The following is a 144,179-nucleotide window of genomic DNA, read 5'->3' as shown; positions in this document are numbered from 1 at the left end:
TCATCTTTTCCAATCTGGATGCCCTTTATTTCCTTCTCTTCTCTGATTGCTCTGGCTAGTTCTTCCAACACTATGTTGAATAGGAGTGGTGAGAGTGGGCATCCTTGTCTAGTTCCTGTTCTTAAAGGAAAAGCTTTCAGCTTTTCCCCATTCAGGATGATATTGGCTGTGGGTTTGGCATATATGGCTTTAATTATGTTGAGATACTTTCCCTCTATACCTAACTTATGGAGGGTCTTTGTCATGAATGAGTGCTGAACTTTATCAAATGCTTTTTCAGCATCTATAGATATGATCATATGGTCCTTGTGTTTGAGTTTATTAATATGGTGTATCACATTTATTGATTTGCGTATGTTGAACCAACCTTGCATCCCTGGGATGAATCCCACTTGATCGTGATGAATAATTTTTCGTATGTGTTGCTGTATTCTGTTTGCTAGTAATTTAGTGAGGATTTTTGCATCTATATTCATCAAGGATATTGGCCTGTAGTTTTCTTTTTGGGTTATATCTTTACCTGGTTTTGGTATCAGGATGATGTTTGCTTCATAGAATGAGTTTGGGAGATTTGCGTCCGTTTCAATCTTTTGGAATAGTTTGTAAAGAATCGGTGTCAATTCCTGTTTGAATGTTTGGTAAAATTCTGCTGTGAATCCATCTGGTCCTGGGCTTTTCTTTGTTGGGAGCCTTCTGATAACAGCTTCAATCTCCTTTATTGTTATTGGTCTGTTCAAATTTTCTATGTCTTCACGGTTTAGTTTTGGGAGCTTGTGTGTGTCCAGAAATTTATCCATTTCCTCCAGATTTTCAAATTTGTTGGCGTATAGTTGTTTATAGTAGTCTCGAATGATTCCTTGTATTTCAGATGAATCAGTTGTAATATCGCCTTTTTCATTTCTAATTTTTGTTATTTGAGTCTTCTCTCTTCTTTTTTTTGTTAGCCATGCTAATGGCTTGTCAATTTTATTTATCTTTTCAAAAAACCAACTTTTTGATTCGTTGATCTTTTGAATTGTTTTTTGGTTTTCAATTTCATTCAGTTCTGCTCTGATCTTAATGATTTCTTTCCGTCTGCTAACTTTAGGTTTGGATTGTTCTTGTTTTTCTAGTTCTTTAAGGTGAAGTGTTAGGTTGTTCACTTGCCATCTTTCTATTCTTCTGAAGTGAGCGTTTAATGCAATAAACTTTCCCCTCAATACTGCTTTTGCAGTATCCCACAGGTTTTGGTATGATGTATCATTGTTTTCATTAGTTTCAATAAATTTTTTGATTTCCTGCTTGATTTCTTCTTGGACCCATATGTCATTAAGTAGAATGCTGTTTAATTTCCATGTGTTTGTATAGTTTCCAGAGTTTCGTTTGTTATTAATTTTTAGTTTTAATCCATTGTGGTCTGAGAAGATACATGGGATAATTGCAATTTTTTTGAATTTATTGAGACTTGATTTGTGACCTAATATGTGATCTGTCCTGGAGAATGATCCATGTGCTGCTGAGAAGAATGAATATTCTGAGGTTGTTGGGTGGAACGTTCTGTAGATATCTGCCAATTCCAATTGGTCTAGAGTCTTGTTTAGATCTTGTGTTTCTCTACTGATTCTTTGCCTAGATGATCTGTCTAATATTGACAGTGGGGTGTTCAGGTCCCCTGCTATTATGGTATTAGTGTCTATTTCCTTCTTTAGGTCTAATAGAGTTTGTTTTATAAGTCTGGCTGCTCCAACATTGGGTGCATACATATTTATGATTGTTATGTCTTCTTGATGGATCAGTCCTTTTATAATTAAGTAGTGTCCCTCATTGTCTCTTTTTATGGTTTTTAGTTTAAAGTCTATTTTGTCAGATATAAGAATAGCCACTCCAGCTCGTTTTTCTTTTCTGTTTGCATGGTAAATCTTTTTCCATCCTTTCACTCTTAGTCTGTGTGAATCTTTATGGGTGAGGTGGGTCTCTTGTAGGCAGCATATAGTTGGGTCCTGCTTTTTCATCCAGTCAGCCAGTCTGTGTCTTTTAATTGGGGAATTTAAGCCTTTTACATTAAGAGTTGTTATTGAAAGGTGTTGATTTATTCCTAGCATTTTATTGGTTGTTTGGTTGTCTTAGGTGTCTTTTGTTCCTTGCTTTCTGATTTACTGTTTGGTTTCTGTGTTTGTTAGTTCCTTAGGTTGTAGATAGTGTTTTTGTTAGCTTGTTTTCTCTTCATGAATGCCATTTTTATTATACTAGCGGGTTTAGATTTTTCTTGGGTTTTTATGGCAGTGGTAATTATTTTTCAGGAACCAAACCCAGTACTCCCTTGAGGATTTCTTGTAAGGGTGGTCGTGTGTTAGTGAACTCCCGCAGTTTTTGTTTGTCTGAGAAATATACTATTTGCCCCTCATTTTGGAAGGATAGCCTTGCAGGGTAGAGTATTCTTGGCTGGCAATCTTTGTCTTTTAGTGTTTTGAAAATATCATCCCATTCCTTTCTAGCTTTTAGGGTTTGTGATGAAAAGTCTGATGTTAACCTGATTGGGGCTCCCTTATAGGTGATTTGACGCTTCTCTCTTGCAGCTTTTAAGATTCTTACTTTGTCTCTGAGTTTTGCCAATTTGACTATAACATGTCTTGGAGAAGGCCTTTTTGGGTTGAATACGTTTGGAGATCGTTGAGCTTCCTGGATCTGAAGATCTGTGATTTTTCCTATACCTGGGAAGTTTTCTGCCACTATTTTGTTGAATATGTTTTCAATGGAATCTCCATTTTCCTCCCCTTCTGGAATACCCATGACTCGGATATTTGATTGCTTATGGTTGTCTGATATCTCTCTCAGATTTTCTTCAATGTCCTTGATTCTTTTTTCTTTGTTTTTGTCTGCTTGTGTTATTTCAAACAGCCCATCTTCAAGTTCAGAGGTTCTCTCTTCAACTTCGACAACCCTGCTGGTTAAACTCTCCGTTGTGTTTTTTATTTCGTTGAATAACTTCTTCAGTTCAGCAAGTTCTGCTACATTTTTTTTCAGGACATTGATTTCCTTGTACATTTCCTCTTTCAGATCCTGTATACTTTTCCTCATTTCATCATGATGTCTAGCTGAGTTTTCTTGTATCTCATTCAGTTTCCTTAGAATTATCACTCGAAATTCCTTGTCAGTCATTTCAAGGGCTTCTTGTTCTATAGGATCTAGAGTTTGAGATTTATTAACTTTTGGTGGTGTACTTTCTTGGTTTTTTGTATTTCTGGTATCTTTTTTTTGGTGTTTATTCATTGTGGCCGGGGGTTTCACAGCTCACCAGTTTGAGACTAATGACTAACTAGGATGTTGCTGTGGTTGCCAATTTCATATGGCTCCCTCCGTGACTGCTCTGTTGGCCTCTAGTGCCTTGTGTGTCTGGTTGCCTCGGGTCTTGGGCTTCTCCGGGGAGCCACCTTTCTGGTCAGCTTGGACTCTGCTGGGCTGGTGGATCACGTACCACAGGGTGTGTGATCTCTGTTGAGCTTTCACTTCCTGTGCAGGACTTCTCCCTGTTCCGTGTGCTCTGGCCCAGGCTGTTAGATCGTGCAGTGGCGACCCCACCGGGTGTGTGGTTTCTGTCGAGTCTCCGCCTCCCTGGCCACACGTCTCCCCACTCTGTGCGCACGGTGCTGGGCTGGGGCGTGTCTTCTGCACCCCTCGTCTATCAGGTGGGCCTTCAAGACCCTGCTCGGCACCGTCTCGCCCAGAAAGTCTACCAGGTTTCTGCTGGGCACAGACGACCGGTCTCTCTGGGTGCCTTTGTAGCACTATGTAGATCTTTCTCGGGTCTTGTTCACCTTTGTATCCCCCCAGTATAAACCGAGTCTAGCGCCCACCTGCAGCCTGGTCTCTGGCAGGTTCAAGCGGACCTGGGAACTCTCCTACCACACTATTCCCAACCAGAAATTCATTAGGCTTTTTTCCAAACTGGTGGCCGCAGAGATGCTATCTGCCTCCCAGTAACAGGGAGTTTACCTGGGGCCGGAGTCCAGGGTATGGTGGAGTGACAGTCAGCCCGCCCGTACTTCCTTGCCCTCCCGACACTGGCCCGGGACACCCCCCGCCACCATCCCCGCCAGAGAACTGCGGAGGGAGTGGGAGCAGAGGCCGGTCCTCAGGCTCCGGAAAGCCCGGCGCCAGGCCAAGCAAGTGGGAGGGCTCAGTGATGGCCGAGCAGGGCGGAGCTGCCCGCACTTGGGAAAATGGAGGCAGCACCGGGCGGTGAGTGGCCTGGTGGTGCAGGCGGGAGCCGTGTGGGCATCCACCCCCTGAACAGAGCTGTGCCACGGGTCACTCACAGTGCTGTGCCAGGTCGGGTGCTCGCTCTCTGTCTCTGGTTTGCCGCCTTTCCCAGTTCTCGGCCGCTGCTGCCTCGGGCTGTTCTTCTTTAATGCCGGCCTGAAACCTCGAATCCTGAATAGGGCAGCTGGCTGCCTTCAGCGCGGCCCCGGCCTCCGGGATCCTGGCTGCATCCACAGCAGCCCTGGCGCCGTGTTCCCTGTTTCAAGACTCGCTTTTGCAGCTAAGAAACAGTTCTTTTCCTGCTCCACACTTCAAAGCTGTTGCCTGTAAATGAGGCAGCCTCTCCTGCCGGGGGCAAAGTGGCGGTCACCCCCCACGACTGGTCAGCAGCAGCAGTCCTCCCTTAAGAGATGGCAAGAGGAAGGTCCACAAGTTTCCCGGCTGCCTGAGGCCCAGTGGCCACCTTTTCCACCTCAGCTACTCCGCGCCAGCCGCCGCAGCCGCCGCCATCTTGAACAATTTATATTTTTGCTGTCAAAATTTACATTTTTTATTTTTTTTATTTTACTTCTCAATATACATTGTAGTTGATTTTCATGCCCCTTTACACGTTCCTCTCCACTCCTCCTCTCTCCCCTGCCACATCATATCTGTTCACCTGACTTAAATAGTTCAAGGAATTATACATATAAAAGTATAAAACTCACTGGTAAGGGTAAAAACATAGTCAAGTCCAAAAAACTCCAATAAAATATTGGTGGTGTATAAATCTTACATATCTCTAGTATGAAGGTTAGAAGTCAAAATGATCAAAAATAACTAAAGCTACAATAAGTAGTTAAAAAATACATAATATTAGGGAGAGTGTAGTGCTGATATTATATACTAGAGATATGTGTGACTTATAAACCACCAATGTAGTATTGTAGTTTTTTGGATTTGACTATGTTTTTACCCTTAGCAGTGAGTTTTATACTTTTATATGTATTCAGGATAGTAATTATTATCTTTTGGTTTCTGATTGAAGAACTCACTTAAGCATTTCTTGTAAGGCAGGTCTAGTGGTAATGAATTCCCTCAGCTTTTGTTCATCTGTGAAAGACTATTTCTTCATTTCTGAAGGTCAGTTTTGTTGAGCATAGTATTCTTGGCTCTCAGTTTTTTGGGTTTTTTTTCTTTCAGCCCTTTGAATATATCATCCTATCCTGGCCTGCAAATTTTCTGCTGAGAAATCCACTAATGAGGATTCTCTTTATACATAACTTCACAATTTTCTCTTGTTGCTTTTAAATTCTCTTTGTCATTGACTTTTGACAGTTCGATTATAATGTGCCTTGGAGAGGACCTCTTTGGATTGAATGTATTTGGGTACCTATGAGATTCACAAATCTGGATGTCCATATCTCTCCCAAGACTTGGGAATTCTTCAAAAGTTATATTATTTAATAAGCTTTCTATCCCCCCTTTTGTCTCTTCTGTTTCTAGAACTTCCATAATGTGAATATTTGTCTGCTTGTTAGTATCCCATAAGTCTCATAGGTTGTCTTTACTCTTTCTTATTCTTTGTTTATTTCTCTGAGTTATTTCAAAAAACCTATCTTTAATTTCACAGATTCTCTTTTCTGCTTTATCTGACTTGCTGTTGAAGCTCTTGACTGTTTCTGTTTTTGTTTTATTCAGTTAAGTTCTTCAGCTCCAAGATTTGTTTGGTTCTTTATGATTTCTATCTCTTGGGTGAATTTCTCATTTGGATCATAAATCATTTTCCTCATTACATTGAATTGTCTGTTTGTGTCCTTTTGTATTTCACTGAGTTTCCTAAGATCATTATTTTGAATTCCTTTTCACACAATTTATAAATTTTCATTTCTTTAAAGGTAAGTTACTGGACAATTATGTTCCTCTGGTGTCACGTTTTCTTGCTTTTTCATTTTTCTTGTGCCCCTGCATTGATGTCTCTACAATTTTCCCAAACTTTACAGAGTGGCTTTCATAAAGGAAGACTTTTTTTTCCTGTGTATCAGTTTTCTTCACCTGTAACATGTAGTTCTGTTTCTCTGCAGTTGAAAAAGAAAAAGAAAAAGAAAGAAAGAAAACTAGAGGAAGACTTTCACTTGTAGAGAAGCCTTAGGGTGCCATTTGGACATGGTCCGGTAGCTCTGGTTCTGTATGGGTATACGGGTGTAGTCTCCCTGTAGATTCAGTTGTAATCAATGTTAGTGATGACTGCAGGTGCCTCTGTGATCTAGGCTGCTGGAGTTTGTGGCAGTGATACTCTGGCTATGCAGATTATTAAGGCAAGGACTTAATAAGGGATCTTCCTGTTCTTGTCTTCCTCACAGAGGAGAGTCTTTGGTGAGGAGACCTCCTTTGGTCTTGAGTCAGACATGGCTCATAGGCAGCCACAGGTGTACTGTGATCTAGGGCACAGGTGCTTGGAGCATCTATGGAGCCAGCTTTCTGGTTCAAGGTCTTACAAAACTACCCTAACATCTAGAACATGACTCTCCAAGAAACAAGCAGATACAGTTTTCCCCCTAAGCTGGGATTTGTTGCTCTGAGGCATATCCCAGCAGCTCTGGCCCAGGGAGCTGAAATGTAGCTGTGGTTCTGACCCTGAGAGTAGGGCACAGCATTGGCATGGCTCCAGGAAAGAAGCAGTGCTCCAGAGACTCAGGTTCCTGAGAGCAGGGCACAGCTACAATTCAGAACCCAAAACAACGGGGCACAGTGGCAGTAAAAGTTCTGGGAGATGAGGTCCATGCAATGATGACAGTGGACATTGGGATTGTGGGGCATGGCACAAGCCCAGACTGTGAGGCCAGGTGAAGCAGCAACAAGGAGCCAGGAAGGCAAGATGCTGCTGTGACTTAGGCCCCAAGGGTTGGAGATCAGCACAGCAACGATTCCACTCCCGAGAGACGTAGGATGCCTCAGTAACTCAGGCTGTGGGGGGTTACTTCAGTTCCAGGTAGGCAGGGCATTGTGGCTGTTGGGCTTGGAGTGCAGGGTGGCAAAGGGCAGCCAAGGCTCTGATTCCCTGCAGTGTGATTTCCCTACAACTCCCTGACCCCAGAAAGTGTGACCACATGGGCCAGTGGATTCTCTGAATCCCTGGGAATGGGGAACCAAGTCAGCTGTGGTGGTGGGGGGTGCAACTGCATCAGTGTACAGAGGCCTGTAGTCCTGGGGAGCAAAAGTCAAGCAACCATCTCAGCTGTGATGCTGGGTGGCCTGACTCCTCCAGCAGTTTGAAACTCTGGGTTTCTGGGGGCAGGCACCACTTCAGCTCAGCCTTAAGGGGAGGGTGTACCAGCACCAGTGATTGGGATGGGGCAGCTCCGTGGTAGCTTGGCCTAGAAGGTAGGGCATAGCAGCAGTTCTGCTCAGGTGGCGTACTACTGGGAGGGCATGGTGCAGCAGTGGCTGAGCCTCAGGGATAGAGAGATGCAGTGGCTACTCCCATGGAGGGTAAGATGTGCTCTAGCAGAAGCTTCGTTTCCAAAATGGTGCAGAATAGTAGCAGCATGGACCACAGAGCTCAGGGCAGATGTGGACTTCTCTAGGAGTAGCCTAGAGTATGGACTCAGAACTACCTTGGCTGGGCTCAGAGCCTGTGAGGACTGCAGGAGTCTCCAGTAGCAAAGAAAGATTGCAGGTGTCAATGGCAGTGATGGGGGCTGATAGTGTCTTCTTGCCTTTTCCCCACTGGTTTGGAGCTGATTCTGACGGGGGACATGGGGTGGCAGAGGCAAGGTGTTTCCCTTCTCTATGCAACCATCCTGGGTTTCTGTGCTGTATGGGATTTTTCCTGCTGCTTTGCTGTTATCTGGTGCTCTCCTTTAGATATTTTGGTTGAAATGTAGTTATTTGTTTGTTTTTGTGGGTGGGAAAAGCACTAGGAACTTGTAATTAGGCACCTTGCTGATGTCACTCTCTCCCACTATATTTCTTTTGTTTCCAGGTGGAGAAAGTTCTTTGCTACTAAGGGTTCATGTAGTGAGTTTGAGCCAACCTAAATAATTCTGAATAATCTATCTTAAGGTCTGTAACCTTAATTACATCTGCAAAGCCCCCTTGCCATGTAATAAAACATATTCGCAGGTTCTAGAAACTAGGGCACAGATACCTTTGGGGGACATTCAGCTTACCATAGTTCCAAATTCTTACAGAGGTCTTCTATGAACACCCAGTGTGAAGGAACTGCTTAGCCACTTTATCACATCACTAATTCTTTATGCATTTTTAGTGCTTATCTCACTTATTATGTTGTAAGCTCAATGAGAATCAAAAAGTGGGTTCTGATCATCCTAGAATAATGCTTGGCACATAATAGATGTTCAATAATATTTGCTGTCTGAATTTTACAAATTTGTTTATAAAATTTAGGGTATATGTTTGCATGAGAAACCTAATATTCTTTGAAACAAGATGTTTATGTTATGTTCTTATACACTATACATATGTATATATGTATACATGTATATATTTGTGCATACATGCGTATGCAGATGTATATTTATATATGTGTGTGTATAATGTATTCTGTTTCCCTGTTTTCTGCTTAAGTATTATATGTAACAGGAAATTTTTGCCATGATTCAGAAATTAAGGTTAAGATGTACAGTTATCTCCCTTATCTTCCTCATATTATACCTGTTTTTCCTGGAGCTCTTAATCTATATGGAATATGCATAATCCCTCTATCACGTATTAGCCCAAGCGAGAAGAAATATTAAACATTTCTCTATGTTGGCATTTTACAAAATGAATTTCTGTATGTCACTACTACAAATATCTAATGAAAAAGTGTTTCATGCTTATGTTTAGAAATACTGGATTAAAAGAATAATGTCTTGGAACATTCATCATGCTTATATATCTAGTGACTCTCTAAGACAGCTATTTAGTTTGAAATATTTTCCAAATGTATCACCAAAGAGTCGATATTTCCCATAAAGTATTTATCATTCCTAAAACTAGTGTTCTAGGAGATGCAACTTACTAAACATTACTACAGGATATTTTAATATTCTTTTTTTTTTTTTTTTGATTAGTCAGATTTTTAATACAGATGGTATACATTTCATCATTTATTGTGAAACACATGCATTTTATTTAAGGGCACCTTATAGAATTAGGATTTTTAGAACTTTACTGTACTTTACATCCATGGATACATTTTAGAAAATCTAGCCTCCTGATTCTGCAGACGAAGTAGCGAAGAACCAGAAACATTAATTTGCTTAAAGAAACCGATCTCTAGGTACTCAGCTTCATACTCTTTTTTCTTTGCCTCATGGGCAAAATTTTTGGAGTCTTTATTTTTACATTGTTTTTCTAAGACATTTCTTTTTTCTCCTCTTTTTTTTTTTTTTTTCAGAATCCTTTTTAATTTTATTTTGTCGTTATACATTGTGGCTGATTATTGCTCCCCATCACCAAAACCTCCCTCCCTTCTCCCTCCCCCCTCCCCCCCAACAATGTCCTTTCTGTTTGCTTGTCGTATCAACTTCAAGTAATTGTGGTTGTTATATCTTCCCCCCCCCCGGTTTTTTTTTTTTTTTTTTTTTGTGTGTGTGTGTGTGTGTGTGTGTGTGTGTGTGTGTGTGTGTGTGAATTTATATATTAATTTTTAGCTCCCACCAATAAGTGAGAACATGTGGTATTTCTCTTTCTGTGCCTGACTTGTTTCACTTAATATAATTCTCTCAAGGTCCATCCATGTTGTTGCAAATGGCAGTATTTCATTCGTTTTTATAGCTGAGTAGTATTCCATTGTGTAGATGTACCACATTTTCCGTATCCACTCATCTGATGATGGGCATTCGGGCTGGTTCCAACTCTTGGCTATTGTAAAGAGTGCTGCGATAAACATTGGGGAACAGGTATACCTTCGACTTGATGATTTCCATTCCTCTGGGTATATTCCCAACAGTGGGATAGCTGGGTCGTATGGTAGATCTATCTGCAATTGTTTGAGGAACCTCCATACCATTTTCCATAGAGGCTGCACCATTTTGCAGTCCCACCAACAATGTATGAGAGTTCCTTTTTCTCCGCAGCCTCGCCAGCATTTATCGTTCAGGGTCTTTTGGATTTTAGCCATCCTAACTGGAGTTAGATGGTATCTCAATGTGGTTTTGATTTGCATTTCCCGGATGCTGAGTGATGTTGAGCATTTTTTCATATGTCTGTTGGCCATTTGGATATCTTCCTTAGAGAAATGCCTATTTAGCTCTTTTGCCCATTTTTTAATTGGGTTGCTTGTTTTCTTCTTGTACAGTTGTTTGAGTTCCTTATATATTCTGGATATTAATACTTTGTCAGATATATATTTTGCAAATATTTTCTCCCACTCTGTTGGTTGTCTTTTAACTCTGTTAATTGTTTCTTTTGCTGTGCAGAAGCTTTTTAGTTTGATATAATCCCATTTGTTTATTTTTCCTTTGGTTGCCCGTGCTTTTGGGGTCGTATTCATGAAGTCTGTGCCCAGTCCTATTTCCTGAAGTGTTTCTCCTATGTTTTCTTTAAGAAGTTTTATTGTTTCAGGGTGTATATTTAAATCCTTTATCCATTTTGAGTTGATTTTAGTATACAGCGAGAGGTATGGATCTAGTTTCATTCTCCTGCATATGGATATCCAGTTATCCCAGCACCATTTGCTGAATAGGCAGTCCCTTCGCCACTGAATAGGCTTGGTGCCTTTGTCAAAGATCAGCTGACAGTAAGTGTGTGGGTTGATTTCTGGATTCTCTATTCTATTCCATTGGTCAGTGTGTCTGTTTTTATGCCAGTACCATACTGTTTTGGTTATTATAGCTTTGTAGTATAGCTTAAAGTCAGGTAGTGTTATGCCTCCAGCTTTATTTTTTTTGCTCAGCATTGCTTTGGCTATGCGTGATCTTTTATTGTTCCATATAAATGTCTGGATAGTTTTTTCCATTTCTGAGAAAAACGTCATTGGAATTTTGATGGGGATTGCATTGAATTTGTATATCACTTTTGGTAGTATGGACATTTTCACTATGTTGATTCTTCCAATCCAAGAGCATGGGATATCTTTCCATCTTCTTGTATCCTCTCTAATTTCTCTCAGCAGTGGTTTGTAGTTCTCATTATAGAGGTTTTTCACCTCCTTGGTTAACTCAATTCCTAAGTATTTTATTTTTTTGGTGGCTATTGTAAATGGGCAGGCTTTCTTGATTTCTCGTTCTGCATGTTCACTATTGGAGAAAAGAAATGCTACTGATTTTTGTGTGTTGATTTTGTATCCTGCTACTGTGCTGAAATCATTTATCAATTCCAAGAGTTTCTTTGTAGAGGTTTTAGGCTGCTCGATATATAGGATCATGTCATCTGCAAACAGGGACAGTTTGACTTCATCTTTTCCAATCTGGATGCCCTTTATTTCCTTCTCTTCTCTGATTGCTCTGGCTAGTTCTTCCAACACTATGTTGAATAGGAGTGGTGAGAGTGGGCATCCTTGTCTAGTTCCTGTTCTTAAAGGAAAAGCTTTCAGCTTTTCCCCATTCAGGATGATATTGGCTGTGGGTTTGGCATATATGGCTTTAATTATGTTGAGATACTTTCCCTCTATACCTAACTTATGGAGGGTCTTTGTCATGAATGAGTGCTGAACTTTATCAAATGCTTTTTCAGCATCTATAGATATGATCATATGGTCCTTGTGTTTGAGTTTATTAATATGGTGTATCACATTTATTGATTTGCGTATGTTGAACCAACCTTGCATCCCTGGGATGAATCCCACTTGATCGTGATGAATAATTTTTCGTATGTGTTGCTGTATTCTGTTTGCTAGTAATTTAGTGAGGATTTTTGCATCTATATTCATCAAGGATATTGGCCTGTAGTTTTCTTTTTGGGTTATATCTTTACCTGGTTTTGGTATCAGGATGATGTTTGCTTCATAGAATGAGTTTGGGATATTTGCGTCCGTTTCAATCTTTTGGAATAGTTTGTAAAGAATCGGTGTCAATTCCTGTTTGAATGTTTGGTAAAATTCTGCTGTGAATCCATCTGGTCCTGGGCTTTTCTTTGTTGGGAGCCTTCTGATAACAGCTTCAATCTCCTTTATTGTTATTGGTCTGTTCAAATTTTCTATGTCTTCACGGTTCAGTTTTGGGAGCTTGTGTGTGTCCAGAAATTTATCCATTTCCTCCAGATTTTCAAATTTGTTGGCGTATAGTTGTTTATAGTAGTCTCGAATGATTCCTTGTATTTCAGATGAATCAGGGTTTTCGAGGTTTCAAAATTTATTAGTACAGGTTTTACATAGGCTGTTGGCGACAACTTGAAATACTTTCAGCTTTGGGGATGTTTTATTATTCAAAATATGATTTAAAAACATACTAGAAGAGAGGAGATCAAATGTTCATATCACAAAGAAATGGTTAAGTTGTGCAATGATGAATATGTTAATTACCCTGATTTGATCATTACACATTGTATACATGTATTAAAATAGAACTCTATACCCCACAAATATGTACAATCAATGTTTTAATAAGTTAATTTTTAAAAATATGAAATTTGATAAATACAATTTTTATCATAGAATAACAAAATCTCCATGACATGAGAACAGTTTCTCGAACCGTATGCCTCAAACCTGTGAGCTGGGGCTGTACTCTACAGCTCACTCAGGAAGCCAGGCCGATGGCAGCTAACTATCTCTCTGTATTATCAGCTGTAACAACAGTTGAAAAGGGTCTTAAAGTTCTTCAGTACTTCTGAGAATTGTTGCTTGACACTTCCATCTACAGGCAATTGGGCAGAATTTCATGGCATTATTCTTCCCAACTGGGAGGGTCTGAAAAATGGCAGCGGGGGTGGGGGGTGGGGTGGGGCGGGGAACAAAATGTTTAGGGACAACCACCGTTTCTGCCACAGCTAACAAGACTCCATTTCTTTTTAAGAACAAAGTTTCCATGTTATTAACAGATTTACTCTTGAATGTCATGATAGATGTAACATAAATATTGTAGGATGGTGAATAAAACTTGCCACAAAATGAATTATTGAATCTTCAGGAAGATTAAATAATTAGTAACATACCTGACAAGTAAGAGAGAAGAATTTCAGAATGTTATTGCAGGCAACTAAAGGAACATTTGGCATTCAGCTTACAAATGGTATCTATGTAGTCCAGGAATGGGTCATGTGATACACAAAGTCAAAACAATGCAGTCAAGGAAAGCAAGTCGGTGAAAGCCAGTGAAAGGGAATAGAACTAACATTTCAAATACTGAGCATTTTAGATGTATTCCTTTCTGTCCTAGGCACATTGTAATCACGCATAGATTAAATGTATAGCTGTTTTATGTCGGGCCTTAAAAACTAATGCCACCTTAAGTGACATCAAAAGCGGCGCCATTATGGGCCCACAAGGGCATATTAATGTGGCAGCCTAAGAGGGCGCCAGGAGGAAGTAGGGTGGGAGTGTCTGTGGGAAACTTGCCTTAGCCCTTATTGGCCAAATACGCGCTTCCAAGCTTGTGAACCCTGCGTGATTGCAATAGCCAGGCATTGAGACAGGATGCATGCTCTCGTAACCTTTAAGCGGATTGGAGGAAGTAAAAACCTCCCTTCCCCATTTGCCTTTAAAAGCAAGTGCTTGTGTGATAATAAACAGAACTGCTGGACAGAACCCCCGCCGCGTCTGAGTGTACTTTAACGGGCTGGTTGGGGCTGGTGGCTGTGCTCACCTCTCTTCACAGCTCTCTTCCCCCATCTCCTTCCAATGGGGACCGGAGGGAAAGAGGAATCCGGGCAATTCTCTCGCCCACCAGAAGGAACACCAAGGGAGGGACTGATAGCAAGGCAAGGGCTGTTCGGTCGGCTGGCAGTGGACCTGACAGTCTTACAGTGCTTTTTTTTTTTAAAGTTGGGAAATAAAGTATAAGAAGCAAGAAAAATAGTAACAGCCAACAGTGTTGAAAAAAAAAATTGTACACTGCATTTCTAAGCAATTATTCTTAAGTAAAAGGAATCCATGGTCATAAAACTTGGGTAAATACTGAGCACTAAATTTTTTCTTTGACATTTATAGTACATTAAAGTTTCTGAGAATCCTTCCAAAAAGAAATCAGTTTAATGTTCTTTACTGGATTTACCAAACTTGCCTGCAGTACTATTGGAAGAGATGGTTGTCCTTGGGCTTATTCTCCTATGTCTTACTGGGTGTGCCCAGAAAGAAAGGCTCTGACTATTCCTTACCTGGGCCTTTTCTTAGGTATATATACGCAGTGGTCAACATGGAGGAATGAAGTAATATCTGACCCCCATCCCAACCTCCCCCCAAGCAAAAGGAAGATTTGCTAACGCTTTCTCTCAACGAGGTGGATTCTTGAAACTCAGTGCTCCTCAGCTATGATACAACTCCACATATTGCAGGGCCCCTGTGAGACCTGGGGTCAAGGAGAACTGATGGCAAACAGGCTGTTTTGCATGCTTTATATGAGGGTACTTCAAAAAGTTCATGGAAAGATTAATTTTTAAAAATTAATTCTATTTTTCCCATGAATTCTTGGAAGTACACTTGCACTATGTTGTACATAGTCTTTTATCTTTCTCAGGAGTATCATGTTTCTTAGCGTGTAAGTAGGGTAAAATCAAATCCAAGACACAACAGGTGTTATAGGAATTCCCAGACATTTTCATATGGTAACAGTAAATTTCAGCACTTTCTGAAGGTTGATTGCTTTGATGAGTTTTTCCAGACCTAGTAATTTTGACAAAGGACAAACATGAGTTGTTAGACAATCAACTCACAGTTGCTATGATCTACCAAAGTTACATTTGTTAAGTTACCCTTAATTAACATTTGAGGGTTTATTTCATTCACTGTTGAAAGCACTTTATGCACATTAATTCACTAAATCCTCAAAGCTACTCCATCATGGACGTACTAGTGTCTTCAGACAACAAATGAAGAAACTAAGGCACAGAGGTGTTAATCAACTTCCCAAAAGTCTCATGGTAAGTGGTGGGCCTGGAATTCAAACGCAGGCACAAGAACCAATTTTCTATCCATCGCAATAAGAGAAAGGAGATATAACCTGGGAATTTTATATTTAGTCACATTAGAAACCAGAACAATTGTAAAAAATAATGCCTAATAGTAGAAAGATGTTTCAAAATATAAACTGAATTTACAGATGTCTTCCTATAAAAAAAAAAGGTAAATCAAAATCTTAATGTCCCACAAGAATAAAGAATATCTGAGGAAAAAGTAAAGGAGTTTTGAACAATGAGAGGGCCCTACCAATTCAAGATTTATATAGTTCTTAGTTGATCATTAAGATAATATCAGGCAGAGCAGCCTATTTAGATGGTAACCTGGACCTCTAATCCCAAAAGTCAGGAATTCCATTCTTGGGGTGGCAAAGAATTCAATAACTAGAGAACATTTATTCTGTGTAGCACTAATTCTGAATGACATATACTTTATATAGCTGTGAGAAGCTAGTACAATCTTAGTGTTATAGAAAACTTTCAGATTAACCAAGTCACTCAAATAATTATTCGTCCCATCAAAATCTACAGACTTTAAGCTCTTTCTGGTACAGGGATCAACAAACTGGCCTGTGGGTCAAATTCAGCCCACACTGTATTTTTGTAAATACAGTTTTACTGGAACACAGACCCAACCATTTGCTGTGTGTTGATTGTGGCTGCTTTTGTGCTGCAATGACAGAGCTGAGTAGCTGTCACAGAGCCTGAATGGTCTACAAAGCCTAAAATATTTTCTATCTTGTCCGTTACAGAGAATGTGTGATGATTTGTTTTAGTAGCTTAAGCACATTTTCATCAATGATAAATATTTTATTCAACACGCACATAAAACTGAGTCAAATGTAGCTGTAATGTTTAGAAGTGAACCCTACTACTAATATTATTGAACTTTGAGAGTGTGTTTGTAAACATTTCTACAATGTGGCAATGAATTCAAAAACTTGACCATAAAAGTTTATCCCATGATTTTTTTTTTTTTTAATTTTCTTTTGTCGACATACATTGTGGCTGATTATTGCTCCCCATCACCAAAACCTCCCTCCCTCCTCCCTCCCCCCTCCCCCCCAACAATGTCCTTTCTGTTTGCTTGTCGTATCAACTTCAAGTAATTGTGGTTGTTATACCTTCTTCCCCCACCCCTGGTTTTTTTTTGTGCGTGCGTGTATGTGTGTGTGAATTTATATATTAATTTTTAGCTCCCACCAATAAGTGAGAACATGTGGTATTTCTCTTTCTGTGCCTGACTTGTTTCACTTAATATAATTCTCTCAAGGTCCATCCATGTTGTTGCAAATGGCAGTATTTCATTCGTTTTTATAGCTGAGTAGTATTCCATTGTGTAGATGTACCACATTTTCCGTATCCACTCATCTGATGATGGGCATTTGGGCTGGTTCCAACTCTTGGCTATTGTAAAGAGTGCTGCGATGATCATTGGGGAACAGGTATACCTTCGACTTGATGATTTTCTTTCCTCTGGGTATATTCCCAACAGTGGGATAGCTGGGTCATTTGGTAGATCTATCTGCAATTGTTTGAGGAACCTCCATACCATTTTCCATAGAGGCTGCACCATTTTGCAGTCCCACCAACAATGTATGAGAGTTCCTTTTTCTCCGCAACCTCACCAGCATTTATCGTTCAGGGTCTTTTGGATTTTAGCCATCCTAACTGGGGTTAGATGGTGTCTCGGTGTGGTTTTGATTTGCATTTCCTGGATACTGAGTGATGTTGAGCATTTTTTCATATGTCTGTTGGCCATTTGTATATCTTCCTTAGAGAAATGCCTACTTAGCTCTTTTGCCCATTTTTTAATTGGGTTGCTTGTTTTCTTCTTGTAAAGTTGTTTGAGTTCCTTATATATTCTGGATATTAATCCTTTGTCAGATGTATATTTTGCAAATATTTTCTCCCACTCTGTTGGTTGTCTTTTAACTCTTTTAATTGTTTCTTTTGCTGTGCAGAAGCTTTTTAGTTTGATATAATCCCATTTGTTTATTTTTCCTTTGGTTGCCCGTGCTTTTGGGGTCGTATTCATGAAGTCTGTGCCCAGTCCTATTTCCTGAAGTGTTTCCCCTATGTTTTCTTTAAGAAGTTTTATTGTCTCAGGGTGTATATTTAAATCCTTAATCCATTTTGAGTTGATTTTAGTATACGGTGAGAGGTATGGATCTAGTTTCATTCTCCTGCATATGGATATCCAGTTATCCCAGCACCATTTGCTGAAGAGGCAGTCCCTTCCCCAGTGAATAGGCTTGGTGCCTTTGTCAAAGATCAGATGGAAGTAAGTGTGTGGGTTGATTTCTGGATTCTCTATTCTATTCCATTGGTCAGTGTGTCTGTTTTTATGCCAGTACCATACTGTTTTGGTTATTATAGCTTTGTAGTATAGCTTAAAGTCAGGTAGTGTTATGCCTCCAGCTTTATTTTTTTTGCTCGGCATTGCTTTGGCTATGCGTGGTCTTTTATTGTTCCATATAAATGTCAGGATAGTTTTTTCCATTTCTGAGAAAAATGTCTTTGGAATTTTAATGGGGATTGCATTGAATTTGTATATCACTTTTGGTAGTATGGACATTTTCACTATGTTGATTCTTCCAATCCAAGAGCATGGGATATCTTTCCATCTTCTTGTATGCTCTCTAATTTCTCTCAGCAGTGGTTTGTAGTTCTCATTATAGAGATTTTTCACCTCCTTGGTTAACTCAATTCCTAGATATTTTATTTTTTTGGTGGCTATTGTAAATGGGCAGGCTTTCTTGATTTCTCGTTCTGCATGTTCACTATTGGAGAAAAGAAATGCTACTGATTTTTGTGTGTTGATTTTGTATCCTGCTACTGTGCTGAAATCATTTATCAATTCCAAGAGTTTCTTTGTAGAGGTTTTAGGCTGCTCGATATATAGGATCATGTCATCTGCAAACAGGGACAGTTTGACTTCATCTTTTCCAATCTGGATGCCCTTTATTTCCTTCTCTTCTCTGATTGCTCTGGCTAGTTCTTCCAACACTATGTTGAATAGGAGTGGTGAGAGTGGGCATCCTTGTCTAGTTCCTGTTCTTAAAGGAAAAGCTTTCAGCTTTTCCCCATTCAGGAAGATATTGGCAGTGGGTTTGGCATATATGGCTTTAATTATGTTGAGATACTTTCCCTCTATACCTAACTTATAGAGGGTCTTTGTCATGCATTAGTGCTGAACTTTATCAAATGCTTTTTCAGCATCTATAGAGATTATCATATGGTCCTTGTGTTTGACTTTATTAATATGGTGTATCACATTTATTGATTTGCGTATGTTGAACCAACCTTGCTTCCCTGGGATGAATCCCACTTGATCGTGGTGAATAATTTTACGTATGTGTTGCTGTATTCTGTTTGCTAGTATTTTAGTGAGGATTTTTGCATCTATATTCATCAAGGATATCGGCCTGTAGTTTTCTTTTTGGGTTATATCTTTATCTGGTTTTGGTATCAGGATGATGTTTGCTTCATAGAATGAGTTTGGGATATTTGCGTCCGTTTCAATCATTTGGAATAGTTTGTAAAGAATTGGTGTCAATTCCTGTTTGAATGTTTGGTAAAATTCTGCTGTGAATCCATCTGGTCCTGGGCTTTTCTTTGTTGGGAGCCTTCTGATAACAGCTTCAATCTCCTTTATTGTTATTGGTCTGTTCAAATTTTCTACATCTTCACGGTTCAGTTTTGGGAGCTTGTGTGTGTCCAGAAATTTATCCATTTCCTCCAGATTTTCAAATTTGTTGGCGTATAGTTGTTTATAGTAGTCTCGAATGATTCCTTGTATTTCAGATGAATCAGTTGTAATATCGCCTTTTTCATTTCTAATTTTGGTTATTTGAGTCTTCTCTCTTCTTTTTTTTTGTTAGCCATGCTAATGGTTTGTCAATTTTATTTATCTTTACAAAAAACCAACTTTTTGATTCATTGATCTTTTGAATTGTTTTTTGGTTTTCAATTTCATTCAGTTCTGCTCTGATCTTAATGATTTCTTTCCGTCTGCTAACTTTAGGTTTGGATTGTTCCTGTTTTTCTAGTTCTTTAAGGTGAAGTGTTAGGTTGTTCATTTGCCATCTTTCCATTCTTCTGAAGTGAGCATTTAATGCAATAAATTTCCCCCTTAATACTGCTTTTGCAGTATCCCACAGGTTTTGGTATGATGTATCATTATTTTCATTAGTTTCAATAAATTTTTTGATTTCCTACTTGATTTCTTCTTGGACCCATATGTCATTAAGTAGAATGCTGTTTCATTTCCATGTGTTTGTATAGTTTCCAGAGTTTCGTTTGTTATTAATTTCTATTTTTAATCCATTGTGGTCTGAGAAAATACATGGGGTAATTCCAATTTTTTTGAATTTATTGAGACTTGATTTGTGACTTAATATGTGATCTATCCTGGAGAATGATCCATGTGCTGATGAGAAGAATGAAGATTCTGAGGTTGTTGGATGGAATGTTCTGTAGATATCTGCCAATTCCAATTGGTCTAGAGTCTTGTTTAGATCTTGTGTTTCTCTACTGATTCTTTGCCTAGATGATCTGTCTAATATTGACAGTGGGGTGTTCAGGTCCCCTGCTAATATGGTATTAGTGTCTATTTCCTTCTTTAGATCTAATAGAGTTTGTTTTATAAAACTGGCTGCTCCAACATTGGGTGTATACATATTTATGATTCTTATGTCTTCTTGATGGATCAGTCCTTTTATCATTAAGTAGTGTCCCTCATTGTCTCTTTTTATGGTTTTTAGTTTAAAGTCTATTTTGTCAGATATAAGAATAGCTACTCCAGCTCGTTTTTCTTTTCTGTTTGCATGGTAAATCTTTTTCCATCCTTTCACTCTTAGTCTATGTGAATCTTTATGGGTGAGGTGGGTCTCTTGTAGGCAGCATATAGTTGGGTCCTCCTTTTTGATCCAGTCAGCCAGTCTGTGTCTTTTGATTGGGGAATTTAAGCGTTTTACATTAAGAGTTGTTATTGAAAGGTGTTGATTTATTCCTAGCATTTTATTGGTTGTTTGGCTGTCTTAGGTGTCTTTTGTTCCTTGCTTTCTGATTTACTGTTTGGTTTCTGTGTTTGTTGGTTCCTTAGGTTGTAGATAGTGTTTTTGTTTGCTTATTTTCTCTTCATGAATGCCATTTTTATTATACTAGTGGGTTTTGATTTTTCTTGGGTTTTTATGGCAGTGGTAGTTATTTTTCAGGAGCCAAACCCAGTACTCCCTTGAGGATTTCTTGTAAGGTTGGTCATGTGGTAGTGAACTCCCGCAGTTTTTGTTTGTCTGAGAAATATACTATTTTCCCTTCATTTCGGAAGGATAGCCTTGCAGTGTAGAGTATTCTTGGCTGGCAATCTTTGTCTTTTATTATTTTGAATATATCATCCCATTCCTTTCTAGCTTTTAAGGTTTGTGATGAAAAGTCTGATGTTAACCTGATTGGGGCTCCCTTATAGGTGATTTGATGCTTCTCTCTTGCAGCTTTTAAGATTCTTACTTTGTCTCTGAGTTTTGCCAATTTGACTATAACATGTCTTGGAGAAGGCCTTTTTGGGTTGAATACATTTGGAGATCGTTGAGCTTCCTGGATCTGAAGATCTGTGATTTTTCCTATACCTGGGAAGTTTTCTGCCACTATTTTGTTGAATATGTTTTCAATGGAATCTCCTTTTTCCTCCCCTTCTGGAATACCCATGACTCGGATATTTGAGCGCTTAAGGTTGTCTGATATCTCTCTCAGATTTTCTTCAATGTCTTTGAATCTTTTTTCTTTGTTTTTGTCTGCTTGTGTTATTTCAAACAGCCCATCTTCAAGTTCAGAGGTTCTCTCTTCAACTTCGACAAGCCTGCTGGTTAATCTCTCCATTGTGTTTTTTATTTCGCTGAATAACTTCTTCGGTTCAGCAAGTTCTGCTACATTTTTTTTCAGGACTTTGATTTCCTTGTACATTTCCTCTTTCAGGTCCTGTATACTTTTCCTCATTTCATCATGATGTCTAGCTGTGTTTTCTTGTATCTCATTCAGTTTCCTTAGAATTATCACTCGAAATTCCTTGTCAGTCATTTCAAGGGCTTCTTGTTCTATAGGATCTAGAGTTTGAGATTTATTAACTTTTGGTGGTGTACTTTCTTGGTTTTTTGTATTTCTGGTATCTTTTTTTTGGTGTTTATTCATTGTGGCAGGGGGTTTCACAGTCCCCCAGTTTGAGACTAATGACTAACTAAGATGTTGCTGTGGTTGCCAATTTCGTATATCTACCTCCGTGACTGCTCAGTTGGCCTCTAGTGCCTTGTGTGTATGGTTGCCTCAGGTCTTGGGCCTCTCCGGGGAGCCACCTTTCTTGTCAGCTTGGACTCTGCTGGGCTGGTGGATCACGTAACACAGGGTGTGTGATCTCTGTTGAGCTTTCACTTCCTGTGCAGGACTTCTCCCTGTTCCGTGTGCTCTGGCCCAGGCTGTTGGATCGTGCAGTGGCGACCCCACAGGGTGTGTGGTTTCTGTGGAGTCTCCGCCTCCCTGGCCGCACGTCTCCCCACTCTGCGCACTGTGCTGGGCTGGGACGTGTCTTCTGCAACCCTTGTCTATCAGCTGGGCCTTCAAGACCCTGCTCAGCACTGCCTCGCCCAGGAAGTCTACCAGGTTTCTGCTAGGCACAGACGACCGGTCGCTCTGGGTTCCTTTGTAGCACTGTGTAGATCTTTCTCGGGACTTGTTCACCTTTGTATCCCCCCGGCATGGATCAAGTCTAGCGCCCGCCTGCAGCCAGCTCTCCAGCACGTTCAAGCGGACTTGGGAACTCTCCTACCACACTATTCCCAATCAGAAATTGGTTAGGCGTTTTTCCAAACTGGTGGCCGCAGAGATGGTATCTGCTTCCCAGTAACAGGAAGTTTACCGGGGGCCGGAGTTCAGTGTGTGGTGGAGTGACAGTCGGCACCCCCCCCGTACTTCCTTGCCCTCCCGACACTGGCCGGGGACGCCCCACGCCACCAGCCCCGCCAGAGAACCGTGGAGGGAATGGGAGGGGAGGCCAACCTGCAGGCCCCGGGAAGGCCCGCGCCGGGCCAAGCAAGTGGGAAGGCTCAGTGAGGGGCCGAGCCGGGCCGGAGCTGCCAGCACCTGGGAAAATGGAGGCAGCCCCGGGGCGGTGAGTGACCCGGTGATGCAGGCGGAAGCTGGGTGGGCGTCAGCCCCCTGAGCAGGGCTGTGCCAGGTCGGGCGCTCACTCTCTGCCTCTGGTTTGTCGCCTTGCCCGTTCTCGGCAGCTGCCGCCTGGGGCTGTTCAGTTGGTCCCGCAGCGCGGCTCGGGCACTCCCAGGAATCTTTTTTTTTTTTTTTTTTTTTTTGTCTCTTTCGTGACCGGCACTCAGCCAGTGAGTGCACCGGCCAGTCCTATATAGGATCCGAACCCGCGGCGGGAGCGTCACTGCGCTCCCAGCGCCGCACTCTCCCGAGTGCGCCATGGCCTCGGCCCCCAGGTATCTTCTTTAATGCTGGCCTGAAACCTCGAATCCTGAATAGGGCAGCTGGCCGCCTTCAGCGCGGCCCCGGCCCCGGCCTCCGGGATCTTGTCTGCATCCACAGCAGCCCTGGCACCATGTTCCCTGTTTAGAGACTCGCTTTTGCAGCTAAGAAACAGTTCTTTTCCTGCTCCACACTTCAAAGCTGTTGCCTGTAAATGAGGCAGCCTCTCCTGCCGGGGGCAAAGTGGCAGTCAGCCCCCACGACCGGCCAGCAGCAGCGGTCCTCCCTTAAGAGATGGCAAGAGGAAGGTTCACAAGTTTCCCAGCTGCCTGTGGCCCAGTGGCCGCCTTTTCCACCTCAGCTACTCCGCGCCAACCACAGCAGCCACCGCCATCTTGAAACCGCCCCTAGTGGTCTGCCCAAAGTTTATCCCATTTAATTGTCAGTGATTAAACCTACAAATCAACTTGCCTATTTCATAGTTATCTTTAGAGACCTTTCTTTCTCCTAAGAACCCTAGGATTTTCTCTCACATTTCCTGTGATAGACCTTGTTAACGGTTCATGGCCTTTGTCAACATAGATCCTAGACCCATCTACATATTTCTCACCCAGTTCACATCTTTCTCAACTATCAAATGATTCCTAAAAAACTTATTTGCCATCTAGGCCTTATACTGCATTGATATTTATAATTTGTTATTTACTTAGCAAGCCTATTGAACTTTACTTTACATGCTGAGTTACTCTAAACAAACCTGTTTTTGACCCCAATATAAAAACCATAATTTGCATAGGAAATCACCTTGATGCAGTGGCATCCTCCAAGTATACTACCAGACACCATCCCAGAGGTCTTGGAACAGAAAATCTCAGAGAACAACTTAAGATAATGAAATAATGAATTATTAGTCAACTTAAAATATATAGTGAGGAGCTAGGGCAAAGAGGAGTAGAACTTATAAACCTAGAACAGGATGCAAGCAGGGTAGATGTACTACTATATCTAAATCCTGACAAATGTACTGTTAACATGTCCTGCCTCTTTCTGTCACATCAGCCTTTCCTTCTAAGTGTGAGGGTCTAGACCAGAACTGAGGTTTGAGCAAGGGAGTCCAAAACACAGAATGTACCTGGCATCAAAATCTACCCATGTTGTAATGGAGAGACACAGGGGCAAGTACACCTGCCCACAGCTGTAGAGAACCAGTGGCCTGCTAAACAGCCATGTTTGTTTGTTTTCTGTATGTTGCCAGCAGGCAAAAAATGGGATACCTCTATGACTCATATAAATGTAGTGCATTATGCACACTTAGTGTCTCACTTATATTTGATAATTCCATCTTTTACTATTTTCAACAAATGCTCTACTTGATATCTAACACGTTACACTAGCTACTTCCTTCCATGCTTAGTTTCTCTTTGATTTTTAATTAGACATTGTATATATTTATACACATGATATGCACGTTTTGAAATATGTTCACATTGTGTAATCGCTAAATCAAGCTGATTAACATATGCATTATTTCACATACCATTTTTTTGTGGTGAGATTACTTAAAATCTCATTTTTTTTTCCTTATATGTAATTTTTTTAAAAATTATACATATTTGTGGGGTACAAAGTTGATTTTCAGTAGTCATGTACAATGTGTGATGGTCAAATCAGGACAGTTAACTTATTCATCATTACAATACATAATTATTCTTTGCGACTGTAACCCAATTCTCGCCAACCCTCCTCCCTCTCCCACAATTTTCCAGTTTTAGTAATCATAGTACTTCTCTCTTTCTCAAAGTTCATTGCATTATTGTGATTGTTGTTTCTTTCCCTCTCCCTATTGTTTACTTATGGTTTCAGCTCCTGCTTATGAGTGAGGACATATGGTATGTCTCTTTCTGCACCTGGGTAGTTTCACTTGGCAAAATTTTCTCCAGGCTTATCCACGTTGCTGAAAGGGGATCCCTTCTACACTGTTAGAGGGAGTGTAAATTAGTGCAGCCATTATGGAGAACAGTATGGAGGCTTCTCAAACAACTACAGACAGAACTACCATAAGATCCAGCAATCCCACTACTGTGTATATACCCGAAGGAATGGAAATCACCATTTTGAAGGGATACCTGCACTCCTGTGTTAATTGCAGCTCTATTTACAACAGCCACACTATGGAACCAACCTAAATGTCCATCAGAGGATGATTGGATAAGGAAAATGTGGTGTATATACACAATGGAATACTACTTAGCCGGAAAAAAAAAAAATCACATTTAGTTTCTTCTATCCTTGTTACATTTTTTATTAGCAGAGTTTTTAAATAAGACCAAAGATGTAAATAATACAGCAAAGTTAACACATTCCAGCGAGAGTTATTTGCAGGAGAAACTTCTGAATCCAAGTGACCCTACTGTCCATTTAGTTGGTTACTCACTAATGTCCATGTGGCACACTTGTACTTCTTCTAAACAAACTGCATGTATGATGGTGGCAGGGCTAAGATGGGAAGGCAAAGCGGGTGAGGGACTGATAATGGAAAATTACTAAATTAGTGGCCAGAATAGACATACTTTCACGAACGCATAGGACTATTACTTTTAAGTTATTATTCACGTATCTATGAGGAAATATGCAACATTAACATACATTGATTTTTCAAATAGGTTCCAGTAGAGAGAAAATTTTCAGAGTCCTGCTCCCTAGTCTAGATCAAAAGATGAAGTTATTTAAGACTTTCTGACAATGTGTATTTCCATTCTAAGATGGCTCCACAGAAGTTTCCAATAAGTAAATTCTTTTCTTTAATTCTTAGGAGGTGGACTATAGGAAATTACTTATCACTTACTACTTCTGTTACGTAGGCCCATCTTTTCACAAATGCCATAGTTATCAGCTGTGAAGACTGAAGACAGGATGATGGCAGAACAACAGCTGTCAGCTTGGCTCTCTGAGCTTAGATATTCCAAGCTCAGCTATTTCATTATTGTACAGACATTCTCTACCACAAATAAGCACGCTCCTTTGTACTCTTCTGTCTCCTCCCTCGCCCCTTCTCCCTACACCACTGTAGACATCCAGCAAGCAAACTAGCCTCGTTTTTTTTCCCCATAATAAAGCCTGTAGTTATCATGATATTCATGATAACTTATAAAAAATATAAACTACTGTATCCTGAAGAGTACCTTCATCCAGGTGGATAATTTCCACCTCAGATAAATTACAGAGAATATCTCCAATTTTAGTATCTCTTACCTGTCCCTGACCTATCCCCTAATTTACATGTAGTAAATATATTTTTCATGAATATTGTCAAGTCAGTCAAATAACACATTCCAAAAAATCCATGGAGTATAAAGTTAGTACCACTTCACCCTCTACTCTGCCATATAGATTAGCTTTATGACTGACTGAAAATACCACAAAACTCAACAGGGTAAATGACAAAACGTAGTGAAATATTTATAGCAACATTTTTAATCCTGACGGATTTTATCTCATCTCGTATGCTCATATAGCTTTGATCTCTTATGTCCTTCTGTTAATAAATCAAATGAATTTCACCATGGATCAAATACAACTAGTCCAATTTTGATGACTTATATCAGGGATTTTCAAAATTTCATGTGTCTGTGAATCACTTATGGATCCTGTTAAACTGCAGATTCTGATTCAGTAGGTCTGATGCAGGGCCTGAGATTCTGCATTTGTAACAAGTTCACAGATGATACCATGTCTCCTTCATGAGTACGTAGAATAGAGCATTTCTGAAATGTGTAGACATAAGCTACTAGCATCCAAGAAGTTAGGAAAAGAAAACAGGAAGGACAAATAACTCATGAATACATAACAACAGCTAATATAAAATTATAGTAGCAATATCAAACATGGAGGTCAAATACATTCAAAAATAAAAAGCAATTTTCCTGACAAGAAGTATTTACTTTCACAAATATTTTTCAAATACTGCTACCTTTGAACCATAAAAGGAAAAAGCAGAGTGTTCCTTTGATACATATATAGAACATAAATCATTATTAGTTCATTAGATTAGCTCCATGAAAATAACTCAGGAAAAACCAATCATAGGTAATTCTGTTGGTATATGCAGAAAACCATCATGGACAGTATTATTTGTGTTAAAAATCCATTTAGAATGGCAGATAGGCCAAAAAAGCCAGGTTAAAAGAGTAGACAGTGTCGCTAATACATTGGACTCAAACAAAAAAACAGAACTGTCAGTTGGAACACACCTAAAACAGACTCCACCTAAACAGGTAATTACTGTGTAGCTCAGACACTGATAGAGTTAAAAGACTGACAAATTATTGGACATGTACAAATATTCAGCATATAGAATTTTGATAGATAACCAATATGTATATAGCTATATTTTTCTCCCAAAATGATACCCCCCCCCCCTTTTTCAGAGAACTGAGAGATAACATAGCTTGTTCTATTTTTCACGTACTTTTATGGAGCAACATACATTAACCCATTTTCAGATGTGTCGATTCTAACCTATTTGCGTATGCTATAGATTTTCAAACAAGTTATGAACAAAAGCTATTGTTTTGTGGTTAATAAATGCAGTTTGTAGAAAAAATGTGCTTATCAAATGGTATAATTTTTATGTGTAAAGCATATAAATTCTTCCATGAAAAATTACAAGTTTTCCAACATTTACCCTCTCCCACCACCATACACTTTCACCAGGGCAAAACAAAAAGTCACACATCTAACACATTCCCCATACTGCCCCACTCCTACTGCAGTTCATATGCACATGTGCTCACATACACCCCTACCTAAACCCCAGGTTTTCATATCAAAAAAGATACCTCCCATTCTTTAAAAAATTATTCTATTAGATATTTTAATATAATCTGCTTATCTTTGTGTATGGATTGTTTTCCCTCTTGTACATATTTTATAGAATTTGAGAAATTCTGAGGAATGATAAAGATTAGATCATACATTTATTTAAACAATACTAAAGCCATATAAGTCAAAATCATTTCTGATACCTAAATGTCACAAGATGCATTTATATATGAAGATATTAAGATCTGAGTCATCACTGTGCAAGGGTACTTCAAAAAGCTCGTGGAAAGATTGATATTATCTTTCAATTCTATTTTTCCATGAACTTTTTGAAGTAATCTCATTTATACGGGAGGTGGAAATGTATATTCTTATCCAATTCTTTTTACAGTTACCACTTTACATAGTTCAGCCCTACATATCTCAGGAATTAAAGAACTTTCCTTTATATTTCTCTGAGATGAACATGTCTACAGATGCCCTAATGCAAAGAAAATAGATTCTTAATTATCAGGGGAAAATGTCTAGGATCTCATCTGGCATCTTAGAGGAATACTTTATTTCCTCCCAATTAAAAGAAAAGGCAGTACTCAGTATGCTTCGATTATCTTCAGAGATTCAAAAGACCCCTCTGAACAGGTGGCATTTTGGTTTGTAGTTTTCAATAGGAATTTTAACATTTAGCCTGGCAACTAGCAAGAGGGGGCCAAGTTATTCTTATTTTTAGTATCTAAACAGACCAGTTACCACTCCTTCATTCTGTATCCTTCTGTGTATAAAACACAAGACAGCATTTGGTTCATCTTTGCTTTTATGCTACAACTTTTTAGGGGGACTAGTGCTCTCTACAGTAAGTGAACTTCTGCTAAAGAAAGCAGAATTACCTATTAATGTGTCTCAATCAAAAGGAAAGAAACTTAAATCTTGAACTCAAGTCCTGCTGCTATAAAGGATGAAACCAAATGTCTTTTTGTTATTCCTCCAATCAGCTAAAAAAATTAGCCTGGGGGAGGTGGTCAAAATTGAATTCAGAAAGAAATACAAATTTATAAAGAAATATGAATTTAGATAAACTTGGGACAGAAAATGCAGGTAAATGTTTTGTGACACAGCAGGAACTACACAAAGCACAAGAATTTAAGAACATTTTTTAATGGCTGAAACCAGTCTTTCTGAGGTGACTATGAAAGTGAGAAAAATATTAGAACAAATAACGGTTAATGCACATTCTAATCTCTCTAATATTTCACACACTAATTCCTTTATTATCATTTACATCTCTTAATACTAGAACAGCATTCTGAGGTTGCCAAGTATAAGTTGCTACTGAGTAGAAAGACCAAAATCTACTCAGATTTCCAGAAGAGCTTCAAAACATGGAAAATGACCGAGTCCTTAAAATACTAAAAACTAAAATGTGCTAAAAATGATGTCCATTTGCATGAACAGTGACAAAAAAATATAAGCCCATATTTTTATAAAGTCAGAAAATGATTATGATGCCTACTGTTTCTGTACAAAGAATTTCATAGAGAAAGAAATTTTAGTAATATATCATAGCTCATAGCCAATAATTTTGTTTTTCCATACTTAAGTGTCTTAAAATATTTGGTGTTCATGAAATGCAATGTACTGACAGTCGTGGGACTGTCTGTTGCAACTGAACGAGGATACTCCTAGGGTGATCGTTTTCTTTCCTTGATGAGGAAGACAGAAGTTCAGTGCCCAAGATTTGTTTAGAATGTCCACTCCTCTGCTGAATTTGCCACCAGGGAACCAATGAATGAATCAGAACAAAAACTAAACAAAAAGCAAAACAAAATAATTGGTTTGTGCTTAAGTCAGTTCTATTGGAACTGAAATTGATTCAACTGTGTAAATGATGAATTTCAAAATGTGCCAGGTTCTTGTTCAAAGTGAAAAGAAAAAAAAAAAGTAGTGCCACCATTTCGTCGACTCAAAAATAAGATGTGTTTGTAAAAATAAAGCATGTTGTGTCTTCATTTTGTAAATCAACATTACCAAAGGTCCTGATGTAGCTGGTGCATAAAGGTAGGGATTCATTGGCTGCCTGTAAAGTAGAAGAAATGTTACTACTTATCAGAAAGCAGTGGAATAATAAAACAGACAAAATTCAAATTCAATATATACAAGATATCACGTTTTCTATTACTCAGTCCAATTTCTAAAGGTGTAGAGAGAAGTGCTCTAGTGGACTTTACCAATAAGGCAATACATGTTCCCATCCATTCAAGTAGGAGACGTAGAAGGCTGCTTCCCAACTCTAACCAGAGAAGGAACAGTGCTAATTTAGTAAGCTCTGGACAGGCATTCTCACACCCCTCAGATCATCTTCTCAAGATGGATATACCACTTTCATAAGGACAATTGGATTATTTTCCTTCCAATCCACTGAGTAAAATCACACATCAGCACCACCATCTTATACTTTCTTCTCCCCTGTATATTCATGTCCTTATTTGTTTCAATTGTTCACAAATCTGTCCAAAGGCAGGAGTTTTAGGATTTTCAAAACCAAGACTTGTTTGAGGAACATTACACATCTGTGATTCTCCTAAATGTAGCAAATCAAGTAATTAACAACAAAAAATATCTTCTCTACTTTTTAAAAAGAAACATAGCTTTTTAAAGGTCAGTAATTATTTTTTTTTATAAAAGTCAAATGGATAAGCAAAACTAATTGTTAGCTAAGACATCCCAGAAAGTTTTCAGTTCTTCACCATAATTGAGACATATACAAACCCAGGTAATCTGAAATTCAGAGATCATTATGCAGTGATGAATTTTATCACAATTTTAATATAAAATACTTATAGAAAGTATTTTATATCTTCTGTTTTCTTTTGAAAAGCAGCTTTCCCACTAGAACAAGATTTTTGTTATTCTTTCAGCAGATGATCTTTTCTGTTATATAAATGATCGCATGAATATCTTTAATTATAGCTTGTTTGTTACTGGGCTAATGACAGGTATTATAGGTGATGAAATACTTCCTTTACAATAATGTGAATATACTGTTAGCATTCTGAATACATTCTGTCCAAATAGATTGTATTATTCAGTCTTCTTTTCAGTGAATAAATAGTGGCAGAAATGATCAAAACAAAAGATTGCGTTACCTACCCAGATACAAGCTCTCAATCTCATTAAGAAATTATTGGTCCCTAAATTCTATTTTGTTTATTTTTAAAAATCATCAATTTAACTGATATGTATTTTGATAAGAGAATTTTGCATCTGTTAAAATTTATGATTTCATGGAATGTCTCAGGAATATAGAATGAATGCTAATAAATCCAGGCTACTGGAAACTCACAAAATTGTATTAGGAACTAGATGTAATAATTCATATAAAATGGTTAGCCTGATTCTGGTACATAGTGAAAGCTCAATAAATATTATTTATTGTCATCAGTAGCAGCCCCAGAAATTCTATACAAAACAGCTTAGGGTGCAGTCTGATTGCAAGTAGAGAAGACTTGTTTTGAAGTTGTTCTTTTCATAGCAAGCACACTGCTTTTATTTACATTGCATATATTTTTGAGGTGGTCAGGAAGGAAGGCTGATGGAAACTACAGAGGGCCTGAAAAATTCTCCCACAGGACACACTAATGTTACCTATGATTATTAAAGAAACGTTTCAATTTAGGGAACAGAGGGTGAGGCATTCATTTCTATTTATCTACAAGGCGGCAAGGGCACTAATACTGAAAGCACTAAGGCCTGGTCCTCCTCTATGATTTAGCCTAAACTCTTAGATCTTGTCCATGTTTACCCACATTTTCTGCTAAACTCTGAATAATTTCATTTTACTGCACTATTTCCTCCTATTTTTTTGAACTGCTATATTCAAATTTTAGGTAAAGTCTTTTAATCATTCATTTGGGCTTCACATTAAACATCTTGGATTCAGACAATGGATGGCTAGCATGCCTACATGCAGAAATCCTTTTTTATTAATATGTTATCTTCATTTTAGAATTCATTTCACTGTAGTTTTTTTAATAGCTTATTTAATTTCCCTGTTTTCCTTTCCCTTGTAAATTTCAATCTCTCTGAATCTTCATAATTTGTTACTTGAATCTCTCCTAGTCAATAATATATTACATTATACATTTTATTTTTTTATAATTAACTAGCTATAAATCAAAATGAACAAGTCAGAATTTTGGACAAAAGCTATACTTGTGCTAACTTTACAGTGGTCATAATTGCATCTTTTATCTTATTTTTCCCAGAATTAAAAATGTAATTTAGTGATTTGCTTGATACTCATAGGTCCTATTTACTAATCTAGTCTTCATTTGTATTTTAATTTACATCAAGCACCTCAAAATTGGAGACTATATTAAAAAATGATAGTTGGCTAGACATGTCTAGAAATATAACCCCTCTTTGATAAAATGAAAACAAGTAATATATAGTTACTTAAACAATATATTTTTAATATGTACTTACTTATTTCACTTGTTTTGATCTGCATACACAGTATGAAATCATAAAAGCAACAAACATTAATACACCAACACTCAGTAAGATAATTTCTACCAGTCCAAGAAGGTTTATTTTTCCAGTCACTTTATTTCTGAACATTTCTGCCCTCTCATCACCAATGGTACCAGTCTGTAATCAAATTAATAATTAGCATTATTTGGGTAGATTAGTAAAGAAAAATACTCAAGCCTCCCAATTATTTATCACCCTTTATATCCAGCACCTTTATAAGTGTTAGTCATCTGTATCTGTAAGACAAGTCAGCAGAATTCCCTTTGCATATCAACGAAGGCAGTAAAGGCTAGTAGAAAATTTAGACAGTGAAATATAATCGCCCTCATTTCAAACATGCTGTATGACACTCTTCAATGTACTAGGACTCATTTGATTTTCAAAACTGCCTCTGAAATATTTCAGTTTTCCAAAGGATGTTTGCCAGTGACAGAGGGTTTCTCAATGTCGAGAGTTTTACCTGCTCTAAAGGCTTATTCAATGCAGTGGTTTACACTAAAAATATCTTGTCAGGCAATAAGATAGAATGCCCATACCTACCCTAACCTTGCCTTTATAAGCATAGTTGGCTTTTATTAATGCTATAATAATTAGTGAGTTTTATTTGCAGTTACATGAATATACTTCTTCCCTATGACAAGCACTACAAGAAAAAGTTGTTAATAGATGCATTTTGGAGATAATGTTAAATGATAGGTGGTGTTTTGTCTTTCTGAACTAACACAAACTTTATTTCTGTGCAATTTGGTTCTCTCAAATAGGTGTAATCAATGTGTAAACTCATCCATATGAGTAATGGAGATACACACAATTTCAAAGTCTATACATACATGTCCAATTTTTGAGACATCAAAAGCTTTTTTATATACAAAGAAGCTTATTTTTTAATTAAAAAAAGACTAAAATACTAACCTCATTAAGCCAAAGTACAGGCACAATATAGTTCTTCTTCAGACCCTTTAATGTTCTGTAACATACATTGAAAATAATTATGAAAAATATACTAATATGTTTCTATATGCATAACAAACATTTTAATAATTACTAGTGTAAATAGATGCTCAGAAATTGGTTGCTCTTACAAATTGGTTAAATCCCTTGATTTTTGCTCCCTTCCTTCAATGAGTCATTTAAATTTCAGTATAGCTGTTTCTCGGACAACTTTTGCTCTTGTAATTCTTTCTCATACAGATCTTCCTTTTGAACAAGTTCTACCCAGGAAAGTAAAATATGTGAGTTCTAGGAATTACTGTCATGGAAATATTTGGGCAGCTAACAAAACGAGGATGCCTCCAAATACTCAAAAACCATTACAAAACATACCTAAATACCATTTCAATAAACACTAGATATGATCCTAAGTACAAATAAAGCATTTGGTGATTATTGCTTAGTGACAAAAAGCTAAAGGGAAGTTGACATTTGATATTCTTTCCACTTTCACAGATTTACACTCATGTTCTTATGTGAAAATAATACAAATAATATAAAGATAAACTTGTTCAAGAGACTCACTCAATTTTCTTTGCTGGTTTGACCAATATGTTGACCTGCAGCCGTTTTGCAAACTGTAAAGTGAATCCAGTTATCTAAAAAGAAAGCAAGCTAAATTACTAACTTCTTTTTAAAACATCCAAAACTTATTTTTATAGTAACAGTAGAAGAGAAAGAAAGAGAATATAGAAATTAAGGTAAAATACAAATAAAAAACTTATTGATTAGACCTATTAAATGTATCTAAAATTATATGTGTATGTATACAAACACACAATGTCTTTGCCCAACCTAATGTCAATGTTTTAGTTAGATTTGTGATATTTACCTCAAAGAGTTTTAAGGAAATCAACAGCAATGATAAAACATAAGAGCTCAGATCGTTCATTTAATTCATGAATTATGCATGGTCAAATATATATTCAGTTAGAATCATAATACTACTTTTCATTATCATTTAAACTGAAACATGACTACTAAAATAAAAATGAAAACTGGTGTGCTACAGCAATTTTTATATTTTCCTGACACTAATCATAATAGATTTTACGCCAAATTCACATATACTGGTAAAATCTTTTAATCCCTCATAATACTCATATACTGTGACTTCTAATAGAAGCAATACTTAGAGTTAAATGCACTATAAGCACAGAATAATAACTTATATAAAATTGTTTTAAGACAATTACAATCATTTCTATCACTGGCATTCCTGGCCTGTAAATCATCTGAAAGGTTTATAAAGCTCTATAATGTGAAACTAAAATTGAATCTTCTTGACATTTGATAAGCAACAAAAGGGAGAAATCAATGCAATTTTCATTGACATAAAGTTTCAGTAACTTAAGAATATGATTCAATAAACATGATCACCGAGTGCGACATAAGATCTTTTTTACATTAAATATCATTTCTAAAAACAGTATTAACCAAATCAAATCAATAAAATATTTGCTTACAGGTTCAATATCCAAGTATGTCCTATGTTCTTCTTCATTTGGATTTAAGCCTTCAGTAGTTTCTAGAATATCAGGACTTGCATGTAGAAAATGAGGAAGTGAAATGTACACAGGTTTTCCTGAAAACAAGTTTTAAGAGTCAACTGGCAATAAATAATTTTCCTCATTTCATATATCACTCAAAATATTTCCTTGAAAATAAAGCTTTTTAAATATATATATTTATATATTTAAATATATATATGTTTAAATATATGTATTTATATGTTTAAATATATTTATATATATAGTTGATTTTGAACACTGGGCAGTGATGGTGGAGAAGAATTATAACATCAGGTCACTATTGCACAAAAATATAAAATTCTGCATCATTCTATAAATCAGTTTATATCTGTTGTACATTAATTTTTATTATGTAAAGTCGAACAGCCAAACACAGTGTTTCAACGATACATGTTTATGACTATGAACATAATTTCTTTTACACAAGAGTAGTTTTTTCTTTCTTCATCCATGCCCACTCCAGTGTGATGAATACGATCAAGATAAGACAGACGCCAAATTTTGTGCCTGTCAATTCTTGTTTTAGAGATACACTGAAGATATTTACTTTTACTTACTATTTTCTATGGATGAGAAAGCTAGAACAATGACAGATGGATAACTTGGGACACTTAAAGCATCCCAAGAGAATTAATTTCATTTCACTCTAAATCTAAAAGCAGCACAGGAAAATACTGGCATGGTTTTATCTAATGATAACCAAGTTTTGCAACACTGAAACGCTATTGGGACTTCAAAAACAATACAAAATCAACATCAAAATTTTCTGCCATCACCCTTACCGTCTGTCTTTATTGCTTCCTTAAATTGAAAGTTTGGCTGGAAAGGGATTCTGGCTAAAGGTTACATTTTAAAGAATATTGTAAATTTTGTCACGGACCATGACACTGAGAATATTTACTCGCCTTCTTTGCATTTGCCGATGTATAGCACACCGTATGATGTACAGTTTTTTGAGATAATTTCTTCTGTGCAGAAACAATGGTTGTCTGGGTTTTGAAGTGGAGATGCAAAGGCCTTGGATGGAAGAACAAATCTATACACAGGGATTCCTTTCAGATTAACTTCGGACTCAAATACAGCATAGATTGACCTAACAGATCAAAAAGAGCTTTATTCAAGGAGCCTGAACTATATTCTGGAGATTCACTTTTTTCCCCCTTATATTATCGTCTTACTTTAAATTAGAAAAATTAGATACTCGACACAATTTTAAACACTCATTTAATTCTTAGGACAAAAGTTCTTATGAAATTTTAAGGCATACCAGAAACTTGATACATGAGTATGAACTATTCTGATCTTTGTTCTCAAAAGCTTCCAAGAGTTTTGCTTGTGAACTAGCATGGAGTATTAATACCAAAGCCTCTTCTCATAGTTAATGACTTCCCTCAAATCCTTGATTTGTGCTCAGTTTAAATAAAATAAAAAAGTTTCTGTCCTTTAAAAATTTGAGAGAAAGGTCACTTGGCAAGCTGTGCATGCTTGATACATACCTTGTACACCATTTACTGTCTACCATGACCTAGGGCTCAATCCACTTCTCTTCTAATTCCCAGACAACCCTATACAAGTATGAAGAAACTGCTCTCTTCAATAATATAGAAAAGAAAAAGATTCAAAGATATCAAATGTTTATCTGTAATCACACAGTCTTTAGGAACAGGGCTGGGGCACCAGGGTAGTGGTATGAGCTCCAGTGCTTGTATGGGTGGTATCTATTAGGACCAAATAATTTGAAAAGATGCCACGATGGCAGTAGAGCACATTAATTAACACAGTTCAGTGATAGTTGCATCATCTTCTCTGGACATCTGCAGGAAGACTGGGCATGCCCTTCTAGACTTGATTGTTATTAAATATACTATTAGTTTAGTAAAAAGGAAAACAGTACTTGGTTAGACAGAAATGGCAAAGAAAATAATTTACATTATAAAAGTATTGAAGATGTAGAAGGATATTTTGTGAACAGTTCACATTATGAATTCCATATTCTTATATTTATTCTTCAGAAATCACTAAGTTTCCCCAAGCATATTTTATTTTTCTGAAATAATAAGTTTCTTGGCCTGCATTTTGTCACTTGGGGAAAAAAGTCTGATTCACATGCATACAATTGGTGTCTTTGTCTTACCTGCAAATGTCAGAGGAAAAGAACTGCAAGACCCGGGTCTTCTCAACAAAAGGTGGAAATGAGGCTGCATCTGTTTAAAAATCAAGCCAAAGGTAAGTGACTAGATGTCACGTGTATTCTGGAAAAATCTATAAATCTCTATTCCAGCATGATCAATAGAAATGTAATATGTTTTCTTTAACCCAATACATCCAAAATATTATGATTTTAACATGTTATCAATAAAAAAATTAAGACATTTTACATTCTCAATTCAGTGTGTATGTTATAGTTACAGCACATTTCAATTCATATTAGCCACATTTCAAGTGTTTAATAGCCACATGTGGGTAGTGGCTACAAATTCAATAAATCTGCACGCTATACACATTCACTGGTACAAAATAAAAGAAACTTTAAAGATGTTAAAGCTATGATTGGTTTTTTTCCCCCTTTTAAATGCCCCACTCCATCAGAATGGCACTCTTCTTACCAAGAAGATCATTTAGAACTCCTGCTATATCTACACTGTTCTTATTTTTAATTGTGGTTCATTCACCTGCCCTAATGGTAATTAATATTTTTGAAACAATTTACTAAAGTTCTCTCACTAAATAGAATTTCCTGCAAATGCCTGGAAAACATATCCATCAAATTTAAAAAGGCATTTATTGAGTTTATTAAATTTCTACTATAGTTATAATCCATGACACATATTGGATATATAAAGAAATAAGTAGATAACTCTTCCATTTGCTTTTCAAATGAGTACCATCCCCAAACGAGCCACCACTGAACGTGTTTGTTTAAAATGGTAAGACGCATTTTTCAATTAAGTATTCTAGGTTCTCTTTCTGGCAAATATTTCAACCTTGTGACCTTGTTATCTTTCATTTACACTCTGGTAAAGTGAAATATAACACAAGACCACAGTGATCACTGTTTGATCCTGCCATTGAGAGAACTGGATATTAAAGTCTACCTTAAATTCCCCACATAGGTCCTAGATGGGCATTTCCTACAACTGCCTTCCCAATACCTTGGAAGGAGAATGCACTGAAAAGCTTCAAGAATTATCTGAAAATTATGTCATAATTAATCCCAGCGCTTATAATGGGCAATGACCACAATATAGCTGGTATTAGCAGGGCTTTTTATTTTTCCTGAAAGAAACATTCTACACATATACCAATATTTTCATTTTGCCTTTTCTAATTTCCTGAGGAAAATAGAGGATGCACTTCTAAATCATGACGAAATACACTGGAATCTTTCTGCTTCATTAGGCTCTAATGATGAATAGAAACTTCAGGGCCGTCACCAAGTACCGTAACCAAGAATTTCTCTCACAGGGATAGTTCCTTGTCCTGCCCAACCTACCTCTGCTCCTAGTTTGTTTTACTACTGTTTTCCTCTTAGATATTTTTAACTTCATGCCTGATGCTCATATATTTATATTATGGTCATTAATGAATGCCCTACTTCCTGTTGTTAAATCTGTCGACTTCTCAGCTTTGGACAGAACTTTTTAATGATTTTTTTTCTAAAACCAACACAGAATCCTTTACTATTTAGGAGGAGCACAGTGTATTTCTCTCTGTATCTTAGGACTAAATATTATGCTTATATAATTACTAGAGTTAGGAGTATTGAGGACTTGACAATTTATTTGCAGAAATGCTTTACTTAGAAAGGAATTTCTTCAGCTACCCCCATGGCTCAAAACCCTACAAAGCGAAGCCAGCAATGATTTTGCTGTGTTTTTTTTTTGTTTTTCTACAAGACAGTGATAAAATTAAATGAGCATGCAAAAAAATCATACAGTTGGAGAAGTGAACATTTCTTGTACTTCCTTTTTATTTAACTTTCTTCATTTTTATTATATCATTTTCCAAAAGGTATTTTTTAAACAACTTTGTAAACATCATGCTTTTGTTTCTTAGTAGTTGGAAGCTTACCTCTGGTTTTAACTACCTCATGGTATTTAATTCCCATTACTTTGTAAAACAAAAGTTTTTACAAAGCAAACATTTCCCTAGTAATGTAGTCAGAGCTAATCTTCTATGGTTAATCTTCAGAAATTGTATCACATTAAACAGACATTTACTAAGCTTATATAAAAACAAACTGAATTATGTTGTGAAAATATAAAGTCAGGTCAACACATATGCTGAACCTTCAGAACACTCTAGGTATGGTGATGGATTTCTGGGAGAAAATGAGGTGGGCTTATTGTTATTATTACCACAAAACAAATGTCCTTACCTGTACCATTAATCATGTCACAATAACTTGTCCAGTAGGTTAGATTCCTTAGAAATAAGAAAGAAAATGAACATTCTCACTTCAAGAGCGCTTTTCTCACATTTTTTCTATTATTATTCATTACTTTTCCTAATATAATGAAAATCAGATGGACAAATGCAAGGTTTAAGAAATGTTCTGACCCATTCGGTCCATGTTTTGTTTAAACCTTTCATCTTATTGCAATAAATTAAGAGGCCAGATCATAAAATAAGAACTGTCAAATGCTAAGCTAATTAGAAACAACTGGGAATAGACATAATTCTAAAAGAAGAAAATTTAAAAAGAGATGTCAGAAAAAGTTTGTTCCCTCACCCCCATGGGACGTATGATGAGTGTTCAGACTGAATAAGAGGTAAATATTGAATGAATAACTGATGTAAGCTCAGTATGAGGGAGAAGAGGGGATGGAAAAAAAAAAGAGCAGATGTTTTAGATCAAAGAATTTTGAAATGTGTGGATAATTTACACTTTCTCCCCCTTTCAATTTTTGCATGGACTGGCATTAAATTAGGACATAGTTATTAATTTATGCTTTGCTGCCTAAATAAGTTAATTTTCCTGCATCCTTGGCCACTTTTTCTCGATAGAAAAACTGCTTTTTCCCACTCCTGACATCTCCTTATCCTGTGAGTTGTCAACACAAGCTGTCACTTTTTTAAACAGAATAAGCTGTTAATCATGCTCAGTCTCGCCATGAGTTAAATCAACCTTATCATAATTTTAAAGTGATGTGAAATTCTTTTTCCAATTAGGAGCTCTTAGCCATTCTCCTCAAAGCCTCTCAATAATATGGAAATACAGTGAAATGATCATTGTTCCTCAATATGCAAACATTGTGATCTCCCCTGAAATGAACACTTAAAAGTGTTTGTTTTCCTCCACTAGACTTTTCTACAAAAATATGTAACTATGGACTCTTTAGAAAAAAAGTACTACACTAGTAAATATTTAACTGCTATATGCAATGATTAGCTAAGGACACAGTTTGAGGCAGTGGTTACTTATATTAATAAAAACAATCTTAATTTTGATTACTTTATTCTTTTTCAGTAAGAAACTGGCCTAAAGCACAATTGTTAAGTTTAAGAAGAAGAGATATTTGTTAGGGTTCTTCCTATTTTTCATATGACAAGTTATGAATCCTTCAGATGAACAGGCAGGAGGTAGGGGAGAAAGAAAATAATGGCTTTATGAAGCTATCTTGCTCTTTTACCATTTCACAGATGGCATATTCTTCATTTTCACATTTAATGTAAATCTTAGAACTGTACTTGGAATACCAATTCCATTTTGAATTGATAAAGGTTAAAAAAAAAACCTGCATCATCAGAATAGAAAATTATTTCAAGATCGTTTGCAGAAGGAAAGTCATGAAAGTATTCACATGGATTCATTAAGCCTCCAGCTATAGAGACACATCTAGGTCATGTCACTGGAATGCACAATTTTTATTTGATATGCTCTATTTAAGTAAAACAATAAAATGTTTCTACCTACTAGACAATCAGTTGGTATCTTGATTTTCTTCCTTTTCCTTGGTACTTATCTAATTGTATGGATGTACTGTAATGCTGGATACACAGCAGAAATGAAACTAGTCCCTTTGGATTTCTTTGTGTAAGAGAACCTGTATATAAAGAGAAACCAAACCCTAACTTGGACTGATATTCAGCTGCTGTGCACTGGTGTGAGTATGGCAGTTGGCAGGATTAAAGGGTTAATGCCTGGCTTAACAAGAACTCCCAATGCTGAGATACAGATAGGTCTGTTCCATAGGTTGGTGCCTGTACCTTACAAGTTGTTAAACAAATACCACCCCACCTTAGAGTACCCCAGTAACACATACACACGTGCATGCTTTACCCAGATACTTACTTTTTGCCTTTATAAGTGTCAATTATGGCAACTTTGCTTATGTTATCTTTTCCACTGAAAACTTTATAAACTCCATCTACAGTATTGTTGTACTGAAAAGATATGCACAGGAAAAAATTACTTCTAGAACAAGTCATATTTTCCAAGTTATAAAACATGTAATTAACTCACTTTCACATTTCTCAAACACAGGTTAGTCCTATTTATTCTATATGATTTGAAATAAACAGGCAATAAGATTTTTACATTATTGGCCTTTAAAACTTTTTCAAGGATAGAATGTAAAAGGCACCTAGAAATAAGTGCTACATGCTCAGGCAAAGGAAGAAAATAAATACCAGAAACTGACAAGATCCAAACTCCAGCACTTTTTTTTCATAAACAAGCCAATAAAGCCATTTGATCACTACTCCAATTATACTGAGGTGAAGGGATATTGAACAACACCTTTGAGAACAATGACTGACTTCTAGAGGTATTCTAAATGTTATAATCTTTAATAAGTGATTACTAAAATAATAAGAATTAGCCAAAAAAGAGTTATGAATAGTGAGTTAAAATTATACTGAGTCTTTGATCCCTTAAGGCGTTCTACTTTCACATTTATTTGATAATGTAATCTTACCATTATCTAAAAGTAAAACAACAACCATTAACTAAAGAATATAATTAATATTCACATATAGTGACAAATGAAATCACAGTCAAAATTTCAGTTCAATAGTCAGCTTGTCCTATTTGTAATTCAAAACATTAAACAATAACTACATGCTCATTTTCACATTTTCCTTAATCTCCAAACAGCCATTTCATGACACGTGTGGACCACTAGAAGTTTTTATTCACAAATCCCATTAAAATAAGGCCTACTAACTTACCAAAGTTGTTGGGGTGTGCAAATTTAGCCTAACTTTTAAATTAAAACAAATTTGCCAGATCTGGAGGAGGAGGAATGATAGGACAAATATATTTAACACAAACACAAATGTGGTACTGAACATGATTTAGTGAGAAGGGCAATCAAAACTGAAAACAGTGTTGAAAAATTTACAGGCTAACAAGCTGATTTTAGATAAATTGTATATTTATAGAAGAGTATAAACCTGGTTAAATATCCGAGTTTCTTAAAAGTATTAAATTCAGATAAATTTCCCAACTAGGAAAGCTGAAGCCATAGATGGTGACTTTTTAAAAAATTTAGGATATGTATTCTCAGATCAGCAATAGGGTTAACACTAAACTATAAAATCAGTCTTGCCAATGCTACTTATTTGTCTAATTAAAATATAACAATATTGCCATTCATATTTGGTACTTACAGGATAAAACACACCAACTGTGGTAGGAACAGGATATGGAACCAAACTCAAAAATGGATCTTTATAGCCCCATAATAGCTCTTTCACAGTTCTGGTTTGGAACATAGAAGATTTTGACTTTTTGATAAGTGAATTGAGTACCACTTGAACAAATGCATTTGGGTAGAGGTGGGGTGCAGCCTACAAAAGATAAAAATCACTGTTTAAGACACCAATACCAGATTTTAACAGATAAATGGAATAAATACTATAACTAAGTTTAATATTTTTTAACTATATCTTTAAAATCACTGGCAAATCCTGCCAACACTGAAAGTGTAATCTGTCTAATCCCTAGATGAACACATTTCTCTGCCTCAATGCCAGCTACAAGAGGACATTCCAAGTTAAGCCCTATTTTTTTAATGATACACTTTAGGTGTTTAATTTAGTTGATTATTATGACTGCTGTCATCTTTCCAAATGACCATAACTTCATTTAAAATAATGACATAGGAACATATTTTTATAAAAATGGCAAAATAAAATCTGATAATTCTAGTGATGAGATTAATTATAGTGGGTGCTAGAGTATTTTTATACAAATAACTTGGTTGGTTGTCTACTCACTGCTACAGCCAGATTGATAACTGTGAAAGTGTCATCCTCTGTTCCAACTGATAGTGAAGGTTCGAATATGGCACCGTTGGGCTGTACAAAAGAGACTGTGTGGTCCTCAGGGTTGTGGGTGATGTTTTCCTTGGCTAGATAACGAACTCTGTAAAAACAAACAAACAAACAAACAAAAAAACAGATGTAAAAATTTTTTTTAAAAATTGTCTCATGAACATTAGATCCTCCAATGCTATTCATTCATTCAACAAATAATATGTGAATACATAGAATATACCAGAAATTATGCTAAACAATGAGTTAAATGATAAGCCAGTGCTGGGTCTCTAGCAAACTAATCAGAAGGGGTCTTGAACTTGCAAACAGAAAATTAGAATATCAGGAGAGAAGTAATATGTGTTATAATGAGAGTTTACACAAAGTCCATGGGAAAACACAGAACAGATACAAATCCAGGCTTGGTATAGTCCTAGTGGGGGTAAGAGTCAAGGCATGTTTTGGTAGCAAATTTCACATAAGTGGTCTAAATAACAAATAGAAGTCTAATTAGATAAAGTAGGGCAGAAAGTAGCATGCATAAGAAAAAAGAACATGATATATTTTGGGACACAGAAATGTTTGAATGTGGTTGGATTACAGAGTGACAGTAAGGAGGGTGGTGGGAAATAAAGCCACTGAAATAAGCAAGATCTTAAACAAATGGATTGCATCGCACACTTGTTTAATAGACTGTCCTGAGGGTAAGAAGGAGACAGTAGAGAGGTTTAAGCAAGGGAATGTTAAGAACACATTTTCTTATATTAGAAAGAACACTCAAAGTACACGCCTGTCTAGGATTGGCTTTTTCATCTCTTTCAGTTCTTTAATGAGAATTAAAAATAACTAATAGAATATAATTTCCATTTTTAAAAGCTACAGACTAACTCTCCTTCCTCACCCCAATATATTCGATACTAATCAGTTCTAAGCTCCTGGCTCTAATGTGTCTAGGCTGCAAAGTACCAACTACTTTTTAGGATAGTGATGAAGAGTAATTATTATGGGAAAATAATTTGCAAGTACAAGATATTCACTGAGATAAAATAATGTATACATCACTCATTGAAAGTCAATTATGTGAAGTGAATAGATAATTAGGTAAAGACTAAAATTTAAAGAAAAACACATTTTGTTCTACATTTTGTTATAATAAAAAAGTAAATTTTTGTCGGGTAGAAATTCTGAGTGTTTTGTATCCCCAAGCACAATGCCTGGTACATAGTGAGTTCTCAATAAATATTTTTTAATGAATGAAAAATTAATGGCTCATGTTCTTTCAAAAGAGAATTCAAAATCAGCTAGAAAGATATATTTAATGTAATTTCATCAAAGCTTATTTATTTTCCTTGGAGTACTGTAGTCATACAAAGAACATAAAAATCTGAAACAGGACCCAGGAAAGTCAATTACTAGAAATGTCTTTCCTCTCAAATAACTGTACTTTAAATTTGGAGTACATGTTATTAACATTTAATAATACCTATTCATACGTAATAATTGAAACGATAGCAAAATAATTTTGACCCAAATTCTAGAATTTAAATTGTACTTACAACTATGTACCAGTAGATGGCACTCACTAAGAGAAAAATCCTTAAAACAGAGATCGGCCTTTAGAATATACTTTTTATATTATTATCATATTCATCATTACAGATTGTAATCTTTCCCCATACACTCCACCCAACCTACCCCCAACCCTTCTTCCTCCCTCCCCCCAATCTCTAGTATCCTTAGCTTTGTTCTCTCCTTCTGACAGTTCAACATATTATTGTGGTCTTGTCTTTCTTTTAGAATGCACTTTTGAAAAGAGCATAATCACTCAATATTTTTTGCTGAAAAATTAGACTGTATATAAGTTTTGGAAAGTTGGTTAATAAGGTCAAGGGAAAGAATTTGTCCTAGATTTTGTCCAAGATTACTTTCCTGTATTCCTGCCAAAGCAAAATAACTTTAAAACTGATTTATGTTGGATCTGAGAATATTTTGAAGGAATTACAGCATCTTCATAGAGATGGTGCAGGCTGAAACACAATTAATCTCAATTCAGGCAATTTCATGCTTTGACCCACGTCAAATCTTGCCATAGTTTCATGAAACTCACTTCAGCAGCCAAGTAAGACTTTGGTTCTGTTTGACGAGAAACATCCTGCTACACTTCTAATTTCAACCTGATTCAGGGTAAAATTTATACAAAAGCATCTTTAGCTCAACACATGGAAGACTCTAAAGGTCTTTTTCCTAAAACCAGTTGTTTTCCCATTGAAGACATCCAGGCAAAGAAAAAAGACGTCCTTTTGGTGACATCATGAGATAAGATGACCTCTGGTCATCAGGAATCCCTTTAAAATTGTTATATAAAAAGGAGTTTATAGTTTATAAAATTTAGCTATAAATCCAGGAAACTCCTCTTCTCCAACTCTTCTTCTGTTGCCACTCCAAGCAGATCAAGAATATATAACCCCCCCTCTTTTAGTCCCTCAAAGAGAGATTTAAAGTTCTAAGAATAAAGTATATATTAGCTGCCACCTATCTGGGGAGAAATAGGTTCAGTAATATTATGCTTATGTATCCCCACATCCCAAATACTATCCTTAAAAGTGAAAAACATAACCTCCCCCAAAACAAACAAAAACCAAAACAGAAAACATGATGAGTTCTCAAATTCTAATACCCCTTCTCTTTCCTCCCACTTATTCAGTTCACTCAGGTCATACTTTATAAATAAATATGCTTAGACTCTCATTAGGTCACATTTGAATTACAGATTTTTACAAATACATATCATAGCTATAACATTCTTTTGGGACAAGATATTTGTATAGGCTTTTGCTAATAACATAAGACTCATAAGGCCATAAAAAAACAAAAATTTTTTCCAAGGTAAGATTTTTCTTGTAACAATGAAAACCAAGTCTTCTTTAACAAAGTTTTGAATAGTTAGAGACATGCATAGAGATAGGATACTTGGGGAAAATTGCTAAGACTGGATCAGCAGCAAGGCCCTCTGCAGTTTATATGTCATATGCTATGGTAGTAGGCGCTATCACCCCATGACAACTATTTCATTATATTTTGGGTGTGAGTCATCAATCTAGAAACATATCAGTGCTATGGAGAGAAAGGAATATTATACAATCATAGACTATCTAAAACAGATAAGATGCTAAAACAATGAATTATAAGACATCATTACGAATAAGAAATTTTTTGATAATAATTGATCCTGGTGTATAACGAGTTGTCATTGTCCTTGAGGGAAAAATTACACATTTGTATAACAAATGATAGAGCAGGACTTAACTATGTTACCGTACGGATATCATATATAATACTCCTAATGTTGTGAGGCTGTTGCATGGAAAAGGAACCAGAACACCCAATTGAGAATTTAAAAAGGGGATCTTTATAAGTTGGCCGGCGACGGTCTCCCCAGATATTCTGGTAAGAGGACAGCCCCGGATCTAAGTTTAAGGGGGCCTTTTGAAGGCAAAAAGTCACAAAGTCACACAGGCAAAAAAAATCATATAGTCACACAGTCAAAGTTATCATCTAGTCACAAACATTTCCTCCTGGTATGAGGAGGGAGGGGGTTTGGCAAGGCCTAGCGCAAGCTGGTTACAGAAGCCAAGATAAGCCAGTTAACTACTTAGGGACAGCAAAAACCTCCCCAGGGCAGTTTTCTCCATAGGTTGTCTGGATGCATCCAGATATAGCTCTTGGTTTTATCAGCCAGGAACAGCATAGGCGAGAAACAGCAAAGGCGGGCAGAATTAAAAATTTTTCCAAGTACAGGATAATTTTTAATTTCTAACTTCTACTAGGAGTGCTGGGTTTTTTTTAAACAAAAACACTTTTCAAACAGTAAAAAATGGCATAAGCTAAATCAATCCACCTTATCACACTAATCCTTGGTTAAGATAGTGTTTTTTAGCAACTTAATCTCTCCTTTTCCTACTTCGATAGTTGGAAAAGACACATAGTCTATAATTTAAATAGGAGAAAATGTATACAAAAATCTTGGAATTACCAGTTCCTAAGTCTATGTGAACATGAACAAGTCACCTCACATTCTCTGGTGCCAGGTGTTTGGTTTTTTTTTTTTTTTTTTTGTATTTGCAGAACAAAACATTCTGGCTAATCACTTCCTCTAACAGTCTAAGACTCTATTCAGATGTTAAACTGTTAGGGAATATAGGCTAAAGGTACAGAATATTCAGTCTCAGGACTAGAGAAAAATATAAGAATGAAACTACTAGATAAATGTAAATACCTCTATGACCTGGAAGTTAGTTTGAATATAAATTCTTAGCAGGTACTATAGTTATGCAAAATCAGCTTAGTGCCACGATTATCAAATCACGTGTGTATGAGAATCAGCCAGAGGGTTTGCAAAACTCATTAGTGGACTCCAAAACATGAGTGACTGATTCATCAGGTCTGGGGTACGGTCTGAGAATTTGCACGTCTGTCAAGTTCCCTGGTGATGCTGCTGGTCCAGGAGCCACACTTTGAGAACCACAGATATAATGCATTAATTTTAAGATGTTAAATGCCAATAATTTTTTTTCCTGCACAGCATGTGTATTTTACAGTTGTTGAACATATATGCCACAAGTACAAAACACTTGTCACTTCTTAAATGTGGGGTAGTTAGTCGATGGTGGTAAATTTATAATAGACTCTGTATTTATTTTCTCATACACTATCTAATAATAAATATTTGGATAATTTATATATGTATGTCTTTCGATTTATTCAAAATAAATATCATTAAATCCTTAGATTAGGATTGTGTACAGATAGGAAAAATATTTTAACATATATTATCAGCAAGAAAATAAGTACTTTTCAGTAAAATGGCATTTACTAGTTGGAAGCCTTCTTCCAGAAATACATATGTTTAAAGTAAGAACACCCCTTGTTGGCGGGGACTCACTCACCTGTAGGTGTAAGGACCCCTTTGCTTAACCTTAATGTTACTGCTGTTCACGATCACTTCCTGTGGATTTTGCACATCAAAGATCCAAAACTGCCTGTAAACTTCTGTGCCTGTTTTAACCCAATTTTTAAAAGCGATTGTACCTTCCTCAAGGACAACTTCCTGTGAAAAAAACAAGTTTGGTTATTTTTTTTGTAGTAAATACAGGTACTTCTCAGTTTGTTTATAGCCTTTAGTCAGCAGAGTAAAAGAACCAAACTCAAGTATATTGTTTGTGAGAACCTTTGCAATCTTGCCACATACTTAAAGTAGAAATGTCTTAAACAAATAATTACAGCAACCTCTTTTAGTTAACCTTTTACAAAGAGATCAGTGTGTAATACTGAAGAGATTACTATTGATTTTAAATCAAACAATTGTCAAGCTTTAGGATAGCCATACAACAGTATTGCAAAAGTCAATAACACAATTTGTTGGGCAAATTTTATTAAAGTTGTTCCGAAAAGTTCTTATTCAGTTGAACATTAACTTCTCTTCTGCCCATAAGGGATTTGGATTGAGGAGGCAAAACAGAAAAATGGAGTGAAAACTAGTGGTATTGGAAGCTTTTTCCTTTTCTTCAAGAGTTGGGCATTTCAGGGGACGCAGACAATGTTTATTACATTAAGAAAATAAATACTTCTGGATGAAAAAACATAAGTTTCATTTCTTGCATGAAAATCCTCACTGATATGGCTTCCCTAACTCTCAATATATTTGCACCAATCCACTAGTACATGCTTCCAAAGATTACAACAATCTAATACATCATTATTGGGTTACTACTTTTTAGAGAAAAGGAAAAGAGAAGTAAGCTGTCCCATTATTCCTTTGTAAAATCCATTAAAAATCATTGATGCCCCTTGTACTAAAAATAGATTAGCAGACTATATATACCAATGACAGAATTTTAAAAAAACCTATATTAGAAATCTGTTTTTTTTTTTTTGCTTTAGGAGCTTTGGGTCCAAGTGGAAAGTCAGCAAACTACTCAGGGTCAATTTCATTATATATAAGATGAGGGAGTTACCACAGATGCTCTCCCAGTTTTCTTCCACAACTTTCCCTCTCTGAGCCAGAAGTCTGTGAAGCTATTGAAACTAGGGCAAACAAAGGTGGCACTGTAGCAGGCAGTATTTCCAATTAAGTACCTTGGGAAGAATGCCCAGGTTGGAGAGTTACAACTCAATGTTCGTGTGCTAGAGGAAGAGGAAGAAAACTATTTCACAGAAACTGAGCCTAAAGAGACATGTGAATACAGGAACAATCTGACCTATTTGTTTCCTTCACTTGGAAGCATCAATTCATAGAAGGTGGATCAGGAAAGAACAGTAAACATGATCACATTTTCTGGTAGAGCACACTGAGGCTCTGAGAAACAGGTGGCTGGCCCAAGGGTGACCTACGCAACACAGTAGTGGTGAAAATCCTTGTCTCTGACCCTTAGACTAATCCTCTTTTATGTCATACTATTACTGTCTTTTTATTTCCAGTTGCCCTCTGCACTTAGTTGGTAGAAGTCAAATTAAGTTTCATATCTTCAAGATACTTTACTTATTGCTTAATACAGAGAATAAGGCAATTCCTTAGAGGAGAACTGGGTATCAAGCTAAAATGCAATTACAAAATCCTATGCTGGTGCAACCCATTTACACTGGATACATTGGAGCAGCTAAAGTGATTTTAGAATTTCTATTACTTTTTACAACAAATTGTCCTTGAAAAACTTTTTGTTTACTGCCCCCCTCCCCAAATTATTTCCATAAGAACAAGCTCAATATTAAGACAAAATTGCATAAAGTATTATGGTTATTCTTCTATATTTAAAGGTGTTTAATGATGATGTTAAAGTTGAAAGCATTGTAGAGGCTGAAAACTGTCATTTTACTATTTCAAGGGACTTTATGAAGGGAAAATACACACTCACATTGTGTGTCTCACACCATAAGAATCTTAAGGCCTAATGTGATATATTATTTATCATGTGCCTCTCAATATGCATATTTCATTTTAGTTCTTAATGAAAGGAACTCAAAAATTTCTAACAGAACTGGACAGGTCTGTGACAGAATGTGTTTGGCAGGACAGAATGCCTCCCTAACTCTAATGCCTGTGTATCTAAATACCAAAAGACACTGTAAATGTATTATGCCTTTTTTCTAAAAGCCATAAATCACTTTGCCTTAGTTGTTGCTAGAGATATTTTTTTAAATGGCAGAGCTGAAAAACGAAGAGTTGAAATGAATGACCACTGAATGAATGATCAGCTGCTGGAGTTAGGACCAGCCAGCCTCATCCATTTTGTCAGAGGTAGAAAATGTGCCCTAAAGAACACAGACGTCTGATTCAACGTTTCATGACAATTTAGTAGCAGATAATGGAGAAATCATATCTTTTCACTTCAATTTTGTGCACTTTTTATAACATCACATCATGATTTTTTTTTCAGAGAAAAAGAGAAAAATACTGAAGTAGGCAAAATAGGAATGCAGTTCTTCTCATGCTAACACTACTATAACTATTAGAAAAATATGTCACAAATTCCTCCGATTTTAAAAGAAGCAAAAGAATTTATGTCCCTTATGAATTTTAAAGGGCTTGATTTTAAAGGAGAGAATAGAACTGTGGTTATTAGTGGTGGGAAGGGGGGAGAGGGGTTAGTGAGAAAGTGGTTAAGGCTCACGAAAAATGATTACGTTTTGTAAAAAGGAGTATACTAATTATCCTTATTTGATCATCATGTATTGTACACAGGTATTGATATTCAACTCTGTATCCCACAGATGTGTATAATCAATAAAAAATTTTAAAAAGGGCTTGGTTTTAAATTGGATTTGGACTCTATTGCTTATTTTACAAATATTTCACTAAATCTGAAGTGCAAAAGTGTTAATTATGTGCACAGAACAAATAATATAACTTAATATCCTCTCACTTGGCTATTGTGTATGTCAGTATTTGTCCCTGACTTTATAGCCCCAGTCATGGCTGGATTCCAACCTGGTGACTCTCACATAGCATGGTCTACAACTGAGTTGAAAGCTATTGATCTTTAAACTTCTATTCTGCTACGTTAATTGGAAAACAGATGTGTACAACAGTCATATCTTATATATAGTCACATACTCACTTGATTACTGCTACCGCATGAAAACAGTGCTTATCTGTATAACTGGCAACTTCAGTGTTATCACTAAAATGCCCCGATATCTTCCTATGTGTGGAGTAGGTAGAGAACAACTGTAGAAAATATATTGTCTCATTTCTCAAGGACCTTATAAAGTACTAAGAGACAGGATCATGGACAGCAGATTTTAATCTATGAGTGAGACTGTCTTTCCCTACCTCCCCCCTAACAAAGTACAGTGTCTTCTTCCCTTGAAGCATAAAGTGAGGTGGTTAACAATACAGCTGGATGCCATGAGTTTGATCCCCACTTTGATCACTTAATAACCACTTAAATTTGGGCAGGTTATTTAATTTCTTTGTACCTCAGTTTCCTTATCTGTGAAATGAGGATAATAATAATATTAGGTTGAACCATAGGAACTTTGTATTTTTGAAAGTTCAAGTTAAATATTGGCATTTCATATGGTTTAATTAAATATTTATCTCATATGCTGTGATCAGGCTGAATAAACATGTCCACTTAGAATAGTGTTAGCACAAAGCAGGCATTCAATAAGTGTCAGCTGTTAGTATTATGCAAATCCTACCCACCCTTTAGAGGAAGAATTCTAACATCATTTACTCTCCACACTTCTTTAACTGCTTGGTTCACAGTATCTACCATCTAAACCAATCACACCAATAACTCATGCAAAATCTTGGGAAACTTCTTTTTCTGCTATTGAGTCATCCTTATATTTATTCTCTTTCCAGTAAAATAAAAACTTTCTTATATTTCTTAAAAGAAAACTTTCTTAATAAGCAGACTAAAAATAGCCTCCATCCTTCCCACCCACTTCTACAATTTGCTTGTAACTGGTTCTAAACAGAACAACTTTCTCATGTTTAAAAAAATTCTTACATGTTTGTACATTATGCATGTGTGTGTATATGTTGAAAGAGAATGAATCAGGATATTAGTGACAGTTGTGCTGAGAGTCAGAAAATGGCTGTAGTATCAGATTATCGTCATCAACTAAAACCCAGAAATTAGCCTCCAAGAATTTATGTAAGAAGCTAAAATGGGAAATTTTATATTTGGCATGAAAAGTAAAAATATGCTGATTTTAAATTAGGCTTGAGGAAGAGAATTATCTATGCTTACCTGCTATTTCTAGAAATATTGTTTTTAAGTGACATTTTTTATTGCAGTTATATACAAATATAGGGTTTAATTCATTTTTATACTTCTATTTTAAATTTTTTGGATTGTTCCTTGTTTTCATATTATTAAATATAAAATAAATTCTATCATCATTAACAACTAATATGTCAGGAATTTCTTTCTGAGCTTTTTAGACACTATGAAAAAATATGAATTATTTTATCAAATGGAAATACCATAAGCATATATTACGAAATTCACATAAACAAATTAATAATATAATTAAAATATGGGCTATTGGTTCAAAAGTCTAGACACTTTTATCAACAAATAATTATTTCAATTTATTTTATCTGAAAGCTTTTCTCACAAGCTACTAAAGTATCATTCTCAAGAAAGGGGGAAGGAAAGGATGGTATAATTGAGTATTAGTGTTTTAATAGAAAAAAAGAAATCTTTATTTCCCTTTTGGTGTTCTACAGTTAGTGAATATCACAAAGAAATTAAATTAAAATGTATTTAAAATCACCTGTGTTACATAATATTCACTAGACATTCTATCAAGTAATATTAATGATGTCAAGTAATAAATTATCTTTTGTAAATGGTGACAGAACTTTGAACTTTTCCCAAAGTAATGTGGTAGTTTCCACATTCCTGGCAGCTCCTATTACTGACTTTCAGTCTATCTAAACAGACTGCATAAACCAGCTGACTCCGCACAAATCTATTAGGAATCAGTCAAAACCACTGGTAAGAAAGATTTCAACTATAATCCATAAAATGCATGAAATCCCCAGAAAACCTTCCTTGGAAATAAAGAGCAAAACTGAAATATAAGTAAAATTTCAGAACTATTTTAGACCATTTCAAATTATAATGTCACCATGCCACCTTTCAGAACTGGAAAGTATCCTAGACCTCCAACTCTATACTTTGTATATGAGAAAACAATATGAGATTATTTTCTGGTCTTTTTCAATTAAGCATTTTAATTCTTTTTTTTCCCCAAATGACACTGTATACAAGTATTAGCTTTCTTAATTTGCTATTAAGCAATTAAATGAATACAGTGATATTCCGTGAGTTTCAATGATAAGTAACAACTCATCATCAAACATATAAAACTCTTATATCTTTGTAAAATAACAGCATTACCCTAAGTGTTCCTGAGGCAGGGGTAAGATACTTGACTCTCTTGGTTTACACATAATTCAGTGATTTGACTCCTATTGTATGCCAAAGAGATATAAATGCAATAATATTTTAAGAATAGTTTTGTGAACTAAAGAAAAATGGAACAGTTTTATGCTTTTTCATATGACTAAAATTGACAAGGTCAACATGGTTATATGGAAATCTGAGAGCAAAAGCAGGCTTAGCCTTAAATGAGACACAGACCTTGACCATCATAAAGCATTCCAATGAAGAGCCTTAGTCTATGGATATGTATGAGCACACAATGCAAACTATCACTTAACAGTTTTTTGGGATTCATTCTTCCCTCAAATTTCAGTTTTGAATGTCCTCCATCTTGAGTCTGGATTCATATGGCTCCCTTTTGTCTTGTAAAATATTGCACAAATAACCCTCATGTCAAAACAAGAAGGAAAAGGGCTCTATTTCTTTATTTTATCTCCCTTTTATTACCCCACTCTACTTAAATTATACTTTCTAGATCATTAATGACCATGTTCTAGCCATTATTTTCTTAATTTTCATCTGCCTGAGAACACTTTATTTTCTGTCCTTCAGTTCTGGCCTCCTATTTCTATTTCTGAATTACATACAAATCCTACAAAAATCCTTTAGCTCTTTTCTCTCTACATTCATACACTAGAAAGCAAATATGCTCTTTAGTTTTATCTGTAATCTACATAGCAATGACCAAATCTATTTGAATTCTGACCTTTGAAACACAGACTGATGTGTATGTCACACCACTTACAAAATCTTTCCTTCACTTCCTAAGGTATATATTTCTATCAGTAACTAAACTGGACATGTTACAATTTATTTTTATACTCTCCTTATTTAGTCCCTCTATCCAAACTTCCATTGCATCCTATCATCCATCAGTTTTTTTCTATGTACCTCACCACACTAGACCAGAATGTCCTTTGTTATACAATGCAAAGATCTTTCTAAAAGGGAACTTCAACTTCCCCTTGAAAACGGTCATGTCCTATATAGTTTTTTCTTGCTTTCGTGTCTTCCTCTTTTTCCAGCCCTTTCTATTATGCAAGCACAATGCACAAGGCTATGTATCATCTAGTCTGTCTTCAGATTGCCTAAGTTTGCAAACTGACTTCTTTTCCTATTAGCTAGGTGAGCTGGCAAGTTGATTTAAGGACTTGTGACTGTAAAATGTGTAAAATATAGTACCTTCTCATAGATATTTGTGAAGATGACATGAATTAGATAAGGAAGCTCTTAGTAAGAGCTAAATAAATGCTATCTATTTGATGCTATCAATCATCAAATTTTGTTGTGTCTAAATGCAGATTTTGTTGTGTCTTACTGAAAAACATACACCAACTACTATCGTGTATAGCATCAATTAAATATTCTTCTGCCTGATATTCAAAGCTTCCTAAGTCTAACCCCATGTTGCTTTTCTAATCAACTCTCTTCTTAATCCACATTCTCTGCCTTCTTCCTTCCCTTTTCACTGTTCTTCGGTGTATTTTCACAACTTTTTCTATACTATTAATTAGTCCTTTGGCACCTTCACTGCAGTCCTTTTTGGACTTTCAAAACTCTCTACTTCTTCAAAATCCAACTCAAGTCCTACTTTCTTCCTGAAGTTTCTTGAATACTGAGATTTTTCCCTCTAAATAGTAATTCAATTCTAGAATCTTATAGGTCTCTATTTTTTTTTCAAAATATTTTCCTTGGTTATATCTTATACTTCTTGAGACAAAAATTTATTTCATTCTCTTTAAGCCACTATACAAAAGCACAATTTGATACTTTCACAATTTGGTACTGCAAAACTTTTATTTTCTCATGATTAATTATTATGAGTTTAGAGATAATTATTAAATAATTAACTTAAAATAGATGCCAGCACCTCAAGTGCCATCTGAGAGTCTACATGTACTAATGTTGTTGCACTAAGAAAAAAGATTAGATGATCAATCTTCAGCTATTGATTACCAATTATGTATCAGAAGATAAAGACTTAGTCTAAAGTGTTGTGCACTGGGAGATTACTTGACTTTACTGTTTGAAAAACTTCTCCAAAAGATAAGTTATAGTCTGCACGTAAACACAAACACTGATCCTGTCTCTCTCTGCGGAAGATCCATATAGGAAGCACAGTTTATAGAGCAGTTATGGAGCAATGGCAATTCCATTTCACACTGTCAGATAAGCCCTGCCTCACCATCACCTATCTGTCTCTATTGGCCTGTGTCAAAAATACTATCAAGAAAACTGGGAATTTGGAGGTGGGGAGTACCATTCCATTTATAATTTTTTTTTCCCCCAGCTAAATGCACGAGGCTAAAGATTTACAATATGTTAAGAACAGAAGAGATAGAAATGACTATATTAATATTGAGCAAATATAGATACTATTATCTTTAAAATGACCTATCATTTTTAGTAAGACAACAGCTATAATGGTAGTGAGAAGATTTCTTTTAACTTTAAAACCATTAGCATATTTAGATGAAGAAAGAAGAATCAGAAAGTAGTAACTTCTTGTCTTGAGTAACTACATTTGAAATTAATTCTTCATATTGTCAATTAAGTCAAGAAATAAAATATTTGTTTATGTTTCTAGTAAGAGCAAGATGTCAAGCATGGATAAATGGATGAGACATGTAAAGGTCTTGGCAGTAAAATAAATTTCAGCATGAATAGGTAGGTGTAACCCATTATGTGGTTCAATTCTTGTCTGTTTGGCACTATGCTTGCTAACCCTCTGTCTAGGTCACTAGGTCACTGTCATCCTAACTAGGCTGACAGCTGAAGTCAGCACTCAGATATGTTTAATTTGGCCAGCATTATGTTTAAAAAAATGAAGACATATGCCATTGGGTAGGACACACACTCTCAAGTTCTGTTTTTCATTTTATCTTGTTTGTGGCAGCTTTAATTTAAACCCCCACTCCAAATTCCTGAAGCCATTTGAATTTGCCATCCCTGGTTTAAGATTTCAACAGATCTGCTTCCCCTTATTCAATTCTTCCCTCTATCAGTTAAAGTTTCTGGTGAGGGGGAAGCTGGCTAGAATGAACTAGGGTGGGAGATAAATTCTAGATTGTTATTCAGTTAAACTATAGTCAATTTTTTGATATATACAGAGATATGTCCTACATATTTATGAAAGTATTTTCTGAATCAAATATAAAGTTTGTAAAAAAAAAAAAAGAAGTATTTATGAGACAATAAGATTATTATACATATTATGAAAAGCTGTGGTTTACCAAACAAAAAAATGTTTACCAGTTTACCAAAGATTCCTGCTTTACTATTAAACAAAATGTAAATATGTGTATGTATAATTTTACTCAGTAATAACCAAAATGTAATTACTTTTATTAATGTTCCCTTGCAAAATACACTTACTTATTTGTCCTTCAAAAGCATGTCAACATACTCTTTGGATATAATTAAAAACAATTATTTCTACTAACCTGCATACCTATAAATTTTATCAGAACTGGATATTTATATTTAAAATAGCCATGTATTCATGCTAAACATACATTAGACTTGTAACATTTCAGCCACAGTCACTTCTATATCATGTAGACTTGCAGTGGTTCATAATTATATTCATGTTAAAGACACAAAATTACTAGATACCATGAAATATAAAACAGGTACCCAAAGCAAAAAAGAGACATAAGATAAAATGAATCAGAATAATAAGAAATGTTCTTTAGACTACTTGTACCTTTTTAATTGTCTTCTCTATAAGCTTGTCTCCAACTGGCATTAGAATACCTCCAAACACAGCCAGAATTGCGCCGATGACAGCCCCAGCAATGAGCCCACAGTTTCGATCACAGCCCATTTTTCTTGCTCAGAAGATGAACTAAGGCTAAGCACCTGATTCTTTCAAACTCCCAGATTTGATAAAGGCAGTTTGTACAAGGTATGGTGCTATCATTAGAAAGATCATAAAATAGAAGCTTAAATATTAGTACAAAAAGATCAAAGTACAAAAAACACACAACAGATCATTTTGCCAGTATAAATAACAAGTGCTTTTCTTTTTGTTTTGCCAAACTGATTTTCTAGGCTCTTCTCCCCTTTCTTGCTCCTAACCACATACCAGTGGCAGAAATAATAGTGTGATACAGAGTATTTCTTGAAAGTTCTTCCGTCTTTAATTTTCTTCCTATGGATGATTAACACATTGAAATCTTATCTCAGGCGAACTCTCACTCTCCCTTTCCCTCAACCTGGGACTCTTAGCTGAGTCCTCAGCTTCTGTCAGCCTTCTCCGCCCAAACACAGCCACCCACACCCTGCCTGAAGTTCTCCTGAAAACCGAATGTGGGTAAACTGATGTCTTCTCTATCTAAATGCTATGAAAGTATGGTAACAGATGTTTTCTTTACCTTATTCCCAAATAAACAGCAAGATATGCATTTACAGGAAATGACCTGATGAGTCTCAGAAAGAATCCATTCTTCAAATCATTTGTAAGCTAGCTGTTAAAACAAAAAGCATGGGTAAATAAGTAAAACATATTGTCAGAAAAGTAACACTGGGATACTCTCTAATAACACCATAATTCAAATAATTGCTAAAAAATATCCCATTTCCACGAATACTGTTTACACCAGAACTGTTTGCCTTATAAAAAATGGTAAAAACACTGAATGATGTTAAAGAAGTGTACTTTATTTTCAATTTTATTGTTAATGACTTTTGTATAGACCGTAGATGTAAAAAATTTTGGAGAAAACAGAGGATGGTGTTTTTATGATAGGTATAGCTTTCTAGTCTCAAGGATTTGTTTTGACAATGTTGTTCATTTTGTCATGTGCAGCTGATTCATGCCAATTCTGTTAAAATCAATTAGTTTGGGCTTGTATTTCCATTAATCTTATTTTTGGTATCCTTTATGTAGTATGTGGTTATTACCTAAAGATTGGAAGAAAACTTATGGAATGAGTAGATACCATTGTAATAAAATTAATAAGAATTTATTACTTCTGACATATTTAAAAACACATTCATTTGAGCTATTTTGGTTGTAATGGCTTTTTTTTCTTTTTTAATAATGGGGTTGACCTGTCATTGATACACAAATTGTGCATTGTGGCTTATAAACAAACACTCTCTACTTCAAAATGCCCATGGCCAAGGAAAACATACAAGTCAACAAAATGGAGGGTACAAGACAAAAAAGAGGCACACAGACTATTTTTGTCAACATCGTAATGTAATAATAGACATTACAGTTTTTATGATCTCAGGTTTTCCTCCACAGCTTTGTTGCAAGAGAAGTACGACTCTTATAATTTTATTAGTGTTTATTTCCACTTGAAGAGCCATTTAGTTTTTCAAAAATATTACTTGTACAGCTAAGAAAACAATGGTAAGAAAATAAGACTTGTTCACAAAATAGAGAAAGATAAATGTTACAAAAATTTTTCTTGGCAATTTATGTATGTATGTCACTCTTCCTTAGTCTGTGGGATTTCCTTTTACCTACTCTCTCATACCTAAGATATTTCCACCATAAATCATAGGATGCAACAAACTCACTTACACTGAGTTCTTGGTAACTAAGAAGCTTGAATATTCATTAGTGTCTCATGTTTTTTCCAATATAAAAGTAAAACACATAAGCCTAAACAAGTGGTTTGTTCTGTGGAATTTTATGTATCAGTACGTAAGTGGTGCTGGCTTTTTATTAATTGTTTGGAGGTAGAGAATAGCTTTCTCTGACCTCTGAAATCACATAACATGCCATATCCTATGGTTTTGGCCAAGGTTGTTATTATGCAATGAAAAAAGTTACTCAAGGCTGATAGTAAGGACTGGATATTATGACACAGAATTTCCTTTGCAAAATATAATTGTAAAGCACTTTAAACTTTTCCTGAAACTATCTTTTAGGCAAACCATACCAACTGCTAAATCCAGAATATCATTCTGATGTTCTGTATGTTGTGAACCGATAATCATATTCAGGGTAGCTTATTAAGTAATATTTTGCTGAATGTCCATTTCATAAACTACCCCCTCAACTCTTATCTGCAAGTTATACTTAAGGAAGCAATCAAAATACAGGAATCTAATATGATGCAATTGAGGTTAGGAGACTAGAGTTTAAGTCAAGACTGATTTACCACACTCATGACAGTGGGTACACTTACTCTATACCTCAATTTCCTCATGTGTAAAATGAGATTCTAAAATGAGATCAGTAATTTGTAATTTAAGCAACTAAACTGGATCTTCTTAGGTGGAAGACCAACAGACACGGTGACTACACAGCAGTGGTTGGAGCCCAGAAACCCTCATGCCTAACCTGGTCTCCCCACTCCTGCCTGACATTCCCCTTTCCCACATTTAGGAAGCTCTAGGAGAACTTTTGTAGAAACCTTTGGCTTTGAGAGCCCACTAAAAAAATGGGGCAGGAAATTCACAAATTCCAGTTTTGTAACTGTAACATGAATCTATTTAAAAACATATATACTACCCAAAGATTAAGTCATCTCTTCCTGAAAGTTATTTTATGTCCTATATAAACTTCACTAAAAATTACTCATTCGATATTGATGTCTTTGCAACTCTGACATATGGAATATAAAATGAATTAAAAGTTGCAATTCTATTGCTTCTAAAATAAATACATATTTATATATTTTCTGCTTTCCAGATTCTATGCCAGGACACATTCATGAATCTATCTGACCTTTTCCAGAATCATTCTTCTTTAAGTAGCCCCAGTTACTACAGGGAAGAGTGTCTGCAAGGGGCAAAAATTTCCAAGAGTATCAACTGGGGAACTCAGGGAACAGCACACACTCTTCAATGCCACCCTCTATAGACCTGAAAACTAACTGTTATTACTTCTATGGAATCTCAACCAGACATGTTGAACAGTGGTCAGGCCTGGCTATTGCCTAGGCTCTGTCTACTTTGAACTTAAAACTGAAGTTAGATAGTACACACATCTCACTGCTGCTGAGTCAAGGTCATTAGAAAACAGACATATCAAGTAATCTGCTCTGTTGAATCGTACAGTTAGACAGTTATTAGTAATTTGCCTGGATGATAAATAAGCAAAGATACAATCTAAAATCATTTCATCCATGTACAGATATTTTAAAGAGGAGGAGGGAGAAGAGAGGGAGATTGAGTTTGTCTGCTTGTCCAAATTTTCAACTGATTGATTCACTTTTATTACGTTGATGTAAGTCTTTACCTTTTTCCCCCTAAGAATAGGCAAGATACTTGACATTACCTGGGTTCATTTGCTATCCTTCAGTGCCTTGACACCATAAGTAATGAAGTATTGCTATTATAATTATACTTTAGCCTTATGCTGCATACTACAAAATTATAATTAGTTTTATTCACCTGTGACAAAGGAGGGCCAAACACATTATGTGAGACATGTACATCAAATTCAGCTATTTAGAGCATGGAAAACTTGGGTCATGCACCCTTGGTTTTCTTTATAACATAACCCCTTACACATTAACATAGATTATTAATTTCGTTTGCTAATTTTGGATTGTTTTATTCTTTAATAAAGAAAAAGAGACAAGACATTGATATCTGTAATAATTTACCTCCTTCTTAAAGAACTTAAATTCAGAAGTCCAAGAATAATCACAGATACAGAAAACTACTAAGAATTGGATAAAGAAAGGAAAATAGAAGAGCATGTTTTAAGATATCACTTATTACATACCTTTCTTGATGCTAGGTAGATCAGCTGTCTCCTATCCAGTTTATAGATTATTAATCCTATTCCTTTTGTACAATTCATGAGTGGATTCTATTCCCTTGACTTGTTTTTGAAGAGGGATGGAAAAATACAACCTTTTTCTTATTTTGCTGTCAAATCAACAGTGTTTCTATAATGAAGTTTTAAGCAAAATACCTTTTCACTGTATTGTGGACCTGGTAGAAACTGAGACTAAGCTTTTTCGCAGTGGCTGGTAGCCTGACCTATAAGAAGCCTCTCCAGTAAATAGATCAGAGCATTAAAGCAAATCCCCAGAGAATCTTTAATTACTCCCATGTGTGGTTAAGCTGTGTTCCCTGGGAAACTCTGCCCAGAAAAGGCATGGCCCAAAGGCAACATTTGCTGGGACATGAACTATGTAATTTTAAAAAGCTTCCGATTTTCAGGGTACTTATACCATAAATGAGTATCAGGACCTGGATGACATTTTCTTACTGATCAATGGATATCTCAGATTTCCAGTTTTATCCATAAGCCTTTCTTCCACTTTTCCTTAAGATAGAAAACCAGACCACAAACCTCTGTTTTTCACAATGCACACAGAGTCATTCTTTTGATACACTAAGTCGTCTTCACCTAAAAAATTCAGCATCTGCCCATAAAAACCAATTTGTAGAGTTATTTGGGGTGAAGTTAGCTATCAAAATTAATTCCTTCTCACATTCTTACTCTATACTATATGTGTTTACAAAGCCATGATTCACTAGACATGAGTAAGACAGAGATTCAAATACGAGCTAGTAGAAATGGGTAAAAGTCAATCATAAATATGATTGTTTCATCACATGGAAATAGAAGGTCATTAAATCAGTCTTAACGAACTTCTGTTTAGAGATAGACTCCTCCTTTCAAGTTAAATTTTATACATAATCCCAACACACAGAGACAGTTCAAAGAAGAGCTATCTGTAAAAGAAGGGAGTGGGAATGTGTTCCCCCCCCCCTTCCAATCACACCTCACTTGGGCTCTGAGTCATCCCCCAGGGACCCAAAGGCTTTGCAAAAAAATTTTAACTAACTGGATTAGGAGATCTCCAACAGCTCATCTTACTGAAGTCCACATGTCCATCCTATCAGAATATGTAAAGGCAAAAATATGCAATAGGAAAAAAATTTACAGACATCTGTAATATAAAAGATAATATACTTCACTAAGTTATACTTCTGAAATGTTAAAGTTTAAAACTTGTTTTGGTAGTAGTCTTAAATTAGTATAATAATACATTGGATTTCATAAACCTCATAATATACTCAGAATATTTCTAGAAACAAGCCTGTCTTTTAAAGACTTATGAACCAGAGCTTACCACAGGTTTGAAATGATTCTCTTAGAGTCATATTAATTTAAATAAGATTATCTAGAACTATTCTTAATCTTTGAACCCTCGGCAAAAATGCTATAATATCTTTTCTTTGTCTGCCACTCAAAATTCTTCTGTAAACAGAAAGATACTGTAAGCTTTTCAGTGGTTAAGATTCTGGGTTTTGAAGTCAGAAAATGTAGATTCAATTCTGTGTCTTAGTATTAAAGTTTGTGATTCAGTTTTCTCTAAAAGGAATTTATTATACATCCAACAAGGTTGAAAGTGTTAAATAAAATTAAATGAGATGATATATAAAATTCCTATCATAGAAAATGTTATTGTTATTTTGAAATGTTATTATGAAATGTAATTTTAAACAATAACATAACAGTAAAATGTTATATTGGCTAAGTGTTATTTTTTTAAATCAAATAAATGTGTATATTTTACACAACTAGAAATGATTATTTGCAAAACACTTAGACTACAATAAAATCTGATATGTACATATGCATGTATATGTAAACATATAATTAAATATCCAAATGTAAAGGCAGCTACTAGATTAGAACATTGTTATTTGAAAGTGTTAGTATATATTGGGCCACTGAACTAAAACATCTTGTGATTAAACTAGAAAACAGTTACAGAATTAGTTTCTTCAGGAAATAAAAAACAAGCCACACATACACATGATTTAAATGTGTTTGAGTGAAGATGGCTAAAATTTTTTCATAAAAATAAGGGTGGCAACTATAACTCCCGAGATTCTATTCCAAAATTTTGAGTACACTCTGTGCAAATACCTCTTCAATTGTAATTATAATATTCCTCCCAGATTAACCTGTTATCTGATGATCTTGCATCTGGTTTATTGTTCTGGCTTAATAATGATTCTGATAAATTAAAAGATTTCTACTTTTTTTCTCTCTTATAAATTCCAGAAGACCACAGAACTCTCTACATAAGAAAAATTTTTAAATATTTCATTTTGATTTCCTTGTGAACCAATATTTAAAGCAATATTTTCTTTTAGCTTTAAAAGACATTGACTTAAAACCACATTAAAAAAAAACTGAAAAGTACATACATTTACAAAATGTCTTTCAATATGCTACATGATTCCAGAAACAGATTTATTCTAGAGAATTTATGCCATTCATAGTTATGTATAAATTTAGTTACTATAAATAAATTGAGCCTTTTAGTTAATTTTCCGGAATTATTAATTTTTTAAATTCAAATTTGGTATCATCATTTAAGAAAATAATTCACTAATACTGGTAGATAGTATTCTGAATTGTCAAAAAAGTTAATTTTAGTTTATTTCTGTTCTGCTACATTTTATGCTAATTTATATTAATTAAATTTCAGATCATTATTTAAAATTAACTTATTTTACCATTCCCAATAGCAATTTCCATATCTTTGTTCATTAAAGAAAAATACTTAATAAGAACATATCCAAAAGTACACATTGCATTTAACCATGTAGACAAAGTCAGGTTCACCAAAATTTGTGCAATTCAGATTGAAAATTACACAAGCTAATGACTCTGTAAAGTCATAAGTAGTTAGTAATTGCATACCAGAGAGCCTGTCGACATAAAAAGTGGCAAGTGATTTATAACAAATAATCTCTTTGTTATAAATCTCTATACTTATCTTTATTTATAAACAATCTTTACCATAATTTAAATATGTATGAATAGCCAAAGTATAAAATGACAGTTTTACAATAATTTAAATTGGATTGCAAATCATTTCAAATATTAACAAAATAAATATTTACAGATAAACATAACATATAAAACATCCCAAAGTGAAAACATCATTGGCTATTAGACACAGTTTTAATCCTTTCTAAACAAAAAACATAGGAAGACTGATAACTCAAAATAAAATTTGAGAAAAGTTACTACTTTTTGTTGTCCTTATTATATGACTTCTTAGGTGTATTTACATAATAATTATTTGGGAGATGGAAAATCCCTTGATTTCTTTTATTTAAAAAAATCATCTGACTTACCTTTAAAAAGTCTAGGTAGGATTTTTCAACTAAGTGCTCCAACATTTGGATGGACAATTCTTTAATAGGGCCAAATGGTATTCTGCAGAAGAATCCTACAGTGAAATCCTCATTACATAAATGTGTGAGAGTTTAAATATGCTTTATAAAAAAAAAAAAAAAAAAACCACAATGTCAGACTACAGCATGTGGTTTTTTTGCCAAAGGAACTGGGAAAAAAAAAAAAAAAAACCAACTAAAAAAAAAAAAAGAATGCAAAGAAACTCACATAGAGCCCACTACTAGTATGACTCAGAAGGGTCTAGTTTTATGGTCTGGTGAAGACCCATTATCAATATCTGAGATACTCAGCAGTACTTTTTCTTTTCTTTTTTTATGGCCATTTTCCCATCCAAATAAATCAGAGGCAAGAAAAACAAAAGAAACTGACTTGCCAACCCACCCCTAGGTATATTCCGTTTTACTAAACAATCATTATCCCAGATGCTGAACAGAAACCAGGCGTGGAAAGGGTAAAGTGGGGAGAATAATCATATATTCACTTCCCTGTCATGACTGAGCTTGTAAAACTCTTGAAGTTTAAATAAAATGCAATTTTCTATAAAGTATAAATTTGAAGTACTTTGAAATTAAAAAATTTGAAAACAACTGGAGATTCTGTCACAATCAACAAAGATAACAGACTAAAAAAAGGAAATAGCCTATTGTTCTAGCTGGAAGTTCTTAAGTGTTTATCATTTTCTGTTTTATAGACATTTCATGAGCAAAGCAAAATCCTCCTACAAAAAATAAATCCCTATACTTCTGCAGCCAAAATATGATTATTAAACAACACTCGCATAGGATAACCATTGAAAATGATCTTTTAATGTAAAGAAGTATATACTTAGGTCACATTCAAAGAGAAAAATATTTTCATTATTTTTATATCTAATCAAAATTGAAAGCTTTGCACTTTGCAGAAGAAGGATCCTCAATGTTAATTTCTTTGTGAGACACCATTCTTACAAAGAAATTCTCAGAATCATACAGGCAAAATCTTCAGAAGGTTAAACTGGCATAGGTCCAATAGGCTAGCAGGATAAATGCCTCCATGTCAACCTTGAAATAAAGTAACCTAAGAATATTGGACAGAAAGATATCTAGTTCATTATTTCATATTTAAACAAGCCCTTACCATTAGATTGCTTGTCCTATCTCTTCTGGGCATGTGAGGCACACAATGAATCCTTTCATTTGCAAGTAGTACAAAACAATGCGAAAGGAACCCAAAACACTCTTTTCTCCTCAAGTATTGCTATCTTTTTCCAGGGTATTTTTACTGACACTTATTTAAAAATTAATGAGTCATCATAAAAATACATTAGCTATGTGAGGATATTTTTTTCCAAATTTCAGACAGCTTAATTAGTATAAAGTAGAAATGGACTTTTGTAATCTGATTATGATTCATCCTTTTCATTTTAAAAGAATAACTTACAGAGATTTCAGGATGCTGAAAAGGGTTATTCCCTTATAACTGTGACCTTTTTAACTTTGTCGTATGATATAAAAAGGTAGTATAAAGGCTAATTTAATACAAATTTTGATTAAGAATATCTATTTTGCAGATATCTACTTTGTATTCAAGCCACTCTGATATAAATATTTTCTTCTCAAACTTAATTTTTACACATAAACGCACCAATGACAATTCAGAAACAGCTTTCCAATACAAAGTTTAGATAAAACCTACTTTAAAGAATATATTTTAAACACATTGAAGGGATAGTTAAATTACAATGAAAAAATGAACACTATTAGAGAAAGATATTAAAAATATATATATACAAAATAGATGCCTAAATTGACACTGAACTTACTTGGATCATTATTTAATCAGTAGGCCAGTGCCATCCAAATCTTCTGACTGTCTCTGGAGAGGAAAATGTCACACATTCCCATGAGCAGTTCAAAGAATCAAATTTACATTCCCAGAGGCAGCTGTTAAGTGTTCAGTCCCATAGACAACAGTTCCTGAGTGGCTTAGCACACAAGACTCGGAGAGCGCACAGCTGAGTCAAATCTGTGACCATGGATTTTAAGGAAAATATAACCATTCTTGAACGAGGCAGCAAAATGCTGCACCCATTTTTGAGTAAAAAATGTTGGGGTTTTCATTTTTAAAAGCGTATGCAGTCACCATATTTTGAAGGGATGTGTTTTATATGAGTGTTCATTGCCTTACGTAAATCCACTATGGCACTAAATTTATTAAAATGATAGGATAACATTTCCAATATACTTAAGTCACCTTAGACATGATTCTTTGGAAACTCATTTTTGTGAGAGACCCCATAGGGTCAGAAATCAGACAGACATAACTATAAGTAGTGCTACCAGGCACTAGTTATATTTCCTGGTGATTAGGAGTTACATCATCATTCTCTTTTTTCAGCTTTATAGAGGTATAATTTATAAAAATTCAAGGTGCACATGCTATTTTGATATATGTACTTTGTGAAATGATTGCCACATTTGCTCTTATATACTTAATCAAAAGATGGAGGAAACTAAATAAATAGCTGGTAAGAACTACATGAGGTGAGCAGTGTGCACCATTTGACAGTGGCCTGACAATGACTAGGCCCTCTAACTATGTTCCCCGTCTCATCACCCCATTCTTACATGCTCCTTCCCCTTTCTCCCTTCTCTGCTTTGTTTTCCACAGATCACTAATCACCATCAGATCAACTCTACAATTAACTTATGTTTTTGTCTTGTTCTGCACATGCTAGAATGCTGGGTCCGTGAGGAGGGACACTTGTCTGTTTAGTTCACCACTGAATCCCCATAGCACAGAACAGACTCTTAGTTGGTAATTAGTTGAATAAACGAACACACACAATGATTATTATAACCATAATAATATTTTAAGAGGAGAATGAATGGAAATGAGAGGCTATTATGCTACTCGTTCATACCACATTCGTACCATGACTATGCAAAGATTTAATTGGGATTGAGACCATCTGCTAAGAAAGTAAATGGACCCGAGTGTGAATTTGGAATTCATCACTTCCTAAGTGTATGATTTGTTAACAACTTTACCTCTCTTAGCCATAGTGTAAATATCTCCTTCATTGATTGTTCTAAAGATTAACAGTGATAATATGAAGGCTTTAGCACAGAGCCTGACATAGTTTTTGTTAGTAAATAATTGCTAAAGTTACCATTGGATATTAAGCAAAATTTTATTTTAGGGAATTTATTAAATGTAGGCAAGTAAGAAATAATGAAAATTATAGAAAGGTGTAAAATGAGAAGTCTCTTTCAACCCCCAATTTTATTCTTCAGAAATAACCAATGTTAAGTATGTCACACACAATCCCCCCCAACCCCCAACCAAGCAACTTTATGATTCTAAACTTATACATATATGGGATAATATGTATAAATGAACCACACTTTCTGCAACTTGCCTTATCTCATATTATGTGCCTTGGAGGTATTCCCAAAACATGAATAGTTAACTATTTCTCCATTATTATAAAATTTCATAGGGAGTAGTATACTGTCTTTTAAATGACTTGACTCCTATTTAATTAACATTATTATTGTTTCTAGTTCTTTGCCCTTACAAAAACAAAGCAAAAAATTCTTGTACATATAGCTTTGTATACCTGTTTAGGATACCTGTAAAAAGCAGAAAGTGAAGTTTCTGGGACAAAAGTATGTGCTTATTTTTTTTATTTTTTTTGGGTAAGGAGTTTTACCAAATTTCTGTTCACACATGTACATAACAATGTGTGAGAATGCCTGTCTCCATACATCACCCACAGTGGTTTATACTGAATTTTAAGTTTTGTTTTTTGGGGGGTTTTTTTTGACCAGTAAGGGGATCACAACCCTCAGCTTGGGCTTGGTGTCCTCCGCACAATGCTCAGCCACTGAGCGCACCGACCGTCCCTATATAGGATCCAAACCCGCGGCCTGGGCGCTACCAGCGCTGCACTCTCCCGCGTGAGCCACCGGGCCAGCCCTGAACTTTAAGTTTTGAACAAGTACATTGTTTGTTTGTTTTGTTCTTTTGTAACTAATTGAGTGAAGTTTAACCTATTTTCTAAAGTATATTAGCCATTTTTATATCAAAATATTTGTGAAATATCCATGTTCATCTCTTTTTTTCATGGGCTGGTTTGTCCTTTCTTTATTAGTTAGTAAGGAAATATCCAATCTTATGACATTTGACAATTTTTTAAATTTGACAATTTAACTTTATTATTATTGTATATTGAATTTTAAAATTTTTATTCCATTAACTTTCTTTTTTTTCAGGATTGTGACATGCTTCAAAAGGCTTTATCCACTTCAAGAGTATGAAAAATAAACTTCCTTCTAACATTTTTATGGTTTTAAAAATCCTTTGAGTATTTTTAGATAAGCTGATTCACAGAATCTAACACTTGTGAAGTAAAAGAGGAAGAGTACAGTAGGATGAGTAACATTATTACGAAAATTTGAGAGGCAGATGTCAGATGCATTACAAGATTTCTAGAAGAGGGATCACATGGCCCCAGTTCTGATCACTGCTCTGTGAACCAGGCAGGACATCACTGTGTTCCTGATGTCCTTTCTCATCAAACAGGATAACCATACAATCTACCTACACTCTCAAGCTGAAGATCAAATCAGATGGTAGATTTAAAATTAAAAATGTAAAGTTATATTGTAGATACAAGGTATTGGTAGTTTACAGTTGTAGATAACCTTTTTTATTTTTAAGTAATTTTTGTTTTACTGCTTAGCAAATGAAAAGAAGCATTTCAGTATAACTTGCATTGGATTCTAGATTGCATGGGTAAGCAAAGACTCAGATTATGAAGATGATAATGATACAATAACAGGGTTAACACATATTGAGAGCTTATTATCTGCCAGGTGTTGCACTAAGTATTTCACAGGTTTTACCTTGTTGAGCAATCATACCACCTGACTAGCTCTTTAGATAGATAACTAGCTGAGGTCAGACAGCTAACATGTGCCGGAACAAGAGTTAAAATCCAAGAAGACTAAAAAAATATGATAAATATATTCTTGATCAATACTCAATTTTACATTTTTTTTCCAAAATGTCTGTACAAATTAAATAACAATTTTAAGAAAACTGATAATACATTGAGAGAATGTCATCCAGACAGAGCAAACAGGCAATGAACAGTAAACATATTCTGCAGGTGGCAATTAACAGAATTATTTTAAATTAATAATATTTCATTGTAATGACCTGTAAACTCTCATAACATTAGTTACCAATGTAAAACTAAGGCAAAATTTGTTTTAATCACCTTAATCCTTAGGGAATAACTAACCATGGAGATTTATACATACACACACATATGAGAATACTTCAAAAAGTTCATGGAAAGATTTGTATTATCTTTTAAGTCTATTTTTTCCATGAACTTTTTGAGTACCCTTGTATTTATGGATATATATATATATATATATGCTTATATATGTAATATTTAAGATATGAACATACATCAATTTTTTTAATTGCTAGCTTATTTATAGAAATATTAAACCAATGGCCTATTTTACCTGTTTTATGTGATGAGGAAGGACTTCAAATGCAGGGATAAAAATAAATACATACATATATAAATTAAAATACTAAATTGTACAAAACAACAGTATAATGTAATGCCAATGAAGTACTGAGAGACTAAAATGGAGATTTCTAATATCAACTTAAAAAGAAAATTTCAAGGACATTATTAAAGACAGAATGCAGAATATCAGAGTAAAGTTTAGACTTACACCACATACCTTGATGAATCAAAAGACAGGGTGAAAGCAAACATACTGCATTAAAAATATAAATAATCTTACCTATATGTTCAGTAGAAGCCATGGTAAGAGCTGTGTGTAAAACAGAGATTAAAGAAGAGGGCACCTTTGTGCATGTGGACAGTTCTATGTGGGCATGGCCAAATCAATATGCAGATTTCATAAGCCATCTAAAATGTTGGCAGACCTAATTCTTACTTAAACAGTTTGCAAGGAAGACTTAACTCTTTAAGGAGAGAGGGAAAAAAGCCACATTTAAATAATGCGAAGAAACATCAGGAAATGTTGTGATCAACACAGTTGTCAGGTAAGTAGTGCTCATACTGTAGATGGGAAATTATTAGGGGGAAAAAAACCAAATATTCAGGTAAAAGAATAACTAGGCCTCAAAGCATGGTATGGTGAAATAAAAGGGGGGAAAAATCAGTAATTTACAACCAAAACAAGCATTTAGTTGATGAATACCAAATATAAAAACAAAAAAAAGGTCGCAGAAAAAAGTCAATTAATCTGAAATTTTACAGGGCAGATAGATTGAAAATTCATCGCGATTGAGCGCACAACATTTTTTTTTTTTTTTTTACCGGTTAGGGGATCGCAATCCTTGGCATGGTGTGGTCTGCACCATGCTCAGCCAGTGAGCGCACCGGCCATCCCTATATAGGATCCGAACCTGCGGCCTCGTAGCACCGCACTCTCCCGAGCCACGGGGCCGGCCTCAAATTTTAATGCTAAGAAATACTGCATTCACCCTGGACTAAAGAGATAGTCCCTGAAGTGGGTTCTTAAAATTGAAGTTAATAACATAATTTTAAGAACAGTCAATTTACCCTTACATTGACTCTTGGCTTGGTCAAAATGATGTTTTAAAATGCTAAAATAATATGTTTTTTAATACCGTTTAAGCACTGACACAAAAGTTGGTATAGACATAAAAATTTATATAGAGAAATCAGATGGATGATGTGATCTAAAGTGATTTTGTTCCATTTAAAAAAGAAACATACTAAACCACATCGGCAAGTCTTTTAAAAACTTAATTATATTGACATGTGTAACATTTCACCATCTGTTTCCTTAAGTCTAAAGATACACAAGACTTGAGCATTAGTTTCTTGAAAGAGTTAAGCACATATATAGGCGTACACACGCACACACACATTTTTCAGGGATATGGAAACATGCCTAATTAGATTTCTTCTTAAAGCTGGAGGAGAAAGGTTTCTAAGAAGCATGTTCTATAACAAATCTAATGCCTTTTCCTTTTTTTTTGAATGGAGAAGTATGATCCTTATGCTCTGACACTTCGAAGAACCATTTGGCACAAATCCTGCATTTGAGTGACACAGCAGCTTCTGATAGTAGTTTTAAAGAAATTTAAAACAATCTATCAAACCCTACAGTGAAATCAAAACATTATCTTCCAGGTTGTTTCTAAATGGCATTAGGGAAGAATCTGCTCTTGGACGAGCCTGAGTTTTTTGTCCTTCAAGAGACCAGCAGGTTTGGTTTAGAGTGCTACTCCTCAAATGAACGCCCTGGAATAACTTGAACCATATTCTTAAGATTTTCAAGAATCCATAGAATTAAAAGTAGAAACCCCTTATGCTAACTGTATTTTTGTTTTAACAAAGTCTTACACAATACTTTCTAAATATATTTGTTTTATACATCATTCCTATGTATGAATGATATGTATGTATGTATGTGTGTGTGTATATATATATATGTGTGTGTGAGATATATATATATATATATCAGGTATCTTACAAATTGAGAATCATTCTAAAGTATTGAAATCCTTCAACTGTCCTGCATGTATGTTTGTGATAGCTGGCTACCTGCTTGAATGAAAGAAATTACAAACTTGTCAGGGGTGGAGAAAAACCTTTACTTTGGAATCTCCACACTCGAATTATGAATAATACTTAAGTTTGACTTACCAATTCTACTTCATTTTAGCCCTGACGCTTCAGGAGCAGCACTAAAGCTTGCTTTACATTATGGAGCCATGACAATGGACTTCATAAAATACTTTACCTTGCTGTTACGTAGTAAGAAACCTTTCATCCTTCTAACTACTAGGTAGGTTTAGGTTTCATGAACCCTGTCTTTAGGCAAGCGTCTGTCATCTCCATTGTTCTCTAACAAGCAACCAAGGACTCAAAACATGTTTACTGTGATCACCCTTTTTCAGATTTCTGAAGGTTCCTTCCCTTTTGTTCTGGGTTGTGATTTATGTAAATGGTAGTAAGTTACAGAATCTTCATCGCTGTGGAATGTCACCCTTGAATGATTTTGACTAGTCCTACTACTTTTGTACTGCTTGGTTAGTACCTAGATCCTTAGAGACTTTTAGGACACAGCTATGTCTTTTTGGCTTTTGTAGCCCAGGGTGTCTCAGTTGTATTTAGGTAAGCAAATGATTTTATTCCACAGTGCCTCTAGTTGGTAGGTAAAGATACAAATGTGAATTAAGGTACTAATGTTGTCTGAGCATGTCTCAGTGTACTCTGCAATACTCCTTTTGTTAATCACACAGTGCTTTCCTGTTCAGAGTGAATACACTAAGAATATCATTTACTTTCCCAAGCTGCATTTACAAGGCTTGGATCAGCGTCCTCCATGTATTCCAAGCACTAAAAACATCTTCTGGATATGATCCAAGATCATTCGAAGGCCTGTTTTTTCCTCTCATTTTCAACAATTACTCAGGGAAAACTGGGTAATCACAATAGGTTAGAGGAAAGAAGATTACAATGAGTAAAAATTTGAGGTGAAATAAATCCATAAAAACATGAAAACCACACCATTTCCTGCAACCCCAAATTATACTCCATTAACTATTTCTCATGTTATAAAGAAGCACATTCCAAAAGATTGTTTTTGTAACAAGCTTTCAGTACAGACTTCTCTTTTTCATGAGCTTCTCTTTTAATTTTTCCTTCATTTGTTTTTTGGTTGCCCTACATTCATCTGTTCTGATTGATTTTTGACTATTTAACATCTCATTTTTATCTTAACTGTTTTTCAAAATGATAACTGGTTATGTAAACTTGTAATTGAATCCCAATTAACTTAATGCAATTCCACATACCAAAGCAGAAATGTCCCTAAATTAGAAGAACCCGTGATTTCCTTTGGTCTTCCACTCCCGTATGGACATGCTTACTTTATCCAATTAACAGGTATTTCTGTCCTGAGGGACATACAACACACAATGGCAATTCAACACATAATAATGGTTCTCCAAATAGTATCATCAAATATTTTTGTCAAACTAAACCTTATTCTGCCACTTATTCTTTTAATCTTGTATTTCCCACCCTATATGCTAGAAAACAGTTAAATCTGCATACCTTTGAAATTCAAAACATGTATTTTAAATTAAATTTCTGCTATTTGCTAAACTTTCCCTGGCTTATCTGCCATGTCATCTAGGTTAGGGAAAAAAATTCTATGGTGATTTTCTTTTAAGTCTTCTGGTAGATGTTGTTCACTTGGAAAACCTTTTCTTTCCATGATACAATGGCTACCACTGAATATCAGTCTTTCATACAATCTTCTTTCAATCCTAGGTAAATAAAAATTAAAAACAGGCACTGTCTATTTTAGAAACATTCTAATACGTGCATGTTAAGATATGTTTTGAGAAATTCACTTCAATTTGTAAAGATGAGGCACAATGAATATATCGGATTAAATTCAGACATCTCGATTGACTAATTCATTAAGGGATACTTCAAGATGCTTAAGAATTTCCCAGAAGAAAGATAGTAATGCTTCCTCATGACTTAACGTCCTCAGATCCTTAGTGTATATTCCGTAGGGAGGAGCTCCTTGTGATCCAGAAGCCACATGGGGCTGGTTAGCTTCCAGAGAGGCCCTTTGACACTGAATTCAGAAGGAAAACTTTAAAAATGGTCTCCATATTTCTATGTACAGACATTAACATAGTATTGCCTTTAAAAATGCCAATGTTCTATTTAACATTCTCCTTTATTTAACTACATAGTGTTATAAGAATATATACTTCCCCTCAGGACTCACAAAAACTGCTCCTTCATTTAACATTGGAGGGAATTGATTTTTCTACTGTCATCTCTCCTCTATCCCAACCCCCATCTCCTATGTATAAAACTAGAAAAGTATGTAGGTAGCCATGCTGCTGGGAGCCCTGTTACAACCTCAAAGAAATCCAATCTTGGCCAAACCCAACACCCAAATAAAGGGAAGAGCAGAGAACGTTAAGGAAGAGCCAGCAGTTTGACCCAAGTGTGCCTAAAGAGAGCTAACTCTGTTCAATAAATCCTTGTATTGACTTAGCTAGTTTAGGTTGAAAGCTCCCAAAATGATACCCTGAGATTCTATGTGAAACATGGACCTGAGATCACATTTATTTTAAACTAAAATATGTCACCAAAGTTCTAACTCATTAAGTGTGGCCAAGAAACAAGTTTAAAAGGACTGGTGATTTTCCTTCCAGATGTGCATTTTTTATGTCTAGTAGACACCATGCATGTAATGGAATAAAAAACAAATGTAGTCTGCTTTAAGCAAAAAATCTCAATGTATTAAATAGGTAAATAGTTTGATTATTCCATGCTAGAAAATGTTCTTATGAAGGGCCTTAATTTTTCCATGCCACACTCATTTATTAAGCAACTGCAATACAAGGATGAATTGTTTCTATGCAATAAGCTTTTTCCAAACATTTTAAATGACCCAATGTACCAAATGTGTTTATGTGTCCATTGGCAAGAATAGACATATTGATTAAAGTTTTCTAGAAGTTATTAAACTAATTCAATCACAACAAAAAATATGATTAAACAAACATTAAATGTAGATCACCAATAAGTAGCATAGTTTTGTTTTGACCTATTAAAAATCCTCTCCAAGTCATACTCTACCATCTAATATTTCAAATGCCAACCTACTACCTCCTTGTAGACTGACGTATAGGATCCCTTGATAACAGCTTGGTTCCCACGGATTATTTAGTGTTTTGGACTCCTCATTTATTTTGTTAAAAAACAGTTGGCCTTTAGTCTAACTACAAAGTACACCTCTGTCGAGGGAAGGTGTCAGTGTGGCCCACTCATGGGAGGCTTAAACAAGGATACCTGGGAATTGGCTTTTCTGTTCCTCTGTTCCAATGGCAGTTAATTCCAGAAATACGGTGAAAGTTCTGTCTTTGTACTTGTTTCTATCTGTGAGATGAGCCATATTATCAAACATAGGGGCATTGCCTAGTTGAACTGATATACTAGAGGATTCAAAAAAATCGATCATTTGCAGAATTATGTGGAAATGAATAACATATAAGGAAAAATTGAAAGTATCACCAAATGTAGCATTGTCCTGTGAAAACCTGAGGCAGATTGCTTCTTTCACTCTCAGGAGAACCTTTAGTATTATGAACTTTTAAATATCAAAACAAAATGCATAAATGCCAAAACCCAGGAGAAAAGAACAATAAATAGAACCATGTAGTAGTCTTGTCTCAGGAGAGCCTGCCAGGTTTATCCCTGCTCCTGACTGTGATAAACACTAAAGTTGGAATCAATAGGAAGATAAAATAAATACAATACTTACATATGAAGAGGTACAGAGAAGATTATAGTTTATATATCTAGTCAGAAAGGGCAAAATGATTGTAAATATACTGCAGGGAGCAACTACTCAAACTACGGATGAGAATAACTTCTTTAATGTCTTTTCCATGATTGCAAAAACATACTTTCAAATAAATTAGTTTTTTCAGTACATTTGTGTATCAGATTACATGGTATATTACTTAAGGCAGAAGACTTTAAAGAGATTTAATATGATAACATCTCATGATCTGTGAATAAGGACATCATAATATAAAATAAAAATATCATTAAAATGTATAATATATACATACAAAGATACTTCGAGAAGTTCATGGAAAGTTATTCTTGTATATAGATAGATTTACAGATTTGGATAGAACTTCTAATAGAAGTCAAATTTACAGAGCCTTTTGATTAGTAAATAGATAATATACTGTACCAGTTTTGCTTTTTTATGCTTTTAACTTGATGCAAATCATGTGTGTGTGTATAAATAAATAAACTTAGATAAGCAGATAGTAACCAGTAGACATAAATTTGAATAATTAAAAATACATATAAAATTTAAACTTACTTTTCATGCAGTTGTAATCTATTTAATATATTAAAAATTTGGTAAATTGTAATATTATTTAGCTCTGATTGTATAAATAATAAAAATTCTAGTATGATAGAAATTATCTAAATATTTTTACCAGAAAAATATGGAGATTTGGTACAATGCCAGCTAAGTTAGTTTTGAATTCACTGATAAACTGGGTTGCCTAGCAAGCCCATAGTCACTGAGTTTCTAAGCAACACAAGACTTCGCACACTGCAGATACTTCGGAGTCCACTGATCTTTCATCACCCGTAAGGAAGAAACATGAAAATTTGTTGTATTAACCTGAGTGGAGTATCCTTGATTATCTAGTAGAACAGTGACCTTCATAAAAAATCCCCTGTAATATCCACTTAATTTATTTATTTTTTGTTTTTATTTTCTTTTTATCATTACACAATGTGAACATTTTGATACAACAATCGCAATAATTCCTTAAACTCTCAAAAGGAAAAAATGGAACCGAGGACACCAGAGGTAGGAAAGGGGGATGCGGGGATAGGGAGAAATTGGTAAAGGGCCACAAAACATGTTCACATTGTGATATCCATTTAGTTTATTAACAATATTTTTACTGGGGAACTATTTCATTACTCACTGTGCTAAGTGGATAAAATTAAGTACAGAAAATGGTCAGTACCTAGCACATATTGGACAGACAAATATCTGCTGAATTGAATTCATATCTATGAATGAACAAGATATCATCCATAATCCAACTATCTAGAGACAAAGTCATTTACATAATGTTAGCATTCATAAATCCCTTGCCTTTTAACACAAAATATCTATTTAGTAGCATTACTGTTCAGTGTGTCACTTCAATTTCTTTGTTTCTAATTATTGTATATTTAGGTAACACAGGTAGCTTTAAATCAGTAATTGCTTGAAATCTTGTGTTGAAATATTAAATTATGGCTTGTCTAGAATGCTTGAGTAACAATATTAACTACCCGAGTGACAAATAGAATTGCACAGAACTTAGGTGCAAGCAAGGTTATGATTTTTTGTTTGTTTGTTTGTTTGTTTTTTATAGTTTTTATTTTATTTTATTATTATTTTTTTTTAATTTTATTTTGTCGATATACATTGTGGCTGATTATTGCTCCCCATCACCAAAACCTCCCTCCCTTCTCCCTCCCCCCCTCCCCCCCAACAATGTCCTTTCTGTTTGCTTGTCGTATCAACTTCAAGTAATTGTGGTTGTTATATCTTCTTCCCCCCCCCCCCGGTTTTTTGTGTGTGTGTGTCTGTGTGTGTGTGTGTGTGTGTGTGAATTTATATATTAATTTTTAGCTCCCACCAATAAGTGAGAACATGTGGTATTTCTCTTTCTGTGCCTGACTCGTTTCACTTAATATAATTCTCTCAAGGTCCATCCATGTTGTTGCAAATGGCAGTATTTCATTCGTTTTTATAGGACTGGACACAGACTTCATGAATACGACCCCAAAAGCACGGGCAACCAAAGGAAAAATAAACAAATGGGATTATATCAAACTAAAAAGCTCTGCACAGCAAAAGAAACAATTAACAGAGTTAAAAGACAACCAACAGAGTGGGAGAATATATTTGCAAAATATACATCTGACAAAGGATTAATATCCAGAATATATAAGGAACTCAAACAACTTTACAAGAAGAAAACAAGCAACCCAATTAAAAAATGGGCAAAAGAGCTAAGTAGGCATTTCTCTAAGGAAGTTATGATTTTTTTGAATGAGCATGTATTAGCATTTCCTTCACCTGTCTATAAACACTTTCTTCGGTTTCTATCTATCTTCACACAAGGCCCACTGAGGCAAACTATTACCTCCTATACTCTTAATTCAATAGGCTCAGTTTCCAACTATTTAAGATAATCACAATAAATAAAGTTAAAGCATACAATATATTTGTTCCTATAGAACACTGTATTACAATGCAAGTCCAAATAAAATTTCATGAATAAAAATGATTATATGTGACCAATAAAACAATTGTGCCTGTAATCTGTACAAATTTTACGTACTTCCAGTGCCTTGTCTTCTATACTTCCCATTATCATTCTATGTAGTTAATTCTTACCATGAAAATCATTTTAGGAATGATTTGCAAATTGAACATTGGCTTTAATTTAATGTTTAATTTTTTAAAAATGCTACTTTGTATATTTTACTGGCTGTTATATCAAGGATTCAGTAGCCCTAGTCAATACAGTACAATACAATACAATGACTGAGTTCTGTAACCTGAGAGTAAAATAAAGTTGCAAAGTCCTCCCAAACAAGCCACAGCAGTCACTGGTTGACTATAGCCATGCCACGAAGGCCAGCAGTAGAGACTGCCTGTGACCCCTACTTGTTCATGGTGGCCATTAGAAGCAGGGGGGATAGATTCTTCTTTCTCCAAGATTGTAAAGGCAAACACTTGGCCTTACAATCTTCATATAAGAGTGTCCAAAACTTACATCATCGATTCATCATAATTGCATCTTTGGGTAAAAAGTGACCATCTACAATTTAACAGTCTTCCTGGGACATATATATTCCTAAGAATGAAAGATAGCTGCACATGAATTTGCTCTTTGAGTATGTTGCTCTATTAAGAAATTCCTCCACTGTTGCATTCATATAAGCATATGTATGTGGAAGGGTTTAGATAATTTCAAATATTGTTTGAATACCTTATCACTTAAAGTGTAGTCATTACTGACAAGATCACATAAAATTATTACTCCTGACCAACTCCCTCTACTTTCTTTTAGATACAACTTCTTACCTAAAAGTTTGTTATGGGTGCCTGAATTCCTACAATATCCCATATATTCTACTCTGTGAGAGAAGACAGAAATGCAAATATGTCTTAAACCAGACAAGAATAAAGCAAAAATCAGATCAAAGTAAGAGAAATTAGTACTGCAGGCACCAGTCTAGAATCTGATATCTTTAGGCTAGGTAACTTTACAGCAATTACACAGGCGTAATTACCAGTTAGAAGTCAGATGAAGGGGTTCAAGATCACGAATGTTAACACACTTTCAAAATGCTGGATGGAAGATCACGGAATTAACACTGATGACTCTGGATGTGTTCGCCCCAAGTGCTGGATCAAATCCCTTTTAAACATCAGTCAGCCCCACCTCCAAGTGTCCAAGAATGGCTGCGGAATTTTGATTGACACTCCAGTGAGGCAACAGGCTCTTAAACCAAAGAAAACCCTGCAGCCAGTGTTTGCCAACCTCTCCAGCTTAAAAATGAGCTGCTCTTCACCCTGGTTCTTTCCTTAAAAAAAGAAACAATTACTCTGTGACGTTTAAAAGAACACAGAAGCAGCTCCCTCTCCAGGGATATCCCTACTTACTTTCTCATAGCAATTCCCTTGACTCATCCTGCATCTTCGTTATAGGACTTTACAGTCTTCCTAGGAACTGCATAACAACATGTGCACTGGTCTTTGGGATAAGAAACAAAGTACTGAACATTGTGGTTTGTGGGAAGCTGGAGATGAGAAAAACATTGGCCAGGGCCCTGCAAAACTGTCAAGTTCAGGTTTACAATAGCTATAATAGTCCTTTGCCATATGAGAGAACTTAGATAGCAATATTTGGTGGATATACTATTATATATTCAACACATAACCAAATAAAACAAAAATAAAGATACCTTAAAAATAAGATCATTACAGTATATGCTAAATGAGACCAAAAATATATGATTTTTTCCCAGATCATTCTTCAGGGATTAATGTTGATGACATGCGTTCTCATAAAATCGCATACTAAGTGGATATTTATCATGTGGCTACTATAAGCTCAGAATTTTGCCACAAAGAGGAAGAAAACATCATCCCTACTGTGAGGTTTTCTGTAATGTACTTCAAATCTTCTATATAAATTATAATCTGTATATGAGTGTTAGATACTTGTAAGTTTTATTTTTAATTAACATAACAATTATGCCTATTTACAGGGTACAATGTGATGTTTTGATACACTATCACATCAGATATTTAGCATTTCTTTGTGATGAGAACATTCAAAATCCTCTCTTCTAGCAATTTTGAAATATGTAAAACATTATTTTGAACTATACTCATCCTACTCTGTAACAGAACAGAGCTTACTTCTTTCATCTAACCATAACTTTGTGCCTGTTGACCAATCTCTACCCTCCTCCCTCTCCCTGACCTCTAATAACCAACCACTACTCTACTCTCTACTTCTACGAGATCAAGTTTTTTAGATTCCACATGAGTGAGATCATGCAGTATTTGTCTTTCTGTGCCTGGCTTATTTCATTTAACGTAATGTCCTCCAGGTTCATCCATGTTGTTGTAAGTAACAGGATTTCATTCTTTCTTATGGCTGAATACTATTCCTTTGTGGGTATATATGCACTACATTTTCTCTATCCATTCATTCATTGATAGACACAGGTTAATTTGATTTCTCAGCTATTGTGAATAGTGCTGCAATAAACATGGGAGTGCAGATATCTCTTCCACATACTGATTTCATTTCCTTTGGATGTATACCCAGAAGCGGGATTTTTGGATCATATGCTAGTTCTATTTTTAATTTTTTGAGGAACTTCCACACTGTTTTCCATAATGGCTTTTTCAGTTTACCTTACCTCTAACAGCGCTTGGGGATTCTCTTTTCTCCACATCCTTACCAACACTTGTTATCTTTTGCCTTTTTGATTATTACCATTCTAACTAGACTGGGGTAATATCTCATCGTGGTTTTGATTTGCACTTTCCTGATTATTAGCGATGTTGAACACTTCGCCATATACCTATTGGCTAGTGTTAGGTATTTTTCATCTACTTTCTTGAAGTGGGCATTTACCCTACTTGAGAACATTCATGCTAGAGCTGGTTACCAAGCATTTAATAGAAGTCCACAATTTAATTATCTTTATCTCCTCAGAACAGGATATTGGCATAATCAACATTAACAATGAAGTTTTCACTAGTGAAAATAGCAGTTTCAATGATTTATGAATTGGCTAGAAATATTACTAAGTTCTTATTCATATAACAGGGTGAAAAACATCTACCAGGTGCAGTTATCTAAAGCTCAGTTGAGAAAGGGCCTATAGTCTAGCTGTTGATTTTAGAACATTCTTGGTTGTCTGACTAGGACCAGAGGGTTAGCTGAATTCTGTAGTTAGCACAATAAGTGTGTACCTCAACTGAAATCTTATTTATTGAAGCTGCCAATATTTACTCACATAACGCAATAATAGTATCTGTCCAAATTGGCTTAGGTAGTTGAGCAACACTTAATCTCAAGGAGCTCACATTTAGAGATGCAGTTTATATGCAGAAGACAATTCCACATAAAGACTCATGGGTAGAAGACCACATCCTGGACTCATCGGAAATCCACATTTGTTCAGATATAAACTTATGATTCATAGTTCAAGGACCTGTTGCCTACTTCATTTTCTTCTCATTTCATGACCTTTATTGCAGAAGCTGAAGAAATGTTAGGAGACATCTAGGCCTGATTATTTAACAAATGAGGTTTCAGAGATCCAAGAAGTTAGAAACACTTGTTCTAAATCACCCTAATGGTTATTTAAAAAACCCTTAGCTAGAATATTGCTTTCTTTTTCTCTTTATGTTTCTATTTTCTCCACTTGTTACATTTTTATACATCTCCTCACCCAGGTTCTGCCCTGATATTTCAGTCTTGCTTTAATTTTTGGTGTGTCCTTATTCTTCATTATCCTTTCTAGTCAATTTAAGCTCTTGGATAATGGGAATAATTTATACCTCTTTTTGATTCCCATACACTGTTACTAATGCCCTATCACTAGCACGAAGTTAATTTTTAAAAATTATTCTGGTCTAGTGTTCTTTTGATTTTTTAAAAAAACTATTTTATTTTAGATAATTTTAAAATTTAAATTATTAAATGTAGGAATAAATTTTTTCTATTTTAATTAATACATTCTACTTCTTTCCTCCCATGAGGAACAACTTGAAAAATTCTAGAAAGGGATAAGAAAGGAGACAAATGTTTGCTCATGTATTACCATGTGTTAGGTGTCTTGTGAATGCTTCCCTATGTTATTAGAAGTCACTAAAAAAAATTCTGTAAATGAAGTATTATTAGCCACATTTTCACAGAGCTGATAACTGACACAGAAAAAAAGATAGGAAAATTAGATAAATGCAAACATGTCCAGAATTAGTATGAAATAGGTGACCTTGGGTTTATGCATCCAACTAACAATATCAAAGCTTAGTAGACAAACACAGATACATGGTGAAGTATAAGCATTTTCTTCATCAAATCTAAATCCTTGCCTTTGTCAATGTAAACCTCTCAGCAGATGCATCTTTCTATGCTACTTTGGTGTTTTAGAATTATTTTTATTACTTCCATATACAAATTACAGCTAAGACAAATTTATTCATATGGCCTTTTAGTTTAATAAAGTCATCCTTCTTGACACCTCGTATTTTGGAGTCCAGAGAATACGAAAATAAGCAGAATAAATAAATAAAACCTTAGATTAATGAAAATAAGCTTAAACAGACTTATAGAAAAATTGTTATAAAATAGCATAATAGGTGATATAATAGAAGGTTTATGGTGCAACCGACAAAGGAGGGAGGTTTTAGGAAGAGAGATGACAAACTTCACAGAGGAAATGATATTCCAGCTCCTTTCTCAAACGTGAGTCAAATCTCAATTACCAGGAATTAACTAAAACAGAGGAGGGATAAAGGCAGAGAACACTTCCTCATTCATAGAAAGATTTAGCAATTTCTACCGGAATCCAGGACCCTTGAGGAAGAAAACATAAAAGATTGTTGTTGAAACTTTGAAAGAAAAGTCATTTCAAATTAATGAATTACTTGAGCCCTTGCTATGCTCAGGTACAGTGAGGAAAAAAAAAATGTAGTTTTCACCTTAGAATTCAAAAGCAATTAGCTTTAAACTGCTAAAGTTCTAACTTATATAAAGAAGCACAAAGAGGAACTAAAAATTCTGCTTTAAAAGACAAAAACTTTACTTCATGCTAAAAAAGATAACATATGTGGTAAGCATCTTTATTTGATTTGATAACTTTCAAGCTAAGGGGCCTATTTAAATGTAGAAACTGAGAACAAATATGTTGACTTGTTATAAAACCATCCAAAATTTAATTTGAAAATAATGAATACAAAATTAAAGGTCTATATGTAACTTTGGAAATACTTTACTGATTTTTAAATCTAAAACTATTCAGACTAAAATATCAAAAGGTAAGTGTTTTTGGCAGTTACCAATTTCTTTGCTCTTTCATTAAGTAATGTAAATTTTAAAAAGATCTTAGTATACTTCTTTGTCTCTTACATGGATAAAAGCATATCACTTTACTGTTAAAGTTAGGGGTTAGAAAAAAACAAACACTCATGTTCAGGACTAAGGAAATAAGAAACCTGAGGTTTTATAAGTAATAATTTACAATGAAATGGAAATTTAAGTAATACGTTCTTACATAAATAAACCCAGGGGAGATTTTTTTTTTTTTTTCGATTTTAAAGCACAGAAGAAAAAAATTTTAAATAGAAATTTCTTTGTTCTTCTATTTCTTACCCTGAAACATTCCTAAAATATGAACAGCCTATACTGTAGTACTATGTAATGGAAGTTAGCTTTGGGGGAGCTGATTTTTTTTCTAATCCCTATTCTCCTCACTAAAACTCTTTTGGCAATCCTAGGTCACTCATTTTAAAACCCACTCTACAGGTGCCACATGTATATAAAGCTTTTCTGGTCATGTTCATTTCCATGCCTGTGAACCTTACCAGGGGCACAGGCCAGTTGGAGAACAGCACACTCCCTCCACCTGTCACCCACTCCCTAGCCTCTGTCAGACTGTTTGTCCCAGAGGCTCTTCCTCTTTGTTGCTCAGCTGAATTAGGCAATAAGAAGCAGAGTCTTGCTCTCTGCCAGCAAACAGGTAACGCCCAAAGTCCCTGGGACAGGAAGTAAACTCCTTTTTCCTGGAATATAACTGAGCTTCAGCGTGTAAGCCCATGAACAAATAAACGTTCAGATATACAAGCAATCTCCTACAATGAGGCAACTGGGGAAATAATTACTTAAATCTAGTTGTAAATTCTATCTAAATGGGATCTTGTGTCCATTTCTCCTTCAGACTAACTACAACCAAGGCTGTTTCTGGTGAGTACTTTAAAAATCATAGTGCTTCACCAAGGTCAAGAGGGTTAGGAGCCCTGTACCTGACAGCTGCCAGAAAAGAAAAAAAGTCACGGTGCTTATCTCTGGAATCTGATTGGAGGGCAAGAGATACAGTTTGATTGTGTGTTGATTCGCTTTTCAAATAATCACATCACCATTTTTATTCCTTGTAATATTATTTTATGTTTAATTTCTGAAATAATAACCTTTCCAGAAGCACATTTATTGACAAACCCAAATTGTGGTGTGTTATTCTAATGGATAACACTGAGAGTACTTGCCACAAACCAGACAGTGCCTACCACAGACCAGACACCATTCCAAAAATATTATATGGACCAACTAAGTTCATCTTCAGAACAACCCTTTGAGATAAGTGTTACTGTTTTCCCAGTATTACAACTGGCAAAAATGATGCCCTGAGAGGCTGGGTAACCTGCTCATGCTCAAATAGTGCTGGGCTAAGAGTTAAACACTGGCTGCTATATTCGAACACTGCTTCCTTAACCATTATCACATCACATTATCATCTATTACTAAATATATGAAATAATGTACAAAAGAAAAAGCATTTATGAAATTTATAAAATGTATCTTAATGTTATTTATGAGACATAAAATATTAATCATATTTACATAAAGAAAATAAAATTCTGCCAAGTTTATGCCATTTTTGCAATTAATTTAGGCATGACCAAGTGTTTGCACTTTAATGTCATCAGCCTTGTCTTTCTCCAATGACAACATCCCAGAAGATAACAGCATAGACATGAGAGTACTTCAAAAAGTTTGTGGAAAAATAGAATTAAGGTTCCAGTCAAGATGGCAGAATAAACGGTCCTCAGCTTCACTCTCTCCCACAAATCAGCCAATTTACAACTATAAAAATGAAACATCAGCCAAGCTGGGGCTGCTGAAGCTCAGGGGAAGAGGAGTAGAGACCTATGGGTTCCTGTGGACCTATGTAGAAGCAAGGATCAAGAACAGCTATAAAAAGGGAGCCAGTCAGAGGCCAACGAGTCATCTCAAGGGACTGGTGCAGGGCCCATCCCATGGGAAGTGTTTGGAGCACGTGCAGTAGGGGAGATGCACCCACCAGGAAAACACTGGGACAGCTGGTCCACCCCCCAATCAGCAAAGGATCACTCAGAGGAGACTGGTTGCAAATGCAGAATTGCATGGAATGCAGTTTGATGAAAAAACTCTGCCCCAGATCAGAGTTTCTACACAACCCAGATCAGAGTTTCTATACAACCCAGGTGCATCAGGTTTCTGGAGAGCTGGGAGTACCTATAAGGTCAACCATTAAACCCCAAGCTGCACAAAAAGCCTTCCCTAGGGAAACAGCAGCAAAGTAGCAATTTAGCTCAAGCACACAGCTCAAGTACTGGTTCTCACAGGAAGTTACCCCATTTTAGAAGTAAGCAAAGGACAAAAAATTAGTTCTGGCCCAGGCACACCACTAGTGCCTTGGGACCCACCAGGGGACATGAGGCGTGGAGAAGGGGACCAGACCCCCCGCCCACAACCAGACACACTGCCAGTGCCTCCAGGCCCTGCCCAGGGGCCTGGGGTATGGAGCTGAGGACTGGACTACCCTCCAACAACCAGACACACCACCAGCACTTCAGGGCCCACCCAAGGCATGGAGCCGGGACTAGACACTCCCCACAACCAGGAACCCCACCAGCACCAAGGAGCATGCCAAAAACATCATCTCCATGTGTGTGGCCCACCACAGCCACCCCAATAACCATGACAGCCATGAAAGCACCTAGACGCCACAACCACCACACAGGTGGTCCACCAGCCACTGGAGTGCATTGATACAAAGAGAGTCACCAGCAGAGATAAAGAAAAGAAGAGGATATCTCTCTCCACAAAGCCCATTTCAGAGTGACAGAAGCATCTGCTCTATGATAATATTGGGGGACCTGAACATACCTCTCCGCATTGAACAGATCATCTAGGAAACAAATCAACAGAGTAACCATTATTCTTTCAGAAGGAGAGAAGAAATCTAGGGTAATTGGAGGCAGGGGGAGAGAGATTGGACAAGGGGCATAAAGAATAATTACAATTTGTAAGAATATATATGCAAGTAATATTGATTTGATCAACATATCTCAACGTTGAACCCCCCAAATATGTATAATCAATAAAAATTTTTTTAAAACAAAAAACCCCCCAAAATAGAATACATGCAAATCTTTCCATGAACATTTTTTTTATTGAAACATTGATTATACATATTTGTGGGGTACAGAATTAGATATATTTCAGTACATGTATACAATGTGTAATGATCAAATCAGGCTAATTAGCATATTCATCATTATAAAACTTAATTGTTTCTTTGTGATGAGGACACTTGAACTCCTCTCTTCTAGCCACTTGACAACATGCAGTAAATATTAATTATAGATGCCTGGTTCCACCATATACCAATAGAACTTACTTTTCCTATCTAGCTGTTTTGTGTTCATTAATCAACCTTTTACTACCCCCCACCCTCTTTCCCCCTCTAGTAACCACAGCTCTGCTCTCTCCTTCTGAAAGCTCAACTTTTTATTGATTGATTGATTGATTTTTAGCTCCCACTTTGGGAGAACATGTGGTACTTCTCTTTCCTGCCCTATTCATGAATTTTCTGAAGTACCCTCGTATAATAGAAAAGAATGTTATATCTGTGTGAGCAAAGAAAACTTCAGTGTCCAATACACATTTGAAGATTTTATCTTCTTCACAGCAATTTTATTTTTAAAACATTATTTTTAGGACAAGTACATTTTAATTTTCAAAAACTTAAGTCACTCAAGCTGAAGCAGAAGCCAGGGTGAAGGAAGTTACTGTCATCCCTTCCATTTCGCCTCTCCTAACCAAGTTCTGATTTTGTATTTCAGGTATTTCACATCCATGTGATTCCACGACCCCTTCCAAGCTACAGAGGTGGAATACTGATTAGTCTAAGCCAACACGTCTCCTTGACAAATAAGAGATGTATACCGAGGACATAACAAAATGCTGACAATGGAGACATAAAGGAAAGAGAGCTAGTGAGCTGTAGTGACAGCTGTTCTCAGTTTAAAAGGCTGAGGCAAGACAGACTTGCTTCTTCCTGCCTTTGGACATTGTTACATAAAGACATAATGCCTGGAATTGCTACAGCCACTTTGCACCCATGAGAGAAAGACTTAGAAAATTATAGAAAAACCAACCTGGAACCTTAACAACGTTGAGCCTGTGGATTATTCAGCTTTCAATCATCCTGCCTATTGATTTCTTGTCACATGAAAAAAAAAAATGTTCCCATGTATTGAGCTACTTTTATTGGAATATTTTGTTACTTGCAGGTAAAAGTATCTCAACTGATACAGCCCTAGACCTTGGAAAATGTTTGCTGAGATTTATTTTTATAAATTTTTATAGTACTTGCCAAATAATAAATACTAGAAAATAATTATCAGCTTCCAAAATGCTAGCTTTTCTCTAGATCAACCATTTTAAAATATTGGACTTGATAACACAATAATTTGCTCAAATTGTGTATGTTTATATAAAAGTGTAACTTACAATCAATTCAAAATAAAGACCATAGAAATGTCACAGTATCTCCTGTCATGTAGAAGTATATATTTCTCTAAAGGAAAAAAAAAATGTTACATGTTAAAGTTCCAAAATCAAATGAAAATGAAATCAAAATTCAAAATAAAAATACAGTCTAATTTTCTATCACTCTAGGAAACAAAATTGTCTAGTCTGACAAAAGAAATGTGAAATATAAAATTAATCTGTACCAAAGAAAAGCTATCATAGTAACCTGGAAAGGGTCTTCCATTTGTTCTGGCAAGACAGAACTATTACACTTGGCAACTTTGAGGATGATTGTATATTATTGAGATGGAAATGAATTTCACAGTCATAAAATCAGGCATGCAAAAATGAAGTTCTATTTTTTTGAATTTCTTTTTTACCTCAAGCCTCCATTCTGCCTAATCCAGGATATTTCATATAGCCATTTTTAAGAAACCTTCAAATTGATATTTCTCAGTCATTTCAGGTTTAAAACTCAGTTGTATTTGTCTCAGAGGTAGTATATTCAGAGGAGGAGTAGAGAGGACAGAGCATGCCGTCTCTAAACTTGAGGCTCTGGCTTTCCCTTGTCCTGGCCATGAGCACTTGGCAGTTCATAGCTATTTTTCTTGGCTTGCTTACACAACCTTCCAGGGCCTTTTGCACAGTGTTAGGGTGCAAAGGGCTCCAAGAATCTGCACAGCACACTTGGCCAAGTGCTCCACTGGTCTGGTGGCATGATGGGCATGGTGTTGTCTGAGGCTTGTTCTGCCTGAGCAACACTCCTGCTCTGAGTCCTCATACTCACCTGCTGGGTGAGGGGAGAAAGAGCTAACCCTTAGGAAACAGCTCTCTGGGACTTACATCTAACCTCTTGTGTTCCCACTTTCATCCAAGTTTATGGCCCTTTTATCTATTTTGGGATAGTGTTGAGCACGGTTACTTCAAGTTAATCATAACTTCTTTCCAGATCTTTACTAAACCTGAATAGTAGCAGAATGTCAGTTCTTTGGCTCCACTAAAAGCCTTTCCCCAATGTGCAGCTTCATATCCTTACGTCCAAAAAGAGAATAAAGAGGACAAGAGGAAGAAAACCATGTGGGTTAATACCTCACAGTATCATCTTAACATATTATAAAAATTATAAATGGTGGGAAATAAAGATATGATATAAGTTTCGCTGAGAGAAAAATCTATTGGGACTGAAGTCCTAAGAATATGTTCATAGAATTCTTAGATTTTTAAACTGCCCTAGATATTAGTTGAATTTAAATAGAATGAAGTGGGACTCGAAGCAAATAAAATTAAGTATTTCTATAAAGCATTTAGCAGAAAGTTAGTATGGTTTGAAAAGGGCATATAAACAATCTAAGCATTGTTTAACTTGAAGGCATATGTCACAGGTAAAAGCAAATATACCTAGATCATATTATAGAAAAATTAAATGCCTGAGCATAATCCAGCAGGCACAAAGGTACTGAAGGGAATGACAAGATGATTTCAAGGTTTAAAATCTTAACCAAGACCTCTAGTTAAACATGGCAGTTTGAATATATATTTTTATTTTCATTTGCACCTAAATTCTTACTAAATTGAGAGTAACAGAATTGACAAAAATATGAACACACATTTAGCTCAAAGATTTAGATGATAGAGGACAGAAAACAAGTCAATATTTAGAAAGCAGATGAACTAATAACAGCTCAGCAGACCCTACAATGTCAGAGTCTGCACATTTAAGCCTAAAGTAGAAAGCCAGTAAGAAGCAAAAAGAATCTTTTTTATAGTCTCAGATAGGGTCATGAACTAGCAGCCTGGAGTGTCATGGGAATCAGGGTCTAATGTGGTTGAATCTGCTTTGGAGAAGTCCTAATTGCTAGATCTTGTCCACACACCCTCAGCTTGGCCTGCCCACTCTCTTTCCTCACACTGTCAAAAGATTGGGTGTTTCTTCTTTGAGACACTGAGCCAGAGAGACTCTGGACATAAGAATATGAGGCCTAGCCAGGAGCATGAGGAGATCCACGCTGAAACAAGTTTAAGTGAAAGTCTACGTACTAATCACATAACTTATTCAAGGTCACAAAGCGAACATGTAAGAAGAGCTAGCCCTTTAACTCAAAGCTATTCAAAGCCATATAGCCTATAATTTTTATACTTGGGGACTACTGTTAGAGAACATTACAAAAGTTTTCATGAAGATTTCTCTCTAAGCTTTTTTTTGAGGGGGGGGGAGAATTTATAAAGAGGAGAGGAAAAGTCAATGCCAATCTTTGGGTTATAAGGGAGGAGCAATGTTTTTGTTTGTTTGTCTTTTCCTGATCTTATATATCTGCAGGGTACAGAGTTGAATATTGATATCTGTGTGTAATATGTGATGCTCAAATCAGGATAATTAGTATATTCGACAATATACAATGTAACCACTTTTTCCTGGCCCTTTACCAATTTATCCCTTATGCTTCCTCCCACTTTTCTACCCCTGGTAACTCATATCTGTTCTCTCTTTTTGAAAGTTCAATGTATTAGTGTGATTGTTATGTCTTTCCTTCTTTCTTTTTCTTTCTTTTTTATTTATTTTTTAGCTCCCACTTATGAGTGAGGACATGCATGAGCACCCAGATATATAAAGCAAACACTGTTAGATCTAAAGAAAAAGATAGACTCAAATACAGCAATAGTTGGGGACTTGAACACCACTCTGTCAGCATTGGACAGATCAGCTAGGCAACAAATCAACAGAGGAACACAGGATTTAAACCACACTTTAGACCAATTGAACTTGGCAGGTATCTACAGAACATTTTATCCAACAATGACAGAATATACATTCTTCTTATCAGCACCTGGAACATTCTCCAGGATAGAACATGTTAGGCCACAAATCAAGCCTCAACAAACTAAAAAAAATGAAATCATTTCAAGTATCTTCTCAGACCACAATGGATTAAAACTAGAAATCACTAACAAGTGAAACTGTGGAAACTTTACAAACACATGGAAATTAAACCACATGCTCCTGAATGACACATGGGTCCAAGTAGAAATTAAACAGAAAATCAAATAATTTTTTTAAACTAATGAAAATAAAGACACATCCTACTAAAACTTCTGGGATGCTGCAAAAGCAGTTCTAAGAGGGAAGTTTATTGCAATAAACACTTAAATCAAAAGAACAGACAGATTTCAAATAAACAACCTAATGCTACACCTCAAAGAACTAGAAAAACAAAAACGATCCAATCCCCAAATTAGTAGATGCAAAGATATAATTAAGATCAGAGCAGAACTAAATGAAATAGACACACCCCCAAAAATACAAAAGTTCAACAAAACAAAAACTTATTTTTTCAAGAAGATAAAGAAAATAGCTAAACTATTAGCTAGGCTAACTAAAAAAAGATGACAGAAGATCCAGATAACAAATATTAGAAATGATAAAGGATACCACATGACCAATACCAGAGAAATACAAAGAATCATTAGAGACTACTATAAACAACTATATGCCAACAAATTTGAAAGCATGGAGGAAATAGATTAATTTCTGTACATATACAAAGCACCAGGACTGAACTCAGAAAAAAAGAAAGCCTGAACAGACCAATAACAGGCAACAAGATTGAGGCAGTAAGCAGTAGTCTCCCAGCAGAGAAAAGCCGAGGATCAGAAGACTTTACTGCTAAATTCCACCAAACATTTAAAGAGGAATTAATACCAATTCTCTTCAAACTATTGCAATAAACTGAAACAGAGGCTATTTTCCCAGACTCATTCTATGAAGCCAGCATCAGCCTGATACCAAAACCAGACGAAGACTCACCAAAAAAAAAAAAAGAAAAACAGAAAGAAAGAAAAGAAAACAGAACTACAGACCTATATCTCTGGTGAAGATACATGCAAAAAAATTATATGCCATGATCAAGTGGGAATCATCCAGGGATGCAAGGATGGTTCAACATTCACAAGTCAACAAACGTGTATACCACATCAGCCAAATCAAGGACAAAATCCATATGATTATCTCAATAGACGAAGAAAACACATTTGACAAAATTCAACATCTCTTCATGGTAAACACTCTCAGAAAATTAGGTTATAGAAGGAAAGTATCTCCACACAATAAAAGCCATATATGACAAACCCACCTCCACTATCTTCCTGAATGGGAACAAAAAATGGGAACAAGACGAGGATACCTACTCTCACCACTCTGATTTAACACAGTACTGGAAGTACTAGCCAGAGTAATCAGACAAGAGAAAGAAATAAAGGGCATCCAATTGGAAAACACAAAGTCAAACTGTCCTTATTCTCAGATGACATGATCCTATATATAGAAAAACAAAGACTCTACAAAAAAACTCAGTTGATAAACAATTTCAGTAAAGTTGCAGGATACAAAATCAACGTGCAAAAATCAGTAGCGTTTTTATACTCCAACAATGAGCTAGCAGAAAAAAATCAAGAAAGCTAGTCCATTTACAATAGTCACCAACAATCAAAATATCCAGGAATCACTTTAACCAAGGAGGTAAAAGATCTCAACAATGAGACCTATAAATCACTGTTAAAAGAAATTAAAGAGGACACAAAAAATGAAAGACAGTCATGCACTTGGATTAGAAGAATTAATATTGTGAAATTGGTGAAAATGTCCATTCTACCCAAAATGATCTACAGATTCAATGCAATGCCCATCAAAATACCAATGACATTCTTAACAGAAATAGAAAAAACAACCCTAACATTCATATGGAACACCAAATAGCCAAAGCAATCCTGAGCAAAAAAATAAAACCAGAGGCATAATATTATCTGACTTCAAACTATACTATAAAGCTATATTAACCAAAACAGCTTGGTACTGGCATAAAAATCAGGCATCGGGCCAATGGAATAGAATAGAGAACACAGAAATCAACTCACAAACTACAGTCAATTGATCTTCAACAAAAGCATCAAGAACATACATTTGGGAAAAGACAGCCTCTTCAATAAATGGTACTGGGAAAACTGGACATCCATATGTAGAAGAATGAAACTAGACCCATATCTCTTGCCATATACCAAATCAACTCAATATGGATTAAAGACTTAAATATAAGACCTGAAACTATAAAACTCCTAAAAGAAAACATAAGGGAAACACTTCAGGAAATAGGACTGGGCAAAGACTTTGTGAATATCCCCAAAGCTCAGGCAACAAAAGGAAAAATAAACAAATGGGATTATATCAAAAACTAAAAAGCTTTGGCACAGCAAAAGAAAAAATTAACACAACAAAAAGACAACCTACAGACTGGGAGAAAATATTTGCAAACTATGCATCTGACCAAGGGTTAATATCCAGACTATACAAGAACTCAAACAACTTAACAATAAAAAAAGAACACAAATAACCCACTTAAAAATGGGCAAAGGAGCTGAATACACATTTCTCAAAGGAAGATACACAAATGGCCGACAGACATGAAAAACTGATCAACATCACTCAGTACCAGGGAAATACAAATCAAACCCACATTGAAACATCATCTCACCCATGTCAGACTGGCTGTTACCAAAAAGACAGAGAATAACGAATGTTGGTGAGGATGATGAAAATCTATTGTTATATAACAAAAAGTCAGATTATCCCATCTATTTTAGAAGGTATCTAAAATATCTAAATAGAAAGTTCAGCATATATATTTAATCACATTTATATGAGCTCCACTGAGTTGCATATTTTCGGAAATATATTCATTTTAAGATAATTTCCATTGCTAAGATCCTGTAATCTGATTATCAAGCTTTTTCTCTATGTAGTAAGTGAAAGACCCCTTAATTTCTTCCCAAGTAACCTCACTAAGTAAAATTAAAATCTTCTTTCATTTAATTTCATATCTGCTAATGTTAGATATTTTTTCAGTTACATAACAAATTTGTTTTTATGGTATAAGTACAAAAAACTAATCAATTCCCTAAACAATATGTGCATATTATATTTATTATATATAGATTGATCTCATCTTAGGGTTCTTATTGATCAAATTGCTAGCAAAACAGGACAAAATTTTGTATTAAGCACCCAATATATCAAGCATACAACAGAGGTTAGGGAGGAAATTACAAAGGAACTTAACTAGAATCTTATTTCAACTGTCACCAAAGTAGGAGGAACTGGATTTTATGTACGTGGATTTAATTACTGAAGTAACAAAGAACTTTGTCATGAGAAAGAGAAGATTGCCCAGAATCAGGAGCTGATCTGGTACTATCAGACAGATCTTCTTGTTTCTGGATAGTGGCCCAGCCCTCACAGCTAGGCCTTAGTGTTCTCCTGCTGAACATAAAATATTTCATAGAACATTAGCTTTAGACAAGGCCACTCTGTGATCATGACGGATCAAGACAGAACAACACCACTCTGTAATCATGTCTGAACACAAACCAATATGAACACTGTCCAAATCACAGATACCACACATTGCCTTTCCCAACTGCTCTGAGTGACTGCTGTTTCTTTGTCAATTATCACTTTTGCTTCAGTCTAATCTTCCCTCTTCCTACGTAAGATTAAGATACCCAATCATAAAATTGCCCAGCCTCCTGACAACATCCAATTCATAGTAAGCCAGTGCTTTGTTCAAGGTCACCCCCCACCCCAGTCAACCAGTCAACCAACTGAAGTCCAAATTCTATAATAGATTCTTTCTAACACCTTCTTATGGGGTCACCCTCAGTTCTCTGCGGTTGACTTCTCCCTCTTTGCAATGAGTCATGAACCCAACTTGTTCTACTGCAGGTGTGTTCTTGGTAGATTTGGCTAATGGACATTGTCAGTAACAAGGTACCTAAAAAGCTTGGCTCTTAATACCAGTGTTATCAGGAGGCTGACATATTTGGTAGCACAATCCTTCAGAATTTAAGTAGAACTTCAAAGAAGGAAAATTAGAAGATACCAGAGCAATGAGAAACAGGAGAGATTAATATGAGGGTGCAAAATGAAACTGGACAAAGATTTTGAGGTTAAAGCATCTGTATCAAGTGTGGAAGAAAAGAGCAGGTCAAGATTAGAACATAGCCAGGGTACAGCAGAGGGACAGATCATTTGCTGGAGGGCCATGAAATACCCAAGAGCTCTATTACATTTTTGTTTCAAAAAGAAGATAGAGGAGAATTTTAAGTCTGTACCAAAACTACACTAAGGGGAAGGAGTCTCAGCCAGTACACTGAGATATATTATTCTTGTATCTGCAAAAGTAGAAATAAGAATAGCATAAAATCACTGGAGAAACAAGGACTTTCCCAGTATATGGCTATCAAGATAATAGGAGGTGAATTTTAAATACCTCCTTAGAAGGAATTAAGCCAAACTGTGGATTTAGAAGGGATTAAAATCTCAGGTAATCAGTGAGGTGGGAAGTACAAGGTACAAATTCAGATTAGAAAAACAATAAGACTTTTGCCCATTTTTTAATTGGGTTGCTTGTTTTCTTCTTGTAAAGTTGTTTGAGTTCCTTATATATTCTGGATATTAATCCTTTGTCAGATGTATATTTTGCAAATATTTTCTCCCACTCTGTTGGTTGTCTTTTAACTCTTTTAATTGTTTCTTTTGCTGTGCAGAAGCTTTTTAGTTTGATATAATCCCATTTGTTTATTTTTCCTTTGGTTGCCCGTGCTTTTGGGGTCGTATTCATGAAGTCTGTGCCCAGTCCTATTTCCTGAAGTGTTTCCCCTATGTTTTCTTTAAGAAGTTTTATTGTCTCAGGGTGTATATTTAAATCCTTAATCCATTTTGAGTTGATTTTAGTATACGGTGAGAGGTATGGATCTAGTTTCATTCTCCTGCATATCGATATCCAGTTATCCCAGCACCACTTGCTGAAGAGGCAGTCCCTTCCCCAGTGAATAGGTTTGGTGCCTTTGTCAAAGATCAGATGGCAGTAAGTGTGTGGGAGTAGGCATTTCTCTAAGGAAGATATACAAATGGCCAACAGACATATGAAAAAATGCTCAACATCACTCAGCATCCGGGAAATGCAAATCAAAACCACATTGAGATACCATCTAACCCCAGTGAGGATGGCTAAAATCCAAAAGACTATGAACGATAAATGCTGGCGAGGCTGCGGAGAAAAAGGAACTCTCATACATTGTTGGTGGGACTGCAAAATGGTGCAGCCTCTATGGAAAATGGTATGGAGGTTCCTTAAACAATTGCAAATAGATCTACCATACGACCCAGCCATCCCACTGTTGGGAATATACCCAGAGGAATGGAAATCATCAAGTCGAAGGTATACCTGTTCCCCAATGTTCATCGCAGCACTCTTTACAATAGCCAAGAGTTGGAACCAGCCCAAATGCCCATCATCAGATGAGTGGATACGGAAAATGTGGTACATCTACACAATGGAATACTACTCAGCTATAAAAACGAATGAAATACTGCCATTTGCAACAACATGGATGGACCTTGAGAGAATTATATTAAGTGAAACAAGTCAGGCACAGAAAGAGAAATACCACATGTTCTCACTTATTGGAGGGAGCTAAAAATTAATATATAAATTCACACACACACATACACACATACACACACAAACCGGGGGGCGGGGAGGAAGAAGATATAACAACCACAATTATTTGAAGTTGATACAACAAACAAACAGAAAGGACATTGTTGGGGGGGAGGGGGGGAGGGAGAAGGGAGGGTGGTTTTGGTGATGGGGAGCATTAATCAGCTACAATGTATATCGACAAAATAAAATTTAAAAAATAAAAAATAAAAAATAAAAATAAAAATAAATAAATGCCAGCCACTGTACCAGAAAAAAAAAAAAAAAAAAAAAAAAAAGAAAAACAATAAGACTAACGGTGATGATAACAACAATAGAGCACTAATGAATTTCTTAAAAGCAGGTATTGTGTGTATCAAGTTAAGCATTTTTTGGTTATTCTAATGAACACCAACTTTTGAGAACAACTGCTAGGCCTAATTTGATTTAATTAGCTGTTAAAACTGAGCTGTGTGCTGTGAGATAATATTTCTCATTCTCCAGTTTCAAGCATTTACTTGCCAGTCCTTGCTTTCCAAGAGAAGAAAGGATTTAAAACTAGATCAGACTTTAAGCTTGGCTCACCCTTCCTAGTACATGTCCTTCCCTAATTTTATTTTGCCCTCAAACCTTTGCCTGCATAGCAAGCACCTGTTGTGCTGTCATGCCTGCAACCTGAACCAAATTCTGAGCTGGCTCCCTTCACCAGCAGATCACAGCCCTGAAGACAGGCAGATTCTAGATCCAGCCTTTTTGCTGTTGGGTTTTGTTTTGTTTTGTTTCTGGCTATAGTACTGTATTAACACTGTATTATCTCTCCTATCAAACTCTTTCTTGTTGAAATGTTCAGATTACATTTGAAATTATTTTTCTACCATAGTTTGTGTCATTAACTTTGTTTTTTATTTATGCTCTTATCCTCCAGTAACATTGGCATATGTCATATTAATTGGTAGCCCTTACAAGAGTAAAATAAATCTCTAAAGTGTTCCTAGCCTGGACTTTTAATTGGAATAAAATGTGAGAATCACTAAAAAAAAAAAAGACCTGATACTCCCCTTCCCCAGCATGACTAGGAGGGAGGACAGAGTCAGAATCAGACAATTACACCTAGATTGTGACACCTACAGCCAGGTGAGGAGAGCGAATGCTGCGTGGGAGAAGGTTGTTAAGGGACAGCTAGTGGAGAAATTTGAGGATAGTAGAATATTTGAGGACTGTAGAATACAGGTCCAGGTCAAGAGGGTAAGAGAAATTATAGGGGACCAAAGGCATTTTCCCAAATAGAAATTCATAAGAAAACATATACCAGAGGGAACATACAACTGGGGAAACAGATAGTTTAGTAAGGCTTTGGTACAGTTTTGGAAGAACAACACAAAATACTGGAAATGACATCATGAAACCCTAATATAACACATAATATACCAAACTAAAGTGTGTGCCTTGAACACCATGGACTTCATTCTCTCAAGAATTTATCTTGAAAGCAACATAGGACTACTCAAGGATTTTAGCAAGAGAGCACACGATAAAATTTGTGTTGAGGAGGTCACACTAGCATCAGTATGGAAAATAGATGAAAGGGGAAGTCAGAGGAAGCCTATTGAAATAATCTACGCAGAAAATTATATGGTTTGGAATAAGAAGTGGCTATGGTGAGGGTAAAGTTGAGAACTATTTCAGAAAAGCTGAGTAGAGATAGGGAAATATTTGGAAGGTAGCCTGGAGAGGTAAGCCTTGTTGAGTAATTAGCTGGGTGAGGGCGGAATCAAGAATGAGTCCCAGGTTTCAGGATTGAGTGACAAGATAAAAGGAGGTACTATTAACCTAGTAGGGGAAGGGAAAAATGGGACCAGATTTGGGGGTGGAGTGAGGTTAGTCCTATCTGGATTTAATACTGGCATTTTCACTAACTAGCTGCAAGATCTTGGGCCAGTATCCTAATATCACGGAGTCTCTTTACTCATTTGTAAAATGGGGATAACATAACCAACTTTAAAGTTGTAAAATTAAATAATAACAGTTAATTCTTCTATAGCACTTACCACATGCAAGGCACTTGAGTAAGTATTTTACATATATTAACTTCCTTATTTTAAACAGTTTCCCTGTGGGTTGGGTAATTTTGTTTTCTCTCTTTTACAGACAGAAAAGCAGAGGCACAGAGAGATTTACTAACTTGCCCAGCATCACAGAGTTGGGGAGTGACAGATCTGTTTCAAACCTATGCAGTCTGGCAATAGAGAGTGTGCTTTAACCAATAATTTACAATGCTTCTCATTAAATACTATCATTAAAGGCACTTTGCATAATGATTATCAGAGTGCTTTTGCATGCATCTGATAGGTGATAAATAGCTATTATAATTTCACCCATTCACTTATTTAAAAAGAATTTGCAGAGTACATGTTGTATGCACACATTTTACTGAATTCTAGGATAGATTCAAGAGTAGTAAAAGACACACCCTTCTTCGGAGTTATTTAATATTTAATTTTGAACATGAAAAATGTACTTCACGTACACAATAACAAAATTATGTGCTGAAAGTTTAGATACTGTCAACTTCAGATGTAGAGCGTCCACATCTAGAACTTGGCCATTAGTATGAAGCTCAGAAGAGTATTTGGGGCCATGAGATGTACATTTGGGCCTCTTCAACATATAGATTATACCTGAAGCTTTGAAAATGGATTAAGCTCACTTAGGAGATGGGGGATGAGGAGAGGAGGGAGAACCCAGAATATCTGCAAAAATGGAAACCGGGGAACGGTAATGCAATAGCCAGGCAAGAGTATAAAATCTCACTTAACTTCTATGAGCCTCAGAGTCCTTCTTGGTAAAAATCAGTAGATGTTAGTTTAAGCTGTGCTAAGAACTATCCCCACTTCTAACGTTTGCAGCTTTTACTGTGAAAAAAATGTGAGCATTGGGAGAGCAGCCAAAAGTAGATTTCTATCCCTAAGCCTCAGGAAAAAGGCAAGCTTCATAGCTGTTCATAGCTGTTGCTTTGCCATGGTAAATAATTAATAAGTACTTTTCTTTTTTCACAAAAGACCATTCAGATTGCTTCAACTGCTCTTATTTATTCTACAGGATTTCAACTTCAGAAATGCTCTCACTGTTACTATGTACAGAAGTTCTGCATGGGAGATTTGAGAGAACAAAATGGCACCTTCAGTACTCAAGAGGAATATTAATGGGGTAGAGAAGATAATGGGAAAAACTATAATTCTGTTTGCCTCTTAATACTAGGATTTGCTTTTTCCCTTGCTTAATCTTGTATTTCCTGACTTTATCTGATAAAACATATAGAATATTTTGGAACTATTTAATATGAGTGTAGTACAAGAATGCAATATATGGAAGTTTGGAAGACTGAAAGGGAAGAAAATTTCAAGAGCCTCTTGATGAGGTCACGAAAGAACCAATAGATGGAGAAAGAAAATGAGTGATTACTGGACCTCTACCACCAGCTGGCCACCACCTCCAACCACCCCCAAAGGAGGTTTTGGAGGAATGCATTTCTAGGCTAGCCAAGAACAGCAACTACACGTGCTGTGGTTTATCATAAAATGAAAAGTGGACGAATCACAACCCATACATGTAAGCAAAGTTAGCAAATCTCCAAAATTACTATTGGACCCAGAGTGGAACTGACTGAGTTGAATGTTTCTTTCTGCTTTCATCCAAAATTTGATACATTCAGTGAAGACCTCTAAGAGACTGAACACAGAAGCAAACACATCTAAGTTTTGCACACAGATTGGGGAAAAGAACTAAAACATCAGTGAGTGATATTAGGTGAAATAAATTAGTTTTATGGACTGAGAAATTCTCACTGTCTGTGAGTCTACATACTTAGTGTAATTTATAAAGTATTTTGCTATTAAATTTCATAATTAGTTTTATGGGTAGAGGTTCTGTCCTATATCACAAACAAACGAAAAAAGACCTCCAGCCAAATATGCTGGGAACTCAGGGGTGGTAACATTCCATAAAACTACCTACCTGATGATTTCACATACAAAACACTGTACAGATCTATGTACTATTTTCTGGTGGAGATCTATGTCAATTTGGATATTTTTAAAAAGAGTGCTAATCATAAAAGATGGAAGAAATATATTTTTAATTGTTTAAATGATTAAAGCTTCCTAAAATTTTAGTTATAGTCATTAGTAGAAGGTGAACTTTTGGGATTAGAAAAGATTTAGAAATAATTTTAAGAGAAATAAATGAATGAAATCTATCTACTGAATGCTTACTATACAGTAGGTACTGGAACATGAGAAGTTACAAATGATTCCCGCCTTCATGGAGTTTATATCCCAGAGAGATGCTCTAACTTTACACAATAGCAAAGGTCTGTAAGCAGTGCCTTTGTCACTGTGTATTACTCTTACCATAGCTCATACCTTACTCCACTGTAATTGGCCATCTGCATGTCTACTTACATGGAACTGCTGCCCAAACTGGTTTTAAAAGGATAGGCTCAGAGAAACTAGAGGTCTCTCCAAGAGACCAAGCTAAAATTTAGTTTAGTGTTTGTTCCCCATTTCAGACAAAACAGTTCAACAAGAAGAAAATGAGAGTTCATACCGCAGTTATTTTGCTCTGAAAGGGTTTCCATGTGCTGTGTGAAGTTACTTAGCATCTTGAGAGTGAATCATGCATTTGAAAAGGCAATTACAAGAGCAGGCAAGAGAAACAACTCTGCCCATTATCTTCCTTCTACTCCTTTTGTAAATATAACTGTCACCTGTTTGGCCCATTTTATTTTTTTCAGAAGCTTGATGGCTCATTAAGGGGTCTGTTTGTGTGGGGTCATGGGGAAAGTGTCCACAAAATTCAACATATGTTTTCATCATTTACTAAGCAAACTTTTGTTGCTGTTGTGGTTGAACTTTCATCAAAAGGTTTTATTCCATATGAACAAAATTTAGAACAACCCCTTGTAAAACGAGCCTGGATCTTCATAAATGTTCAGTACAATATTGTTTCTAATAGTGTTTCCTAGAGCCTGCAACAATGTCTGACTCACAGTGGGTGCTCACTAAGTATGTCTGAACTGTCCCAATGAATAAGTGAATCTGAAAGATAGCAGCTCCATCATGTATACAAGCAAAATAGTTTTTGGTGTTTTAGGGTTCAATTTTAAAGCAATAATACATATTGAAAAGATCCAACTTACTTATTAAAAATGCATGTCTGCTCTAAAAAGGTACTATGCTCAAGATTCTATGCTATGGGACCACTGTACTGAATAAACTAATTTTTATTACTTCATTTATAAAACTTCCCAGAAAGAGATACAAGAAGTACACCTTAAAAAGGCATCTGCTACATTTCAAATAGAGTAAAAACAAAGTTCCAGACTAGAACAAAATGAGCCTCCAGATGAATTTCAATTAGAATGAGGTGTTCTTAAGTTGTGTCTGAAAAGAGGGTATGACTTAATAATATTCTTTTTGATTTCCTAAAAGTTAAAATTGGAGGAGTATAAGAATTAATGAGAAGAAATAACATTAAGAGATAAAGCTAATAATAATTTTTTTTAATTGCACTTATTCCATTTTTAAACATCACAAGCACTGAAGGGCAAACAATTCTTTCCAGCTGAGCACACTCTGGAGTCCTTGGCAAATGCCGCCAAGCTGTCTCCTGTGTCCCCTCCATAATGCCTGCCAATTTTCTGTCATTTCCTCCTTCATATGATAGTGTTTGTGTGACAAAGGTCTCTGGGCATATTTCAAAACATCTTTAACTATTCAGCAGGTTACCCCTAAGCACCCATCTAAAAGTGTTACTTATTCTCCACATGGCTTAATTTGTCAGAAGACACAAAACAGAATTCCCCTTATCCTTCTCCATAAAGAAATGTCTAGAAAGCTTATTGTGCAAGCAATGGCATACTAATTGCCTTTTGTAAAAGAAGAAAAGTTTCCAATGGCTTAAGCAGTTTCTGTATTTTTACATATAACAAACAAAACAGTAAAACCAATTATTTACTAAACTATATTCTTTTTATATTCCCTGTACATTTATTTATACTAGTTTTAGACTATTTCCTTTTCCTGATGAACAGATCATTGTTTGTGACTGAGAGAATCACTTTGGATTTCAGATTATTTAGGATTCTGGTCATCCGATACGAAAACCCAGCATCGTGCCTCCCCCTCTACCACCTCCCTGCTCTGCATTCCGACCACTCCTTTTAGGTTGCAAGAAAGTGATGACACAGTTTACAATTTTTATCCATCCAAAGAGCAGTCTTTAAGAAAAACACTTAAACAACTGATTGATACATTTTCCCTTTTCATTCATTTTACAGCATTTGTTCTTAATTTCAAAGTTTTGTGAATTTTTTCAAAGAATTTCACTGTGAAGGTTAGCTTATAAATATTAAGAATATGAGATTAAATTCTTTAACAGTCTTAATCAGCAATTTGTGCCCAAACCAACATGAGCCATAGTCACATTAACAGCATTATATTAGTATGGATTTCTTCTCTAAGACAAACATTTTCTTACATTTAGTTGTAGCAGTCTTCAACAGTCTTTACTACTAATTTATCAGCACGTTAAAGCCTTTTCTTTTGCTTTTTTATTTTTTGCCTGATGATTCTTCTGAGTTCAGGAGGGTTTTTTTCCCCAGGTGAAAATTGTTTTATACTTCTCAGGTGTTTGCTTTCTTTCTTAAATTCTCAGAACAGTTAATTACAAAGTTGTCAATGTCCTTTACAAAAGTATCTGGTTCCAAATAATTAGTGTTTGTGTAGTACATCATTTGAAAATATTTCTCCTTTCCTCTTGCCAGGATTACAGGAGTCTCATATATTGCCCCACAAATCCACTTTTATTATTTAGTTGGGTATACCTGAGAACAAGACAGGTTGCCCATTTCAGATCCAGTTCTGAGATCTCTCACAGAGAATGAGTAAGAAGTTTACACTTTTATAAGTATCAGTTCAGAATGTTTTCCCCAGAATTCAGCATAGCACCAAGCAACCATTCTCCATAGAATAAAAGAAAGTGACCTTCCTTTAAAGGTAAATAAGCCTGTCTAATTCATTCCCAGGCTTTGCAGAATAGCACAGAGAGACAGAGAAATTTGTTTATTTTCTATCAGCATTTAATTTTATCTCTAAATAAAGTTAACTTTCTGTATAAGTCACTACTCTTTCATTCTTTGCAGTGTTTCCTAGTCTTATATAGACATATTTTGAAACACACCATAACAAAAATTCTGCTATGTAACAAAATCTCTCCCCACTCCACAAATAAGATATCTGGCACCCATAGTCAATAAAATTTCTATGTTCACTAATGATCAATAAGTTTTATGTGTGGAAAGTCTTTTGTTTTCTTTCTAGGAGTTAAATTGTTAATACTTGGTCTTTTAGAGTAATTCTTAAATATTTGTCAGGCTTGACAAGGAGCCAAAAAATAGTTCAGAGTCCCATGAGTAAAGGTCATTCCAATTTTAGTCTCATTTTTAAGAAGTGTCTTTCCAATTTGGAAGAAAAAAATCTAATTGGTCAGATTTTTAGAATATCTTTTTCAAAAGATCAATATTACAAAAAGCCTATAAGAAGGTAAACAAATATAAATAAGAAATATATCTAGATTAGGACATGCCAGATCAATTTAGAGAATCTGGAGGAATAAAAACGTACACTAAAATTACATTTTCGAAATCATGAGTAAAGTTCTCTAATAACTTTCTAAATAAAAGGCATGAAAATAGAAGTTTCATAGGATGAATTTAGAGACTTGCGAAAATGAAAATTTAAAGGTTAAAAGTCAAATTTCTTCATCCATCTACTTGAAAGCTTATAAACATGCTTTTCAAAAGCATTATAAACTAAATTATTACACCAGGTAGAATTTATCTTCTTAGAGAGTTCAAAAATAATAATTGCTATTTACTAAATGCTAGTGCATCGACTACAAAGACATTTATAGCCACTATTCTTATACAAAAAGAATTCTGCTCACCATCTTCTAGAACAGCTTGCTTGCCCAGATGTAGGATCTCAAGACTGGCTTCAGAGTGACTGTTGTGGGAGGAGACACAGAAAGTAAACACATGATTTTCACAGTATAGCAGCTGAGAACTCAGAAAAGAGGAACAGGGTCTCAACCATTCATATATCCTCAAGGTTATCCTGACATCTGAAAGCCATTGACATCCCGAGGCTTCCAGCACTTCGGACGCATGCCTAACATGAGATAAATATAGATCCCTGACACCTGAGCCAAGTGAAATGAAAGTTAACTTGAGAAATCTCACTCATTTTGTGTCTCAGTTGAGGAAAATAAAACCCTTAATCCTTTTCCTGTTAAAACCTGTTATGCCCCTTAACAGTAGTTGTTGTACATAGGAAACATGGAAATTCAAATAATCAATCATTAATAATCAATTTACATCTCTTTTTGATTACCATTTGTTCTGATAGTATAGAGAGAGGCTCAGGTTTTTCTTTCTTAAGTAAAAAAGCAACATAATAGTGAATATTGACTATTATTAAACAAATAGGTTATAGAGACAGTACTTTTTGCAGGTGAGTCCCTGAAAGGTGAATATCTATTTGGTAAAACTTTCTTAGTATTTTTTTCTCCTATATGTTTTCAGTAGTAATTTGATCATCTTTTTGTTTTCTTCAATTATTAAGGCAGAAGCACCATGCATTGCCAGGGTGCTTTGGTTTAAATTAATGGTTTAAAATTTTTTTCGGAATAGTTTTATAACATAGTTGATTTAGAATGAATTTTGCTTAGTACTACAGGTACACATATGAATAGGGCTCTCCACTCAGCCTGATCAGATCCTGTGATTAAAGTTGTAACTCTGAAGATATAATCACAAGATTTTAATGATAAATCCCTTCCTGTGATTTATATATTAAGAATCTCTAATTCTATATTAAAATTAACAGAGACACTAGAAAAGAGTTATACTGCTCTCCGGATATTTTGAGGTGTTAAAAATTTGCAATTAATATTTCTTTCACAGAATGGCATTAAAGGAAAAGGATGGACTTTAGAGTTACCACTTTTTAAATAAAACTGTCCTGTAACCAGTAGTATCCACCATCCCAGAAAAAAAAAATTACAAAAAGCAGTATTTTCATAATATTTTAATTACAGATCCCATGTATTGAGCACTGTTATGGATCTGGCATTTTTCTAGGCAGATATCATATAAATCCACTCTTTTCCTAATCCCAAAGTAGCTTTGTAAATCAAGTTAATATCCTTAGGCCCATTCTCTGGAAAAGAAAACTGAAACTTGAAGGGTAAGTTTTGACAATGAACACAAGGCTATTAAGTGGTTTGTTTGAGAGTCTATCCCACACAATTTTGACTTGAAAGCAAATTTTCTTTTCCATCTTACAATACAGTTACAGGTTAAAAATGTGTTTCATCTGCCCTTTATCTGTGTCAGATGAGCAATCCTATGAACAATCCCAAAGCTTCTTTTGTTGTTGTTTTTTGTTGTTGTTGTTTAAACAAAGTTAGGGAAAGCATAGAATGGTCCCTATAGAGTATTGCTATGACACCAGGAAATCCCCAGGAGCATTATGTCCCTAACACAAGGAAATGATAGAAAATCTGTAAGTCACAACCCTGGCCAGGAATATTATTCATCTCTTACATTTAAGTTTCTCTTACATTAAGTTCAAACAGACTTTGACCTACCAGAGCCTGGAGGGCCAGTCCTGATTCTCACCTGTCAGCTAGTCAGAGATCTGGTACCTGACATAGAAAGGGGATAACCAAGTCACCAAGAATCAGTCATGTCAGGGGGGTCAATACCAGGGAGATCTTTGCATAAAAGGGAGAACCACATATTCCCAAATATCATAGAATGCCATAGAATGTGACATTTTCATTATGGGAAAAAAAATGTATTCCATGTGTTTTAAAGAGTTTTTGTATTACTTGAACTAGGAACTTGTTAGACAAATGATGGTATCAAGGAAGTGAGAAAAAGACATGCTAAAAATTCAGTGAATGCAACAATGCATGTTTTCACATAGTAAATATCATGGAATGCCTCTGACATTCTAAGCGCTATCATCTTCTAATATGAATTATGTCCTATAGGGAAGAATAGGAAGGCCTAAATTTCCTTTTCGTGAATTATCATTAAACTGTTCACACCCTGCTGGGTACCAGCTTTGGGGGTTGATGGGCTGAAGGAGAGGGAAGAGTAGTGATGGATTATTGAGCTCTAAAGGACTCTCTGTGGTAACTAACCAGGACCAGAAAACTGACCCCTCCATCTAGGGAATCTTCTGAAATCTTCTTCACCAACTTCTTCGAAACTGAACATTTCATCACAGAATGTCACTTATACCCAGGACTTTATTTTTCCAGTAGGTTGTCTTTCAAGTGTTTACGAAACTAAAATTTTGAACTAAGTTAAACCAGAATCTTGCCTGGCCCTTGCTTTTCAATGAGTGGCCTAACATTAAGCCATTAAAATCGAATTAACAATCCTGCTGCTAATAGCAGGTGTTGCCAGCTGTTGACAGAATGGTCCTCATAAGACATTATCATAGAATTTCTCATTTCTGTGTGAAAACCTTTTTTCTCAGAACAAATTCATCTGTGCATATGCACAGCATCATCGATACAGTAGCAGTATTCTTGTTTTCTCTCCTACCCAACACTGTCCACATCCTGTTTCTTTGATGCTGTCCCTCTTTCAGATATCTTTCCTCTCCACTCAACCAGCATCATCTAGTGTGCCTCATTAAGGGTTATTAATGCTATTTACTTCATCTTTAAGTATGTCATGCTGAATGTGTTTAGAACTTTTATTATGCGATGCTTTAAAAAAAAAGTCCTTTCAGAGAAATGGAAATTTTAAATCAAAGTTTTGCCCCTTGTTTGTATATTCCTGTCCACTGTGTCAGAGTTAACAGTGAACTATTCCTGAACCTCTGGCTGCATAACATAACAGGGAAGGAACAGTTTGTGGCCTTCTAGGGAAGATTTGGCATAAACCCCTCTAGCCATTTGAAAACAAAGAGTGATATTGACCAAGGCCTTGCTAACTTGCGTTTAGAAAAAGCACATTGGCAAAACACTTTTATATGATTATCGGCTTGCTTAAAGTGTGTTTCAGGGTCTGAAAGACATTTAGGGGCTAATTTGTAACTGATTCTATTAGCACTCTCTTTGGGTTTCTCGTTTATTTCTTTGTTTTCCATGTTATCAGAAAATAAATAATATCACCCAAATACATCCTTCGTAAGAAACATTCTTCTACAGGAGAGCCATGACAAAGGTTTAATATTAGTCTCTGCTTAACTCGCTCTCCTCAGATCTACCATGTGTGAAGTGTCCTTATTCTAAATAGTAGCTTATGGAGGAGCTTTTATTGCCATCGCATCTAAAAACTGACTTCAGCATATTGTTTTCTTGAAAAATGCTGGGAGAGTGGATGTTAAGTGTTCTCATCACACAAATGATAACTATGTGAGGTAACATGCATGTTAATTAACTAGATTTAGTCATTCCACAATGTATATATATTCTGAAACACCATTTTATACCTGATAAATACATACAATTTTATGTCAAATTAAGAAATAAAATAAAATAACATTTTATATGTTTGAAAAAACACTGACTTTAGGAGAGAATGCTTACTTTATGTTTGCTATTCTAAAATAATAAGGATTGATGAAAATAATCTACACTATCAAAAATAATTTAATGGAGTAGTGCTCTTAAGTCTGAAGCTTAAAAGTATTGCTAAACTTATTTTTTTTCCTCCCTTTCAATGTCATCTTGTTTAATTGCAAAAGTCTTATCAACAATTTGCATGAAATAGTATAGCTTCAAAGCAGCATTCCTTCCTTTTAAGATGGGATAGGTTGTCATTTAATTATTTATTCATTCAATAGTAAGATATATTGAGATTCTGTTTATGCATATGTCTTAAGTTACTACTTTGGGAAAAAATTTGTGTTCTCAAGTTTGTGTTCTCAAGTATATCATTGTTTAGTGAAGGGAGGCAAGCAAAGTTGCAATGTGATAAACTAAACTGAGAGATCAGAGGTTTACATAAGATACATGTGCATATACGTATACAGTACATGTACATGTACATAGATACATACATACAGACACATACACATATACATGTATGAATGTTGTGTGTATATGTATAAATGGATATGGACACATATTGTATATATGTGTGTCGGGTCCGCAACCGGCTGACCGGAACAGCCCTAGCCTGGTTGCTTTTGGTAGGTGAGCGAATGGCCCGGGATTCCCCTTCCCCTCCTGTACCCTTTGGAAGGAGACGGGGAAGAGAGCCGTGAAGAGAGATGAGCACAGCCACCGGCCCTGGTTAAATCAGGACACTCAGACGCGGCAGGGGTTCTGTCGAGCAGTTCCGTTTATTATCACACAAGCACTTGCTTTTAAATGCAAATAGGGAGGGGAGGTTTTTTTTTTTACATAATCTTATCAGCTTAAAGGTCAAGAGAGCATACATCCTGTCTCAATGCCTAGCTATTGCGACCTCAAGCGTGGAAGCGCATATTTGGCCAATAAGGGCTAAGGCAAGGTTCCCGCAGACACCCCCACCCTACTTCCTCCCAGCGCAGTCTTAGGCTGCCACATTAATACACCTTTGTGGGCCCATAATGGTGCCGCTTGTAATGTCACTTAAGGTGGCATTAGTTTCTAAGGCCCAACATATGTGGACATATATGGATATTGTATGTCTATGTTCATATGGCTGTGTGTGTGTGTATGTGTGTGTATACATACACATACATATTTTAGTTAAATGAGCCAATGTCTAAAAATGAATAAGTTTCAGTTGGCAAAGAAGTAGAAAAGCATTTAAAGGTAAGAAACCAGCAATGCAATAAGCCTACCATGGACAGAAAGGAATATGGTCAATTCAAGTAACTGAAAGCAGAAAGCAGAAAGCCAGTGCGGCTAGATGGCAGAGTAGAGGGAAGAGTAATAAGAGATGACGCAAAGGGCTAGGGATGGGCCAGATATCACAATGATTTGTAGGGATTCATCCTAGGAACAACAAGAAGCCTTTGAAATATTTTAATCTGTAGAGATACATGATTGGATCTGAATTACTTTTAAAAAACAAAGTCTCTGGCAGTAGTGTGGTTAATGGACTGAAGAGAGGTTAAGAATGGATGTGGGGAAACCAGTAAGGCAACTCTTGCTAACTGTAATGGTAACTTGGCCTAAAGAGGATGCAGGAAAAATGGGGAAAAATGACGTGGATTTAAGAAATATTTAGAAGGTAAAATAAACAGGTTATGGTGAGGAATTCTTTAAATTGAAGCAATTTTATAAATCATTCTATACCCTACCATAAACACTCATTGTTCAGATGACATATGAGAATACATCTAGCTAAGTGATTGGCACATAGCAGGTGCTAAAAAAGTATTTCCTGAATGAAAGAATGAGCAAATGAATGAGTGAGTGAATGGAACTGAATCTAATGTGAACACTAGTGAACAGTGATATTGCAACATCAATTTATCTGTTTAGTTTGGTCATCATAGGAAATTTTCACAAGGTAATCACAGGGAGAATCACTAAACACCAAGTGACACCTTAGAGACTGTGAGTCCAGGGAGATACTTAATTCTCACAGACGGAGGACAAAAGAAAATGAAAAGAAACCTAATACTAAAAGTAAAAATGTTAAGCATGATTTACAGAAATTGTGCAAGAGTCTTAAACACATCTGGCTATGTGTATAGAGCTTGTAATCTAATGGAAACTTGGGTCCCCCTGGACCAAGAGCAAATAATATCCACAGGACATAAAGTCCCTCTTCCAGCACAACAAAACAACAGGCTAGTAGCCAATTATGGTAGAAGCCAAGCAGATGTCTCACTGGTTTTTAAATCAGACACAGAGCCTTGGTTGGTTATAATTATTACTTTAATGCTGTAGCACTTTATGTTTATAAAACTTTGTTTTGATGTTATCAGGTAATTATCAGCAATAATCAAATGATTCATATATACTTTCCTGCTGAGCAATTGAAGAAAGCAGTATCTAGTGAACTGTAAGTCCATCCTCTTTTCTTTAAGGGAGACACGGGAATATTAAGTAGGACAATCCTGAGATTGATCGAAACGTTCTAACAAAGTTCTAGAATTGAGTCATCCAGCCCTTCTGTCACACTTCACAGGATTCCTTCATTTTTGCATATCTTTTTCATGTAAAGATCAGATAGATATCTCCTTTCTTGACTGTCCTTTCCCTGTCCACTTTTTGGTACCCCTTTGCTCTACATGCATTCTAAGTGTTGGTATCTATCAAGGTCTAAGACTATATTTTCTCTTTCTTCCTACATCTTCTCTTCACGGGTGATACTTCCTCTCTGTGGAATTAATATAGCAACTCTGCACAGTTTACTTCAAAATCTATTTTTGACCCCTACATTCTATCCTAAGAATAAAATTATAATTTTAGAGAATTTTCTATATACTAGTATGGTGTCTATTTAATTTTTTTAATTCTTGAGATAATACCAATATTTGCCATTTTACAAATTTAAATGGAGGTTTAGAAAAGTAACTTACTGCACTGTCACAGTGTTCCACATAGTCATACTTGGGCCCAGATCTCCCTAGGTCCAGGACTTCAGCTCTTAGACACTCTGATGTGATTGACTCACTGTGGTATAATTGCATGTCAAACTTCTGTGGACATCTATATCCAGGTGCTTTAAACACAGGTGTCCCCTTCTCTGTCTCTAAGGCTGTGTTCTCAGTCCCTATAAATTACATCACTATACTTCCTGTTACCAGCTTGAAACTGTCCCCCATATATCCAATCAGCTTCCAATTCCTAAAAACTTTAAATCTACCGTGTATTTCCCATTTGTGTCCTGCATTTCATTTTCACTGCCTCTACCCAAATCAGGTGTCAACCACAACCCATTTTAACCATGGCCATGGCTGCGTGATTGATCTTCTGCATGCAGATTTATTCCCCTCTCATTTATCAGATTAAACTTCCTAAAACACAAATTAGGTTTTATTATTTAAAATAAAACATTATAATCCTCATTGCCTAGATAATAGACTTTAAACTCCTTGGACCAGCATTTAAGGCCCTCACCTATCATTTCTATTCCTGCATCAAGTCTGTTCTTCAATAAAATAGTCCCTGCATTCGCACCTTACATCTTTCACTGCTGCAAATATTTCCTCTATATAGAATTTTCATTTCTTTTCCTAAGTGTTACTCTCCAAGTTCAATATTCTTAACAAGGTATGTACACCTGAAGCTTGTAAAAAAAAAAAATTCAATCTCCATCCCAGTCAAATTAAACCTGAATTAATGGGTACTTCCATGTTTAAAAATTGTTACTGCTACAATTAGCTCATATGGTAATTTCATGCAAATGAAAGGAGCCACTTCTTCAAGACACTATACTGTACTCTGCAAGAAAATCATGTGAATGGAACCCTTTAGTGTTGTGCAGTGTACAGCAGGCATTACCACATTCAGCAGCACACAGTAGTCTCACTTCAAAATTCAATAGAAGTATTTCCCCTATGTGATATCTTCTTCAATTCCCCTGAGCCAGCAGAAGCTTTTCCTGTACTGACCTCCCATAGTATAGCATATGACACATTATTTTACATGTCAATTTACATCTTATTTTATCATACTTAGCATATGTATTTAACCTCGTTGGCACACTGTCTTGTTTACTGTCATATCCACACTGCTTAGAAGAATACTCAGCACATAGAAAGCACACCAGAAATATTTTGTTGACTAGTTGAATAAACTATTGTTCATATATTTATTTACTGCATTAACCCACAACTAAAATGTTTAGGAGCCAATATTGAATCTTAATTCCATGAAAGAATATCTGTGGGGAATGAAAAATCCATAGTCCAATAATAGCTTTCAGAATATTTATCTTGGTACAGTAAGTGATAGGAATTAATAACAAAAGAAGAATACTCCAAATGTATTCGTTTTCTGTTGCTGCATAACAAATTACCACAAATTTAGTGGCTGAAAGAAATACCTATTTACTGCTTCATATATCTGTATTTCAGTCGTCCAGGCATGGAGTGGCTGAAGTCTCTTCTCAGTGTCTCACAAGGCTAAAGTCAAAGCTTTGACTGGGCTAAATACGCATTTGAGCTTGGGGTCCTCTTTTAAGCTCGCATGATTGTTGGCTGAATTGAGTTGTTTGTAGTTGTAGAACAGAGGTTCCTGCTTCCTTGCCAGCTTCTGGCCAGGGATTGTTCTCAGCTCCTGAAGGCTGCCCTCAGGTTCTAGCTATGAAGCTCTCTCACACCATGACAGCTTACTTCTTTAAAGCTAGCAGAAGAATCTATTACACTTTAAATCTCTGTCACCCTTTTAAGCCCTCCCCCTGATTAACTCAAGATCTGCGAAATCCCTTCACAGTTGCCATAAAACATATCCTAATTACTGGAATAAAATTTATCATATTCACAGTCTCACCTACACTCAGGGCAGGACATTATACAAGGTGTGTGGATCAGAGAGCAGAAATGTTGGGGATTATCATGGAATTCTGCTTACCACACCTAATATGCTCTCATTCCAGGTCAAGTTTAACCAAAGTTGTTACTAGTCATGTGCTGAAGAGAAGACAGAGAAATGGCTGCTTACCTCTATAAAACTGGCACAAATATTGCAGCTTCCTATTCTCTTTTAACTGGAATATACTATTATTTAAATTCCAAAAACTATCATTTTTTGTATTAAAAATTATTGTGCCTGTTTTATCCATCTTAAACTGATTATTTGATCTGAATTTAGAAACAGTAATATAAATAATGTTAGCCACAGACATTAGAACATTGTTACTAATCCCCCACCAAGTTATTTTCGAGTTATGTAATTGGTAACAAAATGAATACATTTTGCTACTTTAACCATGAACATTTAAATGTAATGCCAGCTCATTTCCTCTTTTTAGAACAGCATTCTCAGACATGTTTATAAAAAATAGTGGGGAAGCACACAATGAACTGAGACTTCTACAATCTCTTGACAAATTCATATACCATCTAGATTAATGGTGCTGGTGAATTTGGGATCTAGGCATGAGAAAATTAGGAAGATTTTCAGATCTTATAAAAAATATCTAGGTAATAATATATAATTTCCTCCATTTACCAGTTTAATGCTTATATATTTATCGATTGCTCACCCAATTGAATATTATAAAGACATTTTTAAAAATGTCTAAGGGCATAATCTTCTATCTCATCTGGGAAGGTAGCGGATGGTATCAAAGGACTATTAAGAGAAGTGCAATTGAATTTGGATAAATGAGGACTACACACAGTAAAGCTGGGAAGAAGTACTGAATTCCATGATTTATATCCTCCTCCCCAACATTTTAACACAGATTCTGGCCACATGTCTATCACATGCCGGGTGAAGCTACACTTGAAGCAGAGCATGAGAGTAAGACAAAAACTTCACATAGGGACTGTTTGCATAGCTAGGTATATTAGAGATATTATTGTATTTATTATGTTTATAATTATCTGGTGCTCTGAGACTAAGGTTTATGTGGTTAAATGCCTTTCCTAGAGTCCTACAACTTATAATACTACTCTGCCATAAAAAAGAATAAAATTCTCCCATTTGCAACAACATGGATGAGCTTGGGGAAACTTATGTTGAGTGAAATAAGCAAAGTACAAAGGGATAAATACCGCATGCACTCACTCATAAGTGGGAGCTAAGAGAGAAAGAGGGAAGGAAAGAAAGACCCCAGTGTGTGTTGGACTTGCAGAGGGAGAGAATATACCCTGGGATACAAAGTGGAGTAGGGGGGGAAAGGGGAGGGGGAGGGAGGTTGGTGATAATTGGGTGGGGGACATGGGGTACAATCACAATTTGTGGTAATGGGCGTGCTACCAGTATGGATCTGGCCTTCACATCTTGGGTGTGAGGGTGACAACAGCTTTGTATTCATGAATATTCATAAGCAATAAAAAACAAAAAACAAATTGTAAAACTCAAAAAAAAAAAAAAAAAGAATTCAAACCTGATCTTGCCTGTTTTCTAGTCAATTTTTTCTCCAGCAAATTTGACTATTCCCTCCGCTTTATGTATATACTCATCTATTTATTTACTGATACATCAAATTTCTGAGTGAATTTAAAGTGTTAATTTACTACATTCAGTTTTTAGTTATTTGTACTTATCAATTAACATTTCCAAATATTTTCTGACCTGTGGGCCATTTTTATAGTTACATATAAATCCACGAGGGTTTTAAAATATTATTCATTTTTAATATTATGAGACAGATTTTTTAATTGTATTAGTAAGTTATTAAGGAAGGATCATGTATTCTTTAATTATAGCCATAATGGAGAACTAAATTTGATTTTTCTACTGACAAGGAAATTTTATGTTCAAATTATTAGGTAATAAAAAGCATAATTTGTTAATGCATAAATTTACAATTTTAACGTATAGTGTTACCATATACTTAGTGAAAAGTAAGCTGAAATTTAACTACTATTTCCGTCATCAAATATTTCATTAATTACTATTTGAATTTTTGCTTTTCACACTTTTAAAATGTGTCATATTGCTTTTTATATTCCTAGTGTTTAATTGTTTAATTATAGAATAAGAAAGAAGGTTGACAGCTGCTTAATGAAAACACTTCTCCCAACAGTAGTACTGGATGTGACTTGTTTTTGCACCAATAAATAAAATATAAAGTATATACGAAGTACATTTTCTTTTTGATCATTAGTTTTGAAATGCTACCGACAACTTTCTGTTTTATTGGAATACTACTCAATTTAATGCGATTTTCAAATCTGATAAAGATGGTATTGCTGCAAATTTGCAGATAGATAAATTTCTCAATTTTCACCTGTGGCTTTCAAAATCTTTATGCTTTTCAGTATCAATAACATATAAAATAGCTTTTAAAATAAGAGAGTAATGACAATTTAAAATTGAGTAAAGTTTAAAGCTCTCCTTATAGCTGGCCATATTCAGTTTTGATTAAACTGAATGAATGCTCATTCAACAACCACTAAGAGGATCTCAAACTGTTGATTTCTTCTCTTTTTTAAATGGTTTTATTCCAAATTGATTTAAAATAGAAATTGAAACAGATATATTTACTGTCTTTATCACTGCTCATCCCTAAATATTAGAAATCAATGATTGGGAAAAACTGCTTTACAACAGATAAATAGATAGTTACAATGGAAGGTAGCTAGTTATAAAACAATAAGATATGCATAAATAGCTTTGAAACTTCAGAGAGAGATGAGATAGAAAGATAATATGTAAAGCTTTGAAAAATTGGTAGGATTTAAACGTGGAAAAGGGAAATAAGTGAGCTTCTAGGCAGAGCAAACAGTGTAGAGAAAGAATTGGAGTCCTTTAAAAATGTAGGATATGTGCAGGAAATAGAGAGACAGTCGATTTGCCTGAAGCCCTGCCAACTCAAGAAGTAGGAAATAATTTTTAAATGGAGAAAAGAAGGAAAAGAAAACAAAAGGAGTTGGATGCTTGGCCGATGTATCCATTCAATAGGGATTGGGGAGATACTGAAAATTTACAAGAGGTTGGTGCAATTTATTCTCTTCATGTTTGGTACATCTTGGTGCATAATTTCCTTTTGCCTTGTTATTTTCAACTCTCCTAGAAAATTATAAATGTCTAAGATTTGTGAAAAATAATATTAGAATTGTATTTAAGACACCTGTACTACCTTTCACCCTGATGTTACTATTACTGTTCTTTTAAACTTTTGCAATCATTATTCTCCATGTTTCTCCATTTTCTTATTCACAAATTGGCATTACATTAAAAGATTTGTGTACTACTTTACTTCAGAACTCTAAGCTTATAAATTGAATATTTTTTGCTGTATCACATTTTTGGTATCATCTAGGTACCTGTAAGGAGTGCTTTTCTTTTAGTAAATATTTTATATTGCTTATAACAATTTATGGTTAGAAGAAGATAAGAGATAGCAATGTCAAGTCCATGTACCTCATTATTGCGTTCAAGTTATAATCAGTGGTCATGTCCATGATGCAGCAGATGATTCCACAGACAGACAGAAATCAGTCATAATCAAAATCAAAACATTTTTGGCATAAAAGCCTAAAGACTTAACAATAATAATATAGGACAAGATGTGTTTATATTGTACATGAGATATATTTCAAACAACTGTTTAATAACTCATCACTACAGTCTCTTTTATTAGATGATAAAGAAAACCTATATTTGCTATTCATACTTGTTTGATATGTAGTTAAATTTAGGAACTGCAGTCATAGATTCCTGAAATATGTGAACTAAGTTTGGCGAAATTAACCTTTGCCTTTTCATTCATCGGTACAATATCTTTTAGGGTAGATGGTGCCAACTGAAGATTTTTGTTCTTTATTTTGTGTTAAAATTTTTATCTTTGATGGAGTTTTCCTAACCAAAATCAGCATATAAACTGTATACTAGTACTTGGTTTTAATTCAAGTTTATTATCCTCCCTTCTTAATTAATCCATAATCTTGAACATCATCTGCATTTATAGAACACACACAAATCATTCTAGAAGCTTCCAAAAATTAGTGTTGGTGACTTTCACTGATGTTTTTAGTTTGCTTTTTTTTCCTAGAAGTTCTGCATATTGTTTTGTTTGCCTTTTCAAGCACAGATAAGTAGATTGGCTAGATTATAGGTAGCAGTAATTGTTGTCTGTGATTGCTGATTGTGGTTAATACAGGATAATAAATCAGTGATAATTCTGACTTAATGTTTGCTACTTCAAATACTATTTGAAAGTACACAGACTTAAATGGAAAATTTGAAAAAAAAAAAAAAAAAGCCTGTAGATTTATTACATGTCAGTCAGTCCAAATGAATCAGATAAAATATAAAGGTCAAGGCATTGAAGACCAGCTAGGTTATCATTTGAACAAAGGTCAAAGGTCTACAAACTCTATGGATCCACCTTAGCCATGGAATTTTGGAAACATTTTTCTAACTGATCTCACCTGTTTTGTTAATGCATTAATTTTAGGACCTCTCATTCAGCAGTGCATTTGACGTGAGTCACCAGCATGGTTTTAACCCTGTGTCCCTGCAACATATCCTTGAGTAACCTTTTGTTCTGAAATACATCATGATTGTGGAACTTGAGGACGTTTATTCTTTAACGTTCTTCCAAATATTTCAACAGCTGTCAGAGAGAGTGATAATATACTGGATGGGGACCTACCATGCATTTTTCAGTGAAGAAAGACTCCAGAAATTATAAATGTTATGTGATGTGCTTGGTGTAAAGCCAAAAACCTGCCAGAAGGCAGATGCCAATAAGTTGTTGAACATGCAATCCTGTAAGTACTTTCCTTTTATTTCCAGTTCAAGAAATATGTGTGTATGTGTGTGTATATGCAAACATGTGTGTTTGTGTGTGTGTGTGTGTGTGTGTGTGTGTGTGTGTGTGTGTGTGTGTGTGTGTGTGTGCAGTGTAGAATTAGGGGGTGGGAGGCCCACACTGAGAGCATAGGTTATTATTCCTGATGGAGAGAAACCCAGCAGAAAGGAAAAATAACTTTCCTAAATTATTTTATCTAATTGCTGATGTAAGTTTCCATTAAGAGCATGTGAGAAATCAGTCTGCATCCTCTGGCCTTTGAACTCTGCTGTTCAGCTCAGACAGACTGTGAAACATAAATCTGCTTGCCTATTTCTAATCTATGTTCATCACATTCCTAACTCTCTCACTTAAGTCTGAATACTTCTTTGATTTTAACCTCAGTCCTCACCATTAGACTTGTTATTCATAAGTTCTCTGCCTGGATTTTGGAACTCAGCTTTATCTTATGGTCTTTGCTTAGTCTCATTTTATCAGCAATTAGTTTCTTAGTTTCTGAGTAGGAAATTTTCAATAAGGTCTGGAATCTTGGAAAAATCAATGTTCTCTGGCTGGTCACTCAGATGCCCAAGATGACCAGCTTATATTTAATAGTTTGGGGGTTAAAAATAAAGTCTATGCAGGTTTCCTAAATTTATTTATCACCTAGTAAAAGTACATCTCAAAAGCAACATTTAAGTGTTTAAAGTTATTTTAATAATGTATTTATATACTGTGTATAGGTCAATAGATAAAGTTACTTGATCTATAGATCAAAGAAGTTGGCCTTTATTCCTAAATTAGAGAATTTGCTTAAAAAAAACCATAGATGCTGCCTTGTCATTTTTGGGGTTTTTTTGTTTTTTAAAAAGATGCTGGTTCTAAACCTAATGAGATCTTTATAAATATTGTAGTTTTTCAGGCAAAAACATTATATAACCACTTGCAAAGGATTTTAGATGAAATACAGAACTTTAATAACAATATGTTTGGAAATTAAATGTCATCCTAGTTGAGATTCATGTAAATCTTCCATAGAAGACTTCTGAAAAACTGAAAAAAAGATTATGTTTTTATTTATTGTCCAAAAAATGTGCTTCTCTTGTAAATGGAGCATTTGAAAATAGAACAATTCTGCATCAGGAGAAGTGGGTTAAGTGCTGATTCTCCCATTTATAAGGTGTGTGATCATAAAAAGACCACCTAATCTCTCTAAACTTTAATTTTGTCATTTGTAAAATGCAGCAGAATGATGATAAAATTAATAGGACCTAAATTTCATACTGTTAATACAATCTTGAATGTCTTTTTCTTAATACCTATTTTCTATCTAGACATATGGAGCAAATGTTACATCAAAAGAAACAATGAATAACATTTTCAATGTTTTTGTTTTTCCCTTTAGATGATAAAAAATTTTAATTTTACAATGGAATATTAAGCCATGGAAATACTGCACCATATTCCAAAAGACAGTTATTACATTTCTATCCTGGTATTAAAGTAAGCTACACTTCCAGTACAAATTGGAACATCTTTCCATATGTATTTTTTTCATCTACATTAAGATCAAAGTTAAAGTTGGAGAGTGCTGTCTATTTTTTTTCTTAGCCTCATCTGGTATAACCATACACTGTGTTTGTTTCCATTTTTATTTCCCTTTCAACACATTTCACTTAGAGCTTCCTTCCTTGTCCCTGAGACATTTTTCCAAGCTTCCAGCTCAAGGCCTCTACTCTGTAATATCCCTGAAATGATGACACGAATGATATTGGTAGATACTATTACAAGAGAAAAAAGGGAAGCAAATGAAAAGCCCTAACCTAGCCCAAAGGAAACATCTGGTCCCTAGTGATGTGCTAAAAAAGAAACACACCCTTGTGGAATTTGAAATTTAAGTTAACAACAACGACCACCACACAGAAATGGGTAAATTAAGCAATTAAGATTTCAAGGTCTAACTCTTGTTCAAGGTTTACACGACATCATCCCTTCCATAGAAGATGAATTGTCTTTCATATAAAGACTTAATTGCATGCAAAATTCATAAAGCAGAAAATATTTGTGTTTTTTAGTGGACAGAAGAACAGTTAGACTTGTTCAGTCTTCCCATAAGCTTCTCTCTTCCTGTGACGTTAATAGTCAACTTCATGCTCATCTTGTTCACAAAGACTGTATTTGAACATCACTTTTATTATGGTTATATCTTTTGATTTTGTATTATGACAATTTCAAAAGCAAAGATAATGACCATCCCCTAGCTTCAATGTTTATGAACAGTTTGCCATTTGGACAACAAATCACTTTTATATATTCAGTCCAGAAGTCCTTAATGAATAGGAAGGGAAACATGGAGGAACGTAAAAAATGAATGGATATTTGAATATCGGAAGTTGGAAGCTAAAAAAAAAGATTAAATTAGAATCACAAAGGACAAGGTCAGGAGTTACTAGGAAAAACCAATCACTAAATTTTGTTTGTTTTGTATATGTGCCAATTCACAACCCAGAAGTAACTGATTGGATTTATTTAGCTATCATATGCTATTCTCAATCTAGGATATCCTTGAGTTCAAAAAGATAATATAAATTACTGAATCCAAAAATTACTTTTCTTGATGAAACCTCAAATGAAAATTCTATTCCATTGCTTAAATGCCAGTAGGGGCTGTATTAGTCTGTTTTCTCTTGCTTATAACAGAACACCTGAAACTGGGTAATGTAGAAAGAAAAGAGGTTTATTTCTCACAGTTTTGGAGTGTGAGAAATCCATGGTCCAAGAGGCACATCCGGTGAGGGCCTTCTTCTACAAAAACTCAGGATATGACATTGCAAGAATGGGGTGAGCAGGAGGGCTAAACTTCTCACTTGCTCTTCTTTTAAAGCCGTCAGAACCACATCCATTACTCCATGAATGGATCAGTCCATTCACAAGGGCACAGTCCTCACAATCTAATCACTTCTTAAAGGCCCCACCTTTCTAATACCATAATTGGACTTCCCACCTCCTTAACACTATTATGATAGAGATCAAATTTCCAACACATGAACTTTTGGGGGACACAATTAACCCATAGTAGGGGCTTTGTCACATTACAATATAAATTCTCCTGGAGGTTTGTCTTAGTTATTTGCTGGTCATGACCAACAAAGTGAGTTTACCCTTGTTCATCACCTGGCCTGTTACATTGAAGGCTTTCCATGAAATTGATAGGATGAATTTTTTCAATGAGTAATTCAATAAAATGTGTTTCTGGATAGCAGAACAGGCACTCAAGAGACAGGTGTGCTACCAAGGTGACAAAGAATCATTAAAAGAAAGGTGGATATGTGCTGAGCATGAAAGTCATCCCCTCTACATTTTTGAGCCATGTCAGCTCTGGGCCTATGAGAGAACTAGTTTAGCTTACCCAATGACATCAGCAAATCTTCCCACACACCAATAAGCACCAAAGAGGCCCTAAAATAAAAAATGTATGTAACCAGTGACTTTCTCTCCTCTTCTTCCTACTCAAGCCCAGTTTCCCTTTCCCATCTTTGGAAATCTTTCCAGACTAAGCAACTAAATATGGTTTTCATGTAACATGCTGAGAATTGTACTCACACCTTCACAGGAACAAACGATAGAAATTGAGTAACTTGTACAGCAATGTGATCTGTACAACGCTTGAACATATGCTGAGGATAGTCTCAAAGACAACCTCATTTATCTTAAATCACTAAGCATCTCTAAGTATCTTCTAGAACCTAAAAGAAGCATGTAGATAGCGTGCATTAAAAACTAGAAAAGATATTTACGCCCTCCATTATGAGACCTATCTCAGTGAGTGCCTTTGAATGGTTTTGTGTAATAATTGAAAATTGTTGTAGTCATCTAACTTTCCACGGATAATTCTGTGAATCCACAAACCTTCTCTTGCAATCTTTTGAATAACTGTTTGACAAGCAACATGCTACATCTGCATTTCTATCACTGTTTCCTTTAGGAAGGGAGCAGTTAAATATTTTGGTGCCTTCATAAAATTTTAGAGTTTATTTACACAACTGCAGTGTGAAAGATTGAGTTAAGATATATTATCAAAGCAGCTTTCTTTCTCCTTCACCAAGAATTTAGGTCCTACGTAAAATTTACTTGATTTAGTTTAACAGTAGAATTGATATTTTTCTATTTTTCTTTTGAATCTTATAAGTTTCAAAAGAGAATACTTTAACATTTAAAGTCAAGTCATAGAAACTTATAGTAATTTTGTAGCACCGCTTTAAAAATATGTTTTTAAAAGACATGAGTGAATTATCTTCAGAAAACCGTATTACTAGTGTCTCCATTTATATTTGATGCTGCTCTCAGCCATGTTATAAAATGAAAGTAAAGAATAAATTACTTACAGCAAAAATTGAGCCAAAAGGAAATCTATAGAAACAGCAACTTATTCTCCTTGGGAAAGAACCTTCATTTACTTGGACATTTAGTTGTCCATGAAAGCTGAACAAATTACTGTCAAAGAGCATGGAGACATCATTAACTCCTCCATTCAGAGGGATTATTTTTTTCTTATGAATTCCTGGAGAATTTACTGTCAGTGACGCTTATCTGAAAATTAACAAATACTGTCTTGTGCTATTAACTATCATTATTCACTAAATGAGAAGCCCCTGATGAGAAGTAATTGTGGCTTTGCAGTCACCACTGTGTTTAGAACACATGAAGTGCTCAGTAATATTTTTGAATGCATGGAATTATCAATACTTTAATGAAATAATCAATTATGAACCAATCAAATTCAATTTGGTTGAATCCTGACCTACTATACCACCAAAATCATGAACAATGTGTCTCCATCATGTACAAAGATTTTCTATCGTGTACCTCCAGATGTCCTGGTTTACCCTGTTGGAGTGTATATGGAGAAAGATTCATACACAGGCTATAGTTGGTTCAGAGATTAGCTTCTAGCAAGTTAACCTATCTGGCTGTTTAGCTCAGTTGGTTAGAGCACAGACTTGTAACACCAAGGTCAAGGGTTCAGATCCCCATATCAGCCAGCCACCAAAAAAATAAACTATCTTCTCCTTTTAATCTCAACATTCTCTCTAATTCTTTGTGACTGTTTGGGTCTGTAGAGTAAGGCTGATTTTTGAAAAAATCTCTTCTGACAAGTTGCTACTGTCAAAATCCAGAATCCTGGGTCCTTGAAAGTTTGATTGTCGATATATGGATTCTAAACTTGGCCTCCAACTCATCACTATATAAATTTCAAATTGAGATGCACAAAAGTGCATCAAAAAAGCAGAATCAAAGTTTTTTACTATGCTCTGTAGGTATTTGCTATCAGACAACATACAATGTAATAATAGGTATTTAGAACATCAGAAAAATGTTCCCCCAATGAAAAAAGTATATATGAATCCAGTAGAGGTAAAGCCTAAATGAATGAAGAGGCTTAGATTGTCATGATGAGTTTTGTAAGTATAACAATATTAATTCGATTATCAATTTAAAATCTTAATAACATTACTTTTTAAAAATTTTTTGATGGTACACAATAGTTTATCTTCATTAAGTGCCACTCTCAAGCAATAAGAAATATCCTTTTCACTGGAAGAAAATTTATATTGGTTGAATGTTTGTTCCCTCCAAAGCTCATATGGAAGATTGATCCCCAATGTGGCAGTGTTGAAAGGTGGGGCTTTTAGGATTTATTATATCGTGACAGCCCTGTCCTTATAAATGGATTAATCCATTAATAGGTTAATGGGTTAATGGGTTATGATGGGTGTGGAGTGGTGGTTTTATAAGGAAAGCACATGAAAACACTCTCATGCCATTCTACCATCTGTTTTTCTGCATTGCCATAGGATTCTCTAGAGTTCCCACCAAGAAAAAGCCCCTCACCAAATGTGCCCACTGGACCTTGGACTTCCCAGACTCCAAACTGTAAAAGAATTTTTTTTTAATTTCTTCTTTTTTTTATAAATTACCCAGTTTCAGTTATGCTGTATAAGCAACAGGAAACAGATTAATACAGAAATGCACAAAAGCTTCAAAGTAGTCATCTTTAGATAGTGAAATAAATAACATATACATGTTTTTCATTTTTAATCTAATTATAATTATATATAAGGAGCTTATTCATCTTTATAGAGAAAAAGATTTAAGTATATTAATTTTAAAAAATTAAAAATTATGACTAGAGGGCCGGCCCGTGGCTCACTCGGGAGAGTGTGGTGCTGATAACACCAAGGCCACGGGTTCGGATCCCATATAGGGATGGCCGGTTGCTCACTGGGTGAGCGTGGTGCTGACAACACCAAGTCAAGGGTTAAGATCCCCTTACCGGTCATCTTTTAAAAAAAAAAAAAAAAAAAAATTATGACTAGAAATACAGTATGAAAACTGTGGCTTGAATATTTTTCCAAGGAAATGTCACTTTAGGCTACCTGACAGTTATGTTTGCCTTCTCAATTTATGTAAGTATATAAGCAATAAAATATATGTTTATTTACTTATGTTAGCACAATAAATAAAACTGGCATTGTCTCATAAGCAATATTGTTTTTATTGTTTTTTACAACTACTTTATGAGTATTAGTGCAGTTAAAAATTAGTACTCATTCAAATTGGGTGGAATTGATTACACCATTAAAGACTCCTTGAGGACTTAAAAAAAAAAAAAAAGGAGCCTGTCAAATCATTGCCTTCATAGACTTTGCCCTGTTTTCAGCTTCTTGTACTTTCCTCTGCTAAATTATCCTACCAGTTCCAAGATTTATAAGCTTTGAAGAAAAAACAGTTTTCGAGCTCAAGAATTTGATTGAAAGAACAAGCAGAGTCGCTCAAGAACAATTGTCTTCCACCTGGGAGATCCTGTAAATGAAAAGGGAATACATTTCCTCCTTAGAGAAATCAAACTGTAAATAAACAGAATGAGCTCATATCCTAAATTCTCCTACATCCATATATCTCTTACACACCCCACTCCAAGAACGTTTCTTTTTGGAATACTAATGCTATTTACAAAGTCCTGGGTACAGATAACTGGAAACACTAAGGTTTCTGACAACAGGGGATGACCAAGATGATCTTTAAAAATATTATAATCCTGAGGCTCTTTTGCAAGGTACAGGTAGAAACATTCGTGCCTTTCCCAAGTATCCCTTACCACAATCATTTTCTATCCATCATAGTACATAAAATTAGGGCTGGCCAGTTAGCTCAGTTGGTTAGAGCACAGTTTGATAACACCAAGGTCAAGAGTTCGGATTTCTGTATCAGTCAGCCACCAAGGGAGAAAAAAAAAATTTAGAGCATGTTGATCACCTATAATTATTATTATTATTTTTTTTTGCCAAATGTGCAAAGAAAATTGAAAATTATTTCAAAGATGAGCAAAAGAAAATGATGGCTAAAACAGGAAAAATCCAAGAGGGAAATTTCTTTCCTTTCAAATTTTTAAAACAAGGGACATTTCAAAGATTGCATGAAAGAGCATTCCAAGACTTTTCCCAATTCTCCTATAATCCTTTGGAACAAAACTTGCAGAAAATTTCAGAGAAAAATAAAGTACAAACAATATCAGTAAGTGAACCAGACCCCCTACTTCAGCTTTGTGTATCCCAGTTCCTCCAAGGAGATCCTAAGGTCAAGGTGCGTGCTCTGTGCTGCAAAAGGCAGGTTTATAGTTTACCTCTGATCATGGATCAAGTGAAATAATAACTGTTAACATAATTAGATTGTGAGTTTTATTTAAACCTCTTTCTGTCAGTAAACTCTTACCAGTGCGATGACAGAACTGAGCAGCTGATTCTGCTTCTAGTGCAACATGGTATCAGGTCTGTGGTTTCCTCCTTTTCCCTTTCACTCTGCCTTATTCTCTTGGCTCCCCCTGCTCATCTTGTCCTGGGCCACAGTATCTGATTACTCGATCGAGGCACTTATGCAATATGCTGGCACACCTCCTGCCTTCCTGACATCTTGGTCAACATGCTTAAGGAAGAGATTGTTGTAGGAATTTCTGACAGGGTCTACGTATTTAAAATGATAAAATAACATATACAATATCAACCACAAAGTGCAAAAGGTGCTTGGAAAGTAGAGGAAAGAACAGAGAAAAATGGGGAAGAACAATAGTGAAATAACTGAAGTGAAGAAAAAATGAGCACAGGATGGAAGAAAACAGACAATCTTATTAAAATCAGATGCCTAAAGTCTAAATTGTAGTTATGGTCTTCATAGAGCAATGAGAGGAACTGGGCTCTTTTTTTTTTCTGACATATACTGAAGTGTTCATTTTTGTTTTGTATGTATTTATTGTGTACAATGTGATGTTTTGATATATGCATACAAAGTAGAATAAATAAATAAAGCTAATTAACATAGCCATCACTTCACATACTTAGCATTTTTTTGTGGTGAGATCATTTAAAATCTAATCTCTTAAGCGATTTTCAAATATATAATATACTATTATTAACTACAGTCTCTATGCTGTACAATACATCTCTCAAACTTATTCCTCCTGTCTAACTGAAACTCTGTACTCTTTAACCAATAGATCCCCCACCCAACCCCTGTAACCACGATCCTTCTCTCTACTCCTACGAGGTCAACTTTTTCAGATTCCACATATAAGTGAGATCATGCAATATTTGTCTTTCTGTACCTGGCTTATTTCACTTAACCTAATGTCCTCCAGGTTCATCCATGTCGCAAATGACAGGATTTTCTTGTTGATGCAGTTCTGTCAAAACTATCCCCAACAACCTCAACAAAGTCAGTTGGGCAGGCTCTCTGGGCCTGTTTTACTGTCTGTTAAATGGAAATAAAAATATTTGCTCTGCCAGTCCTGTAGCCCTGTCATTCACTGTGGCATGGCCCAGTGCCTGTAACAAAGCCTGGCACCAAGCAGGAGCTCAGCACAGCTGCGAACACCCAGTGTGAAACCTTTGCAAGACTAAAATACCCAGGGCTTCTCCTAGGCAAAAATCTGAAGTGGAAGTCTGTTCTGATTTCCTCGTCTCCCATTCTTATGAAATTCCTCTATTTTAAAATTGGCCTCTCCCCTCTTTCATTACCAAAAGTTATGTTATTTCCATTTGTTCTCTCTTTTGAAAAAACACACTGACGCTGCTTCTTTAACATTTATGGTAGGCAAAACTTAGTCATGGATCATAGGATATTAGTATTTTAGGACTTGGTTGAAATCGGGGAAAGGTCTCTTTTCATTTCATAGCTAAAGTCATGTGAAGTTAGCATTATGCTGCTTAATTCAAAACAAGCAAAAAGGAGCTAAAAGCAGGTATTGATGGCAAAGGAAAGTGGTCATGGAGGGCTGGGGGGTAGAGGATGGCAAGATAAGATTCGAAAGCAGGAGAGTCTGCAGAGCTGGGGTTATAGCACAGAGAAGGAAAATAGGCACACAGAAGACACAGTGCCACTCCACACTCTGCAGTCAGGTTTTCTTGGGCTGTCTAATAGCCAAAGCCTGATACAGCCAAGACCCAAATTCAGTAAGCTTTTTTTAAGGTCTGTATATGTGGGAATGGAGGGAAGGCAGGAGCAGGGCTAGTAAATCAGTTAAATTTGATTCTCATTAAGAGATTCAGTCATATTTGAAAGTCATGTATCACTCATATTTTAATTATTTTAACCCATACCATCCAAAGACCTACACATTTTGGAATGTTTTCTATTTTAATGGAATCTAGTTGTTTTAAGAAGTCAGATGCTCTTCATGGGTAGCTGAAGTATTCTGCTGTTTACTTGGAAGAACTTGAAAACTGTGTTATTTTTATCAGCAGGTTTATTTTGTTTGGCTAAAGCCAGCATAACTTTATTATTTGATGAGGCTCTTTCAAAGTTTCAAAGATCATGTTGCATTATCACCTCAGTTACTAGCTGTTAAACTGAAATTTTAAAGGTGGTTAACTACAGTAAGTGAATAATACTTCAAATTCTCAAAAGCAGTTTTTTTCTAAGAATTTCAGAGCCTTACAAGTTATCTGCCCAGACAGTTACATTAAATACATGTATCTTTCACAAAAGTTGTTTGATAGAAATGTTAGCACATATAGAGATGACTACATTAAGATTAGAACATAATAACCCCAACTTGTGGAGTATTTTTACTTTTCTGCAGCCACATTTGTTCTTTCATAGAGATGTGGAGTCATAGATAGTCTTCTGGCAAAACAGACAATATCTTCTTTTGTTCTAGAAATACTTAATCATCACATGTTATATTCCAGGCATGGAGTATTAAAGAATTATATAATATATTCCTGGCTCATAAGAAGTCCACAGTCTGGTGGAGAAGACAGTCATAGAGAAAGAGCAGCATTAATATAAAAAAGTTGAAGTGCAGGGACAGAAATATGCACTGGGGCACTGAGGATGGAAATATCCCACTTTCAGGAAGCCTGGGAAGGCATCTTTTAGGAAGAAACACTTGAGTTGAGTCTAAAAAGGTATGCAGGACTAAAGCCAGAAAACTAAACACTTCTTTGTACTTCAAACCATTATTTATAGAAAATAGCAAACTAGCAAGCATATTTGCATTCTGTTTTTCAATATTAATATTATTAAAATCAAGTCATACAACAAGTGTAACTATTAAAACATATAAATTATTCCTTGGAAAGCAGAGGGTTTCTAAGAGCTCAAGCCAATAACAAAATTAGTCATAAGTACATAAAACATACACTTACTTGAATTATAGAATATTTACATTGAAAAAAAACATAGCAAAAGAAGCAATGACATGTATATATTGTTCAAAGCAACTCAAATCTACCCTCTGGATATTTCCTTGTTTCAGTAAATTACATAAAGTTCTTTGTTTCATAAATTCCATCTCAGTTATTCCTCTTGCATAACTGTTTTTTAACATTTTCATATGTCTCTATATGGACTTTTTTCTGGCTTCAAGATTAGTACGGTTTTTTGTCTGTTTATTTCTTTCTTTGTTTTTCCGTATCCTGGAAACAGTCTCCAATTTCTCATTTATTAATTCTGATGTTATATTGTTCAAAATTCTCACTGTAATCCATATTCTGAATAGTGAGTCACTCCTGCCCACAACGTCTCACATCAGAATGAAAGAGCAATAAAAGCAAAACATACCCCTTCAAAAAGTCTCCGCAACAGCAGTATTCTAAAAACAGTCATACAAATATCACACATTTAACAACAAGAACAAATTTTATAAAAGAGCTGACCTGAATGTAATAACATGGATGAGACCATCACTTGGGATTACAGTGAGCCTTTATTCAAAAATTTCAAATCCCAATTCTCACAAAAAGAAAAATTTTTTTAGGAAATTTTTTGTAGGAAAACATTTTGTAGAAAAGAAGGTTTGTTTGTTAATTCTTTGAATATGTACGTTGTAGCAGGATAATTCTATTTTCAAAGAGTAAGGTTATCTACTTCCTATTTAGATAGGAACAAAAATTTTTAAAGGAATTTATTATGAGAAGCATCGCTGCCACAGGGTATGTGAGTACACGTGTGTTTCCTTTGCTGTCAAGCTTTTCTGATTAGAAGAAAAATCACATTCCTTTTGGAATCCAGATATTTTTGGTGTAAGACAAACCTATTTTTAAACTAGCGTATCAGCACTCTTAGGCTCCAAGTGATATTCTTATCCTCTTTGAAATAACTACATATGACTAGATTGGTCCACCTGGTTTTCAGACACCATGTTCCCTTAGCATTTGCAGGTGTGACCACTTATCTCATCAGAGACTCAGCCCCTTCCAAGACACTGGAATGGGCTTGGCTGGCTCATGGTCATGGGGGTGTCTTATGTTTAAGATCAAGCAGCAATCACGCTGGCTCTGTAGTAGGCCTTGCTGCTCATGTGGCTCTTACCTTGGTGCCCTGGTTCTGAGTAATTGAGTCCATAATTGTGTCATCATAAATCCTAGAGATTAGATTCTTTACCAGAAAAGTCATGTTGAATGAACTAAAGTTTCTGAACTTATTTTCTCTGAACTGGGCCTTGGGCAGCTGCTGTGTACATCCCTTAATACATTCTTGTGCCTAATATAAGAATATTGATTAACTAGTTGTGCTAGACATGAAGACGCTTACATAGACCACCTTATTTAAAATATTTGATGTAATCCAATGAATACCATTCAAAGCCCTCATGAGCATTTCTTGTGGCAGTTGGTGGTGGGGGCCAGTGTCAGACCCACACATGACAGAGCAAGCCTAGAGACTGAGATTTACCAGTCAGAACTTCCTTCCTCTATGGTATGTCCCAAAGATGCGTCTAGGGACTCACAACTCCATTAACAGCTATGTGTTAATACTCATTACAGCATTTCCGAATTATGTCATCAGCACTGAGTATACCTGTTGGCGTTCCCTACTTCCTCAGCATATCCACCTCACTCTTGGTGTGGGATCCCACATAAGCATGAAGACTATCAGAAAGTAGAGGACCTGCCCTCTATCTCAAGGACAATCACATGACATATCTGAGTACCTGGGCCTATATTCCAGTAAAATAGGTTCACTTGCTTTTCTGAACCCTATGAAAGCAAGACACAAATGCGTAGTAGGCTCTCATCCCTTTGGGCTTTTTTTCTTTTTCAATAATAAAAATGAGAAAACAGGATTGCTGCCTTCATCAAGATTACTAGGGAAAGTCAGGAAATATGTATAATCCAACCTTGACCATTAACCCCCATCTCTGGAATTTTCTTGATCCATTCAGCGACACCATATGTCAATATTCTGACATCTGGTTCCTAAGCCCCAAATTCTTCTCTTAAGAGCACTAGCTCTAATCGTTAGACTTGGACACATGATATGTTTGCCTTGTAAACAACTTTGGCTGATTTTCTAATATTTTCCGTCTGGCACCAGGCACTGTGACATAAGGGACACGCTTAGAACTCTCTGTACTGACCCCACAGATCCGAGAGCTGACCTCATGCCTGGCCTGCTTCCCACAAGGTTAGAGAATGAGACATTCTCTTCTTTCCTTGACCATATGAAGTTCCGAATTTTGTGGCAAAAGATTTTGTTCAGATATTAGTTGTATTTGTTCCTTCTATAGCTCCTAACATCCCTCTTCAAAGTAGATACTAAGGCATTTTCTTGTCTCAAATATTCATTTTTATGGGATAAAAACAAAAACTGCTTAAAGACAACTCTTACTGACTTTTGTATAAGCCAATGTTCATTGCAGACGTAATGGTAATAACTTGGAGAAAAATGGAGACAGATGGAGTATTTTTAATGGTGAGACTCGTGGGGAAGATTTTGAGATTCTAGGAAGGAGACATTGAGACTGATAAGGTAACAGGTGCCTGGAGTTTCCACTAATAAAGGTAGACACACTACAGAAGGCATGCGAGATAAAAGAAGCGCAGAAGCAGGTAGCAGTGGCTCACATTGATGTATACAGGAAGTCAGGCATAGATGAAACTGATTTATAATCATACCCTCAGGCCCTATCACTTGGGGATTTAAAAGTCTCTGAATGCCACTGAAGACATTAGGAAAACCAGAGAGAACACACCACTTTAGGTTCCCTGAGAGCAAGCTTCCAAGATGGTGGAACCTAATTCAAAACTCAAAGGAATGGCCACGGTTCTGCCATCGATATGAAGCCCTGGGCATGTGTGCAGATAGTGCGATTTAAAGGAGGAAATCATCAGATCCCTTACAGTCTTTCTCACCTGGGGTTCCACAGAGAATCAAGCCCTCATGGCCTCAGTTGTCCATTGTGTGCAATAAAGTAACTTCTCTCTTATTGATCTAGAATGGTATTTTTCGTACTATCTTTATAAGATTTGTTCAATGAATCAGATAAGAAACCTGGTTGGGAAAGGCTTTAGCAAGGGAGGGCACTGTCCTACTTAAAGAGAAAACACTCTTGGTATCAGAGAAAGGAAGGGGGAGAAGAGTCTTGGGTGGAGGGTGGAGGGGCAAGATTCTAAAAATCCGAAACAGAGGCCCTTCCTCCAACTTCACGGCAATACCCTGGTGTCTCAATGGTTTCAAACTAAGTCTGGGGAAGCATTAGGACTCCAAGCTTCCACAAAGGTTTTTTGTGTCCAAAATATAGAAGCAACAGAGTCCCAGATACTCAGATCACCATGAAGATTTGGTCATTAAATGTTTTAGTGATAATCAATGAGAAGTGGAGTCAAGACCAGCCTTCTGGGGCTTTAGTGCTGATTAAAACTCCAGGACTTGTTCATGCCTTTGACAGGAAGGAATAGAACATCCATGATAGAAGAGTTTGAACTAACCTCTATCCCAGGGGGTTAGGTATTCAAAATCTATCTGAGTTAATATAAAGAAGTCATAGGAATGTGACATTTCACACTCTTCATTGAGTGGCTGTAAAGCCATATGTACTATAAACATACCCACTAACACTAAAATACTTATCCTGAGCCCCGTTTCTGCTCATTCCTACCAGGTGTCCCTTCTACAATATTTGACAGCCTGAAATCTAACCTGCTGCCAGGATTTTCATTTTCATGTCTTGCCTTATGCCTACAGAGAAAACTGTAGTTCTGATCCACAATTTCTCCAGCCTTTTCTATTGTACTCTTGACTCAGCCTGATCTCAGTACTGACCTGCAGCACGATGCCTGTCTTCTACTCTAAACTTTGAAACCATGGCTAACAACTCTTCCTAACATTCTGAGGCTTCCTACTACTCAATGTATCATGAGGATGTTTTCATCTTAATAGAGCACTGTATAAAACCAAAACACTTTGCAGGTATAAAGGAAACAATAATAATGACATGCATTTTTCGTTGATGTTGATGTTGTCTGTTTTGACATTTTTTTCTTATGTTTTTGATTACTCTTAATTGACAGATTAAATTGTATGTATTTATCATGTACAACATGATGTTTCAAAATATATATACATTGTAGAATGACTAAATCTAGCTGATTAGCGTATGAATTCTCTCACATAGTTATCATTTGTGGTGAGAACACTTAATATACTCCCTCCTGCCTTTCTTTAAAGGACTTGGTATTTTTTTTTTTAATTCATCTATCTATCCATCTGTCTGTCTGTCTATCTATATATCTATCTATTTATTTATTTATTTATTGGCATCTGGCCAGTACAGGGATCTGAACCCTTGTCCTTGGTGTTATAACCCTGCATTCTAACTAACTGAGCTAACCAGCCGGGCTTCTCTTGCATTTTTCAGGAATACAATATAGTGTTATTAACTTTTGTTTTAAAGCAAAGTGCATCTGCCTAATCATAATACGTAACCTGTCGCATCTATTTCTGCCTACTAATAAGCTCCTGGTGAAATGCAAACTGAATGTATATTATGAGCATTTTGTTATTTCTAAAAACTTTAGGATGCTATTTAAGTATTAGTGAGCAGAAAATTAATGCCTTTTAAAGGAACTCCTTTATGGACACTATTAATCATATTCCTTGTCCTGCTTTTATAGTTTGGTTTCTACATTAAATAGAATTTGAAGAACTTAGAGTAGCTCAAGAGAAAAAAATAAAAATGCCTAGCAGAATACAGGTATGTAGAGACATAAAAACGTAGATGCAATAAAGAACTAATATGTGTGAGTATGTACATAAGAGGATACGGTCAAGTGGTGACCATCACTGAACTTAAGGTTTGTTAATCTAAAGAACAAGTATATTTGTTTTACTTATAAATACTAATAAGTAATACTATAAAGCACTAAACGGTTTTTAGAATTTTCTTGAGTACTTTTTAAATTCAAAGTAAATCATCTGCCTTAACCGTTAACTTAATGTCATCACGATCCACCAGGCAAACAGAAAGATCTGGAAGACCTTTCTAGGCAGAGGATGCCACAAGTGTTAAGACCCAAGATATGGAAGGGGTTTGGCATATTAGTGAAGCCTAGGAAGGTCAGAAATGTGGGAAAACAGTAGAGGAGAAGGAGAGAGATTGATAGAAGATAAAATAGGAGGAGGATAGTGTTGGGCCGGTGGGACCGGGAGGACTGGAAAGCGGCAGCAAAGTAGCAACGGAGCCTCCATCTTGTTAACTCCACCCCTCCCCCCCTTTACCCTCTCCGGAAGGCGGGAACCGGAAACTGAACCCTGCTCAATTCCATACCATATATGGGCAAAAAACTCACCAACAGCCCTCCCCTATAAATACCTGTTTGTACCCACCCTGGGTGCCACTTCCCGGCCTCACTCCCTTGCCAGCCACGGAACCTCGCCTGAGAGCCCTTCCGTTAAAGCTTGCCTTGAACCCTTTGCCTGGCTCCTTTTGTTACTTACCACCGCCGATTTGAACCAGACATCTGGTGCTGAAACCCGGCAGGAGGTTGAGGCCCCGCTCCAGTGGGAGCCTCCCTCCTCTCCTTACCAGGACCTCATTTGAGCCCCATGCCTCGAGACACTGGGTAGGTTCCCGATTCCACATCCCAATCCGGGTGGCCCTGCCCGAAAACGTGGCCACATCAGGGCAACTCCACCGAGTCACCAGGTGACTCCTGTTTGGCACCTGAAGGTGGTGAGATGTCCCCATCTTCACGGTAGGCTCTTTTAATCCTGCATCCTGGGAACCCAAACAGGGACGCCTATTTGAATCCCTAGCCTGCCCAGCAAGGAATCGTGGAAACTACCCGACCAAAATCGAACCCTAGAACCCCTTTTGGGCTGACAGCTGGTTGGCCTCTCACAGGATTTGAGGGCCACCTCAGGCATTGCCGTTCGGGGATGAGGGGGGCCAGGTTTTCACAAATTTAAATAATTTCTGTGGTCGCCAGGACAAGCGGTCCAAAGTTTTTACAGGCGGGCTTTTGGAGGCTACGCTCTCGCCCCTTTTTCCTGTGCCCTCTGTCTTCCGGGTTTTTAGCTCAGTTGTGGCTGCCCCTCTCCTGGCACCCGGAGGTCCCTCCCCCCTTTTTTAGTCTTGCTTTTTGCCAATTGTAACTGCCTCATTCTTTTTTCCGGAGCTCCTGGAGCTCCCTTTATCTACTACCTGTTACCCCCTTTTTACTCACTGCTCTGGAGCTCCTGGAGCCCCCTTTATCCATTACCTGTTTTACTTTCGGGTTTTTTTAAATTATTATTTATTTATTTATTTATTTATTTTTTACTTTCGGTTTACTGGAACTATTTTGTCCCAGTCTCTGGAGCTCCCTTTAGCCGTTTTACATGTGCTCACGGGTTTCTCCCCCGCTCTTGTCTTTTAAGTTCCCCCACCTGGATCGGACCGAATTTTTTACTTTCTTTTTCCCTTTCTCTCTCTTCTTTTTGTCTTAGCCAGGATCCACAGTTATTTCCCTTACCTTTACCTGTTTTGAGCCTTTTTTTTCTGGGGCTGCCTAGCAGGTATTATGGGAACTGCCCAATCTCAATTCATTTTAGGTGGACCGGCCTCTCCTTCTTGAACTCCTGGAGTTCGCTCTCATTTCTGAGCTCCTGTAGCTCAACCTTAACTTCTTTCTGCTTTTCCCTCCAACTTCTACAGCCATTGTTAAGCTCCTGACCCTTTTTTACTTCTTCTTTAGAACCGGACCGGGTTTCATTTTGGATTAACTGGCTTCTCCTTTCTGAATTCAACTTTAACTTCCTCCACCTCCTTTGAGCTCCTGGAGCCCAACTCTGACTTCCTATCTGTTTGACCTGTTCCTCCCAACCCTCTACCTGTTCCTCTGACTTCCTACTTGTTTCTGAGATGGCTTCCGTGCCAGCCTTGCCCCCGGTGTGCTCACATCCCTTCCCCTATCGGCCCTGCCCGTCTGTCCTGCCATTACCAACCATCCTACCCACCCATTTCAAAGTCCTCACTCGGACCACGCCAGCTCCATCAGCCCTGAACACCCCTGAATCCTTTCCTCCCTCTCCTCTATCTGATCACCTTTTTCCGCCTGGACACCGTCCCAGGTTACCACCCCTTCTGCTTCCTTTAACGATTCCTCAAACTCCCATTCCCGACCTGGTGAGAATGGCATTTAAAGTTTTTAATGCCTGGGAGGAAACAGCCAAACTTAAAAGACAGGACTGGGTCCAGCAGAAGGTCCAACTCCAAACCCAAGCCTTGGTAGCAGCCCTGCGGCCAGCTGGCTCTGGGAGCCATCAGAAAGAGATAACCCAGCACACCACCCTCCTGGGGGCTTTCTTCAAGTGTGGCGCTGATGGACACTGGGCCCATCAATGTCCAAATCCAAAGGAACCAATGTGCCCACGCTCTCAATGCCAGAGGACGGGCCACTGGAAATCTGACTGCCCAGGCATTGGAGGATCCCCGGCACTTCCACGCAGAGGAAACTCTGAGCCGGTAAATCCCGCCTTCCAGCTCCTTGGCCTGGACAGGCCCAGACTTGGAACCCCCCTCACCCACGCTGAGCCCAGGGTCATGCTCCAGGTAGTGGGTAAGTTCATTTCCTTCCTGTTGGACATTGGGGCTTCCTACTCTGTTCTGTGTTGCTACTTGGGCACCAGCTTCCTCTCCCCAGTGGCAGTCATGGGAATTGACAGCACCTCTTCTAATCCATGGATGACCTCCCCCCCCCCTTTTCCTGTAGCCTGGATGGATTTCCCTTTTTTCATTCTTTCTTAATAATCCCCTTCTGCCCCATCCCCCTCCTCGGCCAAGATATCCTTCACAAGCTCCAGGCCACCATTCATCTTTCCCCCTCACCCACTGTTTCCTCCCACTTTATTTTGGCCCTAGTTTCACCCGACATTTCCCAACTGCCCCACTTACCATTGTCTGTAGACCCCCAGGTTTGAGATACTTCTAAGCCAACAGTAGCTTCTCACCATTCCCCAGTAAAAATACAATTAAAAGATCAAACCACCTTTCCTTCCCATCCTCTATTCCCCATTTCAGAAACCCACCGAAGAGGACTCAAACCCATCACAGATCGGCTCTGACAGCAAGGACTCCTTATACCCTTTAGCTCCCCCTGCAACACTCCCATCCTCCCCGTAAAAATGCCCACTGGAGCCTACTGCCTAGTGCAGGATTTAAGACTTATTGATGACGCCGTAGTCCCACTCTATCTGGTCATCTCTAATCCATATACTTTGCTCTCCAACATTCCCCCTACCACTTCCCACTTTTCCGTTTTAGATCTCAAAGATGCTTTCTTCTCTGTCCCCCTTCATCCAGACTCTTATTTCCTTTTTGCCTTCACTTGGAAGGACCCTGACACACATACTTTGCAACAACTTACCTGGACTGTTTTGCCACAAGGCTTTAGAGATAGTCCCCATCTTTTCGGCCAGGTTTTAGCCAAAGATCTTAATCTTTGCCCTCTAAAGTACAGCACCCTCCTCCAATATGTGGGTGACCTCCTTCTTTGCAGCCCCTCCTTATCCTTTTCCCAAGAGGATACTGCCACCCTTCTCAATTTCCTTCGGTCTAGGGGTTATTGGGTCACTCTTTCCAAGGCTCAACTTTGCACCCCCACAGTTACTTACCTAGGCATATCCCTAACCCCCACTTCCAAGTCCCTTAGAGGGGACTGTATCCGCCTCCTCCGGGATCTTCAACCTCCCCAGAGTGCCAATGACATTCTCTCATTTCTGGGCCTTGTGGGTTTCTTCCGACAGTGGATCCCCAACTTCACCCTCCTAGTGCGACCCTTATACAGGGAAGATAAAGACACCCCACAGGGACCATTAACTGACCCCACCACTGTTAAACACCTATCTCTAGGCTACGGGATTGTCTCACTGCAGGACCCACTCTGGCTCTCCCAGACCCTTCAAAGCCCTCTCATCTATTTACAGATGAGCGTTCTGGCTTGGCTACTGGCCTCCTGGCCCAGCCTGCAGGACCCCACTCTGGCTCTCCCAGACCCTTCAAAGCCCTCTCATCTATTTACAGATGAGCGTTCTGGCTTGGCTACCGGCCTCCTGGCCCAGCCTGCAGGACCAGCCTATCAGGCAGTGGCATACCTATCAAAACAGCTAGATATCATGGTCCAGGGATGACAGCCATGTCTTAGGACATTAACAGCTGCTGCCTCCCTGACCAAAGAAGCTTAGCTCCCCGGCTAAGACAAAGAAGCTCAAGCTTACTTTGGGCCAACCCCTCACTGTCTTTTCCTCCCATCGCTTTGGGGACCTGCTCAGCCACAAATCCCTCGCCCTTTTGACTCCTTCCAGAATCCAACTGTACCACCTCCTTTTCATTGAAAATACCCAGATTTCTTTATCCACTCCCCCCCCCCTTAAACCCCATGACCCTTCTGCCTACTCCCTCCACTACTCCTGACCCTTTACGTTCCTGTCCTCAACTTTTAGAGGACAGAGTGCATGTTTGGATTTGGGCCCCAGACTCTTTCTAATAGTTGGGCTACTTTAACCCACACTCTAACCAGGGAGCCATGCTTGCTTTTATATAACCTGTATCAATGTTAAATTACATCTTGAGGCCCTGAAAAGGTCTGGGTATTCTTCTTTCCCTTCAGCATAATTATTCTGGTAAACGGCTTGACATCCCTTTAGGGAAAGATGGGTGGAGTATTTCACTGCATGTGTTTGTTGCAGTGTTGCAGGGTTCTCCCTAACACACAGCTGTCTCTGAGGAGCACAGCATCCAGTCCAGCCCCCACACCCAGGACGAAGGGAATTAAGACTCACCTCTTGAAGGCAGCAATATCAAAAAATTTATTAACATATTGTAAACCACTACAATGTCTGATTGTAGAAAAACCGTGTTAACAAAAGATTGTTTTGTTTCAGGAAATATCCCAAAGGCATTCTTTAATATGTACTCTCCATGATCCTGTTTGTTGTTATATTTCTCCTCGAATTGATGAAAACAAGAAAATCAAAATGAAATTGTGACCCTGATTATCCCTAACTTCTTTTTGGTTGGATATTACATTTTGTGTATGTTTAGGATAGACTATTTTCATTAGACTCACCAGATTATATTTTCAGATGAAAATAATCTACTCTAAACATAGATACTCTATGGTTTTAAAATTCTGGCTGTCATGGTATTTTTTTTGCTGTTGTTAGCATTGGCTTTGTTTTTGCCATTATCTCTGCAGCACATTTAGCCTACTACACAGAATCTCAAAGCAGAGAGTTGAGTCATCTGCATTTTAAAAAAATCTCACAGCTGATTTTTGCTGTGTTTGGTTGAAAACTGTTAGTCTATTATTTTCTCTTTGTTTTAAGCCAGTACTTTCAAAGTTCTGTTTGATTATATTTTCCCGGGTCCCTAATATTCATGAAATATACATTGAGATGATGGCCTAGGGCCTAAAAAAATAATATTAATTTTAATTTAAGTAATCAGTTCATATTATGTAATTCTGAGTGTAGACTTTTCTTTCTAGGATCTGTGGCCTCCAGGCAGTGAAGTCACCAATTCTTGGTGTTGGTTATGTTACATGATAGACTGTGGTGGATATGTTTTGCAGCTGGCAAAAACCCTTATATTGGTCCCTTGACCTGTGGAGTAAGAACCATATGGGTAGCACAGGAAAAAACAAGTGAATACCCCTGGAATCTCTCACTCCTGAAACTTCAGAAGCAAATCTGTATTCTGGGTAGAATTGTAGGGATCAGTGCCATCCTCAAATATTTAAAGATATATTTATTGTGGTTGTCTTGATATTTAATTCATTGAATGGTTCTTACAAAAACTCTGTAGATGATAGTGGGCTACCATAGACTTAACAAAGTGGCACCAGTTGCAGCTGCAGTGTGGATGTGTTATTTTCATTTGAACACATCAAAACTATATCTGGTATATAGTATGTACCTATAGATCTGGCAAATATTTTTTTTCAACCCTTATCAATAAAGTGAATTTAAAAAATCAGTCTGCCTTTACATGGAAAGGGCTACAGTAAGCATTCACAGTCATGGTCAAGGACTGCATTAAATTGCTTGCTCTCTGTCTCTGTCATAATGTTAGAGTGAGCAGAGCGGAAGCCATGTTGGGACCTATAACTTCCTGGGCTGCAAGGAGAGGTGGACTTTGAAAAGGACAGTTTTGTTTTCCCTCCGCTGTTTCCTCCCATCCCCTGACTTTCCTATCTTGCTTGCTAAATAGGAGAACAAGGCTGAGAAGCTAACTAGTACTTTGCAAAGCTAACAGTTCTTTCTTTGAGACTCTTAGAGTTTTGAGAAGAGAGCAAGGCCGAATGACTGGAAGATGACCTTGGGCACCAGCCAAGTCAACCAGAGCTCTGCAAAGCAAAACTACACAAAAGACTGCAGAAAAAATGATTCTACTCTGGAACAAATCAAAATCTTGCAGGGTCCTGAGACAACAGCAAAGATGAGAACAGAAACCAGAAGGCTTGGCAAGACCTTGTACGTGACTCATAGACATGGACTCTTCATAGCTCACATGCCCTTCTCTCCTGCTTTTCATCTCCCAAGCTCCATTATCTCAAACCCTCCCTTAAAAACCCTTTGGTAAATTTAAGTCTTCGAGATGGGATAGCCTGCCATCTCCTTCAGCTGAATACATCTGCTTTTCTAACACCAACCATTTGACGTCTAAGTTTTGTGTTTTTTTTTGTTTTTCTTCTTCTCAAGGGGGTGGGCAGCTGGAACTAAGTTCAGTAAAAATAATGTAGTACAATGCTTGCTCATCTTCATATTCTACAGAATGTCACTCTGGTTCTAAGGAATTGAGAATATGACATTATGCAAATTAGACCAGGTGAGTAAATATGTTTTTTGTTTTTGTCTTATTCCTGGCACAGAATTCCTAAAATTCATGGAATTTCCTAAATGATAAGAGAAATAAAGGTGAAAAGAACATTTGCTGTTATTCATAACAAGCCCCTTTCAATCTCACCTCAGCTTATGTTAATAAGGTGACTTTTGGAAAGCCCTAGGATAGGGCTGGTTGCCAGGGGAACCAACCATCTGATAAGAGAGGTAAAACTTTCAACCTCACTTCCAGGGCTGAAAACCTCTAGGAAGGGGAGAGGGACAGAAAACTGACTTAATCACCAACAACCAATGATTTAATCACTCCTGTGTAATAAAGACTCCATAAAAACCCGAAAGGATGAAGGTGGGAGGGATTCCAGGTCAGTGAACAAGAATGCATCCCTGTGCCAAGAAGGTGGTGCACCCAAAAACTTTAGGTGTACTGAAGCTCCTGTGGTCGGGGTCCTTCTGGACCTTGTCCTATGTATCTCTTCATCTGACTGTTCAATAAACCGGTCATCTAGTAAATAAACTCTTTTCCCGAGTTCTGTGAGTCATTCTAGCAAATGAACAAAAGCGCTACCTAGCCCTACAATTATTCAGTGCCACATTCAAAGAAACACACTCCAGTAATCAAAATAATAAAAAGGTAGGCCTATTTTTAATTGTGTTTCCCCAATACATCAAAAATAGATCCAATCTATAATTCCTGGTATTGAGGGTGCCATTTCCTAATAACCCATTTTCCTGTTTGCTTTTGCTTTTAACTCTTCCTTTCTCATAACAAAATTCTTCCAAATATTCAGACTGCATAAACTATCCTTTTTCAGTGGTTTATTGAACTTCACACATTTATTATTTAAGGAGGTAACTTAGAACTAGTCGAAGCTCATAAGGACTGAATAGATGCTTAACAGCTCATTCTGAAGAGACACAATGCTTTAAAATTTTTGTGGAAGTCCAATATGATCATTTTGATAACCAAAGAAAATACTCCACATAAAGCTCATTACTAATTCCAGACACATTTCTCTCTCCTTGAAGGTTTTTCAGTTATTATGTTCATTCATTTATTAGTAGTATTACTTAATGATAAGCTAAGCAATTATAACATGAGGCCCTTTGGTTCAAAATGTCTACTGCCTCCTTAATGTGATACGGTATCATAAATATAGTAGTTCTTTACAGTTCAACTAAGAATCAGAATTAAGGGATATTATATGTTATGAGAATCAGATGTTTATGTTACTTTTGTATTGTCTAAGTATGCTCTGTAAAGTTTTAAGAATTTACACGCAAACTTAAGTCTTTCTTCAACCAAGAATTAACTTCTTTGGAGTCTTTTTCATTGAAAAATATAAATCAAAAGGTACATAAAGCCCTTAAAGCATAACCTACTCAGTATAAAATAATATGGTAATAGCTACTCAGCCTCTCTTGACCAGAGATTTTGTGATATAGCCCAGAACAATACTTGAACTACATTTATTCTATGGTTTCTATCTGTAAAACTGGAATTCACTCAACTAATACCACCTCTTGTGTGTCGAGCACTACTTATGAATTAGGGGAAAACTGAGACTTATTTAGCATTTTTTCTACATTAGCTTACTTAATATCCACAACAACTTTGAGACAGATATCACCCTTATTTTGCAAATGAGAAGAGTAATTTTCAGAGAGATTGAGTAATTTTCCATGGATATGCATGGCATCACCCTTATTTTGCAAATGAGAAGAGTAATTTTCAGAGAGATTGAGTAATTTTCCATGGATATGCATGGCATAAGTGAGATTCAAACCTAATTTTATCTAACTTTTAAGGTATTTCCAGCTACACAAATTACTATTACAAAAGAAAAGAATATTAATAATAACCATGTGGCTAAAAATAATAATTCAGCATATCTAAGATGGTGAAAAATAATAAAATGTAAGCAAAAGTGCAGGCGTTTACACATTAAGGTACTTAATTTACTATTGCATTTTAGGAAAAAGGATCAAATCTTTGAAGAAGCTGTATAGGAGAAATCAAAATCAATATATTTGTATCTGATAGGGTGAGATTATGCTTCATATGGCAGAAATTCCAGGGCAATCATAATTAGACAAGTCTATTCTCTGTCTCGCTTCACATTGACAGGAATCCAGTATACTTCTCTATTACTGTTCTTGGATGGTGGTTTCAATCTCATAGTCTAGGATTCCTGCTAAGCTTCAACCATGGACTTTTCCTTCCATCTGTCAGGTAGGAGGTGTGAAAGAAGAGCATAACTTTGCTCCTTGAAGACATTCCCCTGACGTCACACTTAGAATTTCTCCTTCTTCCCACTGGCCAGAATTTTGTCACAAGTCACGCCTATTTGCAATAGAAGCTGGTAAATGTATTCTTCATTTGAAACAGTCAAGCACTAGTTAAAAATTGAAGGGTAATTTACTATGGAAAAAAAGGAGAATGGGTATTGAAGGACAGCCAGAGTTTCTGCTACAATATGCAAACCAAATTCATTATCACTCTCCATGGCCAGTTTTTCTTCTTATTATTGCTAATAGCATCATTTCTTCCCCTTTACTAACATTCAAAATCTTCTGCTTTTAAATGAATTTAGGGAGATAATATTAAAAAATGGGAGATTATAAAATCAAACAGAACTGGACATTCAACATAGTTGCTATGATTTCAATTTCCCTTCCAAAATTCATGTTAAAATGTACTTGCCATGGTAACAATATTAAGAGGTGGGGCCTTTAAATGTTGATTAGACCATGAGAACTCTACCTTACTGTGGGAGTGGATTAGTTCTCATGGAAGTGAGCTCCCCTTCTCTGTCTCACAGGGACTTGCCCCCTTTCACGTGCTCACTTCCCCTTTACCTTTTGCCATGAGATGACCCTCACCAGATGCCCACACCATGATGCTCTTGGCCTTCCCAGCCTTCCGGACCATGAGCCAAATGAACTTCCGTTCTCTCAGTGGTATTCTGTTATAGCAGCAGAAAATGGACTAAGACTATAGTCTTCCACTTACTAGTTTAATGATTAAAAGTTTTCTAACCTTTTTCTTACTCAGTTTTTATTTTATTAAATAGGAAGAAAAATGGTATTTGAAGTCCACAAAAATTACATAAAATAATTTAAGTAAAGCATTTAGCACAGTATTTGGCACACGGTAAGTATTCACTATCAGCTTATTATTACTGTTTTCTTCCTTTCGTTTCCTCCTTTCCCTTCGTGATCCATACCAAGTCAGTTGCCATGTCTTTGAAAGTTAACCTAGAGAATTCCTCGCAACTTCTTGCCCTTCTCTGCTCCCGGTTCTCACCT

The 144,179-nt window shown here is 36.1% G+C and overlaps 1 protein-coding gene across 3 annotated transcripts; it reads right to left on the bottom strand.

Moving 5' to 3' along the window:
* Positions 1-26,211: 26,211 nt before the first annotated feature.
* On the bottom strand, positions 26,212-104,987 carry CD36 (CD36 molecule (CD36 blood group)). Of its 3 annotated transcripts, none has more exons than XM_063098826.1 (15): positions 104,780-104,987; positions 57,727-57,819; positions 57,057-57,265; positions 47,837-47,997; positions 42,852-42,999; positions 42,243-42,422; positions 40,924-41,015; positions 39,007-39,053; positions 36,763-36,832; positions 35,534-35,721; positions 34,563-34,681; positions 33,622-33,695; positions 33,019-33,073; positions 32,059-32,223; positions 26,212-29,650 (listed from the first exon to the last, which is right to left on the bottom strand). In XM_063098826.1, exons 3-14 carry the CDS (start codon positions 57,174-57,176, stop codon positions 32,059-32,061), a joined length of 1,419 nt encoding a protein of 472 aa, XP_062954896.1. In that variant the 5' UTR covers positions 57,177-57,265; positions 57,727-57,819; positions 104,780-104,987; the 3' UTR covers positions 26,212-29,650. The 3 variants fall into 3 exon arrangements, with proteins under 3 accessions (XP_062954896.1, XP_062954897.1, XP_062954898.1); XM_063098827.1 differs by lacking the exon at positions 104,780-104,987 and adding an exon at positions 64,433-64,525; XM_063098828.1 differs by lacking the exons at positions 57,057-57,265; positions 57,727-57,819.
* Positions 104,988-144,179: the final 39,192 nt, after the last annotated feature.

This window comes from Cynocephalus volans, chromosome 6 (genome assembly GCF_027409185.1).
Source record: "Cynocephalus volans isolate mCynVol1 chromosome 6, mCynVol1.pri, whole genome shotgun sequence".
NCBI lineage: Eukaryota > Metazoa > Chordata > Mammalia > Dermoptera > Cynocephalidae > Cynocephalus > Cynocephalus volans.
This window is presented reverse-complemented; position numbering and strand designations above follow the sequence as displayed.

Bases quoted from the DNA above. Each gene is read 5' to 3' on its own strand.
- CD36 (XM_063098826.1), bottom strand. From the start codon at position 57,176: ATGGGCTGTGATCGAAACTGTGGGCTCATTGCTGGGGCTGTCATCGGC. The intron at 43,000-47,836 runs GTGAGTGAGTCC...TTGTTTTTACAG, and splicing joins AGGGGTCCTTACACCTACAG to AGTTCGTTATCTAGCCAAGG. The intron at 39,054-40,923 runs GTAAGTATCTGG...CTTATTTCTAAG, and splicing joins GACACTTATAAAGGCAAAAA to GAATCTAACCTACTGGACAA.